The following is a 121,356-nucleotide window of genomic DNA, read 5'->3' as shown; positions in this document are numbered from 1 at the left end:
TCCCTAAGTTTCTTATCTAAATATAATCTTTGTCCAAAGACAAGCATGTTGCTAAAACAGCTGAATCACATCCATATTAGCATTTTCACTATAAATGAAACAAGTGACTGGGAAGAGAGAGGCAGGTTGTGTAGTGAGAGGGATAACAGATAGATTCTATCAGTTCATGTTCCCAAGTGATATTGCTGCTGCCTCAGCTCCTGCTGGATTGGATTCTGAAGGTTGCTCCTTGGACATTGATCCCGGACTGATTGTAAAATCCAATGTGAACTTAATTAATTCCTGTATGGCTGACATTCCTGACCTTTCAAAGCTCACTCTAATCCCTTCATCTAAATCTAAAGGACAAATACTGAGCAGGAAAAGAACTGAGGCCGCTATTCATGGGGCCACATTTTGTCTCCAAAGCCTCTCCCTTTATTCCGTTGTCTCTCAGCAGATCATGGAGGAAGCCAAACCAAGAGCTGAGAGAGAGACTGAGGCTGACTAAGGGCAGTCTCAGTTCTACAACTGCAGCCAATCAAAAAGGCTGCTGTCCACTACAAGGTCAGCAGGGCAGGAACCAATTACAGAATGTCTCTACATATCCCAAAAGCTCTCTCAGAAACTTCCATTACTCTTCATCGTGATTCTCTCTCTCTCTTTTTTTTTTTTTGCAGGGCAGTGGGGGTTAAGTGACTTGCCCAGGGTCACACAGCTAGTAAGTGTCAAGTGTCTGAGGCTGGATTTGAACTCAGGTCCTCCTGAATCCAAGGCCAGTGCTTTATCCACTGCGCCACCTAGCTGCCCCACACATGATTCTCTTTTAAGTAGGTTCTCCAGGCTCTTTAACAGGTGAAGAGTAGTATTAAAAGTACTCTACATATGCCAGTCTTCCAATAAATTAATTTGAGGGTGGCTAGAACCCCTTTACCAAAAATATCTTCCTTCATTGCTTGTAAATCACCTTGATTATGGGGAAATGTAAATACAGTGAGGACCAAGTGTCATTATATGTGTAACATTTTTATAAGTGGGGAGGGGGGGGGGTCTTCGGATCCTAGATTTGGAGCTGGAAGAGACCTCAGAAGCCGTCTGGTCCAACACTTTCATTTTACAGATGAGGTAACTGAGGCCTAGCTGTATTGAGTTACTTGCTCGAGGTCTCACAGTGACAGGTTGGATTTGAACCCAGGTTCTCTGACCCCATATGTAGAGCTCTTTTCACCATACTGTGATCCAGAAGAGCCCGACAGGTGTTGGGGGTGGGAGTGGAGGAGGAGAGATACACATTTTGCCTAATTCACTATCTTTCCTGAGGAGTGCTCAGGCGCGGCTTGTCCTAAAAGATGTATTACTGTTGCTTTGCAAAGTCAGGCCCGCAGCAGGTGAGCAAGGCTACTGGATATCGACTGCTTCGTGAGCAGGTACATCATAGCCGGGCCTCTCCTGTGCAGGATGATGCAGGGGCTACAGTCCAAGCCCCGCTTCCGTTCTTGATCCGGCATCACCTCCTCGGACTCCTCCCCACAGCCACACGGGGGCGCTGTGGCGCAAGCCAAGAGGCCGGGGCTCCTCTGTTGCTGCCGCAGCCGCAGCCGCTTAGAAGAGAAGCTGAGCAGGTGAACTAGGGGCGAGCCCGCCGTTTGTATGGGGAGGGGGGTGGGGGGCGGAGACGGGGAGACGCGTGCGCTCTCGTTTGGGTTGAAAAGTGGGGCTATGGCGGGGGTGGGGTGGGGGAGAAATAGGAGAGGTTCTCGCGCGCGAGGGGAAACTGGGCAGCGGAGCTCGGTCTCCATGGCAACGGAAAACAGAGTCCTAAGGCATGCTAGCTCGCTAGAGCTGCCGCGGGGGTCGCCTGGCGCTGGAGGCATCTTCGCTTTCTTGCCCCGGACATCGGGTCCCCCAGATTGATAGGAAAGCTCAAGCTGGCCACCCAGAAGTTTCCTTCTGTGTGTGGGGGGGGGTCCCCAAGAAAACGATTTCCAAGCTGCCACTGCCTTCCCCAGGGAAGATTCCCTGCGAAAGCTTTTGAAGTATTGTAGGTGTGGTTGTGGGTGTGGCTGAGGTGTATTTGTGGTGGGTACTGATGATGCCAGCTCTCCTGGGCTTAGTATCTGTAAACCTTAGCATTGCTTATGGGTTGCCCAGCCACAGCACACAGGTAGCTCAAATAACGATTGTTTAGAAGAATGGAGGAGGACAATAAAAATATTAAACTATCAACCCTAATTCTCTCTGTCTCCCCCACCCATATGTTGTTATTTTCCAGTCCTATCTGACTCTTTGTGACCCCTTTTAGGGTTTACTTGGTGGAGATACTGGAGTGGTTTGCCATTTCCTTTTACAGCTCATTTTATAGATGAGGAACTGAGGCGGGTCAAGTGACTTACCCAGGGTCACATAGCTAATAAGTCTCAAGCTGGATTTTTAACTCAAGCAGATGAGTCTTCCGGACTCCAGGCCTGGCCCCCTATCCACTGTACCAGCCAGCTGCTGTGTGTGTGTACATACATATATGATTATTGCTACCAATCATCAAACTGAGGAATTCTGTTTTATAAGAAACTCAGTGAAGAAAGGGCAGCTAGATGATGCAATGTGGATAGAGTGTGGGCCTGGAGTCAGGAAGACCTGAGGTCAAACAGACACTTACTGCTTCTGTGACCCTTGGCAAGTCCCTTAACCTTCATTTGCCTTAATCCACCAGAGAAGGTAATGGAAAACCACCCGAGTATCTTTGTCAAGGAAACCCCAAAAGGGACCACTAAGAGTTTTACTAAAAACAACTGAACAATAAAGAAAACCTTTCCCAGCCTGACTCTCCCTTTCTAATAAATGACTTGTTTATCATGTACTCATATGTACATATATGTGTGTATATATCACATATATCCATCAATCAATAAACATTTATTAAGCATCTACTATGTGCCAGATGCTTTTGTAAACCCTGGGGATACAAAAAGAGGCAATACACACTTGTGTGTGTGTGTGAATACTAAGCTTCTATAGCTAACTTTCTTTATAGAAATACATTTTTATTTCCATAAAGAAACAAAGTTATCAGGCTAAAACTCAGTTTGGGGAGGAGAGACATTTTAGCAAAATCAATGTTTTTGAGTACAAGCCTAGCCAGGCCATTTTTTTTTTTTAATTTTAGTGAGGCAATTGGGGTTAAGTGACTTGCCCAGGGTCACACAGCTAGTAAGTGTTAAGTGTCTGAGACCGGATTTGAACTCAGGTCCTCCTGACTCCAGGGCCAGTGCTCTGTCCACTGAGCCACCTAGCTGCCCGACCAGGTCATTTTTGAGAGAGGCTGGGAGAGGTTTTCTTCCCTGAGTTTCCCATAAAATAGACTTCCTTGGTTTGCTTGCTAATGGTTCTCATGATGATTACTGCCATAATCATATTAATTTTCTGATTTCTTAATCATTATAGAATATATATGAATTATTTTTAAGGTTTTTAAAATTCCAGACTTTTCTACACCAGAAACCATGGAGAAATATGATGTAATTAAAATGATTGGGGAAGGAGCCTTTGGGAAGGCGTTCTTGGCCAAAGCAAAGGCAGACAACCAGCAGTGTGTTATAAAGGAAATCAATTTAACAAAGGTAAATTTACAAAGTAAAAACCTATTTTTAATTTATATACTGACATCAACAATGTTTAGTAATGTAGCATCAAAAATTTTTTTCCTACATAGTTCAACCCTTAACTGAGAAATATAATGTATGTGCTTTACGTGCAGTAATCATTTTGTTGCAAATCCCACGTTCGTGTGCATAAACAACCTTACTTCCTTTATTCACCTTATCCCAACATTTGAGCCTATTAAAATCTTTTTGGATCCTGATGCTGTAATTCAGGATGTTAACTATGTTTCTAACTTTGTGTCATCTTCAGATATGATAAGCATGCCATTTATATCTTCCTCTAAATCACTGATAAAAATAATGTCTTATGACCAAGTATAGCTCCCTGAGGTGTGTGTGGGGGGACTCTCTAGGAAATTTGATCGTTTACATTGAACCATTTTTTGCATATTCTTTGGGTTCAGTTATTCAATTCATAATCCACTCACCTGTATTACTATTTAGCTTACATTTTTTCTTATCTATCTTAACTACCAAATGCCTTCCAGAAGTTCAGGTTAAACCATATGTACAATATTCGAAAAGGGAAAAAGAGGAGTCTGACATGATCATTTCCTTGTGTGTGTGTTTTTCCTTCACAGTTTAATATAACTGGATCCTTTCATCATGTGAATTATCTTTTAAACATTTTTTCTTATCTTTTATCTTTAAATCACTTTAATTTCCTAATATATACTTTCTTCCCTTCCCTACCTGGTGAGCCATCCCTTGTAACAAAGAATTTTTAAAAAGGAAAGCAGTTCAGCAAAACTGACCAACACACAACTGACCTGTTTGACATCACAACTTCCCTTTCAAGATGTTCACACACAATTTAAAAAATAATAATCCATACAAGGACTTTGACAAAAATTTAAGGAAAGCTTATCAGCTTATTGTATTCCGATTCCATTCTTTCTTTCTTTCATTCTTTCTTTCTTTATTTCAGAAAATTAGTATAACATTTTTCCTTCTTTTTTCCTGAGGCACCTTCTCTTATTCTCCAAAATCTTTTGAAGATAGCTGACAGAGCTTAAGCAATCATATTGGCCAGGTCTTTCAGTACCCTGGGATGTAGTTTGTCTGGGACTGATTAGCTGAACTCATTCTGGGGAGCTAAGTGCTCTCATTATTTACTTAATTATCTTGGGTTTCAGTTTTAATTATCCTGCTGAATAGAATCAAATTTTCCTTTAGCTATTTCTTTTTGTTTGGTCCTTCCCAATCCAAACACCATTCTCCTTGGGCAGGAGAAAATAGAAGCTAAGTAACTTCCGTAGTTTTCCCTAATCTATATCATCTGTTGTCATTGTCCCACTCACCCTAAGCATCAGTTTTTTTCCTGCATTTGTGCCCTTGATCCCCATCCCCTTCCAAGTCCTCCCGGAGCTTGCCTCTTTGATCATTCCCTCCCTTTAATCATACACCACAATAATGTTTTGTTGTATTCATATATCACGATTTCTTTAGCCATTCCCTGATTGAGTGGAGACTAGAAACCCCTTTGGTTTCCAGTTCTTTGCCACTACAAAAGTGTGATCATAAATATTTTTTGTACGTATTGGCCTTTTCTGTCTTTGATCTCTCTGGAGTATACTTCTCTTGGTAATTTTATTAGCTCTCTTGAATTCAACGATCCTGTTTATGCAGATGACTCCCTAAAAACATCCATCCATCCGTCCATCCGTCCATCTATTTATCTAATCTATCTCTATCCATGTATATATCCATATGTATATATATATATATATATCCATCTATTTCTATCTCTATATGTATCTCTATACCTCTATATATCTACAAATATCTATCTCTATACATGTATCTATCTATAGCTATATACATAAACATCTATATTTCTGTCTATATCTAGCTCTAGCCCTATACATAGCTCTATCTATACATACATATCTATTTATACATATGTACATACCTATCTATATCTATGTATATCTATTTACACATGCATATCTATCCATACATATAGATACATATTTATATATCTATGTATATCTATCCTCTCTTTTCTGAATTCCAATCCTGTATTATCAGCTGCCTCCAAAACATCTTCCCTTGGATGCTCTATAGGCATCTGAACGAGCACAAAACACACCTTGCCCCCTAATCTTGTCATTTCTATCCCACAACATCTTTCTCATCCTCTGTTTCCTCACTTGTCCATCACCCTAATTTAGGTCCCCATCATCTCTCACCTAGACTATTTGCCATGATGTCTTAATTGAAACTTCTACCTTCCAGTGCCTTTCTTCTTCACTCCAGCCTCTGGGGAGCTGCCAACATGACCTCCCTCTAATGTAGGCCCCTCCGTTCTGGCCATATTGGTTTTACTTGCTAATCTCCAAATTAACATTCTAGTTCTTTTCCCTCCATGTTTGGTTCAGGTAGTGCCCTCGCATGTGATGCACTCACTTCACCTCTTAGAAATGCTAACTCTCTTGAGGCTCATCTCACATGAGCCTTTGTCCTTTGGGAAGCCTTTTAGCTAGTGTTCAATCCAGCCACCAATTACCAAGTTTTTACTCACTTACTTATTTGCCTATATGAACCTAAAATGTAAACTATTTTAGGGCAGAGATAATTTCTGCAAATAAAACTGTCCTTATAAGTGTTTTTCAATTGAATTTTCCAATATCCTTCAATATAACTAAAAAAAAAAAATCCCTTTGGTTGTCCTCAGCATTCTTTACCGTCCTTAGCTCCTTCGAAGCTGCTCACATCCCTTCTTGGACATATAAATAATTTTATTGATATCTTTTGTTTTTGCATTCTCCTCCACTTCCCAGTGTAACTATTCCTTCCTGTCTCAAAGATACTTTTGGAACCATTTTATTCAGCCTCCCTTACCTGTCCTTATTGTTACTCTTAAGTACTTAAATGAAACAAAAACCCCCACTCTAACTTGGGTTGGTTGATGAGTTTCCTGTGCATCCCACATCTGTTTCGTTATTCTTTTATTCCTTCTCTTCATCAGGATCATTTCTTTTTTACATTTTCAGAATTTCATTCCTGAGAATTTCTTATCACTTCCCAGGCTGTCTTCCCCTACAGAATTTTAGTTCATGAAATCCTATCCTATCTTGGAACCCTTTGAAATTTGTTCTCCCCAAAATCTAAGCTACAGGTAAGGCTTGTGGTTCAGTGGATAAAATGCTGGACCTGGTGTCAGGAAGTCCCAAGTTTAATTCTATCATCAGACACTTACTAGCTATGTGCCTTGGGCAAGTCACTTAACCTTTGTTTGCCTCCATTTCCTCATTTGTAAAATGGGCATAATAATTAGTACCTATTCAAAAATAATAATAATAGCACCTATCTCCCAGGGTTGTTGTGAGCATAAAAATGAGTAATATTTGTAAGGTGCTTTGTAAACCTTAAAGCACTATCTAAATGCTATCATCATCAATCTTCTCTACACAAATTATAAGACAAGAGAGTATTTCTTCCAAGATTCCATTATTTCTACTGCAGTGAATTTCAACTTACTGGCCAGCAATCTAGTCCCTAATACTTTTTCCCCCTCAATGTTTTTTCCCTACTTTTTGAGGATGAAATTTGTATCTCCACTTAAGCAGACAATAATTTATTTGCTACTTTGCTTTTAAAATGCAGAGAAAGTACTGTAGCAGGTGTCCAGATGATTAGGTTTAGAATGACCTCCCAGATCACACCTTCTTTTAGGTTCCTAATCTATTTCTTGCATCCTTCATCTTATTTTCTTCCTTTTGTCCTGTTTGTTAGAAAGCAGACGAAGGCTGGACCCAGTGCATGAATGAGGCTTGTTACTGCAAGGAGAAGTAGGGCTTCCTTCTAACAGTTATGGGAGAGTGTTATTAAAAAGTTTCAGTGAGTGAAGGAGGTACAGGAAACACAGATCATTCACAGAACAGCTCACTTTTGAATTGTTGTCTAGATAAATAATGCCATAATCTCAACCTCTAAAGAGATCTCGGAGGCCATCCAATGTAATCAGAACCTGAACAAGAATTCTCTTCTTGACATACTCTACAAATCTTCCTCCAGCCTCTTCTTGAAGACTTCTTGTTGCAGAGAGGTCACTACCTCATGAGGCAGCTCATTTAGAATATGGATAGCATTAATCGTCACATTTTTCTTTCTTATATTTGAGCTGAAATTTTGCCTCTTCACCAATTTTGCCTCTAGTGGCCACGCCAAAACAAATATCCTTCTTGACATAGACAGTCCTCTATTTGAAAGCAGCTCTTTGTACTATCCAAGTGTCTTTTCTTCTCTTGGCTAAAAACTAATTCTTTCAAACCTTTCAAGTTCCTTCACCATCCTGGTTACATTTTTTGTAAGGGAGAGAACCCCAGTAGCATAATATGCATCCTAAAAACTAAGCTTCATTTTCATTTTTGTATCTGCATTTCCTGACACATAGTAGATGCTTCATAAATGCTGTTAGGGGGGCAACTAGGTGGTGCAGTGGATAAAGCACCACCCCTGGATTCAGGAGGACCTGAGTTCAATCCAGCCTCAGAAATTTGACACCTTACCAGCTGTGTGACCCCGGGCAAGTCACTTAACCCTCATTGTTCTACAAAACAAAGTAATAAAATAATTGTCTGTTGATTGATTGATTGGTAGTTGACTTAAAGTCCTAGGTCTTTTTCACACAAACTGTCATCTAGCCATACCTTCTTCATTCTGTCCCTTGTGTTCTTGGTTTCTTGAATCCAAATTTGGGACTTTGAGCCTTTCCCTTTTAACTCCCCGCTTCAGCCCATCATTCTAGCCAAATGAGATCTTCCCAGACCTCAGTTCTGTCATCAGTATGTGTCCCAGCTTTGCCATCTGCAAACTTGATAACTGCCCAATCTATGACTTCACCCAAGACATTAATAAAAATGTGAAAGTAATAGTAATGGACGAAACTCTTGGGGAACGTTTGTTCAAATAGTTTTGAATCCATTTAACTAGATTAACATCTTATCCAGTTTTCCATCTTGCCTGAAAAGATTACATGTTGACTTGTAAATGCTCTACTGAAATCTAAACTACAGAATATGTGTGGTGTTCTGTGGTTGTCCCAACTGTCAAAAAAGTAAGTGAGTTAGTCTGACTTTTTGCTTGATCAATCCCAGTCTGGTTCATAGTAATTACTGCTTCACTTTTAGGTGCACAACACCATCCCTTTAATAATGAACATCAGGAGGTAAAGAATCATCTGATCTCAGTAGATTTATACTCATAGTGCATTGCTAATTTTTTTCCTGTTGACAACAACAATATTTATTAATCACTTACTGTGTGCCAGGCAGCATGCTACGCAGTGGAGCTACATTCTTAGAAAGGACTATGACTCGGGAGGTGATGTCATGACTTGGCAATGAATTAAATTTAAGTAAAGGAGTGCTGTGCAAAGTCACCAACCACACTCCTCCAGAGCCATCTAGGTCCAGTGGCAAGATATATATCAGGAAGACTGGAGATGGTCCCGGTTGTTTGGAGGTAAACAGAGGGTCACAACTAGTAAGTGTCGAGTGTCTGAGGCTGGATTTGCACTCAGGTCCTCCTGACTCCAGGGCCAGTGCTTTCCTATCCAATGTTGCTGCCTAACTACCCCTATTTCCACATTAGTCATGTTATAAAAGAAGAATCAGAATAAGAGAAAAAACCCACAAGAAAGAAAAAAAACAAAATATAAGTGAGAATAGTATGCCTCAATCTGAATTCAGACTCTATAGTTCTTTTCCTGGACGTGGAGAGCATTTTCACTCATGAGTATTTTGCAATTGTCTGGATCATTTTATTGCTGAGGAAGAGCTAAGTCTGTCTCAGTTGATCACACAATGTTGCTATTATCGTGTACAATTTCAAGTAGTATATTTCTAATGGTGGCAATAACACGCAAATATCTCTGTACTACAGGGTCTATAAAGAGGAGGAAGACAATCCTAGAAGAGAATTTTTGCAGATGGAGAAAGGGAAGGAACCAAGAAAAGGCCCCTGCAGAGGGTGGGATTTGAGCTGAGTCTTGAAAGAAGTCAGAGAAACAGAGGCAGAGGTGACCCAGCATTGTGTTTCCAACATGGGAAATAGCCAGTGAAAAGGCATGGAGTCAGGAGATCAAGTCTTGTGCTTGAGGAAGAGGAATATTTAAGAGCCCAGCATTGTTGGATCAGAGAGGAAATTAAAGTAATTGGGGGGGGGGGGAGTGCAGTGTAAAATGACTGCAAGCTTCAAGTCCCCTAGTATGAAGATAGGAGATGGAAGGACCGAACAACCACAAGCCGTCACTGAGCTCACTGAAGAAGGAAGAGTGTCCTGGGCATTAAGAGATGACAGCCACCAGCATCTGGGTTACTACCTGCACTTTTCTACAATCTTTTTTGTTTTGTATCAATCACTTTTTCCCAAGATATGTTTTTTTTGTTTGTTTGTGCAAGATGAGCAAGTATAGAAAAGCTCAGCAGATGCAATATCTGCTCATTAATATTCATGGAATTATAAAAGGCTTCTCCAAAAATATTAGTGTTCTTCATAATAACTATAACACAATACTTATCCACTTGCCTACTATGGGTTAACTAATATACTGCACAATTAAGAGGAGGACACATCCACAGGGTGCTGACTCAGGGATGTGGCAGGAATAAGCACTTGTAATATATCTAAACCAGGTGTCTTCCCTTTTTTTCCCCCACTTAAAATAAACAAATCAATAAACAAAAAGCCAAACACTGAAAACTTTATTTTTAAAATCTAATTTAGATGCCTCAAAGAGAGAAAGAAGCTTCAAAGAAAGAAGTCATTCTTTTGGCAAAGATGAAGCATCCAAATATGTAAAATTCTTCACATCTCTTCAGGTTGTTTGTCGTTGTTGGTTTTCTTTTTCTGATTTATAGGTGTAATATATATTGTGTGGCTTAGGCAGTAGCTCCTGAAAGCTCTGACTAATCAAGTTTTTATAAGTTGAATAATTTCTCCCACTTACCTTATCATTTCAAGGCTACTTTGTCTTAATTATCAGATTTATTGAACCTCTAGTTGGTAGTAGTTCCTAGTATTATTTTTAATTCTAATTTCTATGCTGGCCTCCTGACTTCCAGTTAAGTACCAAGCACAATGCTTATGCACACAGAAGTCGCTAATAAACATATATTGAGAAAATAATTGAATAACCAACCATCCATCAAGGCTGTTTCCATGGCACAGTAGATAGAACGGTGGGCCTGATTCAAAAAGACAAATTCAAATGAAGCTCAGACGCTAGCTGTGTGATGCTGGGCAAGTCACTTAACTGCTGTCTGCATCAGTTTCCTCATCCTGTAAAATGGGGGATAATAATAGCACCTGTCTCCCAGCACTGTTGTGAGGGATCAAATGGACATAAATCCTTGTGAAAGACTTAGCCCATGCCTGGTAATGGTAACGCCACTATATAATGTTTAGCTATTATTATAAAAACCAAAAATGTGGGGCCGCTAGGTCAGGAGGACCTGAGTTCAAATCCGGCCTCCAGACTACTTACACCTTACCAGCTGTTGACCTTGAGCAAGTCACTAACCCTCATTGCCCAACCAAACCAAACCAAAAAAAAAAAACCAAAACCATATGTTCTATAGGACTGCTATAATTTAAGAAATCGAAAGTTGAATATTATAGGTTTACATAGCTGCTGTATTACTATCATACTATACACTACATTGGGCCACTAGGTGGTATGGTGGTATAAAGCACTGGGCTTAGAATAAGGAAGACTCATCTTCCTGAGTTCAAATCCAGCCTTCAGCTACTTACTAGCTGTGTGACCCTGGGGCAAGTCACTTATCTTTGTTGCCTCAGTTTCCTCATATTGTTTTTTTTTTAATTTAAGTGAGGCAATTGGGGTTAATGTGACTTGCCCAGGGTCACACCAGCTAGTAAGTGTTAAGTGTCTGAGGCTGGATTTGAACTCAGGTACTCCTGACTCCAGGGCCGGTGCTCTATCCACTGTGCCACCTAGCTGCCCCTCCTCATATTGTTAAAAAGCTGGAGAAGGAAATGGCAAACCACTCCTGTATCTTTGCCAAGAAATCCCCAAATGAAATAACTGAACAACAAAAGCATAGAGCTCTTGTGAAACCCTGTCTTTAATTCAAGAAGTAGACTCCCCGAAGGTCCATCCAGGCTGTCCACCCAGCCCAGAAGGCACTCCCTTCCTTACCTCACCTCCTTAGAATCCTTCATTATTTTTCCAGGCTGAGTTTAAGTGCTGCCTCCCACACATGCCCAACTTTCTTTCCACTCTCTATAGTACCTTCTGCCTTGGAATGTGACTATTTGTGTTTGCCTCATCCTCTTCCAAGATAAACTCCTTGAAATCAAAGAAAAATTGTGTCTTACTCATTCTGGTATCCACCACAGTTTCAATCATGGTGTCTTGCATATGCAAGATAATTGATAAATATTGATTGGAATTGTATATCTTTGCATGCCTCCCCATGTACATAGTTTGTGTTCAATAGTAACAGCTTACCTTTTTAGACAGCATGTCCCAGAAGCCTTAGTGTGGCCTTAAGTTCATAAGAGGAGACAAAGAATGCAAGCACACTAGAGCTTAGGGTCACACTAAGACTTGTGGGATACCTTATATTAGTGTCTATTTGGTGAGATCAAATTTGTTTGTTTGTTTTGTTTTGTTTTTCACTGGGCCATGAGGGTTAAGTGACCAGGGTCACACAGCTGGTAAGTGTCAAGTGTCTGAGGCAGGATTTGAACTCAGGTCCTCCTGAATCTAGGGCCAGAGCTTTATCCACTGCACCACCTAGTTGCCCCTGAGAACAAAAAAAAATTTTTTTGTGAGGCAATTGGGGTTAAGTGACTTGCCTAGGGTCACACAGCTAGTAATTGTTAAGTGTCTAAGGCAGATTTGAAACTCAGGTCCTCCTGGCTCCAGGGCCAGTGCTCTCATCCACATGAGCCACCTAGCTTGCCCCGAGAACATATTTTAAGGAGGGGAAAAAAGAGAAACGAAATAGAGTGAGAAGAGAAGAGAAGAAGGTGGTTGTTCAGTTGTTTCAGTCAGGACTGACTCTTTGTGCCCCTTTGAGGTTTTCATGGCAAAGAGACTCTTGATGCTTTGCTATGTCCTTCTCTAGCTCATCTGACAAATGAGGAAACGGGACGCTGGCTGTCTTATTGTTCCTTCTCACAGCCACTCTGCATCACCTGTCTTTGTACCTTTCCACTGATCATCACTCCATGCCTGGGATGTTTTCCCTCCCTTGTCTCTGCCTCATGACTTCCTTTTAAGAATCAGTCAATTCCCGACTATCTCAGGCTCCCCTCCCTTCTAGTGTTTCCCTTCTGGAATTTACTATCCATCTTATCAAGCCTGATGTTAGGACATCACAGCCACCCCATTTCCTCAGTCTAGTAATGGCAGGCCCCTCAGACCTCACACAAAGCTTTAGAAACTTCTCTAATGTATTATCATTTAATAGGGTAAGGGACTGGACTTAGCATTTCAATGATATAGGGAACTCATGGAGGAAGAAAACACCCTTCCCATCAATCCAGGTCCACACCTTCTCTGTGGCTTAGTTATTAGAGTGTTGTCCCCACTTAGAAGTGAAGTGAGTTGCCCAGGTTGGACACAGTCAATACATGTTCAAGGGTAGTCTTTTTTTTTCTTTTCTTTTTCAAAAAGTATTTTATTATTTTCCAGTTACAAGGGTAGTCTTGAAACCAGATCTTCCTGTTTCAAAGCAGACTCAATACTTATGATACCACAAAGATTCTCCATGATTTAAGATGATGTATTAGAGCGATCTGTGTTGCGATCACAATTTAATGAATATTCTAAATTCCTCTCGAAACTGTAGGCTCTTTGAAAATGGGAACTGTTACTATCTAAACTTTTATTTCCCCTAGCACCAAGCACAGTGCTCTGAATACACAAGATACTTTAGAAACATTTGTTTTTCTGAGAGACAGAAAGACAGAGAAGAGAGAGAGCACAGAAATTTCTCCATATCTCTCCAATCTAGTGCTTGTGCAGTAACTTTTTTAGGGGAAGAGGGGACCCAAATATAGGAATTTAACAAATCCCTTTTAAAATTTAATTTATTAGATTTGGCTCATTATTCTAGACTATTGAGATCTTTTTGGATTCCCATTCTTTACTTGATGCATTAGCTGTGCCTCTCTCAGCTTTCACATCATCTGCAAATCTGATGCACATACCAAATATCAATTCCTCTCACTTATCCATTCCCCCAAATAAGCCCAGCTGTTATTTATCAAAATAAGGCACCACTGTTCACCTGATGGGAGCTACTACAGTGGAAACACAGGACCTGGGAAGGAATAACAAGCCTCTTATAGAGGCCTTATCCTCTAACCTCAACCTTTTTTCAATGATAGGTGCATAACTCCATAAATGCAGGAAAAAATGATAGAGGGAGTCATAAATTTAATTATGAACCCTCTACTACATTATTACTGAAATACCTCATTAGGATGTAGAGGTGACCTGATTTCTGGAAGGTTCTGGAAGCAAGCTTTTGCTCTGACAATTCTTACCTATCCAGAAAAGTTTTGAATATGGGCTCAGTGATGGACTGTATGTCTATTAGGTTTAAGGACCAGCTTATCCAAGTTCATAGAAGCTCAGCACTACAAGATCAGCTAATAAGTGTCAGATATTTTTGGCCAAAACACTCTTTAAACCTTTTAATAAGACAAGGAGTGATTTTGAGCCACACCAGTATAGGCAATATATGCATAGAAATTAAATCACTTTTTCTTAAAGTATTGAGAAAATGTGTTTACTTACTTAAAAAAATGGAAATTACATCTTATCTTGGGTATGTGATGTTTAAAATCTAAATTGTGTGCTCGCCTTAGATTAAAAAGCTTCAGTACAGTCTTAGGGCATTAAACATTTATTAAAAGGCATACAGGTATTCACATGGAGTTCAGAAAGTTAAGAAAAAGAAGAGCCTACCTAGTCTAGAGTTCCAGCCTTGTTCTGGTTCCTCCTCAAGTCCTCCGTCACATCCTGCTTCAACCATGAACTCCCTAGCAAACCTGATTGTGGAAGCTTTTTATAGGTCTGGAACAGAGGCGGGCCTTACACACTGCTTCAAGCTGATTGGTTATACGTCCTCCAAATCCATTGGTTCACCGAACTTGAAGGTGTTCTCAAGTTAAGTTCAAAATCTAGCTTCTGAGAACCATACCTCCTTAAGGGCTGGCCAGGTGTGATTACAATCTAGTTAACTTGAAGTAGGCTAATCAGCAGTCAATCACTCTCACTGATACAATCAGTTTAGATTAATCTCCAGGTGCGCCTTTCAGTATCTGCTAAATCCCATTATTTTATCACAGGTATTGTTATGAATTAATTGGGGAGGTAAAATTTCTAACCCCAATATAGGGGACAATATCTTATATAAAGGTCAATGACCTTTTAAAGAATTGATACATATAGGAAAGTCATTCCAGTAAATGACAATGCCCCCTTTTTTTCTTATAGAGATGAATAAATTATACATTGTGATGGAATATTATGATGGAGGAGATCTTATGAAGAGAATCAATAGGCAACATGGAGTGCTCTTTGATGAGGATCAGGTAACGGCTTCTAACTGGTTCTGTAGCAGGTATCTATCAACAGCTGGTATCAGAGAGAGACAGAGAAAGAGACAGATAGAGACAGAGAGAGACAGAGAGAGAGAGGGAGAGAGAGACAGAGAGAGAGTGAGAGAGAGGAGAGACAGAGAGCCACAGAGAGAGACAGAGAAGACAGAGAAAGACAGAGAGAGAGAGGGAGAGAGAGAGAGACGAGAGAGAGAGAGAGAGAGAGAGAGAGAGAGAGATTTTCTTTTATTATTCCAAAACTGGATTACTACATATATCATTTGTGGGTAACCCCGTCAAACTAGAATGTATTGAATTAGTCAGTGTTCCGGACAAATACAGTTTGATCAAGAATACATTCACAGTTATGGCTATAGTGAAACTCCCACTGAAAATGGAGTGATTTTGACTAAAAGGATGTTAGCATTCTCAGAACATCCAGCCTTGCCTTCCTCTGCCCAGGTCTGTATGTACTATTAAGATAAATATTTACAGGGGCAGCTAGGTGGCACAGTGGATAGAGCACTGGCCCTGGAGCCCGGAGGACCTGAGTTCAAATCTGGCCTTAGACACTTAACAATTACTAGCTGTGTGACCCTAGGCAAGTCACTTTAACCCCAATTGCCTCACAAAAAAATTTTTTTTTGTTCTCAGGGGGCAACTAGGTGGTGCAGTGGATAAAGCTCTGGCCCTAGATTCAGGAGGACCTGAGTTCAAATTTGGCCTCAGACACTTGACACTTACTAGCTGTGTGACCCTGGGCAAGTCACTTAACCCTAATTGCCTCACCAAAAAAAAGATAAATATTTACAGGGCAGCTAGATGGCACAGTGGCCTCAGATACTTGACACTTACTAGCTGTGTGACCCTGGGCAAGTCACTTAATCCTCATTGCCCCACAAAAACAACAACAACAACCACAAAACAGATACTTTAAAGATAAATATTTACTTCCCTTTTGAAATCAGAATCTGGAAGCATTTAAAAACAAACCATTCATTATACATGCAACATATTAACCACTTGATTTGGTTTTATTCCTTTTCCCACTGGGGCAACTGCCTTATAATAGCTATGCGACTTGCTAGTGCAGGGAGGAAAATCCTCTTATTTTAGTTTCACTGGTTATTAAGAGAAGATAGAAAGTGAAAAATAATGGCCTCCTTTCTCATCCCACTCTGTGCAACCACATATTTTTAATACAGACAGAGCTTTTGTTGAAGAAGTCCATTTGGGAGCGCTGGTCATGGAAGAGATATGTGCTTCTGTGGAGAAGAATGAGAATCAGGCTCAGGATGATGGGATGGTTAATGTTCTGCATTAAAGCCTCCACCAATAATATTACCTTCATCTTTCCTGAGTTCTTTTTGTTACATTTTTGCTATTTAAGACCATCATGATCCAGTACATTGGCTTCAGTTTTGTTGTTAAATATTTCAAATACAAATAAGCGATCCATAGATCTCAAACCATTGTGAATTTAGTCAGGCATTCTTCCTGGGCTCATGCAGAAGCATATTATTTCTGAATTTTATGGAAAACATGTCTCCTCTCTTCTCTGTGGCCTATTTCTTCTATATTTATATGACTGCCCTTTGCTGTTAAAGTCTGGGCTACATTTCATCTTTGATAAAAGAGCCTCCAGAATTACAATTTACATTTTGTCTCTGGAGCATAGCTGTATATATTTCCCCCCTTTTTTGTATTTAAATATGACAAAGAAAACAAACAAATGCTCGTGAATTAGTAAAATTTGAGTGTCATCTCTTTCGACATAGAGTGCATACTTAAAAGGACTCTGGATTATAGGGAAAGAAACTGCCCAAAAAAGAAACAAAATCGAGGTGATAAAGTGAGATGAAACCAGATTCTAAAACTTCTATTCTTATTCTCCATATTTTCCTCCTACTCCAAAATGAGAAACCACACAGTTATCAGGAAAAAAATAAAAATGTGTGCGGTCCAACATGTATTAGCATTCAAATGTTCATAAGAAAAGCATAATTAGGAACAGTCTCATTCACTTCCTTGCTTCTAACCATTTATCCTTCTAATTATATTGACCTTTCTCACTGGCTTAAAGGGCACAATTGACAGAAGTCTGGACCTGAACGTCAAGAAGATACCAGTATCTAATCCATCCTACAGGCACTGACTAAATGTGGGACCCTGGGCAAGTCCTTTACCTCTGTATGCCTAGTTCCTCAATTGTAAAATGAGGGCAAATAATAGCATTTACCTTCCAGGGTTGTTGTGAGGATCAAATGAGATAATAATTGTAAAGCACTTAGCAGTGTCTGGTATATAGTAAGCGGTATATAGATGTTGGCCATTGATGATGATGAAGAAGAAGAAGTCATTTGGCCCTTCATGCCTCAATTTTCCTTGTTAGAAAATGAATAGAGGGGCAGCTAGGTGGCACACTAGATAGAACACTGGCCCTGGATTCAGAAGGACCTGAGTTCAAATCCAGCCTCAGACACTTAACACTTACTAGCTTGTGTGACCCTGGGCAAGTCACTTAACCCCCAAATGCCTCACCAAAAAAAAAGAAAAAGAAAAAAAAAAGAAATGAATAGAATTAAAGATGAATGTGGTTACTTATATAAATGTATTTGATCTATACAGAAGATAAACATGTAATTTCCTTTGTTTTTGCATCTTGTCACTGGGACATTTCACTGGAATTGCAACTGTCAGGTTGACAGAGTAACTTCTCTTTCATTGTAGATTCTGGGTTGGTTTGTACAGATCTCTCTGGGATTGAAACATATTCACGATAGGAAGATCTTACACAGAGACATAAAAACACAGGTAAATAATCCAGGGAAGGGGACCAAGAAAAAATGGAATCTTTTTCCTGACTTAACTCATATAGCTTTTTCTTTGTTTATAGAACATTTTTCTTAGCAATAATGATATGGTTGCAAAGCTTGGGGATTTTGGCATAGCAAGAGTATTGAACAAGTAAGTAGCTTTTAAATACATTTTCTTTCCTGCTCAAAATGGTCAAAATATATATGTTTAGGCATGAAAACTACTATTGTCTAATATTTTAGGTAAATATTTAGATATACACTCTGAGGTGGCAATTGGTACACTGAGGTACAGCAAACAAATACATTGGAAGAGAAAGAAGGAAGGAAGGAAGGAAGGAAGGAAGGAAGGAAGGAAGGAAGGAAGGAAGGAAGGAAGGAAGGAAGGAAGGAAGGAAGGAAGGAAGGAAGGGAGGAAGGAAGGAAGGAAGGGAGGGAGGGAGGGAGGGAGGGAGGGAGGGAGGGAGGGAGGAAAGGAAAGGAAAGGAGGGAAGAAACAAAACAAGAAAGAAAGAACCCTTTTATCATATAAGCAAACAAAAGAAACTCCACATCGGCCACATCCAAAAATACATTTCTCCATCTACATTAGTCCATCATCTCTTTGTTATGAAATGTTCTGTTACATCAGACCTGTGGAATCATTGTGATAATTTCATTGATCAGAGTTCTTTCTTTTAGAATTGTTTTTACAATATTGATATGATAGTATAAAATTATTCTCCTGGTTCTGCTTATTTCACTCTGCCTCAGTTCATATAATTATTCCCAGGTATTTCTCAAATCATCTCTTCATTTCTTATAGCACAATAATATTCCATTACTTTCATATACCATAATTGGTCAAGCCATGCCTTAATTGATGGATGCTACCTTAGCTTTCCAATTCTTTGCCACTGCACAAAGAACTACTTTAAAGTTGGTGGGGTTTTTGTTTGATTTGGTTTTATGTATGTCTTTTTCCTCTTTCTTTTATCTTTTTAGAGTATAGACCTAATAGTGGTCTTACTGGGTCAAAGGCTATGTACAGTTTGGTGACTTTGGGGGCATAATTCCTAATTGCTTTCCAGGATGACTAAACCAATTCACAGCTCCACATCGATGCACCTGTTTTCCCACAGCCCATCACAAACTTGCCATTTTGTTTTCTTTCTCTCCCCCCCCCCCAACTTTGCCAAATCTGATGGGTATGAGGTAGGCTCTCAGAGTTGCTTTAATTTGCATCTCTCTAATTATTAGTTATTGAAAACGTTTTTTCACATGACTATAGATAGATTAGATTTTCTTCCCTGAGAAGTTCCTCATTCATATCCTTAGAATATATATTAATTGGGGGCGGCTAGATGCGCAGTGAATAAGCAATGGCTCTGGATTCAGGGAGTACCTGAGTTCAAATCCAGGCCTCAGACACCTGACACTTAACTAGCTGTGGTGACCCTGGGTCAAGTCACTTAACCCTCATTGCCCCAGCAAAAAAAAAAAAAAAAAAAAAAAAAAAAAGAATATATATTAATTGGAGAATGCAATCTCAGTTTCAATAAGAGTTAAATGAGGCTTCTGTGATTTTGAGCAAATAACTGTCCTCCTCTCTGGAGCCTCAAGTTGAACTAAATTAGGGTTTCTTAACTTTTCATTGTGTCACATACCCCTTTGGCAGTCTACTTAAACCTCTGGACTCTTAGAATGATGCTTTTGAATGCATGAAATAAAATACATAGGTTTATGAAAAGAAATACTTTTACTGAAATACAATTATTAAAATATTTTTTTAAAATTCAAGGTCCCCAGGTTAACAATTCCTGAACCAGGGGACAGCCTAGATGGCACAATGGATAGAGCAGTGACCCTGGAGTCAGGAGGACCTGAGTTCAAATCTGGCCTTAGACACTTGACACTTACTAGCCGTGTGACCCTGGGAAAGTCACTTAACTCCAATTCCCTCACTACTACTACTACTACTACTACTACTACTACTACTACTACTACTACTACTACTACTACTACTAAATTCCTAAACTACTATTAATTTATAAGGTCCCTTCCCAGCCCTAACATGATACTTTGAAGATTTTGAGAAGTTTGACTTTAGGTTGTTTTTTTTTTTTTTGAGCAGGGCAATGAGGGTTAAGTGACTTGCCCAAGGTCACACAGCTATCACATGTCAAGTGGACTGAGGCCGAATTTGAATATCAGGTTCTCCTGAATCCAATGCCCAGTGCTTTATCCACTGTGCCACCTAGCTGCCCCCTTTTATATTTTTTTTTTTGCAAGGCAATGAGGGTTCAGTGACTTCCCCAGGGTCACACCATCAGTAAGTGTCAAGTGTCTGAGGTCAGATTTGAACTCAGGTCCTCCTGAGTCCAGGGCTGGTGCTTTATCCACTGTGCCACCTAGAAGATTGACTTCTAACAACTCTCTCAATTCTCTCCCCGAAAGCATCTGTGTGTTTGCTGTAAAGGTTACTACTCACCTTTTCCCCCATCCTCCCTCAACCTCTCGTTAGCCTTCTTGGAAGAAACAGCTAATTTTTCTTGATAATTAAGTGCTAAGGTAGGTTTAAATAGCAAGTTGCAGAATGGTCTCCTTTTTGTTGGGGATACATTGGGAGTAGGCAGCCTCCCCAGAGGAAGATTTGTGGTATTCTGGTGTCTCTGGCTCCTGCCATGGGGTAGTGGCCATTTCCCATCTTCCCCTGGGTTGCCTCTTTTGCCACTTGCCCCGAACAGGGTTTGTGCAAAAAATTACTAGCTTTAGCTGTGCTTCTGAGGTCTCTTCCAACTGAGTTTCTCTGATTTTTTATAAATGGTTAAAATTCAATTTAATTCAGCCTAGTTAATATTTATTGCTTATGCATGGTGCTTAACACTACGGGGTGGTAGGTTGAATGGTAATCTGGAGGTAAATACATTGTCTTTGTTTTTTGGGTTTTTTTTTAGTGAGGCAATTGGGGTTAAGTGACTTGCCCAGGGTCACACAGCTAGTAAGTGTTAAGTGTCTGAGGCTGCATTTGAACTCCAGGGCCAGTGCTCTATCCACTGCGCCATCTAGCTGCCCCAATACATTGTCTTTAAAGAATCAGGCAGGTACATGGCCATCATTTCTTCTATGCCAAGCCTATGTCTGTTGCTTTACTTAATTCTTCCAAAAGGAACTATAGACCTCTGGCCACGAAGAATTTGGGGAGAGGTAGGAGGCACAGTGTCGTGCATGGAAATAGTGGTGAATTTGAAGGCAAAGGATCTGGGTTCAAGTCCTGTCTCCACCATTTATTTTCTGTGTGGCCTTGAGTGATTCGCTAACTTCTCCAGGCATCAGCAAACTAGTCCTATCAAAGGTCCCTTTTAATTCTAAGTAAGTGTTCAGTCATGTGATCTGACTTAATAATAGCTAGACTTTATGCAGCACACTAAGGTTTGTAAAGCTCTTTATACACATTAACTCATTTTATCCTAACAACTCTGGGAGATGCTATTATTATCCCCATTTTACACATGAGGAAACCAAGGCATAGAAAAGTTAAGGGACTTACTCAGAAACACACAGCTAGTAAGAGTCTGAGGCAGAATTTAAACTCCGTCTTCCTGACTCTGAGTTCTAAGCCGTATCCAGCGTTTCACCTGGCTGCCTTCAGCCTCAAAATTTAGAGAGGAAACAATAGTCAAAAATTGTTTTCCTTCCTTTTATTATTTTCAAAGTAGTTTTGTTTCCTGTCCTAATGAAATATTTTTCTATGATATAATTACTTTAGAATAGAGTCTATTTTTCTTGTCTCCATGAGAATAAACTAATGTATTATCTTTTTCAAAATATTTTTAGTACAATGGAACTTGCTCGGACTTGTGTTGGGACACCTTACTATCTGTCTCCAGAGATCTGTCAGAATAAGCCCTACAACAACAAAACGTGAGTTCTTGCTGTGGACTGACTCATTTGAAATTTGCTGTCAAGTCTAATTTAGAGAACCCTATAGGAATTCCAGAAAATGTATGTCACCCCTGGCTATGCAGTTGATTAAAGCTTTGTATTTGAATGGATACAGAAAGGGTGAGTCCTTTTGGGATAAAGGTGACAGTCATAGACACGAGATATTCCTATTATATGATGCATATATAGTAACTTGGGGAATTTTGGTCAAGGATGTAAACCTTGGCCTCTGAGCCTGATACTTGGGAATGGACTGTCCTGCAGTTACTTGCTAAAGACTCTATTCATGCTTCTGATCAATCACTCAATCAACCAATCAATCAGTAAACATTTATTACATGTCTACCATGTCACCAGGCATTGTACTAAACTCTGGAGATACAAAAAAAAAAAATGAAATTCAGTCCCTACCGCCAAGGAATTTATAATCTAATGGGAGAGATAGCATGGAAAACAAATATGTACAAAACAGTCATATGCAGGATAAATAAGAAAGTGATTATCAGAGGGAAGGGCCCTAAAATTAAGAGGGATCAGGAAGGTTACCAGCAAAAAGAGGGATTTGAATTGGGATGCCAAGGAAAGTCAGTAGGCAGAGTAGAATTCCAACTCTGTGTCTAAGCACACACATACAGTAGGAATGACCTTGTCATTGTAGAGATTGCACGTACCACCTATTTAATAGTAATAATAATAATAGCTAGCATTTATAGTCTTAAGGTTTGTAAAGCAATTTACAAATTTTAATTGATTCTCACAACACCCTTGGAGGTAAACGAGGAACAAAGACACGCAAAGGGTTTAAATGACTTGCTTGGGTAGTCCCCCCTATTCCCCATCCACAAGATCAAGTTGTTGCCTGTTCTAAGATGATGGTATTTGTTTTGTGATAGTCCTCTGACATAAGGAAGTTCCTTCCAAAAGGACATAGGGCTCCTCTTGTGACATTTAAAAAGGTTTGAGAGGACACCAGCATTCTAATAAAGGATAGTCATTTGGCCGTCTCTCTCTTAAACCAAAGACAATCATGGCGGCAGGCTCATGGCTCATATGCCCTTTTGGAGGAGGTGGCAATCAACACTGATTGGTTAACAGTTTAATGAGATGTGGACTTTACAAAGAAAAGTGAGGTTACTCCAGTGAGGGGCTGAGAGTGACATCATGTCACCCTTGGACAGATAGTATCCCTTTACCCAGACCACCCCTAGGCTTGGGCAATCTAGACAAAGACTCTATATCCCCCACCCAAGCCTGAGTCAGCTGGGTGGAGTAGCCATGCCCAGAAATGAGGAGAATGTTGATCCTATCTTCCACCAACCCAGTCCTTGAGAGACTGGACAAGGAAACTGGACAGGGAAAAAAGCTTGGATCTCCCCAGTTTTGATAGTTGGCTTCTCTCACTCTACTGACCCTTGTTTTCTACAACTGGTTCATAGTGTTGTACTCCTCCAGCATAGGTGCGGCTATCAATGGGTTAAGTCCTTATCCAGGTACCCAGTTTATGTCTAAGGAAAGGACCATGGGTCAGTCAGAGGCATGAGGAAAACAACCCCTTCATGAGTTTGGGTGCTGAGAATAACACCTAAAACAATGGGAATCAGAGCAATGCAAAGTTTTATTGCAAGTGAAGGGGGAGATGGGTAAGAGGAGAGGAAGAGGGGACCCATATACACCTCAGGCATACATAACAGACTGTAGCTCATATGAGGGCTGCACTGCATTGGGAGCATAGAGACATGGGTCCATACAGCAGGAAGGAGGAGTGCTTCAGCAGGCAGGTGTGTCCCCCACTCATTTTACAGATGAAGAAACTGAGGCAAACATGGTTAAGTGACTTGCCCAGGGTCACTCATTTAGTAAGTGTCTGAGGCTACATTTGAACTCATGAAGATGAGTCTTCCTGACTCCAGGCCTGGTGCTCTATGCACTATGGCGCCACCTAGCTGCCCCAGAGTTGGGAATATGAATTCAAAGGCAGCCCCAGACACTTTGTTAAGCCATGTAACCATGGGAAAGCCATTTAACCCTGTGCAGTCCTCAAAACCTACAACACAGTATTGTTGTGAAGTTCAAATGAGGCAACATACACACAGCACTCTGAAGCATCATGTAAATGCTATCCATATTGTAATTATCAGTAGTGGTATTCTGGTAAGTGACTGACTCTCCAGGGGAAAAAAAAAGTGCACACACACACTTACAAATTTAATTTTCATTATAAACATTTTCTCTATCACTCCCTTAAGTCTAGGCAATCAACAAAACAACAAATCCGGTCCTGATTTGTGACATTTGCTGATTTCTGAGGTGAAAGGGCTCACACTGAAAAGTAACATTTGGTTCTCAGGAGCTGTTCCCAGCTCTAAATCCCCCTGGCTAAGGACAGAAGAAATGGTTGTTTTCTTTGTTTGCCCATTTAGCTGTATTGGGGGAAAGAGGTGATCAACAAAGGGATAGCATTGCTACTTGGGATGGATATGTGGGTTGTGTTTTTTTTTTTTTTTACATAGGTATCTTTTGTTTGTTTGTTTTTTTTACATCTTTATAGTTATACCCAATATTCCTCCCTTGCCCCTCCAGAGAACCATCTATATAACAAATAGTATTTTTAAAGATAAAAACGGAAGGAAGGAAGGCGGGAGGAAGGAAGGAGGAAAAGGAAAAGGAAAAGGAAAAGGAAAAAGGAAAAAATCAACACAACTGAAAAATCAATACACTGAAAAAGTCTGGAAAACATGAGCCTGGTATCTCCCTCTCCAGCCAGGTCTATTTCTTTTTCTGAGATTGAGTCATTAAGATCTCTGTCTGGTCTGCTGATAGTTTGAGTATTTTATAATATTGAAGGTATTTCTCCATTTCTTTTGTGCTCTCAGTTTTAATCAGCACACAATAGTGCATAACATCTGCACCACAGTTCTACGTGAAGTTCTTTTTATTTCTTCTGGTTTTGTTGTGATGACACCTTGATCATTTGCTATTTTATCAATTTGATTTTCTCCCTTCCTTTTAATCAGATAGCTAAAGTTTTATCAATTTTGTTAGTCTTTCCAAAGAATCAGCTATTTATTTTCTTTCTGTTTTCTGTGGGGTTTTTTTGTTTTGTTTTTAATTTATCTACATCTCTTCTAATTTTTAATATATCCTCTTTTGTGCTACTTTAGACTTGTTTGTTTCCTTGTTGGCTTTCTAATTTTAAAAAATGCATATGTAGCTCATTAATATTTTTTCTATTTTGCTAATATATATTTGTAAGGCTATTCCAGGACAATTATGATTCGCTGTGACTACTGTCCCTACATCTCTACCTTTAGCCCTAACCTTAGGGCTAGAGAAAATACTGTATCCCTTTCTATACTTTCTGAATCATCTCAGTATTTCTTTACACTTGGAAGAACTAAGTAACTAAAAAACACTAACTAGAGTACTGGACTTGGACTCAGGAAAACCTGAGAGTTCAAATCCTGCCACAGACACTTTGGGTGTGAACCTATGCAAGCTACTTTACCATCATTGTAGACTCTGGAGGTTCTGCTATTCTGTGATGGTGTGGGGAAATTTTGGTCATGAGATGTAAACTTCAGCCTCAGTTTCCTTATCTGTAAAATGTTGGGATTGGACTCTATGGCATCTGAAGTTCCGTCCACCTCTATCAGAGCTGTGCCCTCCCCTCTGTTCAAGACAATCCAAACGTACCTAAGTTTTACTATATTATGAGGGGATTTAAGGTACCAACTATATTAGGACTGAGGAATCTCAAAGTACTGTTCCTGTTTTTGAGGCAGGAGATCTCAGTTGTAAAGCATTAGATTTCATGGCTATTTCCATGGATGACAATCCTTGTTAAAAATCACCACCACCACCAAAACGGATTCATTCCAGGTATCTGATGCCTCAGATCCTCTTTAATCTTCAGGCTTCTTCTTCTTCTTCTTCTTCTTCTTCTTTTAGGCAATTTGGGTTAAGTGACTTGCCCAGAGTCACACAGCTAGTAAGTGTTAAGTGTCTGCGGCTGGATTTGAACTCAGGTCTTGGGCTGGTTGCTCTATCCACTGTGCCACCTAGCTGCCCTGTGGCTTCTATTATTTTTTGATCTGATCTTTGGAGAAATATTTCTTCCTGGCCAGTTAATGTTGGTAGGCTTGAATATCTACCTGATTTTTTAAAAATACAATTATTTTTGTTTTGTTTTTTGGCGGGGCAATGGAGGTTAAGTGACTTGCCCAGCTAGTAAGTGTCAAGTGTCTGAGGCCGGATTTGAACTCAGGTACTCCTGAATCCAGGGCCAGTGCTCTATCCACTGCGCCACCTAGCTGCCCCCAAAATATATTTTTTAAGAATAAGATTATTCCCCCAGACTAGATACCTTTGGCTTCTAGTCAAGACCCCACTGAACATCATGGCCATCTTTATGATCATTTTGGAATATCAGGAAAGATAATCAACTTACTTTCCGTCTGATTTTGCTATTAAGGAATCTTATGTCTATCTCCTCTATCCAGTCTATGCCAAACGCCCTCCTCTCACCATTAAAACTATTCTTAGATTTTTGGTTACATCTTGCTTCTCCTTCTATATCTCTAATTGCTCCTTTTCTATCTTCTTCCCTAGCTCTTCTTCTTCTTCTGTTCTGCTCCTTGAATGTGAGAATAACTCCCAAGGTGCTGTGGGTAGTTTTTATTTTTCCTTTTCTTTTTTGTGATTTCCAGAAATACATTGTCTAGGCTTTTTTTTCCTTGGCTGTGGCTTTTGGGTAATCCGATGATTCTTAATTTATTCACACAAAATTATTTCACATAAGGATCATGGGTGGGATTCGAACCCAGTATCTTTGACTATAGAGTCAGTGTATGCTTCCCTTATAGTTTGAAAATACAGAAGGACCCACACTTACATTTCAACAAAGCATATTAGCCACCCCGTTTTTGGGTCAGACCTCTCATTTCACAATTATTACTTTCATACACTGTGAATGGCCTACTACTGACTGCTACTCATATTTCTACTGTTGCCATATTAGTAAAGTTTGGGATTGAGTTATGACCATAAACCAGAGCAGTTGGGAACTGATAGTATAGAGACTTCTTTAACTGTTGTGAGTACCGGAGTAGATAATACCATCTTTGTAATTAGCTTGTCACTATAACTCAATAGCATACATTTATAAGTTTGAAGAATTATAACTCTTTGCTGAAACACTTAAAGTGTTCTGCATTTGATTGGCTATGTTTCCATTGTATTTGCATAAGGAAATAGTCTTCATAATGATCCTCTAAGATGACATATGCTTTGTGAAATTAATCTCATCCCGGAGAGGACTGACCTATATGGAAATTGAGCATCTCCTAATTTATGTGAATTAAAAGCTTTTTTAGCCTATCCCCTAAAAACCTAGAGGTGTCATCAAATCCCTGAGGGAAACAGAAAAAGAATAACACATGACCCCTTTAGAGTCCCTTACCCAAGGATAAATATATTGCTTAAAGAATAAATTAATGATGTGAATCTTGTCATTAGTAATTATTTGATGATGGTTGTATAGTAAAACCTCTTTTAAAAAAAAAAACCCAGAATATTAAGGGGCAGCTATGTGGCACAATGGATAAAGCACCGGCCCTGATTCAGAAGGACCTGAGTTCAAATCAGATCTCACAGACACTTACTAGCTGTGTGACCCTAGCAAGTCACTTAACCCTCATTGCCCCCACAAAAAAAAGAATAATATCTATCATTATTATTAATATTACCTAATATTATCTAATACTAGCCAACTGAATACCATAACGATAGAGTAAGGATAATCATTACTAAAGACAGGTTGAGGACCAAGAGGTCATGGTGGCTTGGAATTGATTTTTTACCTTGGCTTTTCATATCCTGAGCACAGGAAATACACCATGCTGGACCCTTGTTAGGCTCTGCTTTGCCTTCCTCCAAGGAAGAGAGAAGAATGAGGAAGAAGTGAGGTGTTGAAAGAAAGGAAGCTGAGGGGAAAAGGCCGAAGAAGATGAAAGTAAAGAAGAGAGAATGAGAAGAAAGAAGAAAAAAGAGAAGATAAAAGAATAAATGGATTATGGATAATGAGGGGAAAGGCTGTAGGTCATGTCTAAAAGAGTGTTTGGCATAAAAAGAAAGGAAGTTGCAAAAAGATTATATATTCCAATCTATTTTACTCTTTATGTGTGTTTTCCTCCCACTTTGGTATGACTGAGGCATTGAATTTTTGGTTATTCTGACCACCAGACAATTTGATTTATTCTTTTTTTTAATCATGTTGATTAAATTGCCTGTCAGTATTATGATGCCACTGAGTTTGAAATTGTCAACCTACATGCCCTCTACATGGACTTACAGGAAATATAATGAAGATCTGCACTGAAACTAGCAAAATAGCTATTAGATTAATAGAATATAGATCAGTTTCATTGTTCAAACTGTTAACTAATTCCGGAGTTCATATGACATTTAAAAATAAAGCATTAGCATTTAAAGACACTATAATTAAAGTAACAATATAAGGATTGGAAGACAAATTCTCTTTGCTATCTCAAAGTTCCATGCATTAATTAGCAAATGAAAGAATGAAGGTACCATTCTTGACTATGTGTCCACTGTATTTCATAAGTAATTATCTTCCATAATGACTCTTTAAGACAGAGATGGGGCCCATGGACTCCCAAGGGGCTCATAGATAGACTTTAGGGGGTTTGTGAACTTGGATAGAAAAAAATATACATTGTTATTTTGACCAATTGATATTTAATTGGTTCACTAATTGATATTTAATATTTCCCTCAATGATGAATGTAGGCAACAAACATTATTCTGAGAAGAGTTCATAGGATTCAGAGACTGCCAAAGGGGTCCAGGACAGACAAAAAAGGTTAAGAACCCATGCTCTAAGATATGACATTATGCTTTGTGAAATCAAGTCAAGACCACAAGCATTTATTGAGCACCTGCTATGTTCCAGGCATTTGTGTTAAAGACTGGGGATGCAAAGAAAGTGAAAAACACAAAAGGATTATCTGCCTTCAAGGAGCTTACATTCTAATGGGTCAAATGATGTAAATAAAAAGATATTCATAGATTAGAAGAAAATAACCTTAATATTCCATTTGTTTCTTGATACACTTGAAAATAATGTCATGCTATAAAGTATTTGTTAGATAGGGTTAATATTCTTAGAGGATCACTTTCTTACAACCTGAGATTACTTATAAAGTTCACAGAGATGATTATGAAAGAGGAGAGCCCATTTAAAAATATTTCATCGGGCTGTTTGTTTCCTAGCTTGGCTTTGAGTGGCTGTAATATAATTCTTTTTTAAAGTGAAGTGGGGACAGCTAGGGTGCACAGTGGATAAAGGACCAGCCCTGGATTCCAGGAGCCTTCCTGATGAACAAATTACAAAGATATCCTTTACAGCTGTTACTTACATGACCATAAAAGTCTAAGTAAAGCTAATGCAAGTTGAAAAATGGGAAGCCGTAATTTCAGTGAACAGTTGTCTGTATAGTAGACATTTAATTGAAATGGTGATGAGATTTTAGTCCCTAGGACTTTGTTCTGAGATAAAATCCAGGACTCTCAACCTTAACGAACTAATACTACTGGGGGCTGCTAGGTGGCGCAGTGGATAGAGAGCTGGCTCTGGATTCAGGAGGACCTGAGTTCAAATTAGGCCTCAGACACTTGACATTTACTAGCTGTGGTGACCCTGGGCAAAGTCACTTACCCCTCATTGCCCTGCCAAAAAACAAACAAAAAAACAAAACAAAGATACTAATACTAATAGGTGCACAAGAACCCATGTAACTAAAGTTGAGAATAAGCAGGACTAATCACTCTACCCAAAAGTATAGTATAGGATGGAGCCTGGTTTGGGGCACAAAGCTTTGATTTAGAACTAAGGTTAGGGAGATGAACAAAGTAGAGGAAGATAAGAGCATTATAAAGAATTAAAAGAAGATACTCAAAAATCCAACCTGAGAAAATAATTCTATTATCACCTGTAAGCAGAGACTCTAAAGGGAAAAAAATGGACTTTCAACAGGGACTATATAAATACCTAGAAGAAATTAAGCAAAAGATAAATGGAAATCAGTGATTCCATGATGAAGACAGAAATTTTAGAACAAATTGAAAGATTGAAAATAGAAAAATGTAAGGCATCTGCTATTAAAAAATAACTGACTAGGAAAACAAGCCATGGAGATAAAATTTAAATTGACTATCTGGAAACAATAATTTTTTAAAAACCTGGAAACTATATTTTCAGAAATCATAAGCTAAAACTTTCTAGATCTATTAGAACCAGAGGACAGAATAAAAATATAAAGAATCTTCCTATTACCTCCTAAAAGGGACTTCAAAAAGAAAAATCCCAGGAATGTCATAGCCAAATCCAGACTTCCCACATCTATCTATATCTCTCTATCACTATCTCTCTACCTATCTCTCTGTCTCTCTTTCTTTCTCCTGTCTGTCCATCTATCTATCTGTCTATCAATCTATCCTGCAAACATCCAGAAAGAAATGTCCAAGTACCAAGGAATCACAGTCATGATCCTGTAAGACCTGACAGCTTCTACTATAAATGAAAGGAGACCTTGGAATACAATATTCCAAAAGGCAAAAGATAAAGGCTTAGAAGAGAATATACTCCTATGGGGAAGGGGGGAATGGATATTTAATAGAATAGAAGACTTTCAGGCATTCCTATTGAAAAGACCACAACTCAGTAGGAACTTAGAAGTGCCAACAATAAGAGTCAAGGGAAAACTAGAACAAGAAATTTATTGGAGTGGTTGGAAGTAACTGTATGATGTTGAGGGTTAACATTTAATAGGGAGAAAACCAACAAGCATTCTTTCAGATCCTTAATGCCTTCAGAATACATTGAGGGATTTAAGTAAGAATAACAAGACAACCTGCGCATGTATTGGTTCTGTTGAGGATTTAAGAGGAGAAAGAGAAGGGAAGGTAAAAGAAATACATTAATGTAGAAAATAGGAAGAAGAGGGTACAACTTGCTATTCTCATAATTTAGTGTGTGAGAAGGAAAGTATGGGGGGGCAGGGGGAATGAACATCAGAATTTTATTTATCTGAATCCAACAAGGAAGAGTTGCATGTGCGTGCGCACACACACACAGAGTCTTTAGTGTAGAAATACAAGCTAAAAGCTGGAAACATTTGGGGAATAAAATGAGGGAAGGTTAAGAGAAGGGTAATACCAGGTTTGGTATTACAAGTAAAACAAAGTACTTTATCCTGAAGAGGGATATTAGAAGAAGGAAAAAAGACAAGCAAAGAAATGGAAGATAAGGTTGGGTGAGCATCAATAGGAGAATAACTGATTAAATTAATTGTAGTATATGAATAATGGAATATTTTTGCACCATTAGAAATATAAAAAAATGTCAATTTGAGAAAACCTATTAAGTAGAAGCTCATGCAGAATGAAGCAAGTAGAAGCAGGAGAACAATTTAGACAATGACAATAACATTTAAAGAAAAATAACTTTGAAAGTCTTAAGAACTCTGATCAAAGCAATGACCAGTCAGGTTTCTATAGGTCCTATGATGAAACATGTTATCCACATCCTAAAATAGAGATGATGGGCACTATAATGGCTACTGTATGAATTTGTTTTGCTTGAACATACTTAGTTGTTGCAAAGTTTTTTTTTTTCTGTTTTGAATTGGGGAGGAGGTATTGGTAAAAAAGAAAAAATAGCAATGGTGATGCCATAAAAAAAGAACACATAAAAGAGGAGGGTCATTGAAACCTATAAAAAGCAGGTGGAAGAATACAGAAGGGTAGTTCAGAAAGGAGAACGGACAAGCATGACAGTTTTGAAAGTAACAGCTTAAGTTGATTATATATATAGATACATTAAAAAGCAAAAGAAATTCATTTTCACTTCACTCCTTATTGTGTACTACTTTCTATATGGAAATACTAATTTTTTTTGTTGTTGAAATGTTAAATTCAGAAGAGAGACATTTTGAAAAGAAAAAAAAATTAGTTAGGGTTTGCTATCGCCATATAAACTGAAGGTTACACTATAGACACCTCAGAGATTTTCTTCAGTCATTTACCTACAATTAGGATACACTGTTACCAAATAGATAGTGGTTACTTGTTGATTGCTTTATGATGTGGCTAACTGAGCTTCCCATCGTGATAGTGAATTGAATTAAAGAGTAGCCCATTTTTTGTACTCAAACTTTTTTCTTTCTATAAAAAAACAACAACTTGTCAATGCAGCAAAGCATAAATATTTATTTGCTCAGTACTCTGTGAAAATAATTATACAATTAAGGCAAGATTTAAAGAAATGGCAGCTACATAGCTGTAATTAGGTTACCTTCCCAGTAAGTCCTTTATCTTTTCAAACCCTGCTTAATTCAACCTAGATCTCCAGACTTGATTAGAACCATTATCTGTTTAATTCATGCAAATGTTAAATTTCAAATGAAAATTCAAGCCCCAAATTGATTCAAAACCCTGCTGGTTCTAGATGTAGAGAAATGTCAAATTGGTAGCAATTTTACATAATTTTCCCATTTCAGCAAACTAATAGAAGAAATTCTACTTTACTGTCATTCACAACTTATAGAATTGGCCTTGGTTTTCATGTGAGCAAGAATAATTTTTCAAATACTTATAATGTATGTGAAAACACTTTGAAAAACTGTAAAGTTATACTGAAAGGGAAGTAATTTACTTTTATTATTTCCATTGTTAAGCATCTTAGAAAAAATTAAATAAGTCCTTGGTATGTAAATTTATCTTATTTTTTCACAGGATATTTGGTCTCTTGGCTGTGTCTTATATGAGCTGTGCACATTAAGGCATCCTGTAAGTATCAGATGAATCTTAAACTACTGAGACAAAAAGAATATTAATTGTTGAAAGGAAAGAGTTTGTCTTTTTTAACAACGACAACAACAATAACTCACATTTACATAGGAAATAAAAGATTTCTGAAATGTTGACTATGCCAAGGCACCATGCTCAGCATTGGCCATTCAGGTACAATAAGGCATGGGGCATGTTTCTCAGTCCAGAAAGTCTTCCTTTCATATCCAAAGAAGGTGTTGTTTTTTTTTTAATTCCCACTTTACAACTGAAGAAGCAGAAAGAGAGCAAATGACTTGCCCAGGGTCATACAGATGATAAGCATCTGAAATTTGAACTCAGATCTTTTTAATTCAGACCCAGAGCTCTATCCACTGAGCCAGCTAGCTCCTTAAATGTCAGAATATGAGTGTGCAAAGAATGGGGAAAATATGGAAGCAGATAATAACTAATTAACATAATTATGAGGAAGTAGAGTATCAGTTTTATGTCAGTGGGGTTCTGAGTCAGCCTGTGAGCCCTGGGGATAAGTTCAGATGTGGATCTCTGGAGGATGGAGGAATGTGGAGAGCATGGATCTGAAGTTGTATGCAAGTGGAATGTGGTATCACTGCTTTGAGTTCTGAGAATGAACATAAAACTGTTTCCAGTTCTGATCCCGACAGAACAATATAATCCTTTGCAGAGACTGTGATGACAAATCTCTGCCAGGTAGGAATATCTGATTGGCCTAGTTTCTAGGCCCTGGGTCATCTCTACATAGGTATAGAGAATGCCTGGTGGGCAGGGCAAAGCTCAAGCATCTTTCTAAGTCCTGAAGCTTTGTGAGTGTGTGTGTGTGATGACTTCTCAGTCCAGCTGTTAATGCTCAAGGATCCGAACAGGTAGAAAGCACATGTACAAAATTACCATATATTTGTTGCAGGAAAAGCATGTCATGGAGCATTATTAAATAAGAATATGTGTGGGGCAGCTAGGTGTACAGTGGATAAAGCACCGGCCCTGGATTCAGGAGGACCTGAGTTCAAATCTGGCCTCAGACACTTGGACACTTGCTAGCTGTGTGACCCTGGGCAAGTCACTTAACCCTCATTGCCCCACCAAAAAAAATCAACAAACAAACAAAAAAAGAATATGTGGGCAGTAGGTAGCAATCTCTGTTATGCTCATAATTAGTGTAGCCCCCCTGGGGCAGCTATGTGGCACAGTGGATAAAGCATCCTGGATTCAAGATTCTGGCCTCAGACACTTGACACTTGCTAGCTGTGTGATCCTGGGCAAGTCACTTAACCCTCATTGCCCTAAAAAAAAATCAGTGTAGCCTTAATATAAGAGTCTGATGTCATTATGGTCACCACTGCTTGAAACATGGAAAGGATCAGAAGAATGCAATTCAACAGACTTTAATAAGTGCCTACTATGTGCAAAGTAGATGGGTATGCAAAGAAAATGAAACCCTGTCTGTACTTGGTACCTTGTACCTTAATTTCTATTGGAGGGTTATAGGATTATTCATCCTTTTATTATTTGTCTATTCATCATCTTTTATCTATTTATTTCATGAATCAATCACTAAGCAATTATTACAGATTTACTATGTCTAGGCACGTTAAATACTGGGGATATGCCACAAGGAACTTACTTTTTTTTCTCAATAGTATTTTTTTTTCTGGTTACATGAAAGATAGTTTTTAACATTTGTTTTCATAAGATTTTGAGTTCCAAATTTTTCTCCCTTCCTCCTTTCCCCACCACAAGACAGCAACCAATCTGATATTGATTATATTTGTTTTTTGTTTGTTTGTTTGTTTGTTTGGTTTTTGGTGAGGCAATTGGGTTTAGGTGACTTGCCCAGGATCACACAGCTAGCAAGTGTCAAGTGTCTGAGGCCAGATTTGAACTCAGGTCCTCCTGAATCCAGGGCTGGTGCTCTATCCACTACACCACTAGCTGCCCCAATATTGATTATATTTGTACAATCATGTCAAAACATGATTTCCACATAGTCATTGTTGTGAAAGAAGAATCAAAACAAAAGGGGAGGGGGAAGCTAGGTGGCGCAGTGGATAGAGCACCGGCCCTGGATTCAGGAGTACCTGAGTTCAAATCGGCCTCAGACACTTAACACTTTACTAGCTGTGTGACCCTGGGCAAGTCACTTAACCCCAATTGCCTCACTAAAAACAAAAAACAAAAAAACAAAAGGGGAAAACCTCTTCAAGAAAGAAAAAAAAGGTTAAAATAGTATGGTTTCAACCTGCATTCAGATCCCACAGTGGAGAGCATTTCTATCATGAGTCCTTTGGAATTGTTTTGGATCATTGTATTGCTGAGAAGAGCCAAGTCTATCATAGTTGATCATCTCACAGTGTTGCCATTACTGTGTACAATATTCTGGTTCTGCTCCCTTCACTCAGCATCAGTCCACTTAAGTCTTTCTAGGTTATTCTGAGGGATATAGTATTTATACATAAAAAGCATAATCTACGGTAATTTGAGGAAGAGAGTTGCTAAGTAGTAAGTGGGGATGGGGATGGGGGTGGGGGTGGGGATAAGGGAATTAGGGAAGGTTTTCACAGATGTGGTACCTGAGCTAAGCCTTGAAGAGGATTTTGAAAGGTAGAAATGAAGATGATGCTTATTGGACTCATAGGAGAGTGTTTTATGCAAAAAGCATGGATGTGAGAGTGTTAAATGTTATCTGAATTTCATCTAAACTCATGTTTCCTTGGTTATTATTAACTTTTTTTAAAAACAGACTTGTGAGTTAATTGTTAGATGGAAATCCTTTTCCTATGTGGATCAGTGCAATCATTGTCTTGGAGAGATTTGCAGTGAGTTCAAATGATTTGTCAAGGGTCTTTTGGCCAGTAGTTTTTCAGAGGCAGGATTTGAACTCATGACTTCCTGACTCCAAGGTCAATTCTATGACCTCCATGCCATAGTGCCTCTCACATAACTGATTCAATCTTGGAATTTCAGATTGTCCTTTGAATTTTACTTGACTTTATCACCAATTTGAATTATTAAAGTGTAATCTTCATTTCCTGCAGTGCTTTAGAAATTCTTTCTTTAACTAGAGCCACAGCTTCCTCTCTTTGACCTCCAGCTCAGCCACCATAAGGGCCCTTTAAACAAAACTACTTAATTACCAGTTTTCTCTCATCCCTAAGGGAAAGTTTAAGCTGGGCCGATGAGAGGTAAAGACACAGCAACAACAAAAAAAGACACAGCAACAAGAATTCCAATTAATTCATATCTGTTTTAAGAGGTGATAAATAATGTTAACTATAAAAAAATGAGATGAATTTTTGTGTTTTGAGTGATATTGTAACTTATTAATCAGTCTCAAACAATTTAGAATAATGCTATGTATTTATGTGTATATTAAAAGAGATGAGTTAGGGGCAGCTAGGTGGTGCAGTGGATAAAGCACAGGCCCTGAATTCAGGAGGCCCTGAATTCAGGAGGACCTGAGTTCAAATGCGGCCTCAGACACTTTGACACTTGCTAGCTGTGTGACCCTGGGCAAGTCACTTAACCCCCATTGCCCTGAAAAAACAAAAAACAAAAACACAACAAAAAAAGAGAATGAGTTAGACAGCGATCAAGTATATAACTTCACAGAATAGCTTCACTATTTGGGTAGAAATCTTAATCCCATAAGAACATTTTCAAATGTTAAATATGACCGTGGGCAAGTCAAGTCATCTCCTTAGTCCTGAGTTTTCCCATAAATAAAATGAAAAGAGGTTGGATTAGAGGATATCTAAATTCCCTTCCAGCTGAAAAATCTATGATTCTCTGATCTCTATGGCTTCTATGAAGAAATCTGCCCACCTGTAGATGGGCATGCCTATTAACCAGTGGTTACACTGACCTTGCCCATAATGGAGGACTACCATTTAGGAATATTCATTCTGCCTTGAAATAAACAGAATGAACAAACCCCTTCCCAAATGGGAACTAGTTTGCCTGCCCCCTTTTTGCTGCCTAAAGTCATCAAAGCCAGCTTGTCAAATCCAAAATCTCTCCGAAGGACCTTATAATGAGCTCATTACTTAGTGATTTTGCTTTCATTATAATATCCTTCTATTAAAGTATGTTTATACTCCAGCTGATTTTGATTGCTTCTTAGTCTCTGGACTCAGGCAAGGTCAATAGCAGCACCTAACTTCGAATGGATAATATTTTCATTTATCTTTATGAGGTGAAAATGACCGTTATTTTTGTGTATCACCTGATAGCAATTGAAAGCAGTGTAGGGAATGGAAAGAATTTGAATTTGGAATCAGAAGACTTGGGTTCAGAGCCCCACTGTGTCACTGAGCTGTGTGAATGTGAGCAAATCATTCATGTCTCTGGCCCTCAATTTCTTCCTTTGTAAAATTATTATGTTAGATTAGATGGCTTCTAAAAGTCCCTTCAAGTTCCAAATCTATGACTGGGGGATCCATGCAGCAATACCTATGATCAGTGTAAATGACAGAGCTGACCTTATGCTGGCATGACATATCCTCTCAGTCCCGGTACATTACTTAAGCTGTTGGTGGTGGTGGTCCTTTGTTTTCGAAGAGGACGGGATGTCTAAACTTGTGCATTGTGGGGACCATTTTTTAACTGGGGAGTGCTAGCTAAGCGCTCGCCGCAATATTGGGGCAAGGAAGGAAACCGGCAGCCTCCCTCAAAACAGAACAAGATTTATTTTAACAAGAACGAACTTAAAAAAAAAAAAAACACAAACAGGATCAGTAGGATCAAGGGAAAGGAAATAAAAATGGGGAAAGGGAAATGATAATACCTGAAAAATACCACCGCCCAGGAATCAGCTGAAAATATGCAGCAAAACGCCAGTCGCTCTCCAGCTTCCACCTAGAATGCCCAATTCTCCTCCCCCAAACCTAGAAATATACCCCACACAGCCCCAGCCAATGGGAGGCCGCTCTGACAGTCACATGACTGCCCTCACTAGGCTTCCAATCATTATAATTTGCCAGGCCCTTGTAGGCGTCAGCTAGTGGTGATTGAGGTGAAGTGCCAGAGCCCTGCAACCGCTACAACCAGTGGGTGGAGCAACCGTGCGTTTTGCGGAGCCCCAGGCCAGTGCCGCTGAGGCATAAAAACCACAAATAACAATTAATTCTTTAACAGTAGCATGAATTAGATTTAAGTGAGGCAGATGTTGCACAAGTCAGCTGCCTCACTCTCTCTTCCTTAGTTATCAAAGTCCATTGTCCAAAACCAAAGTCAGTATGACTGGCAATGGTTAATCTGTTGACTGACTGATGAATGCATGGCATAAGTTATGTCATAAGGCATTCAAGGGCTCTGAAACTTGGTGGGGAAATCATCTTTATTTTACTTAATCTTTAAGTAAAATATGAGAACTTTCTTCAATTATTTTATTTATTTATTTATTTTTAGTGGGGCAGTGGGGTAAGTGACTTGCCCAGGCTCACATAGCTACCCCATGCTAAGTGTCTGAGGCCGGTGGGTTTGAACTCAGGGACTCCAGACTCCAGGGCCATGCTCTATCCACTGTGCTACCTAGCTGCCCTCTTCTATTATTTTAAAACATGATTCTGAGATTTCATCAGCCCCCAAAGGGGTCCATGAGTCACATGGAGTAGTTAACATGAGAAGTTAAGAATCCCCCAACTAAAAAATACTGTGGGGTAAGAGAAAAGAGAAAGAGAAATCTGTATGATTACAGTGGCATTATTTTGATTTCAATAGGAGTTCCTGTAGTTAAAAATGACAGAATGTCAGCATAGCGCTTTCATCATGACTCTACAGGTAGAGATGGTTCCATAAAGCAGATGATTTCTAATGGACATATTCAAAATATGCACAATAATATCAGCTGATTATAAAAATTTGAATTTAACGGCAATATTTGTAATAGAAACAAAAGAACAATCCTCTACTTCCTAATACATAGATTTCAATTCTCCATTGGTGGTGGGGTTGGCCCAGATGAAGATCCCCGCCTTTCTATGTCTGTAGAAGACAATAGTAATAATAATTTGGGGCAGCTTAGGTGGCATAAATGATAGAGTACTGGACTTGGAATCAGAAGATTCATCTTCATGAGTTTCAAAATCTGGGCCTCAGACACACTGTGTTACCCAGGGCAAGTTGTTTAACCCTGGTTTGTCTCAGTTTTCCATATCTTGTAAAATAAGATGAAGAAGGAAATGGCCAAAAAAAACCCCAAATGGGACAACACAGAGTTGGACATGACTGAAAACAAATGAATAAAGTAATAGCAATAATTACATATAAACATATAATAATACACATACAACTAATATATAAAGATAACAAATGCATATTGATAATACATAAATGTATAATAATACATAAATAGAATCATGATGATATAGGTAGCTAGAAATGAAATACCGATTTTATGTTTGTAAAACACTTTATAAACATTATCTCATTTTATTCTCATAATAACCCTGGGAGCTAGGTGCTAATATTATTCTTATTTTACACATGAGTGAAACTGAGGCAAACAGAGCCTTGCTTGCTTCAGGATCATACAGCTCATAAATGTCTGAGGCCAAATTTGAACTCAAATCTTCCTGGTTCCAAGTCCCAGCACTCCATCCATTGCAACTGCCTACATCCCAACCTTCTTGAGCTTTTTTTGCCCAAAAAAAAAAAAAAAGTAAAGTAAAAAAAGCTTGATAGCCAACCTGGTGACGAGCCTCTGACTTTAGTTAGACCCATTTCTAGATGACAGACATAGAGTCTAGCAGCCATCTGAGAAGCCCATGTATCTTCAGAGGACCGGTCATAGTTATGCTCTGCTGGTTTAGTATCAGTTTCCCAGGATCACTTAACCAGTACTTGTTGTTGTTGTTTGTCCTTCAGTCTCTAGGATGCCATGCTTAGGACCTCACCTTCCTGGACCAGTCACCCTGATTTTTTTTTGGGGGGGGAGGCAGTGAGGGTTAAGTGACTCGCCCAGGTTCACACAGCTAGTAAGTGTCAAGTTATCTGAGGTCAAATTTGAATTCAGGTCCTCCTGAATCCAGAGACAGTGCTTTATCCACTGCACCACCTAGCTGCCCTGTCCTTCATTCTCAAAGAGGACATGGACATCAGGGTGATGTCATGACTTGCAATGAATTAGATTTAAGTGAGAGAGGGCTGTGCAAGGTCACCAACCTTACTCTCTCCTCCAGAGCTATTTGGGTCCAGTGGCAAGATTTACAAGATGACTGGAGATGGCCTTGAATGTTTAAGGGCAAATGAAGGTTAAATAACTTTTTCCAGGGTTACACAGTGTGAGATTTTCAAGGTCCCTCTCAGTGGAGAGGGTCACAGGAAATCTCACAGTTATAATAGCACTAACTAGAGACCAGAGGCTTCTTCCATTTACTAGTCTGGGAGATAAATTAAGGGAAAGGTTTAAAGAGGGGAGATAATGCTCAAGGTATCCAATTTTAAATCTCACAACAGCTTGTGTCTAGAGGTCAGATTTGAAAATAGGTCCTCACATCCTCAGGACCAGCGCTTTATCCACTACACCACCAAGGCACCAGAATGTGGTATTATAGCCTTGATATCGATGATTAAAAATAGTGATTATGATTTGGTTTCATATGTTTCCATGGTCCAAGAATCATTGCCTAGTGGTTAAACTTGTCAGTGATGTTCTTTCTTTATAGTTAGCTAAGCTGGTCCTCAGCATATAATAATAAATTATTATTATTATTATTCTTTGCATTTATTTGGTGATTTAAGGTTTGCAAAACACCTGATGCACATGACAACATTTGTATCTTCACAACAATCCAGTGAGGTTAGGGGTTAATTGTTACCCTTGTTTTACAGAAGGAGAAACAAAGGCAAGAGAGTGACTTGCCCAGTGATGTTCAGTTGTTCAGTTCTATCTGACTCTTTGTGACCCCACGGACGCATCATACTCCAGGCCTTTCTATCCTCCTTTATCCCTCAAAGTCTGTCCAAGTTCCTATTTCTTGTTTCCTTGACACCATCTCACCCTCTCCATCTCATATCCATCTCACCCCCTCATGTCTCCTTTTCTCTGGCCTTCCATCTTTCCCTACATCAGGGTTTTTTATGAGTTCCCTCTTCTCATTATGTGGACCAAACTATTGAAGCTTCAATTTCAGTATTTGATCTTAGCAGTAAATAGTCTGAATTATTCTTTAAGTATTGTCTGATTTGAACTTCTTGCTTTCCAAGGGACTCTCAGAAGTCATCTCCAGCTCCACAATTTGAGAAGTGTCGATTCTGTAGCTCTCAACTTTCCTTATAGTCTATGTTTCCACAGCCATACATACATTACTACTGGAAAAACCGTAGCTTTGACTCCAGACCATTTGTCAGCAAGGGGAATGTCCTCCTTTTTAGTGCGCTGTCCAGATGGGCCCATAGTTTTCCTTCCAAGGAGCAAGTGTCTTTTATTTCATGGTTGCAGTTGCCATCTGCAGTGATCTTTGGCTCAAGAATATAAGATCTGACACTGCTTCCATTTCTTCTCACTCTATTTGCCAGGAAGTGATGGGACCAGTTGCCAAGATTTTAGGGTTTGGGTTTTTTTTTTTATGTTAAGCTTCAAGCCAGTGTTTACATTCTCCTCTTTCACCTTTCTTAAGGCCTCTTAATCCCGTTTTCACTTTCTGCCCAGGATCATAGAGCCAGAGTAAAAATCTTGAGCCTGGATTTGAACTCAGCCTTACTGATTCCGTCTACTGTGCCACTTAGCTGCCTCAGATTATTAGGCACTGTCAGTAAAATAATTCCTTTGGGGGGGGGGGATGAAGGTTAAGTGGACTTGCCTAGGGTCACACAGCTAGTAAGTGTCAAGTTCCGAGCCGGATTTGAACTCAGGTCCTCCTGAATCCAGGGCCGGTGCTTTATCCCTGTGCCACCTAGCTGCCCCCAGTTAAAATAATTCTTGAAGCCTTTCCAACTTAGGTAAAACCTTCAAGTGCTTGTGCTGTCCTGGCATAACCTTTGAAGACCTAGGACTCCTTCTATACTGATTCACGCTGGTAAAAAGAATACCTCCATTGTTGATATCACAGCTCCATTGAAATATCCAAGTCATGTAGTGATAATAATAGAGTAATTAATTATATATATATAGTTATTGCATGTAGCTACATAATAATATGGTTCTTTTTAGAAATAATCTATATTTATGTACCTATGGAAAATATACTTTTTCTTACCATCATTTATTCTCTGATCTTTTAGTTTGAAGGTACCAATTTACACCAGCTGGTGCTCAAGATTTGTCAAGCACGTTTTGACCCCATCTCTCCAAAGTTTTCTTCTGACCTTCAGACTCTACTAACTCAGCTTTTTAAAATACCTCCTCGAAATCGCCCATCAATTAATTCCATCCTGAAAAAGCCTTTCTTGGAGAAGCTCATTGCCAAATATTTGACTCCTGCGGTGAGTTTCTTGGCCAGACTCCTTGGGGTTTGACCAGTGTTTTGATAAACTCTCTGAGATACTCACATGTTATGTGTTTTACTTTTAGGTAATGCAGGAAGAATTCAGTCATACACTAATCCATAGAAAGAGACCACCAGCAGCAAGACCTGTAACTAACCTAGCCCAAGGTAAGAGTTTTTTAATTGGTTTTTTTTTGCAGGGCAATGAGGGTTAAGTGACTTACCCAGGGTCACACAGCTAGTAAGTGTCAAGTGTCTGAGGCCAAACTTGAACTCAGGTCCTCTTGAATCCAGGGCCAGTGCTTTATCCACTGCGGCACCTAGCTGCCCCAAGGTAGAGTTTTTTTAAGTTCACAGTTACCATATAGCAATTTAATAAGGGTTTTCTGCAGATGATACTCTGCTAAGTGGTACAGTCTAGGAGTTACTGAGCTAAAATATATTGCTCTTGCTTTATGGAGCTTAAAGAAATAACTCACATTAATACAGCACTTTAAGCTAGTACGTTGTACTTTGACACTTCAATGACCTTCCTGGTCTGGCCACTTCCTACCTTTTCCATCTTCTTGCACCTTCCTCCCCGCAATAGACTTTGCAATCCAGCGATATGGCCTCCGTGCTGTTTTCTCACACAAGATACTCCATCTCCTGATCCTAGTGTTTTCTCTGGCTGTCCCCCATGCATGCAAGGCTCTCCCTCCTCATCTCCAACTCCCATTTTTCCTGGTTTCTTCAAGTCTCAGCTAAAATCCTGTAGTCTTCAACAAACCTTTCCTGAGCCTCTTTAATCTACTTCCAATGTGTCCTGTATATGTCTTGTTTACCTATGATTGTTTGCAGGTGCAACTCGGTGGTGCAGTGGATAGAGCACTTGGCCTTGAAAGTTGGGAGGACCTGAGTTCAAATCTCACCTCAGACACTTACTAGCTGTGTGACCCTGGGCAAGTCACTTAATCCCAAGTACCTCAACATCTGGGCCATCTCCAGTCGTCCTGATGTACATCTAACCACTGCACCCAGATGGCCTGGTAGGAGAGAGTGAGGTTGGTGACTTTGCACAGCCCTCCCTCATTAAATCCAATTCATCACGAGTCATGATAACACCCTGAGTCATGTCCTTTTTGAGAAGAAGGACAGGGCAGCTAGGGGAGCAGTGGATAGAGTATTGACTAAGAGCAGGAGGACCTGAGTTCAAATACAGCCTCAGACACTTGACACTTACTAGCTGTGTGACCCTGGGCAAGTCACTTAACCCAATTGCCTCACACAAAAAAAAAAAAAAAAGAAAAGAGAATGAAGGACAAACAACAACAATAACAATTAGAGGAGAAGTTGGTTTTCCCCTCTTTTTTGAATCCTCAGAACTTAGCAGTTTCTGGTATATAGTAAAGTGATTAATAAATGCTTGCTGATGTGACACTTTGAGGTACTAGATAGTACAAGAATTATTATACCCATTGGCAAGTAAATAAATTGAAGTTCTGAGAGTTTTTAAGTGACTTGTGGGCCAGGGCCATAAAAATTGTTATTTTTGTGTCAAAGACTCTCTCATAATGGATTGTAGCATTAGAACCTGAAGGGGACTTAGGAAGTCACCTAGTCTAACTCTCTTTTGAACATGAAGAAACTGAGGCCCAGAGAAGTTAAGGATTTGTCCAGTAGTAGAGCGGGGATTTGAATACAGGTCTTCTTTCATTGTACCTTATTATCTGTAACATATTTTGGATGATTTTCTCATTCTTTCGGTCTTACTTCCCACACAGGAAAACAGGGGAGGTGGGATGGTATTGCATGGTACTTTGTGGCATACTTAAATGAATTCCCAAAGTGTAATTAGGCAACTTATGCTATTATAGAAGAAATTATCAATTATTTCATTGACTCATTTTACCCACACCCAGAGTTTCCTTTGGGAAAACTTGGAATATAGCTGTTGTCTAGGTGGTTGAAGGCATGGAATTCCTATGCAAGCACTCAGGCTAACAATATCATGTACAAGACAGTCTTCATTTAATCTCTCAGAAAATCATAAAGGCATCTATAACAATCTAGACATTCTCTTTCTGTCTGGTGAGTCTTACTTTCCACTAGGAAAATTCTTAGGTCTCTAGTCTCATATGGGCCATTCTAAGGGTTTAGACTCCTCTAGGAAATAAACTTGGGATGGATAAAGAAGCAACCCCTTTCCATCGGACCTGCGCTGTTCCCATAACTGGGTAGTGACTGTGGAAGGCAAAGTCAAGACCAAGAGGCTCTCCTCCTAGGACCAGCCCTTCTTAAGGTGTGTGTGTGTGTGTGTGTGTGTGTGTTGTGTGTGTGTGTGTGTGTGTGTGTGTCTGTGGTCCCTTTTGGCAGCTGTGAAGATGTACAGGCTTCACCCTTTAGGGACCGTTCCACTTCTTGCCTCTACCTTCATACAAGCTACCTGCCCCCAAACCTAGAATGTACTCCCTCCTCACCTCCACCTCTAAGAACCCTCCCCATATCAAAGCTCAGCTAAGTGTCACCTTCTAGAGAAGACCTTTCCCCATCTCAGCCTTGGCATCCTCCCTCACTAACTACCTTGTATTTACTTCATGTGTATTTTATATTTACTTAGGCATATAAGTTATTTCCCCTGTTAAGGGGAGGTGCTGTTTTATTTGTGTCCCCAACACATACAATAGTGCTTGACACACAGTAAGTAATTATGCTGATTGATTGATTGCTTGATTACAGGTCTTTTCTGACAGGTATTTATGATCCATGAGTCTGAATCTAGGTCTTTTTATCCTACCGCATTCTATTAATATTCTGAAATTTCTGTGTGGAAAAGACACTAGAAAAATATCCAACATTAATATTTTTAGAGTATAAAATTAAAGGACTTTTGTAGAAGAGTGTGGCAAAGGAGGGTGTGAGGTATTACATATTTAGTCAAGTTTAGAGGGTTAGGGAGAAGACTTAGCAACCATTCTCTCTCCTGTCTCTGTCCTCTCTCTGTTTGTGTGTGTGTGTGTGTGTGTGTGTGTTTTTAAGAACAGGAAGAGGGTATGACCTGAGAGAAAATACAGAGACAGGGATAGGATGTTGGAATGGAATAACATTGAGTAAATTATTCTGGAGTGAGCACAAAAGATAAACTGGAGAACATCAAAGCAAAGAAAAGGAAGATCACCCTCTTGGGCAGGCCTATGGAACAATGGGTTAAAGGACTTTGCAGCTGAGGTAGAAAAATGTTGGACCTTTTTCGTAGCAAGATAGCCACTTATAGGAAAACATTTACAATGTGCCCTAAAAAGGGGCCTTGTCATTTTTAGTAAACTTTTCACAAGTACTTTGCCCCTGGAAAGGGTTAATAAATGTTGAAATGATCAGCTGAGAAGACAGCTTTAGCAAGGTCACAAAGGATTGATTGTGGTGGTAACGATTGACTATGAGGGAGAAGGACTCAAGAAGAAGCAGTTTTCTTTGGTTCAAGCAGGAGATAATTAAGACCTTTGGTTATTCAATTAGAAAGGAGAGTAAATGCTGGAGATATTGTGAAAGAGAAAGTAGTGGGAAGCCTCTTAGCCTGAAAGTAGAAGAGTTGTAAGGGCAGTAATGAAGTAGCAAACTGGATGTGGAGAATGGCTGGTATCCCAGAGAGTTGAGTCAAGGCTGATGCTAAAGTCAGTGATGTGGTGGTGATGTTCTCTGCAGTAGAGAAATGAAGCAGAAGGAAAGTCATGGGGGAAATCATTATCTCCGTCTTTCTTTGACAGTCTTCATTTGAGTTAACATTAGGAAATCTAGTTCAAACTATCCTGAAGACAGACTCCCTTGTCTGACTAGTTTGAATGGGGAACATTTTAGGGGTGGCCAAGTAGAGGAGTTAACAGCGCCATTAAAAAAAATTAGGGATTAGAGGGAAGAGGGGACCAAAGACAGCTTGGATATAATAGGCAAATAAAGATAGATGCCTAGGGAAATATAGGTTTTAAAATAACAGTTCTCCCTGAATTATTGCTATTGGCAATGTTAATTGAGAGAAACTTTTCTAATGACAATAACTCATTTGTATAATGTTTTAAGCCTTGTCGGTTGCTTTCCTCCAAAGGACCCCATGAGGAAGGTAGTAGTATTGTCACTGTATTACAGAAACCTGGAGACAAGCTCGTCTGTGCACAGTTTAGAGATGAACTGGGATCTGCCAGTTCTCCTCACTGCTCATCCCAAGCTGTTATAGGCTATGGGGGTGGAATTAGCAAGCAAGTCCCAAAACCAGCTTTTACGAGGGTCTGTACCTGCATGCCCTCCCGTGCCACACACGTGCCTACCATGATTTTCATGGAGAAAGAGATCTATGACGAAAGCCACAAGACACAGGCAGGCCACCCTCCAAGCATCTCACTCTTTTCTCTCGGGTCCTTTGATAATGCTGAAGGCTTTCAGCCAATTATTCCACTTACCTGTACTTGCCACCCACCCTCTATTCTCTGATAATGCCCACTACATTGAGGCCTCTCATCTGCTTCTCTCTTAGACCTGCTGCTCTTCTCTTGAGCCACAACTGTATTCATTCACAACTATTGACTCTTAGGCTGAATTGTAAGCTGTTGGGAGCTATGTGAATTTCTACAGTCACTGCCTCAACCACTCCTTCTCCTTTCATCCTACCCCACTCACGGCGTTCGGATGATACTCCTCTAACCAATCAGTTGGTTTTGTTGTTTTTGTTGTTCATTTATTTCATTTGTGTTTTCTTGGCAAATATACTGGAGTGGTTTGTCATTTCCTTCTCTGGCTCATTTTACAGATGAGGAAACTGAAGGAAACAGGGTTAAGTGACTTTCCCAGAGTTGCACAGCTAGTAAATGTCTGAGGTCAGATTTGAATGCAGGAAGATGAGTCTTCCTGACTTTATAGCTGAGAGATAGAGTTTCTTGTTTGAGGAACAGCAAGGAGGCCAAGTATCATTGGATTGAAGAGCACTTGTGAGAGGTAGGAAGGGGAAGGATATAAAACAGAAAAAAAATGGAAAGGAGGACAAGGGAGTATAGGTTATAAAGGGCTTGAATGCAAAACAGAGGGTTTTATATTTGATCCTGAAGGTGATAGGGAACCACTGGAGTTTACCGAGTAGGGGTAGTGATGACATGGCTAACTTTCACTTTAGGAGAATCACTTTGGAGGCTGAGTAGAGGATGGATTTGAGTGGGGAGAGATTTGTGGTAGGCAAACCAACCAGAAGGCTATGGCAATAGTCCAGGCATGAGAAGATAAGGGCTTATACCAGGTGTTGGCAGCATCAGAGGAGAGAAGGGATATATTTGAGAGATATTACAAAGGTAAAATCAACAAGCCTTGCCAACAGATTGGATGTAGGAGGGTTGAGAGAGGAGTCAAGGAAGACATCTAGGTTGTGAGTCTGTGGGCCTGGGAGGATAGACAGTGATGCCCTCAACAGAAACAGGAAAGTTTGGAAGGGGGCATTGTTAATGGGGATAGATTTTATGTGAAGTCTTAGATATGTTGAGTTTAAGATGTCTATAGGACATTGAACTTGAGATATCTAATAGGCAATAGCAGAGAGATTAAGGCTAGATAAGTACATCTGAGAATCATCTGCATAGAAATAATAATTAAATCCATAGGAGCCACAGATAATCATCAAGTAAAATAGTAAAGAGGGAGAAGAGAAGAGAGCCCAGGACAGAGCTGTGTAGGACACCCACAGTTGGTAGGCATGACCTAGATAAAGATCCAGCAAAGGAGACTAAGGATAAACAGTTAGATAGGTAAGACAACCAGGAGAGTGTCCCCAAAACCTAGAAAGAGAGAACCTCAAGAGGGTGATGAACAGTGTCAAAAGCTACCTGGAGGTCAAGAAGGATGAGGATTGAGAAAAGAACATTCTATTAGACCATTCAAGAGCTTGTTGGTAACTTGAGAGGAAGCAATTTTGATTGAATAATGTAGTCCAAAGCCTGACTAAAGACCGATAAAAAGAGAATGGGAGGAGAGGAAGTGGAGGCACCTGCTGAAGATGGCCTTCTCAAGCAGTTCGGCCACAAGAGGCAGGAGAGATATGGGACAGTAATTAGTGCGGAATGGATGGATCAAGTGAGGTTTGTTTGGGGTTTTGTTTTTGAGAATGGGGGGACATAGGGGCAGCTAGGTGGCGCAGTGGATAGAGCACCGGCCCTGGAGTCAGGAGGACCTGAGTTCAAATCCGGCCTCAGACACTTAACACTTACTAGCTGTGTGACCCTGGGCAAGTCACAACCCCAATTGCCTCACTAAAAAAAAAAAAAGAAAAGAAAAAAAGAGAATGGGGGGACATAGAAATGTTTGTAGGCAGTAGAGAAGTAGTCATCAGGGAGATAGTGGGGATTACAGATGAGGCAACCTGCAGGAGGAGACAGGATGGAATGAGATTGCTTGTGCAGGAAAAGGAGTTGTCCTTGACAAGGAGAAAGGCAATAATGTTATGTGTCTAACTTTCTTAGCGCTCCCATGTCTCAAGATCCTGAAATTCAACAGATTCCTGCCAGAGTGCTAATAAAAAACAGTAACTACTAGAGAGCCTTAGGCAGAAGTAAAGTTGACAGTGACTTCTGGCTTCCCCCTTTCTGTGCTGCTGATTATAGTCTGTGTCTTGCCTCATAATGATTTCAATCATTAATACTTTATCCTGGGGCTGGGGGGGAGGGGGAAAGGTGGGGGGAGGATGGCCTTAAAAGAATATACTCTCAGCCGTACCAAATCTTTACTATTAAAGCGGCAGTCATCAAAACTATTTGGTACTGGCTAAGAAATAGCGTGGTGGATCAATGGAATAGGTTAGGCACAGGAGACACAGTAGTAAATGACTATAGTAATCTACTGTTTGATAAACCCAAAGACTCCAGTTCTGGGATAGGAACTCAGTATTTGACAAAAACTGCTGAGAAAAGTGGAAGAGAGTATGGCAGAAACTAGGCATAGACCAACATCTTACACCTTATACTAAAATAAGATAAAAATGGGTACGTGATTTAGACGTAAAGGGTGATGCCCGAGGTAAATTAGGAGAGGAATAGTTTACCTCTTAGATCTATGGAGAGAAAAACAATTTATGTCCAAACAAGAGATAGAGAATATTTTTTTGTTTTTGTTTTTTTAGGAATTTAGGAATTGGCAGTTTATTCTCTCTTTTTTTTTTTTGTAATTAACATTTTTATTTATAGTTTTGGGCTCTAATTTTTATCCCTCTTTCCCTCCCTACCCTCTCCCCTCCCTGAGGGGGCAAACAATAAGATATGGGTTATACATGTATGATTAAGTAAAACAATACCATGTTTGTCATTTTGTACAATAACTTTATTTAAAAATGAAAGAAAGTGAAAAAATAGCATGCTTCAGTCTGTTCCATCAATATCAGTTCTTTCTTTCTTCTTCTTTTTTTTTTTTTTTTTTGGTAAGGCAATTGGGGTTAAGTGACTTGCCCAGGGTCACACAGCTAGTAAGTATTAAGTGTCTGAGGCTGGATTTGAACTCAGGTCCTCCTGAATCCAAGACTGGTGCTTTATCCACTGCGCTACCTAGCTGCCCCAATATCAGTTCTTTCTTTGGAGGTGGATAGTATGTTTCATCAATAATCCTTTGGGATTGTCTTGGATCATCATATTGTTGAGAATAGTCAAGTCATTCACAGTTCTTCATCAAAATATATTGATGTCTCTGTGCACAATGTTCTCTTGGTTCTTCTGTTCAGTTCACTATACATCATTTTATACATATCTTTCCAGGCCTTTCTGAAGTCATCCTACTTGTCATTTCTTATAGCACAATAATATCCCATCACCATCATATAACACTGTTTGTTTAGCCATTCTCCAATTGATGGACATTCCTTTGATTGATAGGCATTCCTTTGGGTCTTAGGATCCAACTTGAATCTATGCAGGCCCAGAGACCTGGGCAGGGAGAGGCCTTGGCCAGAGGTGACATTTTCCCAAACACATTGTATGGTTCAAACTGTACTACTTTCTGTTTCTCACATATGACATACTATTTCATACCTTTGTGTTTTTGCAGAGACTGCCCTCATATCTGCAGTACTAGTAGTAGTAGTAGTAGTAGTAGTAGTGATGGTGGCAGTGGTGGTGATAATAGTAGTAGTAGTGGTGGTGGTGGTGGTAGTAGTAACAATAGCTCATATTTATATAGTAATTTCAGATCTGCCAAGTTCTTTAATATATTGTATCTTTTGATCTGCACAACAACCTTGTGAGGTAGGTGCCCCGTTTTATTGATTAGGAAACTGAAGTAGAGGAAAGTGAAGCTTTCAGCCCAGAGTCACATTGATAGCAAGTATCTGTGACAGAATTTGAACTTCAGTCATCCTTCAAGGCTCAACTTAAGTGTTACTTCCTACTATAAAATAAGAACTTCAGGTCTGTTGGGTTTTTAATAGTTTACCATTAGTAAAAAGGCTATGTATAGATAAGACATTTCTACCTTGAAATATGATAAAAAGGTGTTTTCTTATGGGAAACTACTGCTTTCAGATGGGTGACCATGTGTTTGCGTAACTTGCTTGTGTATCTTTTGTAAATCAATTATCTGCTCATATTTTGCTGCTTTTCTTGACAGAATTTTTTATGGTGGGTATTCTTTTTGTGTGGGTTGTACTAGATGACCTCAGAGGTCCCTCCCAGCTCTCAAACTCTATGATTTTTAAAAAATATTCTAAACAACAATTGCTATATCTCACTTTCTACCTTTCAGTCAATTCTTATCACTCTCATTTGTTTTTTCTAAAGAAATAGAGAATATTATGAAACACAAGATGGATGATTTTGATTACATTAAATGAAAAAGTTTCTGTACAAACAGAAGTAATGCAGCCAAATTAGAAGAGAGGCAGAAAGCTGGGAAGCTATCTTTACAGGCAGTATTTCTGATAAAGGCCTCATTTCTAAAATATATAGGGAACTAAATCAAATTTACAAGAATCCAAGTCATTTCCCAACTGAAAAATGGTCAAAGGATATGAACAGGCAGTTTTCTGATGAAGAAATCACAGCTATCTATTGCCACATGAAAAAATCCCCTAAATTACTATTGATTAGAGAAATGCAAATTAAAACAACTCTGAGGTACCACCTGACACCTATCAGATTGGCTAATATGACAAAAAAGGAAAATAATAAATGTTGGAGAAGCTGTGGAAAAATTGGAACATTAATGCATTGTTGGTGGAGCTGTGAACTGAACTGTAACGATTGGAATGACGCCACCTTCTGGAGACTTACTGTAGAAGAGTTCCTCCCATGAAGCGAAGGTCTTTGAGGGCAAGACCAGGAGTCTTTTCTTTGGCGTCAGGAAGTGACGCGGGCTAGTGGGAGGAGGAAGGAAGAGACTGGCGATCAGTCTCGCTTTCTTTCCTCTGGACTCTGGTGGAGAGTGGAGCTAGAAATGTGCTCTCCCTTTAATAGATAGGAATCTAGGCCTTTCTCTCTCTTTACCAAATTCTTATTCTCCTTAATAAATGCTTAAAAGTCTAACTCTTGCTAAAGCTTATAATTTATTGGCGACCACTCATTAGATATTGTAGACAGTTTAGCTAGAATTTTAGCCCTTAACAGATCCAACCATTCTGGAGAGCAATTTGGAGCTATGCCCAAAGGACTATGGGACTGTTCATACCCTTTGACCCGGTAATACCACTACTAGGTCTGTATCCCAAAGAGATCATAGAAGAGGGAAAAAGACCCACATGTACAAAAAATATTTATAGCAGCTCTCTTTGTGGTGGCAAAGAATTGGAAACCAAGGGAATGCCCATCAATTGGGAATGTCCTAAACAAATTGTGGTATATGAATGTAATGGAATACTATTGTACTGTAAGAAATGAGGAGCTGGAGAATTTCAGAGAAACCTGGAAGGATTTACATGAACTGATGCTGAGTGAGATGAGCAGAACCAGGAGAACACTGTACACAGTAACAGCGACATTTTGTGATGATCAACTGTGGTAGACTTGGCTCTTCTCAGCAGTGCAATGATCCAAAACAATTTCAAAGTACTTATGATAAAAAATGTTCTCCACATCCAGAAAAAAAGAACTGTGGATTCTGAATGCAGATTGAACCATACGGTTTCTACTTTCTGGTTGTTTATTTTCTTTTTTGAGGTTTTTCCCTTGTGTTCTGATTCTTCTTTCACAATATGACATGCAGAAATAGGTTTAATGTGATTACACATATATAACCTATATCAGATTGTTTTTCATCTTGGAGAAGGGGGAGGGAAAGGAAGGTGGGAGAAAAATTTGGAACTAAAAATCCTATGAAAATAAATGTTGAAAACTATATTTACATGTAATTGGAAAATAATAAAATATTTTTTAAAAAAGATGTTACTCTCTCTTTGCATTCTCTAAAAGGGCCAGAATTTCAGGTCAGCTACTATACTTACTGGCTAACTGAGGGATTTATAATATTTCTCTCTGGAACCAACATAAGTAGCAGACCATGAAAAGAAAATGCCCAAGTCAGACATGTCTTCATCCTCTCCAGGTTCTAGTCCTTACTCTCTAGACTTTCTCTGCTATGTCTCTGCTTAGGTTTTCAGCTTCCTTTTATGTGTTCTCTTTCCCCATTAGAATGCAAGCTCCTTGAAGGGCTTTCTTTCTGCTTGTATTTGTAGCACAGTGCTTTCAGTAGCTCAAATTGTAGTGCTGTGGAATGCAGGTTGTAATTACTCTGTGGCGAAACATATTTATATAAATTAAAATGTATATAAAAATTGTAAAATATAATAATTATATTATTATAATAATGCGTATTAAAATGTGTATGCATCCTGATTGACTCTTTGTTTTTCTTTACAAAAAACACAAATAAGGTCCAATAATGCAGAAAAAGAGATTCCAGGGAAATCATCCACCAAAATCTAAGATTCTTATGCCTCCTAAGAGACAGGAGTTGCTACCTCGAAAAGAACGGATACCTCTTAGAGCTCAGAAGCCAATACTGGTGAGTTTTATTAAGTTCCCCCCTTTAGGTCTTTATCCTAAGGTACTTTTATATTCAATCTACAAAAAAATGTATTAAGTGTCTACTTATGCCAGGCACTATGCTAGGAAATTGCCGGAGTCACAAATAAGAAGAGCAGGGGTCTCAATTCATGCACATGAGACAAAATTTAATCACAGGATGCGGATATATATATATATATACACACACATATATATATACATACATATACATATACATAAATATATACACAAAAATATATCAGAAGGCTGGTTAGTGTATCTATATCAGTGAAGCAAACTTAAGCAATGTAACATTAGAACTTTCACAACGATGAATATCAGGAACGAGATATTTTTCATCTAGTTACGGCCAAAACACTCTGTTAGTACATTCTATCTAATCATATGTTTGTATCTTGTTGTTGGTATCTTGTACTTCTGTATCTTGGCTACAGCCCTGACGTCTTCTAGCTGATGACGCAGGGGTTGTTGCTCAAGTGCAGTAATCATACTACATTTTGTTAACCCATTCTAATCTAGCCCCCGCAGGAAATGGTGATAAAAAGACAAAAAATGAAATAGCACTCTCCTCCATAGAGTTTACATTTTATTGGGAAGGACATATATACATACATATATGCACACATATACTCACATACATATATGTATATATATATATACAGATGCACATGTGTGTATAGAAACACAGGTATATACTATATATATGTGTGTGTGTGTGTGTTCATATGTATATATACCTCTATAGATACACAGATACATACTGTATATATATTTCTATGTATATATACATCTATAGATACACAGATACATACATGTTATATGTATATGTTTCTATGTATATCTACATCTATAGATACACAGATACATAATGCTATATATATATATGTTTCTATGTATATCTACATCTATAGATACATACTTTATATGTTTCTATGTATATATACATCTATAGATACATAGATACACATAAGTACATCTATATATGCATATACACATATATACACATATCTCTGTGTGTGTGTATACACACACAAGGTAAATTTTTTTGGTGGGAATCACTAGTAACTGAGGGCATCAGCAAATACTTTATGTAGGAAAATGGCCCCTGAGTAGAATTTTGAAGGAAATAAGGGATTCCAAGAGGCACAAGTGAGATATAAGTACATGGAGATGGGAGAGAGAATTTGGGGTGTGAGGAACAGCAAGGCTAGTTTCCCTGGGCATGGAGTATGAAATGCATGATAAGACTAGAATGGTGGACTGGATTCAGGTTGTAAAAGACTAAATCAGATTAATTCAAAATACAATTAGTAAATTCCTACTATGTGTCAGATACTGTGCTAAATGCTGGGAATACATATACAAGCAGAAAGAACCCCTCAAAGAGCTCTCATTCTAATGGAGTAAGGGAGCCCATAAAAGGGAACTGGAAATCTAGTTAGGGGCATGGTAGAGAAAGTCTAAAGAGGCAGGAATGGAACCTGGAGACAATGAAGACATGGCTGGCCTCAGAATTTTCCTTAAAATGGTGGTTCTGGAGGGGCCTCTAGGTAGCACAGTGGATAAAGCACTGGCCCTGGATTCAGGAAGACCTGAGTTCAAATTTGGCCTTGGATACTTGACACTTACTAGCTTCTGACCCTGAGCAAGTCACTTAATCCTCATTGCCCGGCAAAAAAATAAAAAAATAAAAAAATAAATAATCATGGTTCTGGGAGAAACCAACCAATCTCTTTTGTACTTTCCTATTATTGTCAAGAGTATTTCCATCTCCCCCTTGCAATGAACAAATATTTATTAAATGCCCCTTGTATGCCATACACTGTAGTAGGTGATGGTGATACATACACAAATAATGCAACAATCCCTACTCACAGGGATTCTGAGTACTCACAAGGATCACACGTTCTAGCAGGAGAGACAAGGACATATACAAGTTGAATAAATATAATAACAATAATAATAACAGTGGCAATAATGACTGTTGGTATTTATACAGCACTTTAAGGTTTGAAAAGCACTATACATGATGTAATCTCATCGAATCTTTACAACAGCCCTATGAGATAAACAATTTAAATATTATCCTCATTTTATAGTTAAGGAAACTAAGGATGAGAAAGGTTAAATGATTTGCTGAGTGTCACACAGCTAGTGTTTGAGGCAGCATTTGAACTTTGGTCCTCCTGATTTCAAGTCTACCACAGTACAGGAGAATTTGGGTGGATGGGTACTATCTGGGGATGTTCAAGATGCAAATGCAAGAGAATAAATCCAAAACACTTACAAGCATAGCCTCAAAATAATTTATAGTTTGTCCACAAGATCCATTAAAATTTCAAGTAGAAATGATGCGAATGTTTTTTTTTAATTAGCTTAAAATGGGAATATGAATGAAATGGGAGTGATGAAGAATTGGAAAAAGAAGAATTAGAAAGGGAGTTAATAGTTTAGTACAAGAGGCACAAAACCAAGTACCATATACTCTGAAAATTAGAATAAACTAAGTAGAAGTTAATGATTCTATGAGATTACAAGAAGTATTAAACCAAAAAAAATAGAGGAAAATGTAAGTTATCTCACATCAAAAACAACTGACCTGGGAAAAGATTATTTAAGAATCATTGGACTACCTGAGAATAATGATTTTTTTAAAAAATATTATACACACACACACACACAAGAAATGGAAAAAAATAACTGTAAGACAATAAATATTGACTAAGCTCCTATTAATTGATAAGCACTGTACTAAGTTTTGGGGACATAAATAAAATGAAAGAAAGTTCCTATTCTCAGGGAGCTCACAATCTAACGGGGGCAACAACATGGAAAAAATATGTAAAAACAAATTATATATAGGATAAATAAGCATTAGAATTAAGTAGGATTGAGGGGCAGCTAGGTGGCGCAGTGGAAAAGCACCGGCCCTGGATTTAGGAGTACCTGAGTTCAAATCCGGCCTCAGACACTTAACACTTACTAGCTGTGTGACCCTGGGCAAGTCACTTAACCCCAATTGCCTCACTAAGAAAAAAAAAAAAAAGAATTAAGTAGGATTGAGAAAGGCTTCCTGTAGAAAGTGGGATTCTAAGCTGAAAACTGAAGGAAACCAAGGGGGTGAAGATGGGGGACGGCCAGTGAAAATACTTTGAGTTTTTTCTTTGAGGAACAAGAGGATCAGTATATAGTACATAGGAGGGAGTAATTTAAGTTCTATAAGAGAATTGGAAAGGTGGGTGGGAGGGCTGGATGATAAAGTTCTTTGAATGCCAAGCAGAGGATTTTATGTTTGGTCCAGGACGTGAAAGGAAGTCACTGGAATTTACTGAGTTATCATGATCAGACCAGAATTTTAGGAGAATCATTGAATGGAGGATGGACTGGAGTGAGGAGAGGCAGGTAGGTTAATTAGCAGGCTATAGTCCTAGTCCAAGCATGAGGAAATGAGAAATAGAGGGCAAAATGGGTATATAAATAATCTACTGGTAACCTCCTGAAAGAAACTCCAAATTGAAAACTCCTTTGAATTTCATAGCACAAAACCAGTGCTTCCAGGTTAAAAAAAAATACTGCGGGGGCAGCTAGATGGCACCGTGGATAGAGCACCAGCCCTGGAGTCAGGAGTACCTGAGTTCAAATCCGGCCTCAGACACTTAACACTTACTAGCTGTGTGACCCTGGGCAAGTCACTTAACCCCAATTGCCTCACTAAAAAAAAAAAAAAATACTGCAAGCAGCCAGAAAGAATGAGCTTAGGGGGCAGCTAGGTGGCACAGTGGATAGAGCACCGACCCTGGATTCAGGAGTACCTGAGTTCAAATCCGGCCTCAGACACTTAACACTTACTAGCTGTGTGACCCTGGGCAAGTCACTTAACCCCAATTGCCCTGCCAAAAAAAAAAAAAATTAAGAATGAGCTTAAATATCAAAGAACCACAATCAGGATCACACAAGATTTAGTAGCACTAATATATTAGAACAGAGAACATGGAATACAATATTCCCAAAGGCAAAAGATGACTTTTACCTTTACAGTCTTATAACCAAGAGTAATTTACCCAAAAAACCCAAAATAATTACAAGGGTGGGGGGAATGGACTTTTAATAAAATAAAGAACTTTTAAATATTCTTATGAAAAGACCAGAGCTGAGTAGAAATGACATACATGAGAGTAAAGAGAAACATAAAAAGGTAAGTAGAAGCAAACAAGCAGAAAAGATTTTATAATGATGAAGTTTTTGCATTCTAATGGGGTGATACAAGCATCCCCTAGGAACTAAAGTGTCAGCAGGAGTCATCAAAGAAAACAAGTAAGATAGCCTGAGAATTTTGTTTTGTTTTGTTTTGATGATCTTAAAAGAGGAAAGGAAAAGATGCAATAAGAAAGAAAAGCATTTGAATTGTGGGGGAAACTTATCTCACATAATCTGGGGAGCAAGTAGAAATCTATAAAATGAGAAAGGGATGGAGGGAGTGGGCATCTTTGAACATCACTTTGAACTTATGCAGAAAGAAGTGAGTGGAACCAGGAGAAGAATTAATACTATAACAACAATATTGTAAAGACTAATAATTTTGAAAGACTTAAGAACTCTGATCAACACAGTGATCAACCATGATTCCCAAACACTGATGATTTAGAATTCTGCCTATCTCTTAACAGAGAAGTATTGAACTAGATATGTAGAGTGGGACATATATTTTTAGACATGGTCAATGTAGAAATGTATTTTGCTTGACTGTGAAATTGCTGCAGAAATTTTGTTTTTCTTTTTTTTTATGGGTGGATAGACAAGGAAGAGGAGAGGGAGAGAGGACTGATACTTGTTAATTGAAAAAATTTAAAAATTCAATGATTTTGAGATAATTTATCAGAATGACACATATTTGAAAAATACTTTTCAACTTTTTCTTTCTTTGATACATTAGATAACTTATTGTTATAATTTTTTTTTACTATATGTTACTTTTAGCATCAAAGCCCCCAGAAAAAGGTGGTAGGAAGACCAGATGTTGCTCCAGGTTGCAGACTTTATGGCCATTTTTATGCTCAACTGGACATCTTACAGAAGAGAGCTTATGACCCAAGGTATCAGTATGTTTCTGAAATCAACAGAAGAGTTGATAGATATTATAGACAGAAAGAAGGCTATGCTTCTCCTCCAGCTCAATGGTAATACATTCAAACTTAAACTTTCATATTCTAATAATATCTTGATTGACCCAACCTTTTTTACTTTGTGATAGTTACAGTTTTTCTGACATCAAATAATCAAGCAGGAAAGTCTAAAACCCTCTTCTTCCCTTTATTTTCATCTCATTTGCTATTCTTTTTTACTCTATTCCCTCACAAGCCAGTTGTGCCAGCATCTGGACATAAATAAGTTGGAGGATGACCTAAATGGTGAAAAGTCTTGAGAATGTTCCATATGAAAATCACCTGAAGGCCGCTGGGGATGTTTAACCCATGGAAGAATAAGCTGGGGGGGCGGGGGGGTGGGCAGAATAGGGGAACATAATAGCCATCTTCAAGGATGTGAAGAGTTTCTCAGATATAAGAGTGATACCATTAGTTCTGCATGGCCCCAAGGAAAGCACTGGGAGCAAAGGGTGAAAACTGAAGAGGAGCAATTTTAGGCTCAATGTGAGAAAAAAAAAAAGTATTAAACAATTAGAACTATTTAAAAGTAGAGTGGGGGAGGGCAGCTGGGTAGCACAGTGGATAGAGCCATGTTCCTATGCACGTATAAATAAATGCACATGTGTATCTTTATATAGGTATGTATATGTGTATATACACACACATATTCTATCATTTCCTTGCCTCTGTATCAATTCACACAAATCTTCCCCCAGATCTCTGAATTCTTCATATTCATGATTCCTGATGGCACAATGGCAACAGCCAAGCGGTGCAGTGGATAGAGCACTGACCCTGAAGTCAGGAAAACTCATCCTTGTGAGTTCAAATCTGGCTTCATATACTCACTGGTTGTGTGACCCTGGACAAATCACTTAATCCTGTTTGCTTCAGTTTCCTCATCTGTAAAATGAGCTAGAAAAAGAAATGGCAAACCATTCTAGTATCTTTGCCAAGAAAATTTCAAATGGGGTCTTGGAGAATGAGACATAACTGAAGAATGATTGAACAAAAATGACACAATTTTATTCCATTAAGTTCATATAATATAATTCGGTCCCCTGGGTATTTTTCCAGTGCTTAAACATTGGAGTTTATATAACTCTTATTAAGTCAGGTCTTCTTCATTCTGTAATTTTATAGTTAATTTTTTTTTTGGAGCCTAAGTGCAGAATTTATATTATTTCCTATTACATTTCATTTTATTAGATTCAGGCCATCAATCCAGTCCATTGAGATCTTTTTGGATTTTGAAGCCATCAACCATTATATTAACTAACTATACCTCTGAGCTTTGGGTTATCTGAAAATTTCATAAGCATGTAATTAAATTATTGATAAAAATATTAAACAAAACACAGCTCAGGAGAGAGTCCTTTTCTCCAGAATGAACTCAATCTGCTAATCCACATTCTTCGCCTTTAGTCACTCACACAACTCCAAATCCAATTTACATTTCATCTTCCTGTTCAAAAGGCTATCATAAGATTTTGTCAAATACCTTTCAGAAATACTGTGTGGGGGCAGCTAGGTGGTGCAGTGGATAGAGCACCGGCCCTGGAGTCAGGAGTACCTGAGTTCAAATCCGGCCTCAGACACTTAACACTTACTAGCTGTGTGACCCTGGGCAAGTCACTTAACCCCAACTGTCTCACTAAAAAAAAACAAAAACAAAAACAAAACAGAAATACTGTGTGTACAAATATTGATTTGACAGCCTAGCAACTCTTTCACAAAAGGAAATGAAGTTGGTTCAACAAAACTTAGCATATGATTTAGAGCTGAAAGGGACTTTAGACATCATTAAGTTAGGTCCTCTCATTTTACAGATGAAGAAACTGAGGGCCATGGAGGTTAAGTGAATGGCCCAAGGCGAACTAGGTTTTGAATATGGGTCCTCTGCAGGGATGTGTTGGTAAATATTTAACAATACCCAGGACACAATTTAAAGTTTAATCTGCATTATCAATATTGTCTCCATCATTTTCTTAGGTCTAGTCAATCAATCAAAAAATAAATCAAGCCCTGATTTGTAGCATTTTCAATTTCCAAGGTGTAAATGTTCACACTGAAAATTTTACAATCAGCTCTAAGTGGTATGAGCTGTTGGCAGCACATTCCTGCTCAAAATTCAGTGGTCTTTCCACAGGACATGATGGTATGAATGCGAAAACCAACATGGTAGATTTTTTTTTTTTTTTAGTGAGGCAACTGGGGTCAAGTGACTTGCCCAGGGTCACACAGCTAGTAAGTATCAAGTGTCTGAGGCCGGACTTGAACTCAGGTACCCCTGACTCCAGGGCCGGTGCTCTATCCACTGTGCCACCTACCTGCCCCTGGTGGATATTTTTTAAAAGACATGTTCAGAGAATGGAAGAAAGAGTAGGTAATATAGAATGACTATGATAGAGTGACATGTTCCTGTAAGAACAGGTAAAGTTCAGAATAAGTGAAGACTAGCAAAAAAAGCTAAGGATAAGAAAAGGTGTGTGTGTGTGTGTGTGTGTGTGTGTGTGTGTGTGTGTGTGTGTAAGCTTTTGGGGGGAAAAGAGGAGCCTTACTTGTGGTAGATGGAATTATGTGAACTGATCAGAGAGATAAGACAACACTGCTCCTTTCTCTGCCAGGGAGAATAATCTTTGCACTGGAAAAGACAGAATAAAAATGGCTAATAACGAGTTGGAATGTAATGTGATATAAAGAGATTAACTATATCTGGGAGGGATAGTTAAAACACTGGATGACAGAATCAGGATTCCAAAAAAAAAAAATTTATCAGGCTAGAACAATGAGCTGAACTGAGTAAGAATGAGATTTAAAAGAGATCAATGTAAACTCTTACACTCGTGCTCCAAAAATCGACTTCACAACTACAAGATTGAGGAGGCATGAGTGGATCTCAGGGTTCTAGTTAGTGTACTGCAGCCTCAAAATTAGTCAAGTGTAATGAAAGCTAATGTAACCTTAAGTGACATTAAGAATCTGGCTCTTCATTTCTCCTTTTAGGGTTGTTGGGTTTTTGTTGTTGTTGTTCTTGTTTGTTTGTTTGGTGGTTTTTTTTTTTTTTTGCAAAGATACTGGAGTGGTTTGCCGTTTTCTTCTCCAGCTCATTTTACAGATGAGGAAACTGAGGCAAACAGGATTAAGTGACTTGCCCAGAGTTGCACAGCTAGTAAGTGTCTGAGGCTGGATTTGAACTCAGGAAGATGAGTCCTCCTGACTCCAGGCCCAGCAGTCTATCCACTGTGCCACCTAACTGCCTGAAAAAGAAGTATAAGATCCAGGATAAAGGAGGTAATAGTTCTGTAGGGTCTGGCTTAGTCAGTTGGAGCACTGTGTTCAGTTCCGGGTAATCTATTTTAGGAAAGACACTGATAAGCTAGAGTACACCCAGAGAAAGGCAACATGAATGATTAAGGTCATGGAGTTCATACCATATAAGAATCAGTTGAAAGATCTGACAATATTTGGCCTAAAGAAAAGAAAAGAAGACAGAAAGGATTAATAGTTGGGTTTTAAAATTTTGTTTTGTTTTATTTTGTTTTACAAGCATGTGAAGGCTTGTCACATGGAAGAGAGTTTAGACTTTTTCTTCTTTGGGGAAATGTATTCTACATTCCAAACAACGAATTTATAAACATTTAGGAAACAATCTGTTTTTAAGTAGGGGACTATCTATATTGATTTTTTTGAAGTGGGTTTTTTTCTTTTTTAAGTAGGAGCCTTCCCTTAACCTATACTTTATCCAGTTTCTGCCCCAACTCTCCCCTCTTGATTGCCAAATTTCTTTTTTTTTAATTTTTAATTTTTATCTAATTTTTTAAATAGAATTTTATTTTCCAAAATATATGTAAAAGGGGCAGCTAGGTGGCGCAGTGGATAGAGCACTGGCCCTGGAGTCAGGAGGACCCGAGTTCAAATCTGACCTCAGACGCTTCACACTTACTAGCTGTGTGACCCTGGGCAAGTCACTTAACCCCAATTGCCTCACCAAAAAAAAAGAAAGAAACAAACAAAATATATGTAAAAACAAAATTTTAACATCAATTTAAAAAAAACTTTGTGTTCCAACTTCTCTTCCCCCCCCCCATTCCTACCCCCCACCCACAAGAACTCAAGCAATTCAAAATAAGTTATACACAAGTAGTCAAATTTCTTTAAAAAGTCTTTTCCTGATGCCTCAGCTTCCTTACCACTCACTGTCTTAGTTGGCTTCCTTCTCCATCACTCCACAGAAATGAATCTCTCATTGACCACGCACATCCTCCTTATCACTGAATCCAAAGTTCTTTTCTCAGTCAACAATCTCTTTGCTCTCTTTAACATGTGATGCTATTGACACTCTCCTTCATCTCTTCAGCTTTTGAGACAGCACTCCTAATACTTTTTTTGAACCACTCCTCCCTTCTTTGTCTCCTTTGCTGTCTCCTCTTCTCCTTTTCATGTCCTTAAGCTATTTTTTCCTACAAGGATCTGTTCTCAACTCTCTTCTTTTCTTCTCTATACTCTCTCCCTTAGAACTCCTCATTTACTCTCAGACCTCCATATTTTTTTCACAGGTGGCTTGCATATATTTATCACGGGGCCCTGAAGTCTACCCTGAACTGTGGAATCATGTCTCCAACAGCAGATCAGGGCAGTTCTACCTGAATATTTTACTAGGATCTCGAAATCAGAACATCTAAAGTCAAATGCATTATTCCCACCTCCTCAAATCTCCTCCTGTCTTCAACAATTTCTATACATCGGGATATTATTCAATCTCCCACGTTAGAAAAAACAACCCTCAGATTTTCTTTGACTCTTCCCTCTTCCTCAGTTCCAACATCTAATCAGTTGCTAAGTCCCATCAGTTTGGCCTCTGTAATATTTCATTTCTCACGGTGAAGTCCTGCATCAGCCCTATTCACACCTGGTTTACCACCTCAGCTTCTTGCTTCCTCTTTTTTCCTCTTCAGTCCTTCATAATGCAATCAGGTCAATGGTGGATCTGGTCAGGCACCTCCTTTGCTTAAAGCCTGTTGTCTACCAAATTCCTTATCCTGGCAGGCAAGGTTTTCCATAACCTGGGGCCACCCTACCTTTCCAAGCTTATCTCTTATTACACATTTGAGTGAGCTTCTGCCAAAATTAGTTTGCTTGCCACCACTCCTAGCCCTCACCCCATAATAGATACTCTTTGTGTTTTTTTATTAGTTCCATTCTTCATATCTCTTTCTATGCCTTTAATGCCCTACCCTGAGGAGTATGATAAGTCTAATATGCTCAAGAAAGCTGATTGTGAAATTTTCACTTAGGAAATAAGCAAAAAAAAAAAAATAGGACTTGATTTATTGTTCTATTAATTGTCTAGACTTCAGAGAGTGGTGGATAAATGTCAATAATGCAGATTAAACTTAAAAGTGTGTCCACTGGGCAAAGCAAAACAAAGTAAAACAAAAAGTGTGGAGAGCTAGTTCTTAAATATTTACCAACATACTCCTGATCCTCCTCTCAGGCAGTAATTATCTCTCTTGGTGTCTTCTATAGTACTTCCCTCCTCTCTATCATGTTTTGCATTGCAGTTGTTTGTGATTGTCTCTCTCTCTCTTTTTTTTTTTTTTTTTTGGGCAGGGAAATGAGGGTTAAGTTATTTGCCCAAAGTCACAAAGCTAGTAAGTGTCAAGTGTCTGAGGCTGGATTTGAACTCAGGTCCTCCTGAATCCAGGGCCAGTGCTTTATCCACTGCACCACCTAGCTGCCCCTTGTGATTATCTCATTCCATTCTAGATCTTAAATGCCACCTATATGCCAGGCACTGTGCTAAACAGTTTACAAATATTATCTCACTTGACCCTCATAACAACCCTGTGAGGTAGGTGTTATTATTATCCTCATTATCAGTTGAGAAAACTGAGGCAAACAGAGGATAAGCAACTTGCCCAGGGTCACACAGCTATTGAGTGTCAGAGGTCACATTTGAACTCAGGACTCCAGGCCCAGCACTTTAGTCACTGTGCCATGTAGATGTCTCATGAAAAAATAGTGCTCTGCAAAGAGTAGTTGCTTCAAAAATAACTAACATTCAAACTGAATTAGAGAACCCTGATCATTATAGTTATTTTTTTGAGTGTAGAGAATCTCTTCTGCATGAAAGAGCTTAATAATCATGCAAGAAAGTTTGCTTCATAAATCCTGAAAGAACATTAATTCTATTTCAACTGGACCTGTGCATGTTTTCCTCATTTAAGAAGCTACTTGTAAAGTACCAGCCCTGGATTCAGGAGGACCTGAGTTCAAATCCGGCCTCAGACCCTTGACACTTACTAGCTGTGTGACCCTGGGCAAGTCACTTAATCCTCATTGCTCTGCCAAAACAAAAACAAAAGCTATTTAAGAAGAACTTTCTCCAATAATGCAGACTGGCACCTTCTCTGAAGTTTTTAAAGCTCACAGAGTTGCTTGAGGCAGTAAAAGGTTAAGTGACTTGCTTAGGGTCATACAGGCAGTATCAGGAAGAAAGGAGACTTGAACTCAGGACTTTCTGCTCCTCTATTCACTATGCTGTATTGTCTTTCTTTTTTTTTTCTTTTTAGTGAGGCAGTTGGGTTTAAGTGACTTGCTCAAGGTCACACAGCTGGTAAGTGTTAAGTGTCTGAGGCCAGATTTGAACTCGGGTCCTCCTGAATCCAGGGCTGGTGCTCTAACCACTGCACCACCTAGCCACCCCGCTGTATTGTCTTTCACAGCAAAGACTCTAGCAGTTATGAATCAGTGGCATTATATAATAAATCATTTAAAACTTTTTATACCATTCTGCAAGTAAATATGTATTGTTGGGGTTTTTTGAAGGTGCATATGTAAGATTAGAGGCTGGTTTATCAATATTGAATTAGCCAAACACTTCTTTCTTTTTTTTATTTTTGGCAGGGCCACACAGCTAGTAAATGTCAAGTGAATGAGGCCAGATTTGAACTCAGGTCCTCCTGAATCCAGGGCCGGTGCTTTATCCACTGTGCTACCTAGCTGCCCCCCTGAATTAGCCGGACACTTCAAAAAATGTGCCCCTTATAGGGACAGATAACTCTTGTGGCATAAACAGATTGTGAGTTGGTTTACGGCAAAACCACTAAGTTGTCTATTCCAGGAAAAGTAGCTTTGGAGTAGACCCTTTTTCCCCCACTGATTTCCCCTTCCCCCCAGTTGCTATTCACTCTTGATTCTATTAATTTCTTCCATGCAAAATGAACATTCCTCCTACTCTTTGACCTTGAAGTTGTCCTTTCCACTTCATAAAGGTGAACTGAAGTTGGATTTTCAACTGTGCACTAAGATTTGCCAACTGTCAATCTGGTTTCCTGAAATTATTCTAAATTGCTCCTCTAGCTGAAAAATGTTGTTTTTCTTAAGGCCTGCTGAGTACCTTCAGAGAAGACTGGAAGCTCAACAGTATAAGCTGAAAGTAGAAAAACAATTGGTAAGTAAAATGCCAGATTCTGGAAGAAAATCAATACATCTGACTCAAAAATTTTGTTCTGTATGCCTTTCTGTGCCTGTTGCTTCAATATACGTTTCCTGATTTTTTGCCCTTACAACATTGGAGGCAGTTCCACTCCATATTCCATCCCCAAAGTTAAACATCAGATTTTTCACATCTCCTTTAGCATTTATTCTTTGAGAAACACAATCTAGGTGTCTAACATGACACAGGAGAACATTATGTTTCTGGAGCATTATGTTTCCACTGATAGCCTTCCTTCAGAACATTGAAACTAACAACTTTTAATGTAACTTAATAACTTCTAGAGTTTAATTCAGGATGAGATTCTTTCTTAGAAGGGAGAGAACTGGGGAAGATTATGTTTTTAAACAGAAAACTATTTTGCTTTATAAATGATATTACTGATAGGACATTTGCCTCATCAAAAAAGGATATTTTAAAAAATAGTTATTTCTCATTTTATTATTTATATTTATTATTCATTGATAGGGTCTTCGTCCATCTTCGGCTGAGCCAAATAACCAATTTCAAGTGCAGGAAAGAAAAGGAGAACATCCCAAATTCCAGGATCTACGGTCTAAGAAGAATGAAATTAAGCAAGAGGTCAGTCAACAAGCATATATTAAGTGGCTACTGTATGCCAGTCGCTGAAAGAAAAGCAAAAGCAAAAACATGTTCTTTTCCCTAAAAGAGCTCATATATTAATGGAGAAGACAATATGCAAATAACTGTATGTATAGCATAAATGAAAGGTAAAGAAAATGCTCATATCTTGCATATCTATAACCATTATAAGATGATATTGGTGACAACATTACTTTCTATATGAACGGAAGAGGAAGCATGGTGTGGTGGTAAGAGTATTAGATTTAGGGGCAACTAGGTGGCTCAGTAGAAAGAGTGTCAGCCCTGGATTCAGAAGAATCTGAGTTCAAATCTGGCCTCAGATACTTGACACTTACTTGTGTGACCCTGGGCAAGTCACTTAAACCCAACTGCCTCACCAAAAAAAAAAAAGAGAGAGTATTAGATTTGAATCATAACACTTGGCCTGAGCCCTGGTTCTGCTAACTGTGAGACTTTCATCCCTTTTGTTGGAGTGTACAAGGTATTCAAGGGGGACTAGTACCTCTGGTGTGAGGGCTTGTCAAGACCTTTTCAGGGCTGTTCATCCACTTTTGGTGTCCACCTGCCACTGAATTCTCACCTGTGGCTCCAAAAAGCTGTAGCGTGCACAGCAGCCACACCCTGGTAAAAACTGCCTTGGCAGAGGGGCTAAACCAGGCTGAGATAACTGAAGGGCCTCAAAGCTATTGGTGACTTGGGGGGTGGGGTTTCTACTCTAAGCATGCGATGACTGCCCCAGGTGAATGGGCGTAGAAGAACAATTTGTTCCTGTGGACCAGGAAGGTGGCTGGAGCAGGCACTGTGGCGCTCTTAGAACTTGGTCACACATTAAAGACGCCCAGGTCATCCAGTGCATCGAAGGCTATCAGCAATCATCTTGACTTTTGTTCTGCCAGTGGGCTCTGATGACGCTGGAAGAGAGAACGAGGCCGGTGACCAGGTGTGGCTCTCACTCACTTAAATCCAATTCGTGGATGAGTCGAAATATCATCGCATGGTGTTATTTTCAAAAATGAAGGATCAAAAAAAAAAGAAGGATAAACAAGAACTGATTTATTTAAAAAAATGCTCGCTTCAGCAGCACACATACTAAAAAAAAAAGATAGGGATGAGGGGGAAAAGAAAAACAAAAGAAAAATGATTGGCTTTTTGGTCAGACCGATCGTGGAAAGCTTCATGGATTATTTGGCCTTTGCCTCTAACCTTGAAGGATGAGTTGGATTTGAATCCATGGAAAAATGAGGAGGGATTCCAAGAATGCAGGACAACATGAACAATTACATGGAGACAGAAAAGTATAAGGTTTTGTTCTGGGAGTGGTGAGTAGATTAGAAGGCACATTAAATTATCTTAAGAACCAGTTTTACCTGATGAGCAGGCAGATTTCAGAAAAACCTGGAAAGACTTAAATGGACTGATGCTGAGTGAAGTGAGCAGAACCAGGAGAACACTGTACCCAGTAACAGCAACATTGTGTGATGATCAACTGTGATGGACTTGGCTCTTCTCAGCAGAGCAATGATCCAAGACAGTTCCAAAGATCTCATGATGGAAAATGTTCTCCACATCCAGAAAAAAGAACTGTGGAATCTGAATGCAGATTGAACCATACTGCTTCTACTTTTTTTTTCTTTTTTTAGGTTTTTCCCTTTTGTTCTGATTCTTCTTTCACAACATGACTAATGCAGAAATATGTTTAATGTGATTGTACATATGTAACCTATAGCAGATTGCTTTTTGTCTTGGGGAGGGGGGAGGGAAGGGACAGAGGGAGAAAAATTTGGAACTAAAAATATTATAAAAACAAATGTTAAAAACCATCTTTACATGTAACTGGAAAATAATAAAATACTTTTATGATTAAAAAAAAAGAACCAGTTTTACCTTGGTTTCTATCTTGATCTATTTATACCTTCAGAAACAGTTCACCAAAGAGAACAATGAATTCAACATTGGCATAGGGGGCTATCCGATCACAGGCTTGGCCCTGCATGGACTTCTTCTGTAAGCTGACTAAAACAGAAAGGAAATACACAATATAGGATAAGAAGTGGACTATGGCAGCACCATCTTTTTTTTTTTTTTTTGGCAGGGCAGTGGGGGTTAAGTGACTTGCCCAGGGTCGCACAGCTAGTAAGTGTCAAGTGTCTGAGGCCGGATTTGAACTCAGGTCCTCCTGACTCCAGGGCCAGTGCTCTATCCACTGCGCCACCTAGCTGCCCCTTGGCGGCACCATCTTGAGGAAATGTGGCAGTTCATTATATTCTATACCAACTACAGGATCCTTGAGTCTCTTCAGACCCTAAACTGAAGCCTTTCCAACCCTTTGTTGATTGTAGATGAGTAAGAGGAATACATATCCTACATTGAGTCCAATCCCCTTGTTTTATAGATGAGGAAACTGAGGCTCGTAGGTTAAGGGGCTTAGCCAGGTATATACATCTAATCAATGTCTGTTTAACCCTTCAAGCACACGTGAATGTAAATGGCTATGATTAAGATAGCATGAGTGGCAGGCCCTTCCATGTTCTGTTATCAGGCCTGTTGTTTTTGCAGATTTGCCTTTTTGGAATCCTAAAGGTTACACAGATTGTGTGAATAATGATATTATTGTGCTAGGAAAAAAACGGAATTCATTACCAGTTTAGTTATATAATGCAACAACTATAGAACTATCAGAGCCTTTCATTTGCCCAGGTGTACAATCTCAGTATCACACTTCCCTCCTCGTGTTCACTCTCCTCACATATCCAAGCAGCTGCCAGATCCTTTTGTTTTTAACTCCACAGCATCTCTTGCATATGCTCCCCTCTTTCTGCTCACACACACTACCCTGGCTCAGTACCTCATCTCCTCTCCTCGGGGCTGCCCCAAGTCTCTCAGTGCAATCCATCACACACACACACACACACACACACACACACACACACACACACACACACACACACACACACCTGCCAAAATGATTTTCCCCAAATGTAGGTCTGACCAGGTCACCCCTCTGCTCAAGAAACTCAAGAAACTCAAGAAAGGGCTCCCTAATACCACCAGGATCAAATATAACATCCCCTGTTTGGTGTACAGAGGCCTTCCCAACCTAACACCAGCCAACCTTTCTAGCTTTATTACTTTCATTTCTTGCACTTTGTGGTCCAGTAAATTGGCCTCCTAGATGTTCCTTCACTCATATAAAAACACAATTAAGATATCCATAAATAAATTGAAACTAAAGTGTGATACCTTCTACTAAGCAGAGTCACTTGAAGAAAGGAGGGTCAGATTTATACTGAAAGCTTTCTAATGAGTTAAAATCAGGAATAATTCACTTTTTAAAAAATTGTTTTTGCTTGGTGTCTGGTCAACATCTACACACAGAGAAACATGACTCTAGCTGCAGAACTACTATGGTCATAGACTGCTATGATCCATTATTTCTTTGCTGTTATCTTTTAACAAAAAACTTCCAAAAAAAAAAAAAAGGAAGACAGAAGCCAAGAAAAATTCCCTGACTTGGCTAGCTACTTGGGCCAAGTGAAGAGGGTACTGGACCCAGAGTCAGAACAGACCTGTGTTCTAATCCTGCCTTAGCCATGAACTGTGTGACCCTGGGCAAATCATTTAACTTGCCTATATTGGCTTCCTCATTTACAAAATGGAGATAATAATAACATCACCTTTCAAGGATAAAATGTAAAATTATAAAGTGCTTCGCAAGCTTTAAAACTCTACATAAATGCCAGCTATTATTATCGAAGTAACTGAATCATTTCTAACTATTATTTACTTCTGCCCTTTACCCCAGGACATAAATAGTTTGTTTGTTTTTTAATAATGAAGCACATTCAGTCATAGTGCTCCTAAGAATAAAAAGGGGTTTGGTTTCATTAATACATTTAAAATATTATTTATTTTATCTTTCCCTCATTCTTTTTCATTGCTATTTTTGTACATGGCATATTAACCTAATAGCATTTATAAATGCATGTAGCAGATAATTCTGTGGTCCTTCTCTCTCAGAGGCAGCTGACTCCTTCTGTCCTTTATGGTTCTAGGGTCCACTGAGGGGTTGGGGGGGTATCTCTTTTCTCTGCCTTCAGTTCTATGCCCTCCTGTCTGTGCTTCCTCCCACTGTTAGGTCCCAACAATGAACACCTTAGTTCTATTTAACCACTTAACATCAATTAGCTTTTACAAAGGGATGTTTACCTTAAAGATTTAAAACAGAACAGAAGTACAAACATTTCCCCCTGCCACCACGGGGGAGATGCTTTCCTGTATCATCTCAGTCTCTGGGGAGAATGGGTTCAGAACACCTGTTGAGTTCTGCTCTCAGGTCCTGCTGGGTTGGGTCCTGAAGGTCATTCCTGAAGATCACCCCTTCTTTCTAAAGACATTGATGCCAAGCCCGCTGTTGGGACACTCACACTCCTGACTGTTCAAAACTCATAAGGTGGGAGTCTCTGATTCCTTCCTAGGAGGGAAAGGAACAAATGCAAAGGCCACGGACCGAGGCCTGTTTTACATGACCACATTTTGGCCCCATTGGGGAGGAAACCCAACATGGCTTCTCTTTCAGCATTGTCTCATTAGACACCAGCAGAAGAATCAGACCCCGAGCAGAGGGACAAAACAGAATGATGACTTGAAGACAATGACCAAGGCTGATGACAGCCTTTTTGAAAATGCCTGCAGTTCTAACCACTTAGCCAATCATTCACCGTCTGGTTAGCAGACCAGACCCAGTTACAAAATGTCCCAGTCTTTCCAAGGCATTTCCATTCCATTTCATCACAATTTTCTTGAATCATGGTCCTCAGTTTCTCCCCAGGAAGAGACGCCATCAGAGGCACTATGGGCATTCACTAGAACCCAGTTACATATAAGTATACATATACTGGAGGCATGTACTCAAAAGTGTTTTACTAACAGGGGTAGGTATTCAAAAAAGTTTAAGGGGGCAGCGAGGTGGCACAGTGGATAAAGTACCGGCCCTGGATTCAGAAGGACCTGAGTTCAAATCTGGCCTCAGACACTGACACTAGCTGTATGACCCTGGTCAAGTCACTTAACCCTCACTGCCCACAAAAACAAACAAACAAACAAAAAAGTTTGAGAATACTGATGCAGAGCAGCAGACTTCTCTAATTTCATCTAATGCCAGTCAGTTGTGAGTGTGTGTGTGTCTGTGTTTAAATTTTTGATGTATTCAAATGATACCCAGCTTCTCAGATGGATCTGGAATCTCAGTGATGTTAGAGTTCCCTCTAAGGATGCAGATCTCAACCTATTTGTACCTGCCCATTTCTATATAACTCTTGTCTTCTGCATCCATGCCTCCCATAAGTTTGCCGTGAGGTTCCACCTGGTGCTAGAGATCTTCCTCACTTTCTCCTGACATTGCAGTGTGGAACAAATGGGCCATTCACTTGTCATTCCTCGTCCTCGCCACATAACCAGCCAACCTTCCCTTCCTAACATTTCCTGGATGACATCTTTTATTCCTGTTCTTTGATGTTCTTCATTGATTATATGTTGCAACCTGTCACCCTCCTTCCATGTGCTTCTCTATGCCCTCTGTATGCTACTTGTCTTTAATTCTTCAAAGATAATTGTATTCTCTGTCTCATTGCTATGTAGAAAAAGAGAGAGAGAGAGAGAGAGTCGGTGCGCGACTTTTTGTTCACAGATGATTGTGCACTCAACACAGCCTCTGAGGCTAAGATGCAACAGATTGATTCTCTGCTGCTTATGCTAAGTTTGGCCTACCTGACAAGCAGCATCAAGAAAACAAAGATTTTCCACCAGCCAACCAAGCACCATCCAAACACAGAGTCATTGGATACAACAAATGGAGAAAATTTTAATGCTGGGGGTCAGTTCGCTTACCTTGGTAGTATACTTTCCAGGGATGTACATGTAGACTATGAGGTCGATGCATGCATTTCCAGAGCTAGCTCAGTGTTTGGGAGGCTCCAAAAGAAAGCATGGGAGAGAAGAGCTATTGGTCTGCCTACCATACTGAAGATCTACAGAGTCATTGTCCTGACCTCATTATTAAATGCCTACGAAACCTGGATGATATGCCAGTGCCATGGCAGAAAATTGAAAATGTTCCCTTTAAATTGTCTTAGGAAGATTCTGAAGATCACCGGCAAGATAAGATATCAACACTGAGGTCTTCTCTTGAGCTGAACTGCCAGGCATTCAAACTCTACTACAGAGAATGCAACCCCAATGGGCTGGTCACGTAGCCTGAATGCCAAATGCACGTTTTCCTAAAAGACCGTGTATGGAGAACTCACCCAAGGCAAGCACTCACACAGAGGTTGAAGAAGCAGTACAAGGACACTCTCAAGGTCTCTCTAAAAAACTTTAATATCAAGTGTGAGACATGGGAGACTCTGGCACAAGACTGCACATCATGAGGAGCCTGCATCAAAGAAGGTGCTTGCTGGGTTCTATGAGCAAAGCAGAATTGCAGCAGCACAAAGAACACGTGAGATATGCAAATCTAGAGACATCTCTATCTCCAATGTTCAAATAGACTATTTGTGCCCAACATGGCAGAGCCTTCTGACTGATCAGCCGTACTCCAGCACACTGTGGACTGATCAGACACAGTCAAGCAAACTGTACCTTGACCTCGACATCATGATGTCATTGGCAGTAAAAGATGGGCCTTTGTTTCCATGGAAACCTTGGGGTAGTTACCAAATCTTTGAAATCTCCTCAAGGCAATTTAGCCCAGTCTCTCCTTCTAGTTCAACTCTGACCTCAGCTCCTCATCCAGATCTTATTGTCCATCCCAAGGATACATATTGGTGGATGTCCATTCAAACTCATCTCATAATCTAGGCCATAGACACTCTTTATCCACTTGGCCTTTCCTTCCAAGAGTGTTCTACGACTTTCCCAGAACAATGGAACCTGCAAGCAGGAACATTTGGAGGATCTTGCCATCCACAAAGAATCTGCTTTGCTTTGGATTCTGTGCTCAATCTTCTTCATCCGTGGTGAAGACCAATGACAAACATACCTCCCTGTTTTGTGTCTTACCTCTTATTTATTATCATCAGAGAGTTGTTAAATACGTACTTCTGAGAAAACAGCAACAATTACTGACCCGCATGCTTACTTTCTTACATATACAAGTGTTTTATGTCACACATAAAGGACATCTTTGATAAGAATATTTATGGGGAACAATGTGAGAATTGGTTTTGAACTCAGGCCTGGGTTCCCCTTCTTCCCCTTCCCCTGATGCTAGGGGAATAAAGGCTTCCTAGAGGCTGGGTCGTTGCCTCCAGACATGTAAAATTAGAGCAACACTTAGTGTTAGAATTTGGAAAAGCTGCCTTCTCCTCCTGCACAAGCTCTTTGCTGGCTTCATTCCACAGATCCCAATGAATTAAATCTTTGGGGGACTCAAAGTGCAGGATTACCTTTGCCTGGGTGAATAACCAAGAAAAGAGGCTTAGAAGGGTAAAATTTAGAAGGCTTTTTTGATCCATTGAAAATAGGAAGCTGGGGCAGCTAGGTAGCACAGTGGATAAAGCACAAGCTCTGGAGTCAGGAGGACCTGAGTTCAAATCCGGCCTCAGACACTTAACACTTACTAGCTGTGTGACCCTGGGCAACTCACTTAACCCCAATTGCCTCACACAAAAAAAAGAAAGAAAGAAAGAAAAAGAAAATAGGAAGCTAAAATTAAGGAGGAAAAGGTACTTAAGAGGTAAATCAGGTATTTAGCCTAGGTACTAAGCTGTTAAGAGAAACCCAATTTAAAGAGACAGGCACGTGTGGAAATCGGGGGAAATTCTTACCAAACTGGAAGATCAGAAGATCGCAGGGTTCATCATCTCTTGGCTGGCTCACCATCTGTAAAGTTGCCATCTGTACAAGGCTAAAATTGTAGCTAGACTGTCTAAAAATCTAATGAGTGGTCACCATAAATTATAAGCTTTAGAAAAAGTTTAGACTTTTAAGTATTTATTAAGGAGCATAAGAATTTGGTGAGGAGAGAGAAAGAGGCCAAGATGCCTTCATCTATCTATCTCAGGGAGCCAGCATCTCAGCTCCACTCAAACCGAGGTCCCGGGCAAAAGAGAGCTCACTTACTCCTTCTTCCTCCCAGAAACCTCCTCTCCCACAGGAAACAGGGCCATCCACACACACACAGCTCCAAGCTAATTGGCTGGTAGCTGTGATTGACAAGTCCCACAGGTGGTTCTATAGATGTAATTTCCGGGGGGCAGCTAGGTGGCACAGTGGATAAAGCACCAGCCAGCCCTGGATTCGGGAATACCTGAGTTCAAAGCCAGCCTCAGACACTTGACACTTACCAGCTGTGTGACCCTGGGCAAGTCACTTAACCCCTATTGCCCCGCCCCACCCCCAAAAAAAACAGAAAAAAGAAAAAGAAAAATAGATGTAATTTCCGGACGCTAAAATTACATGGTCTCTAAATCACATGTTTTCTCCTCATGGTGGAGCTTCCTTACAGTATCTCTCCAGTAGGGGATGCCAAACCAATTCTCACAACAAGTAGACTTTTGTATTAGCTATTCAATGGTACCACATCTTCACTATTTCACACTTGACAGAAAGATGTGGAGAATATAGGATCCCATTGTGCCTATTGTTTGCTGAATATGGAAAAAGCATTTGATTTGGTAGAATAAAACCTTGCCTTAAAGGCTCTTGTTGTCTCTGATCCTTACTGAAATCTCTATGTCTATCAAAAACATTCAAGATTGCTTAAATGAAATAATAATTTTTGGTTTTATTTAGATTATTTTTTGCTATGTTGTTCACACAAACATTTTAAATGTTCATTTGCTTCATAGGAATATCGAAAACAGTTGGAGGAAATACGACAGCAGTACCACAATGACATGAAAGCTATTAGAAGGAAGGTTGGAAGAGGACTTGAGGTAAAAAATAAATTTCTCCAAAGTGAACATTTTTTTTCATTTAAAATAAATACATAGGGGCAGCTAGGTGGCACAGCAGATAGAGCACCGGCACTGGAGTCAGGAGGACCTGAGTTCAAATCCGGCCTCAGACACTTAACACTTACTAGCTGTGTGACCCTGAGCAAGTCACTTAACCCTAATTGCCTCACTAAAAAAAAAACAAAAAACCCTAAAATAAATACATATATTGAACAGTAATCAAAATGAATTATTTCCTTAAAGAAAATGGGGGAGGGGGTGGATATCTCAATGGGAATAGTAATATACCATTTCTTTAGAGAGAAAAACTCTTGAGTACACTGAAAATCTCTCAGATAACTAGAGATAGTAAAATCACTGTTAATTATTATCATCAATTGGTCTAAAGTTTATGTTGAGAGGCTATAGGCTGCATAGTATATTGAAAAGATAGACTTAGTTTTGAAATCCATCTCTGACATTAAATAGCTATGTGACCATGGGTCAGTAAATGCTTGCTGATTGACTGATTTGTAAAATGGGACTGATACTTGCATTACTATCTACCTCATTATGTTGTGAGTATTATTAAATGATAATACATGTGTAAATAACTATGTAATCATTAAGGTCCTATGTAAATATAAGCTATTTTGACAAGCTATTTTAGATAGTAGGATTAATAGGCCCTTTTGCACTTTAACTTTTATCAGGGAACTTAACTGAATTTTTACAGTGTGGATTCAAAATTAATCATGAATGTTTTGCGTTAAAGGAGGATTCAAATATAAATCACAAGACTTATTTTGTGAAGCATAAAAAGACATATACTCACCAGGATGAACCTGAGGGAACAGGAGAACCAGCACAGGTATTGATGTTTGTGAATGGAGTTTTATTGCAGAGTTCCCATAAAGATTTCCTCTTCATACACAAGATCAGCTACTTGAAAGTTATGTGTCAGTTTCTTAACTCCCTAAAACCAGCCATTGAGAGATTATAGTAAGAAAACCATTTATTTATTTAATTACATTTTTTAATGAGTGGAAATCTCATTTGCCTCCAGAGGGACACCTATCACAGTGCTTTGTACACAATGGGTGCTCTAAAAGATTGAATTAGATGAATTTGAATCACATTCCTTATTACATAATACTTATTTGCATATGCATTTCCTCCCTCCTTCCATTTGATGATAAGCTCCTTAAGAACAGGCAGGGTGTCTTATCTGTCCTAACCCAATGCATTACACAGTACCTTGCCCTCAGTAGATACCTACAAAATGTTTTAACATTTTTATTTGAGTTGAAATGAATTAGAATATCTTTTCAGAAATGAATTTTAAAATGATCAAATTTTGGTCGCAGGTCTCTATCTCTCAATTTTCCCTTCACATAATTTTCTAGTTATATATTTCTTTTCTTTTTCTTTTTCTTTTTACAAATTAGATGGTGTTTTTCAGTATCTATCCTCTAGGACTTGATCTTGCCAAGCAGAGAGAGATGGCTGCCAAACACAACATGAGATTAGCCTATAAACTCATTTGTAAAATGTTATGAAAAATATCGCTGGAAGATTATAAACAGTATCACCTCATAAAATAATGAGAAACAGTAAAGGGGAAAACAAAATTGCAGATGGCTTGGCTAGAGGCACAACTAAAGAAAATCATCTTGAAGGCATTATAAAGGAAACTAGAAGGAGGATGACAAATGAAAGAGAGAGGGAAATGATCTGTAAGGATTTTGAAAGCAAACCCATTAATGATTTAGTGGTGCCACCCATCGCACTGGGACTCCACCAATCTCTAGTGTACTGCCTTGAATTAGATGGAATTTAGAAAACAAAAATGGGAAAAGGTGCTGGATTTAACCAGGTATAATTAGTGAAGTTCTGTGCCAGAGGCAGTGCAATTTTGAGAGTATTAAAGGTTTGGTTTTCAATAGGATACCAGGGGGCAGCTAGGTGGTGCAGTGGATGGGGCGCTGGCCCTGGGTTCAGGAGGACCTGAGTTCAAATGCGGCCTCAGACACTTGACACTTGCTGCCTGTGTGATCCCGGGCGGGTCACTTGGCCCTCATTGTTCCACAAAAACAAACAAATAAAATCAATAGGATACCAGAGGCTTTGTTGGGGAGGAGGGAAAACTTGGATCTTATTGTTATTTTTTTTTTTTAAAGATGACTAGGAGAATTTTTAGTAATTACCAAATCATGTTCTGCTTTTCCATCTTGATAAAATCTTTATTAAAATAATCATATACAAGGGGTAGCTAGGTGGCGCAGTGGATAGAGCACCAGCCCTGGATTCAGGAGGACCTGAGTTCAAATCTAGCCTCAGACACTTGACACTTACTAGCTGTGGGACCCTGGGCAAGTCACTTAACCCTCATTGCCCTGCAAAAGTAAATAAATAAAATTATCTATACAAGTATCAAAGGAACTTTGATAAAGGTATATGTGAGAAAAGGAGAGGCAGGCAAATGTTGTTCTTCAACAGGTCACATTTTCACAGTCACACAATTCATTGAAAGGTAGGGTGGAAACAAGATCTTGCTGTGCTTATTATTTCTATGTTCATTTGACAGAATAAAATGTTTCCAGAGGCTATCCCATTGGGTGTTTCCCATGTGTATTTTTTTTTTTTTGTTTTTTTGTTTTTTTGTTTTTTTAGTGAGGCAATTGGGGTTAAGTGACTTGCCCAGGGTCACACAGCTAGTAAGTGTTAAGTGTCCAAGGCCGGATTTGAACTCAGGTACTCCTGACTCCAGGGCCGGTGCTCTATCCACTGCGCCACCTAGCTGCCCCCACCCATGTGTATTTTTAAATCTATTAGATTATTTTTTATAAACATGTTATAGCAATGGGAAAGGAGAGCCATCTTGACTAGGTCTTGTAAGGCCTTGTATGATTTAAAAATATGCATGAGAGACATGAAAGGGGAGAGCCGGGTAGGGGTGGGGGTGGGGGGCCCTCTGGAGACCTTTTATTCTGCTAAATCAAAGGCTTGTTTTATACTTGACAAATAATAAGCACAGTGAGATCTTGTTTTCTCCTCACCTTTCCATCAGTTTTGTGACTGCAAAGATGTGACCTGTTATAGAATATCATTTGTGAAAGCCTGCTGCTTTGCCTCTCTCACATACCTTCAACCTTTGCTGCACGTGTATAGACTAACAACCCTTTGAGGCAAAAAACAAGGAGATTCATGCTCACCAAAGCTGTTGCCACCATAATGGAGGATTTCTAGTGCCGAGTAGAAGGGAAAAACAGGGGGGCAGCTAGGTGGCACAGTGGATAAAGCACCAGCCCTGGATTCAGGAGGACATGAGTTCAAATCTGGCCTCAGACACTTGACACTTACTAGCTGTGTGACCTCGGGCAAGTCACTTAACCCTCATTGCCCTGCAAAAAAACCAAAAAAAAAAAACAAAAAGAAGGGAAAAGCAATCTCCCAAAGATGGGGAAGTCCTCCAGATGCCTTTATTTGCAAGTGGTGGGCCAGTTGCATTGAATCTTGGATCTCTGTGAGATCCATTTTCACTTAGAACAGTTTGACCACACAGAAAGAACTATGTGGATTAAGGAGGCCTATTGTCTATGTTTTTAGGAGGCAGCTAGGAGGCATACTGGATAGGGAGCTGAGTCTGGAGTTAGAAAGACTTGAGTTTAAATTTGGCCTCAGGGGCAGCTAGGTGGCACAGTGGCTAAAGCACCGGCCCTGGATTCAGGAAGACCTGAGTTCAAATCTGGCCTCAGACACTTGACACTTACTCACTGTGTGTGACCCTGGGCAAATCACTTAACCCTCATTGCCCCCCCCCCAAAAAAAATTGGCCTCAGACACATGATACCTACAGGATACTGGCCAAGTCACTTAACCTTTGCTTGCCTCAGTTTCTTCAATAACAGCACCTACCTTTCAGGGTTGCTGTGAGGATCAAATGAGACAATATTTGTAAAGCATGAAGAAGAGTGCCTGGAACATGGTAGGCACTTAAATGCTTGTTTCTTTCCTTTGTGTGCAGTTGGCTGTACAATACATGGAACTAGTCCGTCAGTAGCTATATCTTGGATAAACACTGCTGAGAAGCAAAGAACTGGGCCCTAAAGTGCATTGGAAGAAGAGAAAGGATGGATTGCATTTATGAAATTATGCATTGCTTGTAATAACCCCATGCGTCTCTCTGAAACGATGGCTTAACTTTCTAACAACAGTGTTCACCCAGTGATGCTAAATTGCTTCAAGTCATGTAGTCCCAATAGTCTCTGAAAAACTAAAGTTGCAAGTTACCCAAAGGATGATGAAAGGGAGATGTGGGTATACGAGGGGCTATGACATATGAACATTGAAGGATTGCACAGGAAGAGTGATGTCATGGATGGTATCAGAGAGATATCTGTGACTGGAAAGGGAGGTGGATTGCTTGTGTAGTAAGACTGAAGGATAACTGATAGGTAGCCTTTGTGTCCCATTGGCATCCATGCAACATCAGGATGTCTAGATAGAGGCCCCAGAATGTTGGATGAACCTCTAATGGAAGATTTAGAGGAAGGAGGGCATGGACAAGAGTTGCCATGATGGGTTGCAAATTGAACCATTAAATGGAGCGTTTATATTGGTGAGATCACAGATCCAAGGAAGTATTGAAATATCTCCCAATATCTTGTATATACAACATCTTAAATAAGAGCCATCATCAGGCAGCTAGGTGGCGCAGTGGATAAAGCACCAGCCATGGATTCAGGAGGACCTGGGTTCAAATATGGCTTCAGACGCTTGACACTTAATAGCTGTGTGACCTTGAGCAAGTCACTTAATCCTCATTGTCCCACAAAAACAAACAAACAAAGGCATATTCCTTAAGAAAAGAGCCATCATCACTCAAAGGAGTTTGGCCAAATAATTCACTCAGGGGAAAACAAGTGGATGAAAAAATCCCTCTTTTCTATACTTAGTCAATCACAAAAATAGCCAACTAAAATGGTTTATTGATGTGTTTGTGTTGGAAAAAGACAACATGTATTGGGATCAAAACTAAACTGGATGGGAAAGAAATGATTGAATTGAATTTGATAAACTGAGCCGCAGGTGAAGTGTCCTGAAGCTGCTTCCTATTAAAGGGTTCCCTGAACTTGTCTTTTTGATCCTGAAACAAAAACCCATATTTGGAAACCAATGATTCCTCTAATCACTTCCAAAGTCCTACTCTAATGCCTCATTATGGTGTGAAGATGATGCTAGGTTTTTGAAACCTGTGGCATCAGGATGGAAACTCAAGCAGGTTCTATCATGCTAAGAAGGGCCTGAGTATTGCACTGGAAACAGATTGACTTGACTCTTCTGAGAACTAGCATAGTTAAATCAGGGGAGGCTTATCACTAGAAGGCTAGTTGGTTGGTAATAAATTCATTGGACATGGCAAATATGCAAAACAATAATACTAAAAGATGCTAAATGGTCTTCACTCCTGTGCAGCCATCTTCTATTTCTGTAGTGATAGTGCAGAGTGGCATAAAAGGGGCTGAGACCCCTGTGTAATCAATCACACCATTTTTAGATCACCTACAAACTTTGAACTTTCCTACTGAGACTACAAAGGTGAGATCCTTATGCAATCACCATGGAACTTAATAAATGCTTTTGAATGAATGAATGAATGAATGAATGAATGAATGAATGAATGAATGGATGAATGAATGAATGGACATACTACTGAAAGAACCGAACTGTGTCAATCTTGACATTCTTCTTGAAAACAAAACAAGAAGAAAGAAGGAAGCTGAACCTCATTAGAAGGATGAATCACAAGTCTTCCTTAGAGAAGCAAATAAAGGAATTGATGGAATGGACAGTGGAAGCACCATACTTGTACTCTGACATCACATGTACTGAGAGAGGAGGGAGGCATAGCATGAAGAGCAAAGATAGGAAATGCAGCTGGATTAGGCCAAGTATCTATGAAGGCTATCTGAACTAGAAGCCACACAGTTGTGATGGTGCTGAGAAAATGATTAACATGATATTTGAGGTAAGGAAAGATACAACTGTACCACTACTGGATCTGTATCCCAAAGAGATCATAAAAAAGGGAAAAGGACCCGCATGGACAAAAAATATTTATAGCAGCTCTCTTTGTGGTGGTAAAGAATTAGAAATCGAGGGAATGCACATCAATTGGGGAATGGCTGAATAAGTTGTGGTATATGAATGTAATGGAATACTATGATGAGCAGGAGGAATTCAGAGAAACCTGGAAGGACTTACATGAACTGATGCTGAGTGAGAGGAGCAGAACCAGGAGAATATTGTACACAGTAATAGCAGCATTGTGTGATGAACAATTGTAATAGACATGGCCCTTCTCAGCAGTACAATGATCAAAGACAACTTCAAAGAACTCATGATGGAAAATGTTCTCCACATCCAGAAAAAAAGCACTGTGGATGCTGAATACAGATTGAACCATACTATTTCTACTTTGTTTTTTCTTTATTTTGAGGTTTGCCCTTTTGTTATGATTCTTCTTTCACAACATTACTAATGCAGAAATATGTTTAATGTGATTGTACATATATAACCTATATCAGATTGCTTTCTGTCTTGGGGAGGGGGGAGGGAAGGGAGAGAGGGAGAAAAATTGGAACTAAAAATCTTATGAAAACAAATGTTGAAAACTATCTTTACATGTAACTGGAAAGTAATAAAATACTTTTATGATTAAAAAAAAGGAAAGGTACAAATGGCATGGAGAAAAATCCAGGACTTTATTAATACTGGGGGTGGGGGAGGAGACCATTAGAATTCCAATAACTACTGGCTTTTATACTGACTTTCCCCTCTGTATACAATTTTATGAGGATTGTCTACATTTGTATCAAAGGTATTATTAATGAGGGTATTAGTGGAGAACAGGCAGGTTTTTGTAATCAATATATTACAGTAGATCACATCTTTACAATTATACAATGGACTGAAAATGTAAAGGATAGAGACTCCTATTGTAGTTTTTGTTAGTTGGTCATAAATTTTATTTGGTAGACCAAAATGCTACCTGAAAGGCTCCCTCTCAACAAGAGAGTTGGGGGTACACCAATGTGTACATCAAAATTATCCAAGATTCCTTCAATGACACAATGGCAGAGATAAACTTGTTCACCACATTTCTGATCACTGCTGTCCTTGAGGAGATCCACTGTAGAGTCTGCATTGAAGGATTCCCTTTAGATGGTGAGAGACTTCAGTTGTTTCTGTCTGTGGAGGACAATTGATATTATTGCAGTTATTTCAAACCATGGAAACTGCAGAACCTCCTGGATGAGATCTATAGCCACTTGAAGGTTTGGTCAAACCATCCACACTGAAAAAAAAACACAAGTGGATGAAGAATACCTGTTGCCCAGACTTTGAAATGCTGTTAAATGAACAACACGCAGAGCTTTCCCATTGATGTATATATGTTTGCTTGTCACATGTATGCATATGTACATGTGTGTACATGTGTATATACATGTGTGTATGCATGTGTATATATGTATGCACATACACAAACACTGCAATTGGGAAATTCTTTGGTTCTCGAATTAAATAGGAGGAAGAGAACAGACTGGATTGCTTTTGGGAAATTGCAAAGCTTCTTTAAAGACTTCAAAGTTATTCTGGAAAAAAGGCTAATCTTTTTTAAATACCAGTATTCTACTGGTGGAATTGTTAGCTGTGAGTTAAGGAACACTATAGTCACAAAAGAGTTTAAAGTGAATATTGCCCAGAGGATAACTGAAATATACACAATGGGAATAAGCATGCTAAAACATATAACAAATAAGAAACCTTAAAACATGACTAGAATAAACAATGCCATCAAAGAAACGAAGATAGGCTGGCTATTTGGAAAGGTGGCTTGGGGGATAGAGCATTGGGCCTGGAGTCAGGAAGATCTGTGTTCAAATCCAGCCTCTGATATTTACTAGCTGTGTGATTCTGGGCAAGTCACTTAATCACTGTTTGCCTTAATTCACTGGAGAAGGAAATGGCAAACTATTCTATTATCTTTGCCAAGAAAACCCCCTACGGGGTCACAAAAAGAGTTGAATATGACTGAATGACTAAACAACAACATGTGTCAGGCACTGTGCTAAGTGCTTTACAAATATCTCATTTGATTGTCACAAATCCATTTGAGTATTTTAATATTCTTCCAATGATATTTCATAACTGCAGATGTTATCATAAAACATCATTACATCCTCCAAATTGTGGATCTCCCAAAGGGTGGTGCAGAGATGTGTGCTGGGATAAACAGGCTGAACAATGTTACCACTCATCACTCAGACACAAGAAATGTTGAAAACGATAATCATCCTAGAGTTGTTTGACCCCGAAAAGAGGGGCTTTGCTGGTCAGGTTGTAAGAGAGAAGCATGCCTTCAGATGTACAAAAAGCATTAAAAGAGGACCACCTGCCCATTGGGTAGACTCTCTATAAAAGATTTATGGGAAGATGTTTAGGAATATCATATGTTTTTACTTCCTATGTATTGTTTCATGAAAATATTTGCTAAAATACCCCTTTTAAGATTATCAGATGCAAAACAGAAATGCAGTAGTGTCAAACTCAAACAGAAACCAGGGCCACTAAACTGGACGTAAAGATCCCTGGGGTGACATATTGACTTTTGTTGTCCTTTAGTAATTTTTCAATTGTTCCTGATTCTTCATGACCCCATTTGGGGTTTTCTTGACAAAGATACTGGAGTAGTTTGTCGTTTCCTTCTCCAGCTCATTTTACAGATGAGGAAACTGAGACAAAGAGAATTAAGTGATTTGCCCAGGGTCACACAGTTAGTAAGTGTCTGAGGCTGGATTTGAACTCAGGAAGATGAATTTTCTTGACTCCAGACCTGACCCTCTATCTGTTGAGCCACTTCGCTTTCCCGGAGGGCTTTGTTATGTCTACAAAATCATAGATCCTTTGAAGTTTTCAAGAAACCTCTCCTAATAACCCAGAATTAACTGAACTCAGTTTGGAAATTGGCTCAGGTGATTCTTGAGGGAAAGAAGTAAAAAAAAGAAATGGATTTGATACAATAGTATCATACAATAGTATGTTGTTTAATACAATAGTGAATATATTTAAATCAAATATTTGTAAAGAGAATTGTATTTTAAATACACTAAGAGGGCTTTCTTTCTAACTGAACCCTACAGTGAATGTTCTGTGAAGTAAATAATCATGCCCAATTTTTCTGTTTTATAAATTCTCATTTTCATTTATTGCTTTCCTCAAGGTGGTTCACATCTATATTACGGAAAACTTTCTAAAAGACAAGGGATTAGCAATATCGAATTACAGACCTTTGTACAGAAAAAGCTAGAGTGATATTCCTGGTTATGCTAGGCTGAAGTTCCCAATCAGAATAACAGATGTTGACAGCACTTAGAGGCACAGATGTGCAGTAAATCACTTTCAAGGGACACTGTTTGTTTACAAGGGAATTGACAATTAGATTCAGTCTGTAAGCCAGTGCATTTTAAAAGTGCATTATAGTTTTAGGGCTTGTGTGTATACAACTGTGCTTTTGAAATCCTCTTGTTTTCTCTGCCTTTTCAGGACATTGAAAGAAAATTGGAACAAATTAGGCTACAGAGCAAACAGGAAAGAAAAATGCTAGAACAGAAATATAAGGTTAAGGTAATAAGCTTTATTAACTCTTTTCAGCTGTGGGCCTCCATCATTACAGCTTGGTTTGTTTATAGGTTTATTTGTTTTTTAACCATGTTATTATGGAGTTGTCTCAGAGTTTAAAAATACCTTTAAACTCTCTCTCAGAGAGGCTGTTATAATTGTGAATTTCAATAGAATATTAAAAAGTAAAGAGATTTCTTTTTTCTTTTTTAATTTTAGGGAGGAGTGAAGTTTGAAATAAATCTAAATGAATGTATTACTGATGAAAACACCAGGCAAGGGGAGGAGGTATGACTTTAATTATTATGCATTTCTGTTTTGCGTCTGTTAATCTTTTAAAAAGGGTATTTTAGCAAATATTTTCATGAAACAATACATTCAAAGGAAAAACACATGTGTATTTAAATTCCCATTTGGGGAAAAAAAATTTAATTCCCATTTGGGGAGGAAAGGCAATAAGCTCTTGGAACTCATGACACGATTGTTCAAAAAAAACCTCCAAATAATGCCATAGGACAATTCCTGGAGCAGCAAAACCCACAAAAGAATGGACTGAGATAATTTTCCAGCCAAAGATGGCTAAGAAGGTTGGTAAGAGGGGGCTGCTGTGCTGGGACATGAGTGGAGCTCAACCCCACAGTTACCCTGACACAGTCCCAGGAAGGCCTCACCAGAGAAGGAGATCCCCAGAGCCTCTGAATCAACTGCAGCACCAGTGTCGTCTGGAACTAAGCTCACAGTCTGGTGAGAGGGCTGAGCCCTTGGCAGGGGGGAGATTACAGGGGTCTCTGCTAGTGCTGAGGTAGAACTTCTGTGTTTCACCCCTGCTGGGAACCAGGAAGTAGGCTTGAGTAGCAGTGGCCCAGGTGGGAGAGGGGCATAGGTGCATCAGAGCTAAAAACCACAGCACACAAAGTTTTGTTCTCTGGTTAATTAGCAAGTTGGCCTGAGGTTATCTACAGACCAGGGAACAGGCCACTTGAGTGAAGAACCTTCCCCTCCTTAAATCATACCACCTGGGACCTCCTGAAGTTTGGGACAGTGCAGCCTGGAAACAGGGCCCCACTTTAAGGAGTTAAAAGTCAAGTAAAAGAAAGGCAAGATGAGTAGACCGAGAAAAGTGAGGACCATAGAAAGTTTCTTTAGTGACAAGGAAGATTGAGGTGCACCCTCAGAAGAGGATAGCAACATCACAGCTCCTACATCCAAAGCTTCCAAGAAAATTCTGAATTGGTCTCAGGCCATAGAGGTGCTCAAAAAGGACTTTGAAGATAAAGTAAGAGAGGTAGAAGAAAAAATGGAAAGAGAAATGAGAGTGATGCAGGAGGGTCATGAAAAAAAAGTCAACAGCTTGAAAAACCAAATTGGCCAACTGGAAAAGGAGGTACAAAAGCTCTCTGAAGAAAATCATTGCTTAAAAATTAGAATTAAGCAAATAGAGGCTATGACTTTATGAGAAATCAAGGCACAATAGAAAAAAATCCAAATGAATAAAAAAAATAGAGGGCAATGTGAACTATCTCCTTGGAAAAATAGCTGACCTGAAAAATAGATGCAGGAGAGATAATTTGAAAATTACTGGAATACCTGAAAACCATGATCAAGGAAAGAGCTTAGACATCTTCCAGGAAATTCTCAGGGGAAATTGCCCTACTATTCTAGAAGCAGAAGGTACCTTCAAAGAAAATCTGTCCTGACACAGAGATGAGAAGGAAGTGCATTCTGGGGCTGGGAGCTGGCTGGTGGGAATTCAGAGAGGTAAGAGGCAGTGTGTGAAATTCAGAGATGGTTTGCAAAGGGGAGCAATAGAAAACAAAGCTGAAGAGGTTCATTGGAACCAGATTCCAGGTGGTCTTAATTGCTGGGCTAAGGAGTTTGTATTTTATCCTAGGAGCACTTGAGATTTTTTAGTAGGGGATTGTTATGTTCAGTTATGTGCTTTTAGAAGATTATTTTGGCAGTTGGGTTTGAGGGGAGACTGGGGTGTAGCAGGGATATCAGTAGGAAGACTATTATAACAGTCCAGGTGAGAGGTAATGGGGGACCTGAACTAGGGTAGTAACCACATGAGTAGAGAGAAGGGAATGAATGAATGAAATATTATACAGACATAAATAGTAGGACTGGCCAATGGAGGAAGGCTAGTTAGGAGCCCACTTACCAGAACTGCTAACCAGTAGCAAAGCATTTTAATGCCTTAGCGTTCCCTAGTTTAATTTCTGAAGAGTCATGGCTGTTCATGCGGATGGGAAATTTAAGTATTTCTATTTTGCATCGACATATGAGCCAAGGTGATGCTGATCAGGCTACTCAGACTGTGGCCTTTGATTTTCTCATCTGCAAATTGTGGATAAAAATAATAACCAGTTTTCTAGGACTTTCTAAACTATAACACCCTCTATAAATGTGAGTTTTGATAATTGTTCATTATGAACACCCAACAAGTATTTACCATTGCTTATACCATTGCAGCTCTCCTAAGTAGTTACCCTGCCTCAAATGTCTCCCCTCTCCAGTACTTCCTCTACATAGCTGGAGAAGAGATATTCTTTTTTTTTTTTTTTTTTTTTTTTTTTTTAGTGAGGCAATTGGGGTTAAGTGACTTGCCCAGGGTCACACAGCTAGTAAGTGTTAAGTGTCTGAGGCGGGATTTGAACTCAGGTACTCCTGACTCCAAGGCCAGTACTCTATCCGCTGCGCCACCTAGCTGCCCCGAGAAGAGATATTCTTAATGCCCAGGTCTGACCTTATCATTCCCCAGCTCAATAAATTCCAGTGGTTCTCTGTTACTTCTAATATCAAATGTAAATTAATCCTTGTTTGACACTGAAAAATTTCCAACCTTGCTTTCCAGGTTTATTATATGCTATTTCTGCCCTCTTTGGCTTACCTTGCTGTTTCTTACACAGGACATTCCATATCCTGTCTCCTGGTCTCTGTCCTGATTCTCCCCCATGCCTGACATGCTATCCCTTCTCACAGCCACCCCTTATAATTTCCTAGTTGCCTTCAGCTCAGCTCAAACTCCACTTCCTTCATAATCTTCATTACTCCCCTTAGTTGCTAGTGGTTTGTTTTGTAAAAATATCTATCTATCTAATCTACTTGAATTTGTTTTATTATACCTTGTACATACTTTTATGTATGTATGTATATATACACACATATATATATGTATGTATGTATATAGTCTCCCCTGTTAGACTTTAAACTCACTGAAGGGCGATAACTATTTCATTTTTGTCTCTCTATCTCTAGTGTTTAGTACAGGGTCTGGCTTGCCACTGGACCCCAATTGCTCTTGGGGAGAGAGTAAGGTTGTTGACTTTTCACAGCTCTCCTTCACTTAAATCCAATTCATTGCAAGTCATGACTTTACCCTCCTGATGTCATGGTCCTCTTTGAGAAGAAAGGACAAACAACAACAACATAGTAGTCAATTAATGCTTATTAACTGATACTTACTGTGTACTTACTATACCTGGTGATATGAATGGGGAATTCACAAATTTTTTTCTGAATATTTGTTGTGTTTCTCATTAAACACTGGTTTTCTTTCAGGAAAGAGATGCACTGAATGAAACTTTGACTTTTGAGGATGGTATGAAGCTTAAGGAAAAGCAGCTTATAAATGAATATGAAGATGATACAAACCAAGCTTTTCAAAAAATATGTTGTCCAGAAGCAGGTATTTTTTTTAGGAAAATATAGTCAAAAATTGGTATTCTGGCCTTTTAAAAAGACAGTCCCACTGAGTACAATTCAATGCACTGAAATATAATTACATAAATTCCTGAAGGAATTAATGTAATTTTCAGTGCATATGACTTATTCACCCATGAAAGAAAGAGTTTACTAGCCTTCAGGATAACCACTCTATTCTATGTTTGGGAGCCCTGGGACCTAGAGAAGGGTCCTTTAGAGGCACCAACCAAGAAAATTATTTCTCACTTTGCCAAAGGCACTCTGCAAGGCTTATCTCAAACAGGGAATAAGGCCACAATTCTGCTTTAATTGGCCTTCCCCTCTCTAATAGCCTTTCCCTCCAATAGTGGACCAGGATGTATCAAAGTCTCCTACCTTCCCTTCTTTTCCTTCCTTCCTTCCTTCCTTCCTTTCTTCCTTCCTTCTTCCTTCCCTCCCTCCCTTTCTCCTTTCCTTCCTCCCTCCCTCCCTTTCTCCTTTCCTTCCTTCCTTCCTCCCTCCCTTCTTTCCTTCCTCCCTCCCTCCCTTCCTCCCTCCATTCCTTCCTCCCTCCCTCCCTCCTTTCCTCCCTCCCTCACTCCCTGCCTTCCTTCCTCCCTTCTTTCCTTCCTTCCTCCCTCCCTCCCTTCCTCCCTCCTTTCCTCCCTCCCTCCCTTCCTCCCTCCCTCCCTTCTTTCCTCCCTCCCTTCCTCACTCCCTCCCTTCCTTCCTCCCTCCATTCCTCCCTCCCTCCCTCCCTTCTTTCCTCCCTCCCTCACTCCCTTCCTCCCTCCTTTCCTCCCTCCCTCCCTTCCTCCCTCCCTCCCTTCTTTCCTCCCTCCCTTCCTCACTCCCTCCCTTCCTTCCTCCCTTCTTTCCTCCCTCCCTTCCTTCCTCCCTTCTTTCCTCCCTCCCTCCCTCCCTTCCTTCCATCTTTTCTTTCTTTCTTAGTGTATCATATCATGGAAAAGCTCCTTCTGGAACTTAGTTGAAGCCAAAGCTTCTCAGGAGGCACAGGTCACTACTAGCTGAGTGTAAGAAAACTCTCCTGAGCTATTGTGATTCTAAGGGCATAATCTCCTGGCCTGTAATCTATCATTGCTTTGCACACTAGTTCTGAGAGCCTAGTGTTCCAACCTTGGGCCACTTTCTGGAAGCTTCTCTCCCTGGCTTATCCTTCCCTCACTAGTCTTACACATGAGCTACAGCAAGCTCTGGAAGGATTTACTTAAAAGTAGCTGACATTCATTTTATAGGAGGTATAAAAGGATGAATGTTCCCCAAATGGTAGTCCTTAAAAATCTGAAGCATTGTGTCAGAGAAGAATTAGGCTTGCTCTACTTAGCCCTGGAGGACAGATCTAGGAACAGTGGATAGAAATTATAGGGAAGGAGGGCAACTAGGTGGCACAGTGGATAAAGCACCAGCCCTAGATTCAGGAGGACCTGAGTTCAAATCCAGTCTCAGACACTTGACACTAGCTGTGTGACCCTGGGCAAGTCACTTAACCCTCATTGCCCTGCAAAAAAAAAAAAAGAAAGAAAGAAATTATAGGGAAGCAAACTTAGAGCACATTTAAGCATTTAATAAATGCTTGTTGACTGACATGTCATAAAAAATCTTCCTAACAGTCAGAGCTCTCCAAGAATGGAATGGTCTGCCTCAAAAAATAGTGAACTCCCTGTCATTTGAGGTCTTTAAAAAAGAGAGTTTGTTGGGGGTGGCTAGGTGGCACAGTGGATAAAGCACCAGCCCTGGAGTCAGGAGGACCTGAGTTCAAATCCGGTCTCAGACACTTGACACTAGCTCTGTGACCCTGGGCAAGTCACTTAACCCCCATTGCCCTGCAAAAAAAAAAAAAAAGAGAGAGAGAGTTTGTAATTTGAGTAGGAGTTGGACTAGATGACCTCATGGGAGTCAGCTGCACTTCAGAGATTCAATGATTCTATAAAGTAACCGCCAATATCATTATTTTTTAGAGTGTAGGAATTTGAGGTTTAGATGATATTCAGAAAAGTAGCTTTGATACGCCCACTAGATGAGAGAGGGAACTAGGAAATGTACCTATTGACAGTTATCACTATATATTTTTTTTCTAACTTGTAACCTTTAAAGGCCACATTTCAGTTTTTACCCCTAAATTTTCCTCTCCCAGCACAGACTTTCCCAAATTAGTTTATTCCCAGAATGTTTGAAATATAGAATCCATAAATGGATCTGGGCATGTAGGATACACCTGAGATAAAGAAGGAAGCTGGGGAAAATAACTGGAACAAAACAGAGGAATGTAAGCTTATTTTCACATCCTAAATTACCATATGGAATAAGTATTTTTTGATACAGATATAGTTTCATATGGAAATTGTTGAGAGAATTGAAATTTTTTAATAGAACTCCATATTCATACCATGGAGAACACCGGGTTTCCCTGGAACACAATGTGGGAAACACTACCCTAGTTGGTTATGATTGTTTGACCTTTATAATGGCAGCTAGGTGGTGCAGTGGATAGAGTGCTAGCTCTGGAGTCAGTTCAAATCCAGCCTCAGACACTTACTAGCTAGGTGACCCTGGGCAAGTCACTTAACCCTGTTTGCCTCAGTTTCCTCATCTATAAAACGAGATGGAAAAGAAAATGGCAAACCACTCCAGTATCTTTGCCAACACCCCAAATGTGGTCATGGTGAGTTGGACACAACTGAGATGACTCAACAACAAAAACCTTTATAACATCTAGAGGTTTCTCCCAGACGTAGCTTATCATTTCTTGCTTCTTTGCTCTTAGAATATTTCAGGCTATATTATTACTGTCCATTGCAATCAAACTTTTTGGACCTCTCATTTATATTCCAAAAGTTTATTCTCCCTTGAAAGACTCCTTTTTTAAAAATAATGGAATGTACCCAATGACCTGTGTATTTTTGGAAAAATGCCTTCAGAATCCAAATTATATTGAGCACTTAATTCTGTTGATTCATACAGATGAAATCTTTCCAGCTAGGCTGAACTACAGAGTCTGTTTATATTTTTAAAATTCTTATTAGTCAATCAACAAGCATTTATTAAGTACCTACTATGTGCTAGGCACTATGCCAAGTGTTGTATTATTTTTATTTACATGTAACCCAGGGCCCCACAAATGCCTCTAAGGTCCCCAGCTACCTTGAGTTCATTGTGGTGTTTTGGCCTAACCTAATTATGCAAACATATCTCAAGTTCCCATTCTGTTTTTTTGGGATTTTTTGGTTTGTTTTTTGTTTTTTTTTTGCGGGGCAATGGAGGTTAAGTGACTTGCCCAGGGTCACACAGCTAGTAAGTGTTAAGTGTCTGAGGCTGGATTTGAACTCAGGTCCTCCTGAATCCAGGGCCAGCGCTTTAACCACTGCGCCATCTAGCTACCCCCTCCCATTCTGGTTCATACTTTCCAGTCACAGGTGATGCTGAACCAAAAATCAAATAGCAACATATTTAATGAAGACAGAAAGGCAAGGTAATTTATAAAGGAAAATAACCATTCAACAGAACCAGAGCCTCTTTTCCTTCATACACAAAATGAGTGTTGTTCAGTCGTTTCAGAATCTTTGTGACCCTTTTTGGGGTTTTCTTGGCAAAGACACTGGAGTGGTTTGCCATTTCCTTCTCCAGCTGATTTTGCAGATGAGGAAACTGAGGCAAATAGGCTTAAATGACTTGCCCAGGGTCATATAGCTAATAAGTGTCTGAGGCCAGATTTGAACTCAGGAAGATCAGTCTTCCTGATTCTAAGCCCAGTGCTCTATCCACTGCACCACCTCCTACAGGCACCAGTGAGAAAGTAACAACTTCTGGGAAAACTCCCATGAGAATGAGAAAACTTTCCCTCCTGTGCCAGAGTAAATGGAAAAGATATGAGATAAGGAAAGAGACAGTTTTCTCTATCTTCTCTCACTTTGGCTGTGGTAGCCAGTATGGAGATTTGTGACCACATTTCAGGGATATCATACACCTGCTGGCTCCAGGGGGATCAGGATTTTGCTAGGATTCTTGGGTTCAAGAATGCTATGGCTGGGGCAGCTACATGGCGCAGTGGATAGAGCACCGGCCCTGGAGTCAGGAGTACCTGAGTTCAAATCCGGCCTCAGACACTTGACACTTACTACCTGTGTGACCCTGAGCAAGTCACTTAACCCCAATTGCCTCACTAAAAATAAAAAATAATAATAATAATAATAAAGAATGCTATGGCTGACTCACCCTCATGACCACTCTCCTGTCTCCTAGCTATGGCCAAAGGTCTTCTTCCTTCTCCTCGATCTAGCCAAGGGCTATCTTCACAGTCAAAACCAGCGCTTAGCCCTGCCTCTCAGTTCCTGTCACTTTGCAGTCTCTGTGGATGACCATTGCCCCCATCGTGCACTAGGAGCTACCATCCACACTTAGCTGTCCAAGATTTAGAGGGAACTAGTGGATAGAGTGGATAGACCTGGCAAAATAGATAAAGTGCTGGACCTGAAGTCAGGAAAATTTGAGTTCAACTGCAGTTCAGATACAAATTGTATGACTCTGGGAAAGTCACTTCACCTCTGTGTGCCTCAATCTCATCTGTAAAATGGAGATAAATAATAGCGCCTACCTTCAAGCATTTTTCTGAAGATCAAATGAGACGATAATATTTGCAAATCGGTATTAGCTATTGTTATCATAACTGTTCTGCTCCCTAGCCAGTAGCATTTGATGCAATCACTGCATCCCAGTCACCAGTCTGATGGAATTCTGATAACCTAGTGCTTATTCCAAGGGAGGTTCCCTCGCCTCAGCCGTATTGGCAAATGAGGTTGGATTGGAGTCAGCCATTATGGAGAGACCCCTGTGATATTAAATTATATTATATATGATATAGCACGTATATTATATATAATATATTGTATTATATAGAATCTATATAAAATATATTAAAATGAGAGCAGACCTGTTTCTGACTTCTGGTTTCTCCAACTCTTGGAAGTGCTTCCAGTTCTTGAGCACATCATAAAATGTGTAAACCCAAGTCTGGCTACCTCTGAATTATCTCATTGTTTTCCTCTTTCAGCTGCTGACAAGCAGGACATCACTACTGGAGAAAAGAGGAAGCACTGGATTGCTCGAGCTCCTCAGACGCTGCTGCGTATGATAGAGGAAGCCGAAATCACATCAGCTTGCTCTGCCACCGCTGGAGGTGAGTGTGATGGCCGATAGGGCTGGTGACGTGGTCATCCCAGTCACTACTCTCTGCATTTGTGTTATGAAGGCATATTTGGTAGCAACTGCTTCTCAGAAGAATTCTTACAGAATATGACATGCAGTCATGAAGATAACCTGCCTTGTGGAGTGGGGGCTCTTGGGTTTGGGTCCATGAATTTTTTTTCCTATTTTGATAGCCATATTTCAATATATTTGGTTTCCTTCATCATCCCATGCATTTCATTTTGTGCATTTATAAGCATTATTCTGAGAGGGGGTCTATAGGTTTCACCGCACTGCCCAAGGGGTCCATGGCACAAAAAAGGTTGGGAGGCCTTTCTCTCTCAGGTATCATCTGATTTACTCTCTCTCTCTCTCTCTCTCTCTCTCTCTCTCTCTCTCTCTCTCTCTCTCTCTCTCTCTCTCGTGGATTGTAGCCAGTGTGGTAATACAGTGGACTCTGAATCAGGACACCTGGCTTGTAGTTTCCATTCTACCATTTATTAGCTGTGTGACCCTGAGCAGGTCATTTGATTTTTCTGAACCTCAGTCTCTTTATCTGTAACATGAAGATAATAATGCATGCAAGACCTCACAGGCTTATTGCAAGGAAAGTGTTTTGTAAAGCTATATAAATGTTAATTAGCATCATCATCACTCAAATTGTCCAACACTGATTATTTATTTCCCTCATCTTAAATTTTTCATAGAAAATTGGGGTTAAAGGGGATATGAATTATCTAGTCCAATCTGCTCATTTTGCATATGAAGAAACTGAAGTCTGGAGAAGCTACCTCAAGTTACCAGGTCACTCAGTCATTTAGTGACAGAGCAAGGGTGAGCCCTCCGTTATCTGATCCTTGTCCTATTCTAGTGATCTTTCCACTATGGTATACTGTCCCTCTATGTCTTCCAGAGAAAATATAAAATCAGCTTCTTTTGGCAATTTTCTACATCTCAAAAATCAAGATGGTGTGTTGTCTAGGCAGCTAGACTTAGAATCAAGAAAACCTGGGTTCAAATCCTGACTCAGATACTTATTAGCTTTGTGGGCAGCTAGGTAGCACCATAGTGCACAGAGAGCTGAGCCTGGAGTCAGGAAGACCTGAATTCAAATTAGACTTCAGATACTTTGTACCTGTGTGACCCTGGGTACATTACACTTAATTGCTATTTGCCTCAGTTTCCTCATCTGTAAAATAAGGATAATAATAGCACCTCTCAGGGTAGTTGTGAGGATAAAATGAGATAACATTTGAAAAGGACTTTGCAACTCTTGATGTGCCATGATTATTATTATTAAACCACTTCACTTCTCTATAATTCATTTTTCCCATTTGCAAAGTAAGAAGATTTGATTCAACAGCCTCTAAAGTCTCTTTTATCTCTAAATCCATCATTTTATGTTTTCCTCCTCCTCCTCTTATCTTTTAGGCCTATTTCTTATTTTCCCCTCAGTGTGTATTCTGTCCCATCCCACATACAGTATCATTTCACATTTTGGCTATCATCACTTTATTTCTAGGGTTTCTCCTTATAATATAGACTTTGGGAGGCATGATATATCATACAAACACGTTATAAGCAAGCTGTTAAGACTGGAAAGTGAATGATCAGAAGGAAATTGGATATCACTCAGTAGACTTGAATTATTGACTTGACTAGTATCTCGTAGTACAGTGAAACTTATCCAACCCATATGTAAAATACCTGGGGAAAAGGAGTATGTCATGGCTCTGTAATTTTGTGGGTGGATATTCCCTTCTCCGGTACATATCACAACCCTCTATGCCTTAAGAGATGGTCTTGCTGACCAACCCCTTGATCAACCTGGGAAGTGAAGAGTGTGCTGAAGTGGAAAAAATACTGCATTTGGGTATAGGAGACCTGGGTTCACATGTCAGCTCTTCCACGTACTCTGTAGGTGACTTTGAGCAAGTCAGTTAACTTTTCTGAACCTTGGTTTCCTCATTTGAAAAATAAGGGGGTTGGGGGCAGCTAGGTGGCGCAGTGGATAGAGCACCGGCCCTGGAGTCAGGAGTACCTGAGTTCGGATCCAGCCTCAAACACTTAACACTTACTGGCTGTGTGACCCTGGGCAAGTCACTTAACCCCAATTGCCTCATTAAAAAAAAAAAAAGAAAAAAAAAAAAGAAAAAGAAGGGGGTTGGAATAGACAACCTCTAAAATCACTTCCAAACAACTAACAAGCACTTATTAAGTGCCTACTGTGTGCCAGGCAGTCTGCTCAGTGTTGAGAATACAGACATCTCGCCCTCAAGGAGTTTACACTTTAGCACGATTTAGTGGATTTACCATGATCCCATGCTTCTGCGAACTTAGCTAGGGTGGGTTCTTGGACAAGAGTTACCAGACCAATACCATCACCAAACCCATGTCCTATGTCCTTCTGGTTGGGAGGCCTTGCTAGAGCTTACACTTTGTTGGCATAGCCCTTGAAACCTCAGGTTCACATTCATGCCGTGATGAGGGAGAGGTTAGAGGAATTGTGCAATTTATTGCTGATTTCTGAGCGAAAGAAATAAGCTAGGAAGATAAATACATCCAGTTTAAAATTTAAACATGATAAAATTTTCATACCGAAAAAATAATTAAATTTACAATGCAAAAAAGGGGAAGGGTTCCTGCCACTGTGTGTGTGTGTGTGTGTGTGTGTGTGTGTGTGTGTGTCTTTTACCAAATCACTCTACTTCCCTCCACTTGACTTCCTATTCTGTAAAATAGAGAAATTGAACTAAATGTTCTCTAAGGACCCTTTCCAATTCTAACATTTTGTGATTCTATTAAAAAGCAAAAAAAAAAAAAGTCATTTTAAATTTTTTCCCCATTAACACTTCTTCCAGATGGCCAGGTTATTATAACTGAAGACGCTTCAGAAAATAGGAAACAGTGGAAACAGGAATCACCAGGGACCCTAATGAATATGTTAGCAGCAGCAGAACTGGCCAACGACTCCTTTTCTGCAAATGAACAAGAATTTGGTATGAAGTTTATTATTAAGACCATAAGTACTCCCTCTGGGCTTCGGCCAGAGACTTGTGAGAACAATGAGGTGATTAAAAAAAAAAAATCCATGGAGTGGAGAAACAAGTGGGAAAGTTGCTAACATTTCTAGAAGTTTCCTTTGCTGAGCGCTGTGCAATAGGCCTGTGAATTTACAAGTAGGTTAAGTTTGTTTTCTTTTTCTCTGATCAGATGACAGATTGCAATTAGTCTGATAAGTACAATTTGGTGACCTTGTATTTTGTAAATTGGAGCTCAGTTGGTATTCCAGGAGCTACTGAGTGATCTCCAGTTACTTTCCAATGGACAAAATAATCCATCACTATACATAGAATTTCTCCCGGAAATTCTTTTTTTTTTTTATTTATTTCTTTTTTTTTTTTTTACGGGGCAATGGGGTTAAGTGACTTGCCCAGGGTCACACAGCTAGTAAGTGTTAAGTGTCTGAGGCCGGATTTGAACTCAGGAACTCCTGAATCTAGGGCCGGTGCTTTATCCACTGCGCCACCTAGCCGCCCCAATTCTTAACGAGAATCTGAGCCCATGTTCTGTAGAGCTTTTATTTAGCACTTCAATTTATTTTTAGGAAAACAATCCTTCCTTTCCAATGTTTAAAAGGGAATTTAGGGGCAGCTAGGTGGTGCAGTGGATAGAGCACTGGCCCTGAAGTTAGGAGAACCTGAGTTAAAATTTGGTCTCAGACACTTGATACTTACTAGCTGTGTGACCCTGGGCAAGTCACTTAACCCCAATTGCCTCACCCCCCCCCCCAAAAAAAAAGAACAAATGGCAAAGGGGGACAAATCTCCCAGGGAAGTTTGAAATGGAATTTGTCCAACAACGGTAGTTTGATTCCCTGTTCTAGTATTTTTCACACCAAATAGTACAGGCAAGCTAGTAAACAAATATAACCTGTGGTCCAGGGTCCCAGGCTCTGAGCTTACATGGTCTGAGTTCAATCTAAGTGACCTGTGCCCTAAATCATAACTGATGCATTTTGCCCCCATGCAGCATTTCCTCTGGGAATTTTAGAATATAGTCTGTGTCTAGGTCTCTACAGATAGAGGTAAAGGACCCCAGTTCCCATAAATGCTCAAGGTAAGATGTAACATATTTGTACTTTAGACAGAAGATACCTTTATTTTATGTCACAGATTGAATGCAAAAATCACAAAGGATTCACAGTAGCCCATAAACAAGCTTCTAAGGGGTCTATTTTGGCTTCTTTCTTCTAAGCAGCTTCTATGTTATTGACTTTTAGATCCTGCTACTCCCCCCACTCCCTTTTTTCTGTCGTGCCTCACTCTTAGAAATACCATTTCTTCCAGATGATAGAGGATATTGCCTCATTGTAGGAATTTTCTCCCTGATTGTGTGATTTGTTAAAGACCTTTGCCCATCCCTTGCTAATTTCCCCCCATTTGAAATCTTGAAATCTCCCTGGATCCATACCCTCCTGCTCCTCTGTGCGTCAGTAGTCTCTAGCACCTCTGATTCCCCCTATGAAGAGGCAGGGTGAGTCGTCTTTCTAAGCACCAAATCCCTTCACATTAAACCCACAGTTAAGATCCCCTTCTCCCTTTATAGAATATCTCTCCTTGGGGCAGCTAGGTGGTGCAGTGGATAAAGCACCGGCCCTGGATTCAGGAGGACCTGAGTTCAAATCCAACCTCAGACACTTGACACCTACTAGCTGTGTCACCCAGGGCAAGTCACTTAACCTTCATTGCCCCGCAAAAAAAAAAAAAATTATATATCTATATCTATCTTTCCCTTCTCCCACAATAGCATTCACCAGTGTTACCTCCTCCCACCATTGAAACCAGATTTCCTCCCTTTCCCTGCCTTTTGTAATCCCTCTCTTTGTCTCCTTACCCATTCTCCCATAGGCTCCTCTGAGAGACTACAGGATTTATTTGCCCTTTCTTGTTAGCCTTTGACTTGAATGTTGTTTAGTCATTCAGTACTGTCTGACTCTTCATGACCCCATGGACCACACTGTCCATGAGTTTTTCTTGGCAAATATACTGGAGTAGTTTGCCATTTCCTTCTTCAGTGGATTAGTGCAGAGTTTAAGTGACTTACACAGGGTCACACAGCTAGTAAGTGTCTGAGATGAGAGAAATGATTATTTCTCTCCTACATTAATAGCCAGTTGTTGAATTGGGATTAAGGTGTTTTTTTCCCTCTTCCTTTTCTTGCCTGCAGCTGATTCTCTTTGGGTTTTTTTTTGGGGGGGGGCAGGGCTGTGAGGGTTAAGTGACTTGCCCAAGGTCACACAGCTAGTAAGTGTCAAATGTCTGAGGCTGGATTTGAACTCAGGTCCTTCTGAATCCAGGGCTGGAGCTTTTATCCACTGTGCCACCTAGCTGCCCCCCTTCCTTTTCCTTATTTAGAAATCAGCCCCTGTAGGTTTTTCAGGCAGCCTTTAAAGTACAGACCTCATAATGAGATGAAATCTTGGGTGAAACTGACCCAATTGGAAAAGCTCAGATTTAATCAAAAGGTAAAGTAGTTTTGATTTAGGTGAATTGTTTCATTCTGATCAATTGTGTTTTACTCAGACAGGTCTGGGTAAAAGTGGACTCCCCATTTGTCTAGATTACACTAGATAAGGTGACATGGGAATAGACAAATCTCTTTGATGAAGAGTGAGTGTTCAGTCATGTCCCCCAGACAATCATCATAATAAGCCCACCTCTCATGATAGTATTCATTCTTTCATTACTTGCTAACCAATCAGAGTTGATTGCCACCATCAGGAACACCCACTCTTCCAAGGGCATATAATCATTTGAATGGGTTCCATGAGGAATCTTTGGCATTTGAGAGCATTACTGATCCCTTTTATTAATTATGGCTAGCATGGGGCAGCTAGGTGGCACAGTGGATAAAGCACCGGCCCTGGATTCAGAAGCACCTGAGTTCAAATCTGGCCTCAGATACTTAACACATACTAGCTCTGTGACCCTGGGCAAGTCACTTAACCCCCATTGCCCCACAAAAAAAAAATTAATTATGGCTAACATGATTAATAAGATGTTTGATTACCCCAAAACCATGTCTCTCAAACTTTTTATAAGTCACAGAAGCCAGTTTTGAACCCAGGTCTTCCTGACTCCAGGCCCACTGCTCTATCCACTGAGCCACCTAGCTGCTTTGATTAGGGTACATCAATTATTCCCATCTATCTTTTTCCTCCTTTCCCCCCTTTAATACCCTCAACATTTTCTATAATTTAATCTGATTTTTAAAACCCATTGATTCACCCATAGGTCAGATGTTGTGATATTGAATCCATGATGTTTCAGACCTATTTCTCCACCCTCATTTCTATTGGACCTCTGCTTCCATCCTTGTCTCCTTGTCTCCATTTAGAAAGAAATCTCTTAATAGTTTCTTGTTGTTATTTTGTTGTTGTCACTGTCATTCTTGGATCCTATATTTGTTTACTTTTTGTTTTTCTGTTTCCTGATGGGTGAGAAGCAAATATTTTCTTCAGGTTTGGTTTTATTTTTAGGAATGTTTTGAATGTCTCTCTTTAATTGAATATCTACGCTCAAATTTGCAGGGTAAATCACCTTGAGTTGTATCTTCCTTTGATCTTTAGAATACATTATTCCATTCCCTACTGTGGTTTTTGGTGAGTCTTGTGTTACTCTTTTTTTTTCCTTTCTATTTGAAGGTCTTTCTCTTGGTTACTTGCATAATTTCTTTTATTTTTCAGTGTCATCATTATATTTAATTACTATGAGTCCTGGAGTTTGCGGCATATGGTTTGTTTTTGTTCGTTTGGAGCCAATTTTTAGATGCTTTCTTGTATTATTTCTTGCATTATAGTGTTCTTCTGAGGGACCGATAATATTTAACGTCTCATTCTGTCTTTGAGATCAATATATTATCCTTTTATGGGGATCATACTTTATTTTGATATTATTGTTTTTTGTATCTCTTCTCTAATTGTGCTTCACTTCCCTAATATTTGCATTCCCAACCAGTGATTCTATCTTTTGCTTCTTTGGTGAGGCTTGCCACGGTGGATTCAAGTTTTTCTATTCTGACAATTATTTCTCCTGTTCAGGCCGTAAATTCTGTTTTTCACAATTCTTATTTCTCTTTTAAAACATTCAGAGATATCCTGCTATGATTCCATGCTGTTTTCAGAATCAAGAGTCCTCTTTTTCATCATTTACCTTGGTCTTATAATGCTTATTCATAGATGTCCGGACTCTTTTTACCTGATCTGGAGGTCATATTCTCTTCTGTGTTAATATCTTCCCTAATGGTTTATCTGCTTATGTTGAAGGTATTTAATAGAGGTTTTTTTTCTCCTGAGATCTTTAGTCATTTCAGTCTTTTTCCTCTTATATACTCTTATTGCTCACTCTCTGACTCCTTCCTCTGATGGTGTTTCCCTTAGGAGGGTAGACCTCAAAGTGTTCTCAGTGCCCTCTCTCACTGGACATTTTATGGTTCATCAGCCTCAATCTGTACCAGGTAATTTCTAGGAGAATAGAACTGACCCCTGCTAGATGCTGGACCCTTGTCCTTAGGTTGAGTGGAATGCCACATAGACACACACACATTTCTTCTACCCTAATTCCCTCTGTTCCCCAGTCCTTTAGCAGGACTGTGTTACAGCACAGAGTTCTGCTGCCCTGATATCCCAGCCTGAGCAACCTTGTCTTTTGGATGCCCACAGCACTTGGAGGAAAAGGAGGTGTAGAATTGAGTTCTGTTGCAGACCCCTTGGGTTGGCTTGTGCAGCCCTCCTGAGATCATAGTAGGCAATGGAGAAGGGCATCAGGAGCTTCTGAGTGGCCTTCTCTGCTGTTAGTTCATTGAACATTGTCTGGATTCTAGTGTCCTAGGACACGAAGACAGCTGAAATTACTTTCTCTCTTGAATACAATTCCTGTTTTGGAGACTTTTGATAGGTAGGGGCAATAGGAGAACATGTCTAGTCCTCCATCTTGTTGGTCACTTGATCAGGATTCCACCCATAAATGTGTCTGCTCATGGCTGTGTGGCCATAGGCAAGTCACTTAACCTCTGTTTGCCTCAGTTTCCCCATCTATAAAATGGATATAATAACAGCACCTACCTCACAGGGTTGTTGTGAGAATAAGATTTGATAAAATCTGTAAGCACCTAGCACAATGTCTGGCACATAGTAGGCACTATATAAATGCATATTCCCTTCCTTCCCCTTCCCCATAAAGAATCAGTACAATTATTTTTACTTTCCTTCGAATCCTACCTTATTTCTGGGGACCTATATACTCTTTCAGAATATTAGAATGAATCTGTGGTTTAATCTCCCCTTGGGGAAGGAGATGAATTTAGGGCTGCTAAAGAGGCAATTCTTTCCTCATTGATTCTGTACTTTACAATTAACTCTTAGTTACTCTGTAATTTTTCTAATTACCTACTGAAAGTAAAGTTTAAAGTCTTTTTGCTCTTCCATGTCACGGCCCCTCCCACTCCTGGTCCACGTGCTCACTCCTTAGGCCCAGGAACTCATGATGCCCCATCACCATCCTTAGATGCTGCTTCTGGGGTCTCTTGGATAAGAGCTTGTGCACAATACGATATAAAATATAAAAAGATTTATTTTGAAGAGGCAGCAGGTGGCTTTGGGAATTCCTAATGCCATTTTAAGCTTAAAGCAACTCCTTGCAGGGCAGCTAGGTGGCACAGTGGATACAGCACCGGCCCTGGAGTCAGGAGTACCTGAGTTCAAATCCGGCCTCAGACACTTAACACTTATTAGCTGTGTGACCCTGGGCAAGTCACTTAACCCCAATTGCCCTGCAAACAAACAAACAAACAAACAAACAAAAAAACCGCAACTCCTTGTTCTCAGGGTATATTCTTGGCCTTGCTGATAAACCAGGCTGCCAATAACTCAAGGGCATCACACTCTACAATGATCTCATTCGATCCTCACAATAACCCTGGGAGGTGGGTGCTATTATTATCCCCATTTTACAGATGAGTAAACTGAGGCAAACAGAGGTGAAGCAACTTGTAAAGTATCACACAGCTAAGAAGTATCTGAAGTCTGACTTAAACTCAGGTCTTCCTGACTCCAGGCCCAGAGCTCTATACAATGGGCCAACTAGCTGAAGGTACAGCTGAAGCTTCATCAATGATTATTTCCTTTCATAATATTATGAATATGGGTTTTTTTACAAACTGAGGGCCAGAGAGCTTAAGTGATGTGACTAAAGTCACATAGCAAGGAAGCACCCCAATTGGGATTTCAAGCCAGGTCTTCTGATGACAAATTTAGTTCGTTCTCATTCTTGCTCTCTCTCTCTTTCTTCCCCCCATCTTGTTCTCATTTTCTCTCTCTCCCCATGTATATATGTATATAATACAATATAATAGATAGATACATATATATTATTCCATACTCCCCTATTGCATATAGCAAGAGATAAGGCTAGGACAGAAGTAACTGGCTTTCTAATATAAACTTCTTATATATTCTGACCTGTGTTGTCATTCAGTTAATTATTTGATTTTTTTTTAAAGAAAAGAAAACAACATTAGGAATTCTGATTCTTTCGTACCTTTTAAACTCCAAATTGAAACTATAACTGCCAGGACATGGTCAGGACTCTAAGAATCTGCTTTGATGGATTTGTTTTTTGTTTTTTGTTTTTTGGTGTTGTTTTTGCCCTGAGTCAAGGTTGGGCAGAAAATAGGGAAATAGGAAGAGAAAGAGCAGCACTAAAGTCTCATCATCATGTTGACCTCTAGCCTTCAAAGCCAAGTGTTGGGGGTTTATTTCAGGAGAGGTAAATGGGGTGGGGTGGGGAAGGGAAGGGAAAAATCAGAGTTATAGAGGTGCATGTTTTTGGCAAAACCCTGAGAAAATAACAGCATGCTTGTTAGGGATAATGTAAATGACTTCACACCCTGCCCCAACACTTACCACTGACTTCTTCCAGATCTTATAGTTCTTAGAAAAGGTCTAGAAGAAAAAAAATCCCTTCTGGATTCAGTATTCCAGGTGTTGATGGTTGTAGCAGCTGCCCATGAAATGAATTAATCAACAATCCTGCATCTTCCTATGGACAATTTCACTGACAATTTCTCCAAAGGCATTTTGATGAAAGAGTACAACCATATGGATATTTTCTTTGACAGCTGCTTAGGGTAATTATAAGGCTCTGAGCATCATGGGCAAACAATGACTACATATTTGATCCCTTGACCCTGAGGTATTCATGAACACCTCTTTAATTCTTTTTGTCTACAGGTAAAAGACCAGAACATCCTCTCTTTGGCATTGGGCAAGCTGGTTCGCATCCCTCTCCTAAAGATTTACTTTTTCTTTATTTGATATCTTGGAGAACTACAGGCTGAATTGTCTCCAAAAACTAAAAAGAAAATCTAAGACCTCATTCAAGCTATTTATCTGATGAAATGATACTTATGACATTTTTCTTAAAAACAAATTACTAGGGGGGCAGCTAGGTGGCACAGTGGATAGAGCACCCGCCCTGGATTCAGGAGGGCCTGAGTTCAAATCCGGCCTCAGACACTTAACATTTACTAACTGTGTGACCCTGAGCAAGTCACTTAACCCCAATTGCCCCGCCAAAAAAACCCCAATTACTAGGGTGATTTTTCTCTGCGTGTATATGTCTTTTAACAATCCTCTACAAGGGCTGTGAGAGTGAAAGAAAACAAGATTTTCAGAAAGTTTTTTCTTTTCTTTTCCAGAGGAGGTAATAAATAATTGCATGCCTATATACCTGTAAGCCATGAGTTCCTAAACATTTTTTTTTGTCATGGACTTTTTTGGAAGTCCAGGGAAACATGTGGACTCCTTGGAATTATATTTTAAAACCATAAGATAAAATGTACAGGATTACATAGGAAATGAGTTATATTGAAATAAATGATTTTTTCCCTAATAAATTCACCGGGCCCCTGAAAACTATCCCCCAGATTAAGAACTCTGAGCTCTAGGCCTCTTTTTAACTTTAGCTATAAAGTAAATATAATGGTACAGCTAGTTCCTGATTATTATGAATAATTAATCTCCTAAAGTAAAATTATTCAAATTCACATTTCATATTTCCATTGGACTGGAACCAATTACCATATTTTACATGATTATAACTTCTAATAATATGAATTCATTATTATTTGTATTCATTGGAACTTACAGTAGAGCCCAAGCACTCTTCTGTTCTCACCAGACCTGTGTGAGGGCAGGAGGCCAGATCTCTAACTGGGATGCCAGGAATCCTACCCCAGAATTAATACCTCTTAATGGATGAAAGCCCCTTGTTGTTATTTGACTCAATATGTCATCCCTGGAGGCCAGTGACATCCAGCTGCCACTAACTCATTTAAAGGAAAGCCAGATTGCAGGGGGAAATGGAGTGAGTTTGTGGAGAGGAAGTAGATAGAGGCAGTGAGTATACACTACTCTTTTTTTTTTTTTTTGCAGGGCAATGAGGGGGTTAAGTGACTTGCCCAGGGTCACACAGCTAGCAAGTGTCAAGTGTCTGAGCCCGGATTTGAACTTAGGTCCTCCTGAATCCAGGGATGGTGCTTTATCCACTGTGCCAACTAGCTGCCCCTACACTACTCTTTTTAGATATCTAGAAGTAAAGGGCTGAAAAGACAGAGGTTGATAAACAGAGGGGATGGTAAGGTCCAGTGAAGAGATTTTTAGGTCAGAGGAGAGCAATGGGCAAGAGAACAGACATGGAAAGATTAAAAATGAGAAGGAATAATTGATGAACCAATGTTCTAGGATGTGTTGTTGTTTAATCATTTCAGTCCTGTCTGACTCTTAGTGACCCCATTGGGGTTTCCTTGGCAAAGATACTGCAGTGGTTTGCCATTTCCTTCTCCAGCTCATTTTACAGATGAGGAAACTGAGGCAAACAGGGTTAAGTGAATTGTTCAGGGTCGTACAGCTGGAGCCCAGATCTGAACTCAAAAAGATGAGTCTTTCTGGCTTCAGGCCAGGCACTCTACCCATAGAATGTAAAGAGTACCCAAATGGAGATATTAACGTTTACAAGGAGAACCATATCATTCTCTGAGATGGAAGGAAAGGAGAAAAGAATGGGAAAAGCTACAGAGAGCTTTTGAGGAACAGAGAAGAGGAATTGAATGAAAGATCTCAGACTAGCCAGGTTAAGCACCTGCCCAGCTTCCAGAACAAATTGTGCCAATCTCCAAAGGAAGGTTTAATGTTAGAAGACTCCCTGACTCGCCTCTCTTCAGGTTGGTCAAAATGCATGATTAGCTGCATGAGATTCCACATTGGCCACTATCTTGAACTGAGTATGACAAGAATGACCCGCAGGAGAATTGTATGGAAAGCAGAAATCATCCTCAAGCTATTAACATTAGTTATCTTCCCCCACGGGATGTCTTTGATGGAAAGATTCCCTTGTTATTCCAGAGCTGGGTCACCACCTAATGTGTCCACAGAGCATATGGCACGTCTCGGTATTGTTCATTTGTTAGCATTAGCCAGAAGCTACATCAGGAAAGTGATTTCAATGTTTAAAAGGAGCCAATGTAGCATATATGAAGATAACTGCTACAGGCAGCTATTTTTTCAAATAAAATAATTGAGTAGAGCAGCTAGGTGGCACAGTGGATAAAGCACTGGCCCTGGATTCAGGAAGACCTGAGTTTAAATCCAGCCTCAGACATTTGACACTTACTAGCTGTGTGACCCTGGGCAAGTCACTTAGCCCTCATTGCCCTGCAAAAACCAAACAAACAAAAAAATCAAATAAAATAATTGAGAAGCATTGGTCTGGAGGGTATTGGTTTTGAGTGATCAGTCCTTTTCTCTGGGGCTCTACTTGAACTTGAGAATTTACTCTCCTTCTGGGTTTGCCCTTTGGGTTTCTCTCAGTCCAGAGTGTTTTCTTCATTGTGTTTCGCTTTTTTTTTTCTATTTACCCATATCTCCAGCCGTAGTTTTTGGGTTATAGGATTTGTGCTTGGATCAAACTCTGCTTTCATTCTCTTACATCGGATGGTCAGGGACAGTTTGATCTTGAGTTTGGTGGTTAAAACTAGGCCCCACTGCAGCTAGGTGGTGCAGTGGATAGAGCACTGGCCCTGGAGTCAGGAGTACCTGAGTTCAAATCCAGCCTCAGACACTTAACTCTTACTAGCTGTGTGACCCTGGGCAAGTCACTTAACCCCAATTGCCTCACTAAAAAACAAAACAAAACAAAACAAAAAATAGGCCCCACTTTCTGTAAGAGTTATCAGGCCTTGCCTCCTGCTGTGGTTTAGGCCCAGGCTATGTGGATGCTGGTTTTGGCATGGGCCTCTGGCTTGCTGGATCAAGAATGCCCAGACCTGTCTTTTTCCATGGATGGGTATGAGGCCCCTTCATGGTCCTGGTTTGTCCATGAGACTTGCTGTGGGACTGGGCTGATTTTCACTTTGTTTTCCACCAAGAATACTTTATCTCTCTGTAATTCCAAAGAATTCTTCCAATCCTTTGGTGGACTGGATAGGGAGGCTTGTAGCTGATTCTCTTTGTTTTTCCTTTTATCATTGTTTCTTTTGGTAGGATTTTAGAGCTTTTACTGGGATGTTTGTGGGGAAGAAATAGTCTCTTCTAGGTCCTAACATACCACCATTTTCCCACAGTCTTCACCACCTCTAGCACAAAATATAAAATATACCTGGCCCATGCCTAACTTTCCGGTCTTCTTACATCTTACTCTCTCCGACGTCCTCTGAAATGCAGTGACACTGGCCTCCTTTCCACTCCTCCAAATACTCCATCTCCTGACCTCAGGGTGTTTGCCCTAGATATCTCCCATGCTTAGCACTGTCTCCTTTCTTCATTCTACCTCCAAACTTCCTTCAAGCATCAGCTAAAGTCTCACCTTCGGTAAAAGGTCCTTCACAATAGGAAGTCCTTCCCATTTCTCTTTAAACTTAGTGCCTTCCCTCTGGGATTCGTCATCAACTTGTCTTCTAAATATATTGTTTGCGTGTTGTCTTCCTTCCCGGAGCTTGTTGAGAGCAAGAACTGGGGTTGGTTGGTTTGTGTGTTTCTTTTCTTCCTTTGAATCCCCAGTGCTTAGCACAGTGTCTGACACAGAGCAGCTATATTAATAAATGCTTGTTGAATTGACCTAACAACTGGTGAGGCCCAAAGGAGGTTGCAGACCATTTAGGATGTCCTGAAATGGCTTGTTAGAGAAGATTAGCCAAGAAGACTTACCCATTTTTCACACTTACCCCGTGTTAGATTTTATATTCCTGGTCTTAAAGATCACTGCAGATGGTAACTGCTCCTTAGAAGGAAAGTTATAGCAAATCTGGACAGCATACTAAAAAGAAGAGCCATCACCTCCATGACAAAGGTCCACATAGTCAAAGCTATAGTTTTTCCAGCTATAACATACAGCTACGAGAGTTGGACTACAAAGAAAGTTGAGGGCTACAGAATTGATGCTTTCAAATTGTGGTGCTGAAGATGACTTTTAAGAGTTCCCTGGATGGGGGGGCGGGGGGCAGCTAGGTGGCGCAGTAGATAGAGCACTGGACCTGGATTCAGGAGGACCTGAGTTCAAATCCCGCCTCAGACACTTGACACTTACTAGCTGTGTGACCCTGGGAAAGTCACTTAACCCCCATTGCCCCACAAGAAAAACCACCACCAACAAAAACAAAAACAAAAAGAGTCCCCTGGATGGCAAGGATGTCAAAACAGTTAATGCTTAAAAAAATTAATTCAGACTATTCCCTGTTAGGTCAAATACTGAAGCGGAAGCTTAAATACTCTGGCCATAGAATGCAAAGACTGGAATCACTGGAAAAGCCCCTGATGTTGGGAGAGATTGCAGGCAAAAGGAAAAGGGAATAGCGGAAGAGGAGATGGATAGATAGTGTCATGAAACGCCCGTGGGGTCACAAAGACATGACTGACAAGGTGAACTCTCACAACTCTACTTGAGCATGCACAGTGGAAGGAGTCCTGGAGTCAGAGAATTTGAGTTAAAATCCTGACTTTGATGCTAACTCCCTATGTGATATTGGGCAAGTCACTTAAATTCTCTGAGATTCAGTTTCCTCCTTTGTAAAATGAGGGGGTTGGATTCAAAAGCCTCTGAAGTCCCTTCCATATTTAGAATTATAATCAAATGAACTGTGATAATGACTTCTTTCAAATCCCTCCCAGATCTCTGTGTCAAATGCCTTAAATTTTGGGGGGTGGGGCAATGAAGGTTAAGTGACTTGCCCAGGGTCACACAGCTAGTAAGTGTCAAGTGTCTGAGGCTGTATTTGAACTCAGGTCCTCCTGACTCCAGGGCCAGTGCTCTATCCACTGCGCCACCTAGCTGCCCCTATTGTTTTTTAAAAATATTTTGAAGGGGCAGCTAGGTGGCGCAGTAGATAAGCTCCAGCTCTGGATTCAGAAGGACCTGCCTGAGTTCAAATCCGACCTCAGACACCTGACACTAGCTATGTGGCCCTGGGCAAGTCACTTATCCCTCGTTGCCCTGCAAAGAGAGAGAGAGAGAGAGAGAGAGAGAGAGAGAGAGAGAGAGAGAGAGAATATTATGTTTGAGCATATTTGGTTTTATTTGTTTTATCATGTGTGTTTTTTGTTATGCACTTAAAAACCATACTCTGAGAAGGGGTCCATTGCCTTTGTCCAACTTCCAGAGGTGTCCTTGACACAAAAAGGTTAAAGCCCCTTACTTATTATGAAGATGACCTCTTTCCTCTGCCAGCCTTTATGAAGTATATAGATAAAAACAGGAATTATCTTAAACTGAAAAGAATTTTGCATTTCTTTGGTCAATCAGTAGCTCATTTACTTGCCTCTCTCATGAACTACTGTAAAATACATCTTCCTAAGACTAAAAATGAAACATGTCTGATTCCTTTACCTTGGTTTTGCGACTAAGCAGCAAGAATGCTACATGGGTGGGAATGCACAAACCGATTCACTTTCAATGTACTTCATGAAATTTTTAAAAATAGCCACTTGGGATTAAACATACTGGTTGACATCAGAAAAAATTCTTTAATCACAATGTGTCCATCATTTCATATTTTAAAATAAAGTCAAGAAAAGGAAGAAACACACCCTAAAAAGTGACAGGGAATAAATATTAGGAGTAGGTGGAAGGTATTATTTTTATATGTTAACACCCAAGATCTCTCCTCAAATGTGGGTTCCCACAGAAACTACCCTAAGTGGACTGCTGGTGAGTTTTTGTCCATCCTTTAGTAAGCTAACCACAGGACACATCTGTTCAAAGCAAAAGAAATTTTAATCAAACAGTATGATATAAATGGCAAGAAAGATTTTCCTAATATATGCTATCAATTAGGGAAAGGATTCAATGATGGGAAAATCATGCCTCTGATACTTAGACCATCCAAGACACCCTGGTGACAATCACAAAGCCCTAAATTGTTTCTATTTCTCATCTTCTGTACTTAGGCACTTATTCCACTGGGAGTCACTATTGAGCCACCACCCCCAATACTATTCTCTTCAAGCCACACATTTTCTTTACAGAACTGCTGTTGGCCCCGCTAGGAATCAAGACTAACAGTGGAATCCTAGTAGGGACACAGCGGAAAGGCTTAAGTTGGCTGCTTTTTTATCACTCTGCTAGTTAGCAAACTAGCTAGCAAACAAACCCATCACACATTTACATCTACTTCTCTGAACTAGAGATTCTGTTCCCATTCATTTGGACTCCCTTAGTCTAATTCATACCTTAGTTATGGTGAGAAAATTCCTTTTAATTCCCATCATAATCTGCTCTTGGCAAATCATTCCTAGGACCATCCATTGAACAAAACAGCGAAAGGGTTGAATGAAGCTGAATGAAGTGAGGATTTTCCTGTCAAATCCCTATCATGCCCCTTGTATTCTATGCAAATCACAGGGGATAGAGGGAGGAGACTGAAAGGGTTAGTCATAGTTGCTCCATTTCTCCCCCTGTCTCCCAGCAACAGAATAACTGCCTTTCTACACATAATGTATTTAAATGAGGTGCTGTCAATTCTTAAGTACCAGAGCCGATTGAGAGGAGGAGGGCAGATAGTCAAGCAATAAATTACATTACCTCTGGAAAAGTTTTTCTCCACCAGATTCACATTCCAAGTTATGGTTGGCTTCAGTTGGTACATTAAAAAGTATTCTTCATTCTCTGAGCACACATTGACTAATGATAAGGGAGAATGACTTGGACTTCTGTTTGATGGCAAAACCACCCCGGGATTAAATGGCCAACACAATTAATTTGTGCAGGGGAGGCTCCCTGTGTGAATAATCCAGTGTTAAGGTTCCCAATAATGTTGCTTTGGGAGGTTGAACACACTGTAATACTTGCTACCTACCACAAGAACCAAATAAGGTTTTAACAATGATAGTTTCATAGAGAGTAATAATATTAATATTTGTATTAACACAAATCCCCAGTAGCTAATATTTCTGTAGTGCATTAAAGGTATTTAAAGTGCTTTTTGTATAGTATCTCATTAGTTCTTTAGAACAAGCCTTTTATAAAACACCGGAACTGGATTCAGGAGGACCTGAATTCAAATCCAGCATCAGACACTTGACACTTACTAGCTGTGTGACCCTGGACAAGTCATTTAACCCTCATTTCCTCACAAAAAACAAAAACAAGCCTTTTACTCTGGTTTTCTCTCAACTACAACTCGCTGTCATCAAATCTAACATTTCAGGTATGAATTGATAAATGGGGGTTCTTAGGTAAACATTCTCCGTCTTACAAAAGAGCTTCAATCTAGGTAAATGGTGGTAGCCAAGACACTTTTACAAATTAGAGAAAAATTGGATGTTGGGTGCTTTTAGTCTCCATTATTTCCTTTCCTGCCTTGCCAGTTGGAAAGGAATGCTTTTTAAAATTTTTACAAAGTAATCACAGAAAAAAAAAAATGGTGTGGCCAGGATCTGGATGGGAGAGAGTATGGCTCTTTGTGGGTGTTAGGAACAGATAAACTGAGGTACAACTCCCAGTCTGGTACAAAAAAGGAAGGCCATTTTATTATGATCTTGTAAGAAAGGGCACACACTCTAGAAGAGTGGCATGCTTTGTCATAGCAAACTTCCCTTTTTATCCTAGATCTAACACGAAGTCCCTCTCCCATCTAGATTCACATTCTTTACAACACTTCTTTTTTTCCCCATAAAAGTATTTTATTATTTTCCAGTTACATGTAGAGATAGCTTCATGACACTTCTAAAGATGTAGAACCCTCTCCACCAGATGTGGTGCTACTTGCCTCCATCGCATGGGGCGATTTTACAATTTTTTGTTATCAAACTTCAGAAAACCACTGCTAACTCAGCCAGGAAAGGAATGAAATTTTTGTGGAAGGGGAGATAAGCCCCTAGGGCTTGAATAATGTAGCCTGTTCTTACCTGAGAGGAGCGTCCTCTACTGGTTAACTGTTAACTCCATAGGAAAAGGAAGGAATGGTGGAGATGGGGGAGAAGAAGCGCCTGGGACTTGAATAATGTATCCTGCCTCCTGAGGAGGACACGTTATTCCTCTCAGTAGTCATTCATTAGTGATATCACTAGAAATGTGACGGAAACAATGGGAAATCTTAGAGAATTATAAAGGTTCCTTGTTTTGATAAAGTACAAAATGATTTTTATGTATAATTAGCAAAGACATTAAGGTCCTGGCTTCCCAGTGATGAAGAAGAGGGGAAGGACCCAACCTCTGCTGCTGATGTGGATGAAGAACAACTGGAGCCTGGATTTGATGATGATGACGACACGTAAGTGACTGAAAGACTGGTAGAAAGGTGACCCTCTAAAGAGAATACCTCTAACTAAACAAGTATTTCCCCCTTTCCCCTTCCCTTAAAAAAAAAACACCATCTGTTCAGTAGTTTTAAACATCAGTACCCAGATTAGTCTGTACTTTTTTCCAAGGAATTTCACCGTACATCTGGAAAATGGAATACTAGTTGGGTCTTTGCCTATTTAATGACTAGATTTTAAATCCTGATTCATTGAAAAATGAGGAAGGAAAGCTCACCCCTTCCAAAAGTTACATTTTATGAATTGGAATCCAAGAATTTTTTTTTAAAGAAATAGAGGGGGGGGCAGCTAGATGGCGCAGTGGATAAAGCACCGGCCCTGGATTCAGGAGTACCTGAGTTCAAATCTGGCCTCAGACACTTGACACTTACTAGCTGTGTGATGACCCTGGGCAAAGTCACTTAACCCCCATTGCCCCGCAAAAAAAAAAAAAAAAGAAAAGAAAGAAATAGAGGGGACCTTGGAGCTTAACTAATCTAATTCTTCATTTTATGGATAAGAAAATAGAGCCAGAAAAGTCAAGTGACTCATCCAAGATTATGCAACTAGTTAGTGGCTGATCCAAGAGTAGAGTTCATGTCTCTGATGTACAAAAAACCCCCAACAACAACAAAACACTGAAATTTGCATAGTCTTTTACACAGTTATCTCATTTGAGCCTTGAAAGAACCCTATGAGGTATACCACAGGTACTATTATCCCTATCTTGTCAAATGGGGAAACAGGCTCAAAGAAATTAAGGATTTGTTTGTGTTCACACAACTAGTAAATGTTTAAGTTGAGAATAAGAACCCAGGCTTCTTCCAGACCTAGCATCTCTTCCACTGGAGGAGGCTAAGGGACTTGTCCAAGGTCACACAGCTAGCTGTTGACTGAGACCTACTTTAAGGTTGTGTTCCTCCTTGGGATGTGTGACAAATGCTATCAATTACATAAAGCTAAGAGCTATAAAGCAAAGAAAGCCATATGATTATTGTTATTATTTTTAATTAGGACAAGATATTACTGACATTTTGTTTCACTGATTAAAAGTCTCCAAGTCTTTTCTCCTGCATAGGATTATTAGCTAGAATTTTCATGGGCGTTTCTGAGAGAGATAAGGCAGTTCTGTGTAATGGTTACATACATGCAGTGAGAACATTAACATTTATTGTAGTTCTCCAATATGTGTTGAATACTATTGTGAAGTTACTTGTAATTTTTGAATTTATAATGTTAAATGACAAGCTTATCTGACCTGGTTCAGTTATGGAGATTTTATAAATCTTGGAGAGAGAGGCATAGGAAAAGACTCAGAGAAACTTCTGTTGACATCTGTGGAAGAATGGTAGCCTTGGGACACTTCCTACTCAGGGTCAGCAATTCTCAGCCCAGACTGAATATTAATCAGTTTAAGTGAAGAAATAGGAAGAAGAGTGAAAGGAAGGGTTTCTTTCCTAGATAGCTCTGCAGGATACTTTGTGAACTGGAAGAGAGAAAAAGGTGCCATAGGTTACATTATCCCAGCTTGGGAAAGTGGAGAGAGAATTAGACTAGGAGTCAGGAAGACACCTGAGTTCAAATTTTCCTAAAATACTAGCTTTCTGATCTTTGGTAAGTCACTTAACTTCTTTGGCCCCAAGTTTTCTTATCTGTAAAGTGGGGATAATAACACCTACCCCAGCCAGTTGTTGTGAGGATTAAATATATAGGTGAAACACTTTGCATACCTTAAATGCCTATATAAGGGCAGCTAGGTGGCTCAGTGGATAAAGCATCGGCCCTGGAGTCAGGAGTACCTGAGTTCAAATCCAGCCTCAGACACTTGACGCTTACTAGCTGTGTGATGACCCTGGGCAAAGTCACAACCCCAATTGCCTCACTAAAAAAAAAAAAAAGCCTATATAAATGTTAGCTACTGTTATTGTTGTTGCTGCTGTTATAACACTGGATAGAGCTTGGATATGGTTGGAAATGGGGCGGGGGGGGGGGGAATCAAGCCATTAGAGTGCCATTTAATTTAATTTTTATTTTTTAAACTTTTCTCAATTACATGTAAAGATATTTTTTGAGTTCCAAATTTTTCTACCACCCCTTCCTTCCTTCCCTTCTTCCAAGGCCAGCAAGCAATCTGATATAGGTTATACATTACAATCATGTTAAACATATTTCTATATTAATCAGAATAAAAGGGGGAAAACACAGGAAAGAATAAACAAGAACAACAACCAAAAAAGCAACAACAAAAGTGAAAATGGTATGCTTCAGTCTGCATTCAGACTCCATAGTTCTTTTTCTGAATATGGAGAGCATTTTCCACCATAAATCTGTTGGCATTGTCTTGGATCAATTTATTTCTGAGAAGTCATACAATGTTCTCTTGGTTCTGCTCGTTTCACTCAGCATCAATCCATGTAAGTCTTTCCAGATTTTTCTGAAATCCATCTGCTTATCATTTCTTACAGCACAACAGTATTCCATTATATTCGTATACCACAGCTTGTTTAACCATTCCCCAATTGATGGACATCCCCTCCTTTTCCAATTCTTTGCTACCACAAAAAGAGTAGCTATGAATGTTTTTGTACATGTGGGTCCTTTTCCCTTTTTTATGATCTCTTTAGGATATAGACCTAGTAGTGGTATTTCTGGGTCAAAGGTAAGACTTTTGAGCATGGTTCCCAATTGCTCTCCAGAATGGTTGAATCAGTTCACAGCTCCACCAACAGTGCATTAGTGTTCCAATTTTCCTACATCTTCTACAACATTTATCATTTTCCTTTTTTGTCATATTAGCCAATATGATAGGTGTGAGGTGGTACCTCAGAGTAGTTTTAATTTGCATTTCTCTAATCAGTAGTGATTGAGAACATTTTTTCATATGGCTGTAGATAGTTTTAATTTCATCATCTGAAAACTGCCTGTTCATATCCTTTGACCATTTCTCAATTGGGGAATGACTTGTATTCTTATATGTTTGATTCAGTTTTCTCTATATATATTTTTAATTTTAATTTAATTTTTCTGGTAGGGCAATGACTTGCCCAGGGTCACACAGCTAGTAAGTGTCAAGTGTCTGAGGCTGGATTTGAACTCAGGTCCTCCTGAATCCAGGGCCGATGCTTTATCCACTGAGCCACCTAGCTGCCCCAGTTCTCTATATATTTTAGATCTGAGGCCTTTATCAGAAACACTATCTGTAAAAATTGTTTCCCAGCTTTCTTTCTAATCTTGTTTGCATTGGTTTTGTTTATGCAAAAACTTTTAATTTAATGTGTCAAAATGATCTATTCTTCATTTCATAATGTTCTGTCTCATCTTTGGTCATAAATTCTTCCCCTTTCCATAGTTCTAACAAGTAAACTATTCCTTCCTTTTCTAATTTGCCCATGTTATCATCATTTATGTCTAGATCTTGTACCCATTTTGACTTTACTTTGGTGTACAGTGTAAGATGTTGGTCTATGTCTAGTTTTTGGTATACTATTTTCCAGTTTTCCCAGCAGTTTTTGTCAAATAGTGAGTTCTTATCCTGGAAGCTAGAGACTGGATTTATCAAACAGGAGATTGCTATATTCATTTACTGCTGTTTTGTGTACCTAACCTATTCTACTGATCCTCCTCTCTATTTCTTAGCCTGTACCAAATAGTTTTGATGATTTCTCCTTTATAATATAGTTTTAGATCTAGTACAGCTAGGCTACCTTCCTTTGTATTTTTTTCCATTAATTCCCTTTATGTTCCTGACCTTTTCTTCTTTCATATGAATTTTGTTACTGTTTTTTCTAGATCTATGAAATAATTTTTTGGTAGTTTGATTGGTATGGCACTAAATAAGTAAATTAATTTGGGTAAAATTGCAATTTTAATATTTTAGCACTGCCTACCCATGAGCAATTTATATTTTTCCATTTGTTTAGATCTGATCTTATTTGTGTGAAAAGTATTTTGCAATTGTGTTCATATAGTTCCTGGGTTTGCCTTGGCAGGTAGACTCCCAAGTATTTTATATTGTCTACAGTTATTTTAAATGGAATTTCTCTTTCTAACTCTTACTGCTGGACTTTGTTGGTCATATATAGAAATGCTGATGATTTCTGTGGGTTTATTTTATATCCTGCAACTTTGCTAAAGTTGTTAATTGTTTCAAGTAGTTTGTTAGTTGATTCTTTAGGATTCTCTAAGTATACCATCATATCATCTGCAAAGAATGATAGTTTTGTTTCTTCCTTGCCTATTCTAATTCCTTCAATTTCTTTTTCTTCTCTTATTGCTAAGGCTAACATTTTGTGGAAATTTATTTTGATTTGGGGACCCTACCTTTGGGCTGAGATTGGAAAGCCTTAGGCCCTCAGGGTCTCTTTTGTGTGGGAGGGGCTGGTGCCTCTCCCCCTCTGCTTCAGCTGAGCCCAAAAGCCCCGTGGGCTGTACAAGATGCCAGGTCAGACAGCTGGGGGAAAAAAAGCCCCCAGCTCCCTCTGACCTGAGTGGAGCTATCCGAAAGATCCCAGATAGCCTGGGCTGAGACACATGAGGCTGGAGCGCACCCCCCCCCCCAGCCGAAGCCCTGGCAGTGGATTAGCTTGGTCTGTGGGGGCGCAGGCAGCCCCAAGATTTGAGTGAAGAGAAGAAAAGGTATATATAGACCTGGGAGTGAGACTCAGGGGATCGGACTAGAGATGGGGCTACAAGGACACAGGAGAAGACGAGAAGGACTAGGAGCAGGGAAAAGAGAGGCCGAAGGGCAGAGTGACGGAGCAGACAGACAGAAGGTCAGTGAGAGAGAAACACGGGTTCAGCGGTGGCGGTAAGGAGGAGAGGAAAGTCAGAAGCAGGGGATTTACAAAGTGAAAGGGCACAGGCGGAGTTAGAAGAAAGGAGCTGAGCAGGCAAAGTGTAGCGTGCCCTGAGGCTGGAGGCAGCTAAGGCCCTGATTGCATTCAAAAAGTTCAGGTTGTACATTTTATTTCCCTGTATTCTTAATTTTAAATAGTATCTCATAAATAAACTCTGCTTGGATTATTTGGTTAAGAGCCTTCTTAATCTTTAGTTTATCAATTTGGGAGTAGAGCAGTGTAGTGGAACTTTATAAATGGCCCATGCTAAATTAATAGCAGTCAGATAGCCAGTTAGTCAACAGTCCCAGATTAAGTACCCCAGTCAGATTAGCCCCCCATATTAGGCCCAGTTATTAAAATATTTCCACAATTTCTAGTATAACATTGAATAATACTGGTGATAATGGACATCCTTGTTTCACCTCTGATCTTATTAGGAATGCTTCTAATTTATCCCCATTACACTTTCTAGCTGTTTGACTCTGAGCAAGTCTTTCAAGCTCTATCAGCCTTGGTTTCCTCAACTATAAAATAGGAATAAAAATAATACTACTTTCCAGGGTTATTATGAAGCCCAAAGGAGATAATAGATATTTTCTGAACCAGCTAGGTGATGCAGTGCACAGAATGCTGGACTTGGAGACAGGAAGGCCTGAGTTTGAGTCTAGCCTCAAGTACTAGCTGGGTAGCCCCAGGACAAATCACTTACCCAGCCTTGGTTTCTTCATCTATAAAATGGGTAGGTAATAGTGCTTACCTCATAGTGTTGCTATGAGGATCCAATAGGATGAAATATGAAAAGGTGTTTGCAAGTCTTAAAGAGCTCTAGAAATACTAATATATATATGTGTGTATGTGTGTGTGTGTGTGTGTATGACATTTTGCTAACCTTAAAGGATGAAATGAATTAATATCATAAAGCCCTTAGCACACTGCCTGTCATGTAACAGGCATTTAATAAATGCTTTCCCCATTACTACTTAAAGGGCTATATAAATGTCAACTATCATTACTGCCCTCCTTTACTTTTTTTTTTTTTGGTGAGGCAATTGTGGTTAAGTGACTTGCCCAGGGTCACACAGCTAGTAAGTGTCAAGGGGCCGAGGCTGGATTTGAACTCAGGTCCTCCTGGATCCAGGGCCGGTGCTCTATCCATTGTGCCACCTAGCTGCCCCTCCTCCTGTACTTTTAAGAGAATTATTTTGTTCATTATTCAACAAGCATTTATTGAATATGTTTACTAAGATACTGTGTTAAGTTTGGAGGTAGGTGGGGAGAGGGATACACAGATAAATTAGATATATTCCCTACCCTCAAGAAACTTAAAACCTACTAGAAGATATTCATTAAGTCAGATAGACAAAGCATTACATGGGTTTCTCATCTCCACAAAGACTGATCATCACTAACCTAGGTGAAGAAAGGTTCCTTCCTTTTCCTAAATCTTTCACTTCTCCACCATTAGACTCTGGTATTTCTAGGTTATTTAACCATTGTCTGTTCAATAATACCTTAGAGTCTTTTTTTTTTTTTTTTGAGGCAATTGGGGTTAAGTGACTTGCCCAGGGTCACACAGCCAGTAAGTGTTAAGTGTCTGAGGTCGGACTTGAACTCTGGTACTCCTGACTCCAGGGCCGGTGCTCTATCCACTGCGCCACCTAGCTGCCCCAATACCTTAGAGTCATGAAAGAGTTTATATAACTTACAGAGAAAAGCTTGCCTGAGAACTGATTCCTATGAATACTTATTCCTTGGTGCTTTAACATGATAAAATTAACTTTTCCTTTTGAACACCAGAAACTTTGAAGAATCCGAAGATGAGTTGAGAAATGAGGTAATGGAATCTCTAGAAAAACTTGCAATTTCCAAAGGGGAAGAAGAGGAAGAAGAGATACCAGATCATCATAAGGATGAAGAAAAGTCGGAGGGAGACTGTGTGAGTGACCAGACATCAGGGACACCAAATCAACATTTAGAGGTTGAGACCCTTGTTCCATGTAATGCCAAGATTTGTGTTGTAGATAAAGGGCAGGCAGGAACAATTAACCCAAGTGTATAAGTGGATTACAGTATCATTTCTGAAATAATATTCTGCTATCTGATTTGAAATGCATGTCACAGACATTATTTTTGCTTCATTAGCTCTCTAATGAAAAGGGAGTGTGGGGTGGTGGATAGAAAGCCGGCCTCTAAGCCAGGAAGGTTTGTGTGCAGATGCCACCCCTGACACTTACTGTCAGTGTGATTCAGGGCAAGTCACTCAGCCTCTTGCCAATTCTCTAAGACTATAAGGAGCCTAGAAGGTCCACTGGTTTGTCTTGGTTGAAAGAATTAAGTATCAGGAGCTCCTTAACTCAATGAGACCTCAAATGTAGTCCCTATCTAATTTTCTCATTAATCTTAAGGGGATGGTTTTTCCCCCCTTTACATCGGATGAAATTCTAGAAATTACAACTCTGTAGTTTAGAAATTTCACATTTAATTTTTTTCCAGACAATATGACAAATTCTATTTAACATAATGATAATCAGCTAATGTAGGTCACCAAACCCAGGCCCAAAGAGAGAGCTGATTCTTTTGGGAAATGAACAAATGAACAAATCTTCTTGTCAGCTTAGCTCCATTGGGAATGAGGCCAGGCATACTGCCACAATATTTCTGACATGCCTGCCATCCATACACTAATTATAATATTCATTATTAGATACTGTCTTACAGTGCTTTCTATTTGTTTTTTTTTAAGTGTGTTAATCTTGTTTCTCTTACTAGATTATAAGCACTGTGAGGGCAGGGAATATGTCTTTATACTTCTTTGTCTCCTCCCTGAGACACCTGGATAGTCCTTAGGTCCTATCTAAAAGGACTGGTTAGATAACAGAGGGGAAATAAAGACTTGTTTTTGTATGTATGCTTGCACGCACACATGTATGTATCTCTGCATGTATGTATATACCCACACATACCCACATGTATGTATACAAATTTATACACACGTATATATGTATGCATACACGTGTGTGTATACATCTATACACATGTGTATATACACAAATACAAACATATATGCAAATGAAAAATCTGGTTTTTTTCAAACCACAATCTGCAACAATACCTCATCTTAAGAGGTATACAAAAATCTATATCATATTGTTTGCCTTCTTTAAGGGGTAAGGGAGGGGCAAGAGGGAGGGAGAGAATGTAGAACTCAGAATTTCAAAAAATGTTAAAAATTTAATGAAATAAATAAAAAATATTAAAAGAGGTAAACAAAAAAGTAAATGGAGTCAATTATCTTTACCTCCCTCTATTTTTCTTCCTTTTCCTTAGCATTGATTCTCTTATTAAAATTACTACTTTAAGGAACTGATCTAATGTCCTGAAACATTTCTAGGAAAAAACTTTGGAAACCCTAGTCATGACCATGAAGTCCTATGGCCTTGGAGAGGCAATGTGGTGCAATGGAAAGACTTCTGTCCTTGGATTCGGGTCAGCAAAGGGTTCATATCTTACCTTTGACACTTTATCAGCTTTCTGGCCATTGACAAATCATTTAATTTCTCTGAGTCCTAATTTACTTATCTGTGAAAAGGTGATAATCACATTTGTGGTACTGATCTCACAGGTTTGATGGGAGG

The 121,356-nt window shown here is 39.6% G+C and overlaps 1 protein-coding gene across 1 annotated transcript; it reads left to right on the top strand.

Annotated features, from left to right (window-relative positions):
* The first annotated feature begins 3,479 nt into the window (after positions 1 to 3,479).
* Positions 3,480 to 119,888, top strand: NEK5 (NIMA related kinase 5). The gene is given in 22 exon segments (XM_043997635.1): positions 3,480 to 3,596; positions 10,371 to 10,441; positions 13,291 to 13,316; positions 15,121 to 15,218; positions 17,955 to 18,038; positions 18,121 to 18,191; positions 21,857 to 21,947; positions 32,777 to 32,830; positions 42,071 to 42,271; positions 42,360 to 42,441; positions 53,129 to 53,259; positions 58,275 to 58,459; positions 65,816 to 65,882; positions 66,396 to 66,509; positions 75,380 to 75,466; positions 76,242 to 76,337; positions 85,076 to 85,156; positions 85,370 to 85,438; positions 88,712 to 88,838; positions 93,903 to 94,028; positions 96,898 to 97,035; positions 119,519 to 119,888. Coding segments are annotated over 22 exon segments (2,145 nt in total). The 3' UTR covers positions 119,548 to 119,888.
* Positions 119,889 to 121,356: the final 1,468 nt, after the last annotated feature.

Source organism: Dromiciops gliroides, chromosome 3 (assembly GCF_019393635.1).
Source record: "Dromiciops gliroides isolate mDroGli1 chromosome 3, mDroGli1.pri, whole genome shotgun sequence".
NCBI classification, from domain to species: domain Eukaryota; kingdom Metazoa; phylum Chordata; class Mammalia; order Microbiotheria; family Microbiotheriidae; genus Dromiciops; species Dromiciops gliroides.
This window is presented reverse-complemented; position numbering and strand designations above follow the sequence as displayed.